A 144,179-nucleotide genomic window follows, 5' to 3' on the forward strand; every position below is an offset into this window, starting at 1 on the left:
CAGCCACGTCGGGAGAAAGGGGGACCCTCGTGACAGTGGCATGCGCCGGGAATGCATTGGGGAGCATGATTCCCCCAATGTTTATATTCCCAAGGGTCAACTTCAAAGATCACTTCATTAGAGATGGCCCACCAGGCTGCATCGGTGTGGCAAACAAATCAGGCTGGATGGTGGAGGAACATTTCATCGAATTCCTCCATCATTTCCAGCGCCACACACGAGCATCAGTGAATACGAAGGTCCTTCTGATCTTAGACAACCACTCCTCTCACCTCTCTCTCAGGGCAATTGATTTTTCCCGTGCCAATGGCATTGTAATGCTATCCTTCCCACCCCACTGCTCACACAGGCTCCAACCACTGGACCGGAGTTTCTTTGGCCCTCTCAAAGGGAAAGTTAACTCCTTCTGTGACTCATGGATGAGATCACACCCAGGCCTTCCGATGACCATTTATGACATCCCTGGAATTGTTCGACTTGCCTTCCCCCTGGTCGGAACACCTGGCAATGTCTCAGCAGGTTTCATCACCACTGGAATTTGGCCTTTCGACAGGCTGAAATTCAGTGACGCTGATTTCGCTCCATCCATGGTTACAGGCCGGCCTGATCCTACAGTGCCACTGGGCCCGTCCAATTCCCCCTCTACAGCTCCTCCAGTGCAAGGTGGTCTCCCCTCCTCTTCAGTGGCCCCTCCAGTTCCTGCCAGTGTGTCCTCCTCTTCAGTGGCCCCTCAAGTTCCTGCCAGTCTGTCCTCCTCTTCAGTGGCCCCTCAAGTTCCTGCCATTCTCCCCTCCACCTCAGTGGCCCCTCCAGTTCCTGCCAGTGTGTCCTCCTCTTCAGTGGCCCCTCAAGTTCCTGCCAGTCAGTCCTCCTCCTCAGTGGCCCCTCAAGTTCCTGCCAGTCAGTCCTCCTCCTCAGTGTCCCCTCCAGTGCAAGGTGGTCTCCCCTCAAATTCTGGCCAGTACTTCGATGTACACATGTTTTCACCTGAGCTCATCCGACCCCATCCCAAAGCGACCCAACGCAAGGCAAAGGAAAACGGCAGGAGAAAACGAAAGTCAACAATTCTGACAGATACCCCTGAAAAGAAGGCGTTGGAGGAAGAAAACAAAACAAAGAAAGGAAAGAGAAGGCTGAGCCAGAGCACACTGCAGCCGCAGCCAATTGGAAATACTGAGGAAATGAGAGGAAAGAAAAAGCAAAAGCAAAAGAGGAAAAACATTGAAAGAGATAGCCATTCAGAGGAGGCCTTTTGCATTGTTTGCTTGGAGAGCTACTCAAAGCCCAAGGAGGTGTGGCTACAATGTCTAATGTGTCAGAAGTGGGCTCATGAAGCCTGCACTGATGGCAGCTCAGTGTACGTTTGCCACAATTGTGAGACCGAAAGTGATTAATTTTCTGATGGTGTCTGATGTTTTCCAATGTCTAGTGTTATGTTATATTGTTATGTTATGTTATGTTGTTATGCTATGTTCAGTTAATTCAAGACAAAAAAGTTCATCCAGGCACTCTATTTCTATTTCTATTATCAATTTGTTAACAACTAAAATGTAATTGACAGAAAAAAAAGTCTGTGATTTTGTATGGTTCTTATGATAGGCTATATTATTGTTATTATACTATTGCTTATATTATTATTATTATTATAATAATGATAATTATTATTATTATTATTATACTATTGCCTTTTCTTTTTGTTACTAAGATAATGAAATAAAAAAGGATAAATGATTGTCAAGAATGATTTTTAAAAACAAATTGATACGTGTTTCAACTGTCCCACACAAGTGTTGCAACCGTCCCTTATGTGGGGACGGTTGCACCGTTTCACTCTTTCCATTAAATTGCAAATATATCCAGTATAATAAAACCTACACATGTCATATAATTATGGGTGGATAGGGGACAGATGAGGGTATATTATATACAGATTTGGCCTTCCTACTGCAAATGGTGTCTTAGATACACAAGGAAAAGCAAAAAGTGTTGCAACCGTCCCCACTCTCCCCTACACAGCAGAGGTCCTCTTTATTTGCTCACCCGTGCGGTTACCTGGCATACATGCGTGCTTTTAAATGTTGACAACATCCGAAACCTACACCTACGAGCCGCGTCTTATCCCTTGCGCTGTCATTCAGCAGCACCCCGTTGGGATTGATAGTTGATATATAACTATTTTGTCTTGCGCGAAAATAAAACGACCTTCCTTTTTAAGGAGCTTTTTTCTTTTCTTTTTTTGAACATGTGTTATATTCTGGCCTATAGCCTTCCCTTATGAGAAAATGTGTTGTAGTGCAGAATCAAGCTGTTTTTTTTAATAGTGGCTATAACGGCTTTATAGTATTGCTGTAGTTAATGCAACACATGAAACTGCCAGCTATATGCTGTATGATGATATGATAAAAATATTGCATTACTGACAGTTTTTTTTTTCATTAAAAAAATAAAATAGGGATGTATTAGTGTATTGTCTATAATGCTGTATGTTATAACATGCAGCCTTAATCCCCATATGGTTTTATAAGAGGGAGCATAACGTGGGTGTGTGTGTGTGTGCACTCCAGAAAGTTACTCAAACAAGTCCTTGAAAGGCACGAGGTCTCGCCTCAGGAAAGGGCCAGAATAGAGGTTCTGCAAGGAGAACAGGCCACAGCATCCAGGACCCAAACAAACCAGAGCCGGAAGGAACGCATCTCTGTGCTATTCACAGATTTTGATAGGCTCACAGTCTTGATTGACCTGTTCAGAGGCATCTTGAATGAGTAGGAAAATCCATGGCTAGTTTACATACATTTATTTATTACTTGGTGGTAATGGCCCAGCTCTCCTGGATGGCATAGCTTTTTAGTTAAGACAAGGTGCAAATGGAACAGTTAGGTCTATTTTTCAACAAAAGTAATCCACCTCAAGAGAATTCCTTACAGCATTGTATAGTTAGTAACTGTACTGTAATTACCTAGTTGCATAGTAGTAACTGATGTCTTGTTCTAAGTTTTAATTACAACTAATGGAAACATGCCTAAATGTTTTTTGTATGTTTACAGGTGTCCTTCCAACATTTCAGGCATTTCTGAAAAAACTGCAACATGAGAAACCAATAGAGCTCCTGCAGATGATGTCATATATGCTGGTCACGTGACGAGATACGACAGGGGCAGCCATTTTGGCAGTCATCGCGGCAGTAAATTGACAGGCACTGGCAGACTGTCAAGGATGGTGGATAACTGCTGTGCACCAGGTTGCACAAATAGGCGTGGGAAAAAGAAAGGTGTATCGTATTATCGCATTCCTAAAGACGCGGAGAGGAGGGAGAAGTGGATTGGAGCGATTAAAAGAGCCAGGAGCCTTCAGAAAAAGACTGAAAGATGGGACCCCCCCGGCCGTTGGCTTTCGCTTATGCAGTGATCACTTCATATCAGGTGGGTGAAGGAATACAGTACAATGCTACAAAAAGTTTCTGGTCAGTTTAATTAAATTTAATTAGTTTAATTTAAGAAGTAGCACCCAGTTATTATAGCTAACGGACACTGTGATGTCCCTTTTTAACTCAACAAGTGTGGCTCTGGCGCAGCCTAGCCAGTTAGCAAGTTAGCTTGTAGCAAGCTAGTGGTAAACAAACCCGTGTTGAAATATTCCTTCTTATTTTGTAGGGAGAAAGAGTGATAATCCGTTGAGTCCGGATTTTATCCCCTCAATTTTCGATTACCTTCCATCTCCAGAGAAGAGGAGACATAAAACGAGACTGGAGGTTTTTAACAGAAGGCAGAAGGCTAAACTGCACAAAGTAGAGCAGGCAAAGATATCTGCAGAAGCCATCCGTCAAAGGTGGGTAGATCAAACTCCTGTCTGATTACATGTTGGGTCTACTTGTGATCGGTGTGTTATTCAGATTATTTTATTTCAAATAGTTAACTGCCGTGATATGGTTATAAACAATAACGTCACACCAGTCATTTAATGAAGGCTAATATCATATGATTTCCATTAAACATGTCAAACTGTAAACATGTAAACATGTCAAACTGCCATCAGTATTGTATGCATGAAAGCTTATTTTGCTGCTTCTGTGTTTCATCAGGACATCAACTGATGCAGCCCCAGAAGACCATATCACAGAGCCTTTGAAGGAGCCCCCCATCACAGATCCGTTGGAAGACTCAGCCGATGATCCTGTCCAGCCTGAACCAGTAACACCACCATGCACCTCTGAAACCTGCTGTACCCGCATCCAGAGTCTTGAGCAAGAATGCCAAGCTCTAAGGGCTGAAAATGTGTTGTTAAGGGAAAAGATTAATAGGAAGACCCTGACAGAGATTAGTTTAAATAACAATGATAAAAAGGTGAATGTCCTCACTGGGCTGGCAACCTATGCATGTCTCATGACCATTTTTCAATATCTGGCTCCATTTCTCAAAGTTAAATCATCAATAACATGTTTTCAACAATACATGTTGACTTTGATGAAGCTTCGAATGAACTTAACATTTGACTTTTTGGGTTTTTATTTTGGCATCGACCCAACTACTGTCTCCAGCACTTCAAAAACTGTGTTAATTTGATGTATTGTAGACTGGTGCCAAGCCTAGTGGTGTGGCCTGAAAGAGAATCTTTAAGAACATCTCTTCCATATGTATTTAGAAATGGTGACTACGAGAAGACTGTTTGTATCATTGATTGCTTTGAAATATTTCTAGAGAAACCAAGTAGATTGCGACCCAGTGCGCAGTGTTACTCAAGATACAAATCACATCACACCATGAAATATTTAATTGCCATTTGCCCTCAAGGTTCAATTTGTTTCATTTCTACTGGATGGGGAGGTCGCACCAGTGATAAGTTCATTACAGAACACAGTACTTTTTTACCTAATATTCTCCCAGGGGATGTTGTTTTGGCAGACAGGGGGTTTCTGGTGAAAGAGTCTGTTGAAAGGTGTCAGGCTGAATTAAAAATTCCAGCATTTACTCGTGGAAAAACACAGTTAGATCCTGCTGACATAGAGAATACAAGATCTCTAGCCTCTTTAAGGATTCACATCGAAAGAGTCATAGGAGTACTTCGTCAGAAATATACTATCTTACAAAGCACTGTGCCAATAACTTTCACAGACATAGAGAAAGAAAATGATGTTACTTATCTTGATAAAATTGTGAGTGTATGTTGTGGACTAACAAATGTACCTGATTCTGTGGTGCCCTTTGAGTGATGAATTTGTGCGTCAACAGAAAATAAACCTTTTTGATTCGCTTCTCACTTGTTTCTTGTGACTTCTTTTCTCACTCACTAGATTTGAGTGACCTATCCACATTTTAAGATCGCTACAGATACTGCTACAGACACAGAAGACATTGGTTTAAACAGTTGTTTTATTAATTAATAAAATATTTACATTGCATCAGCTCATTCATATTCACACATTTCGTAAGTAAGTAAGACTAAGTAATTATGTTTTTTTTTTTTGAGCATTGATTAGTTTCCTACAACTAGGACACACCCACTGTTTCGGTACCCTTTTCATCCGAAGGCAGGTTTGGTGGAACCTCTTCACGGCACAGAACCCTGAGGCACAAACAAGCATATTCCCTGCCGCAGGTGCACGGCAGTAGCACCACTGTTGCTGGGGATCGGTGCTTGCAGTTGCTTGTTTTGGTGCAGAAAACCATTTGCCTAACAGCTCTGGGATGATGCATTTTAGGAAGAAGTCACGAGCAAGTTCAAGTTCTTTGAGAAAGAATTCTGGGTCAAATGTAATGCGTTCCACAAAGGGTGAATCACCTTCCTTTTCAGTCCACAGAATGAAATCACAGTATGCCAATTTGGTAACAAATAGCTGCATCTGCACTTGGTAGAAGTATGCATGGTCTCGCTTAAGTCTAATTTTTCCTAGGGAATCTTGTTCAAGGCAAAAGTGTGCAACAGAATTTACAGCTTCATGACAGAAAGCTCCTTTGCAGAAAATGGGCACTTCATTTCTAAGACACCTGTACCACAGCAGCTACAGGACACATACCCATCAGGTGAGGCCCCCGATAAATGGGTGCAGAGGTGAAATTCTAAATCCGGCTGGTCGCACCAGGACGTCTGTGTGTGATAGGCGATGCTGCATTTCGTAGTATTTTCTGGCCATTTCTTCATTATTGCATCCCCCATCTGAAGAAGAAACAATGGAAATATGAGTTTTGGACAATAGTAATGCCACCCCACATTGCTACCTCCCTGCCCTTTACAAAGTGTAATGCTGTACTTGGTTTTAACACTTCTTTTTAAAGATAATAGCCTAGTACTTACTGCATTTACCCTCTCTGTTCATTCACCTCACACTAATTTTCTTGTACACCATATGTTGTACGTAAGTAAGTAACACATACATAGAAGAGATACACACTGCAACACCCTATTTTAGTTTACAGGGAAATTCCAGCTGATTTCAAACATGCAGTTGTAATGCTCCACACACACTACCCTTGACTTGTCAGTACCTTCCTGAAGATGTGTGCATATATCATCCCACATGATACAGCTGTATTGTAAGGTGTCTGCTGATGCACATGTCACAATGTTTCATACAATAAGTAATCAAATGCATATGCCCATTACTTTTGGGATGATGAACATCAGCTGACACCTTACAACAAGGCAGAAACTTTTGGGATGCTATTTGGAGTATGTTAGGATGTTCAACTGCATGTTGACATTGGCTGGAATTCTCTGCCCATGAATACCTGGTAGCCTCACTGCTGAAAACATGGGACTTTGGGTCACATATCTGTCTTATGAGAGACACGGCTGGCTTTCTGAGGTCTGTTCTTGTTGCTGCTCTGAAGGTAGATCCTGTCACCCTACCACTCCTTTGATCAAACCAAATTCTGGACTTGGACTGTGCTTGGGTCTCCTCCTCTACAATATCACTCTGAAAACATGGCAATCCAAACAGTTTCTCATTTACATTGCAAGATAGCGCACACACAGTACACGTGCACATAACATGGTAGATCTTAGATTTCAGTCATTAGTAAACAGAATATGTTATGTACCTGTTCTTCAGTGACAGTCAAGTCCTCAAATATTCCTTCTGCACGCTCTTGTAATTCAGCCAGGTTCAGGTCTCTTGCCTTCTTGTCATACAGACTGGTAAGGGGTTCAGGTAAATCTAGCTTGACAGCCTTGGGTACATAGGATGTGGCGTACCCGCGAACAACTGACAGGACTGCAGGTCTGCAGGACTTCCCATCTTGAGTCCGGCACTGTGAGAGATTTTGGTAGAACTGTGTTTGCTCAGCAGCAGTCAGGGGTGGGAAAGATGGGGGCGCAGAGGTACCCTTGGTGGAATTCCCCTTTTTATTTTGTTGAGTATGGTTGAATATGATGTCCTTGCCCTGCAGGTACTCCACATTCTTCGCAGCATCCTCACTGGGAGAGGCCCACTTGCATTTTTTGGATGTGCAGCTGATCTCCTCGTGCCTTGCGTTGTTTTTTCCCCACAGACTGAAGAGAACAGCTGACACATGAGAGCAGCTCTCCCCGAGTCCCGCTGTGCAGTTGCAGTGGGCTCCCAGCACAACACCGTCGTTCCTCACCACCACCCATGGCTTTAGTTGACTTTCATTAAGCCTTTGGGAGTGATTAACCTATATGAAATTCCAAAACAGATAAATAAAGGTAAAAAACGCCAGCCACTTTGGTTGAGTACGATCAAAAATACAAACTAGCAAGTTACAGATGCACTGCAGTAGCTATCCAAGCTAAAAAACATGCTAACGTGACACTTCCGTAGCTAGCCAAGCTAATAAACAAACAATGCTAACGTGACACTGCCTATCAAACTGGAATAATTTAATACTTACCCTTGCAGTGATGATGCCGAAGTTTTTGGATGTAAGACTCCACAGTTGAATGTTGTTTACGAAGCCGGACTGACACCATTTGTAAGCCTCCAAGCTTTTGTACGCTCTGAGGGAGTCTCCTGAGTACACTGATGGAAAGCTTACAAGATAGCTGTGGATGTCTGCGTAGCGCAAGTCGGGTACATCGTCTTCAGAGCAGGAGGTTATGCTCTTGAAAAGCACACCGGGTGAATTATATGGGTCGCTTATATTTAATCTCTCTAATTTTGTACTATAAAGCCGAATTTCACTTGAATTAAAATGAGAAGTATACTCGCTCGGTAAGAAAACACTGGCACCGGTGGTCATGTTGACTGCCAAAATGGTGGCTCCCAACCAAAAGTCACGTGACCGCAGGAGCTCTATGGTGCACTTGTTGCATGTTGAAATGTTGGCACTGGTAAGAGAGCTGCTAAGCAAATTCATGAAGCCAGGAGCTATCCCCCTGAGTGTCAAAGAGATCCTCAAGATCAATGTACGGGATGCAGCGTTACAGCTGCCTAACAAATCCCTGTGTGTTGGAAAATATGGATACTCTGCCATGACCAAGGCCCGTGTGGCGAAGACACTGTGGGTTGGAAACTTGTACAACTCCCTCAGAGAGGGCTACATGAAGGCAGCAGAGTTTCTACTCAAAAACCTTCCCCTCGACAACCACATGGTCACCTCACTCTCGGCTCTGACCCCATCCCTCATACAGTGTGACTCCTTAGGTTCAGCATTCATGGCATTAGGGAAGGCCTTGCCTAATGTGGTTCCACCTGAAGCACTCGGCCCACTGCGGGAGGAGGTTCGTGCATACCAAATAGATGCTGACCTGGTACCTCTGGCCAATACCTATGTTGAAGAAAACAGCCGAGTGGATGTGGACTGGTGGAGTCAGGTGGCACTTCTAAGAAATTCAGAAAGAGGTGTGAGATACCCAACCCTGATCAAACTTGTGAAAGCCCTTCTTTCAATTTTCACAGGCCCGCTGGTGGAGGGGTCTTTCAACATAATGGATGACATACTGGAGGCAGACAGGTGCAGGATGAATGTGGAAACGTATGAGAGCCTCGCCATAATTAAGTCAACAATGAAAGCCAGGAAGTGGACGGCCTCAACAATGTTAATTGACCAGCCTTTAAGGAATTCTTGCCTTTCCTCCTATAAAACATACCAACTCCACCTAGAGAAAAAGAAGGCAAGAGAACAGGGAATGAGGGAGAAAAGGATGAGTGAGGCCATGAGGGTGAGGTCTACAGCGGTGGCAAACAGAATAGTGACCCAGGCGAAGAAATCAAAAGGGCCATCCTCTTCCTCCACTAGGCCAGCTGCCTCACCTAGACCAACCAGACCTTCACCAAAGACCATCTCCTCTGCAAAAACAAGACCTTTTCGACCCACTGGGCCCTCCACCACCTCCTCTGGGGCAGCTAAAAAGCCATCCAGCTCCTCCTCTGGGCCCTCTGCCTCCTCGTCTGGGGCAACTAATAAGCCTTCCGCCTCCTCATCTGGGCCCTCTGCCTCCTCATCTGGGCCCTCTGCCTCCTCATCTGGGCCCTCTGCCTCCTCATCTGGGCCCTCTGCCTTCTCATCTGGGCCCTCTGCTTCCTCATCTGGGCCCTCTGCCTCCTCCTCTGGGCCATCCACTGCATCCTCTGGGCAACCAAAGTTATTTTCTCTGTTTCATGGTCCAGCCAAGAAATCCTCTTCAATAGCCTCAACTACCTCTGGAAAAAGGAAGAGTTCGGATGACTCAGAACCCGGAAAAAAGAGGAAAAAATAGAGCACTTTGTTTCATTTTTTGAATCTAGTTTTGATAACTTAAACCCCACTAAAAAGTACTTTGGAGATACAAATGCACTTTGTTTATTTCTTTCTATTTGATTTAAGTTATCATTTCATGTAGGAGTTAATGTTTTTGATTACTTGTTTTGATATTACTTGATATAACTTTCTATTGGTTTTATTAACATCTGTGTATTTAATTTGCCATTTTATTTCTGATGAACAAAGTTCAAAGTTATTGAAATGTTGAAATTGTTGAATTATTTGATTTATTAAAACTGTTTGAAAAGTAAACCAGTCCTTTTAATGTACCCTAAATTTCAGAGTGCATTTACTACAGCATGCTCAAAATTCACTATTTAAGAGTGTTTTTATCAAAAGGGGGGCACCAGGGGGGCCACGGAAGGGGGCCATGGCCCCCAGTTTGGGAACCATTGTGAACACTATACAATAATCTGCATACATGTATATAGTTGTTTGCATGAGTCTAAAAAGTTCAGGCTCAGGATTTTTTTTTGCTTTAATCCCTGCCATTAGCTGTGATTGGATTGCTTTGCAATTGTTAACAACAACGTTAAAAACGTATTTTCAGACCTAATGAAAAAGTAAACTATTTTTTTTCAGTCACCTGAGCTGGCAGGTTCTTCACAGAGTCTGCAAACAGAGGCACAGAGCAGCTCAAGTGCAGGGATGCCACCGTCAGACCCCGGCACACAGAGCAGTTCAAGTGCAGGGAGGATGCAGTCAGACAGGGCAGATAAAGTGCTCTCTTTGTAGCAAGGACATTTTTGTTGAACAGTTTTCTGAACATTTGTCTGACTTTCATGTAGACGAATGTTGTGAGCAGTCTGGAAAAAAAACCAAGGGTGCAGTTGAGCTGTTCCACCATATTGAAGAATGCCATCTTTCAGGCACCAGCAGAATGAGTGGGGATCCACCACGACAAACCCCTCCACCACCACCACCACCAAAACCACCTCCTCCTCCTCTTCCTCCCACATCTCCATAGTTGTCCACCTGAGGCTGTCGGAGGTAAATTGGCTCAGTTTTCTCCCCAAACAATTCATGCGGGTCATCAAGCCAGCCGACCGGGAGTGGATTGCCCAGTGTCTTTACGACCACACTGGACAGCTTAAGCAACAGTTTTCCCAAAACTGGTTCCATCCACCCAATCCGCCAAAGCCGACAACTGCTCCACCTGATCCCATGACCTACTTCAGGCGGCGGATGTTTCTGTGGGCACCGATGTGGATGTGGGGTATTCCGCTGAAGTGCCCTCAGTGCAGCAACAACATGCACCACTCTGGGATCTACCCGAAGGTACGGGAAGTCATCGACCTTGACTCCAGGTACTACTTGGTTGGTGGGGACTATCCTCGGTGCAGTAAGTGCATGATCCCTGTCTGTCCTTGGAGTACAGATTTGTTGAGTCAGTTGGATCCTGCCCACAGAAACAGGTTCCCTGCTGTTCTCACCACACAGCTGGCTCTGGACAGGAAGTGTGTGACCATGCTCAAACCATGAACTGCAGGAAACAGCTCCAGTTACCTGCAACAAGCAATGGAGTAAGTTCACAGCGAGGAGTGGGCAAGGCGCTCCATTGAATACCTGTCTGACTGAGAGCTTCACAAAAGGAGGAGTACCATGACCCAATGTGAGGAATCAGTCTATCAGCGGCCACCACCCTTTTGCCCCCTACCTCTCGCACAGTGGTTTGAGACGGTCCATGGCAACGAGATCCTAGGTCATCTGGATGAGGTGAAAGGTGTCATCACTTCGACATATGGCAGGATCTTAAAGCTTGACTCCATAAAAAAGCCAGTACCAACAGCTGCCTGTAAGCTTTCAGTCATAATGGAATTGGAATTATAACTATATGCATTCATTCAGACCTTGTTGTTCATTTGTACAGGTGCACCCCCGGTTCTTGTGTGGTTTCGTCCGTGGAAGACCAAAGTGAAACTAGACATTTTCCATTTCATGCGGCGCTTCACCACTGGTCTCACAACAGAACACCATCCTCTCTATGGCACTTTCTGCTCCAAGTTGTCCAGCTGCATTTTCGAGAGGGACCAGGATGACATTGGTCATCTGAAGGAAGATGAAAGGTCTGAGCTTAAGAAGAAGCATGCTGGTCATGCTCCTTCAGAAGCTCAAGTTATGGCCAGAACTCATGGGGTAGAGGAGAGCCGCAGCCTAATCCAAGGCCTTTTGAACTCCATGTGGGATTTAACGGACACCTCAGGTTTACCCTTGATGGCACGTGTGTGGGAGGTGCAACAGAAGCACTTGCCATGCATTCAGGATCCCCCAGGACTCGAGCTGTATACAAAACTCTCAGGGTTAGTCAAGGGTAACCAGGTCTTGGATGTGTTGAGGTGTGGCAGAGGGTCGTCTTGGTGGAAAGCTTCCATCGCCACCAGTGCACCTTTATCCCAGGTAAATGGAAATTGTATGTCTTTTACATGTCTGCTGTTGAATTATAGTCATAAGAACAATTCTCAAGTTTCTGAGAGAAGATTGCACACATGTGGGGGAAGTGTATCATCGCTTAACCCTTTGTTGACGGCCCATGTAAATTTGGTTCGATATCGAACCATGACGTCTTCGCCGTGTTTGAATCACGCATTTAACCTCACCGATGAAAAAAACTATGTAGATATGTTGTCAACACCTAGCCAATCACTGTCAAGTAGTTGAGTTCGTTTTGATAGCCTATTGGCTGAGTTATGTCATTTTACATCTTGTGATCGTCCCGCCCTAGAAAGGTTCGCGTGAATCGCCAGGTGAATCGCGTTTGGCTCATTTCGCGGCTGCACACTGAATGAACATGTCAGATCGTAGGCATCCTCAAGTGCGTTTTTCAGCTGCTGAGGTGGCAGAAATGTGTTGTCAACACACAAATGATGACAATAGCGGTGAAGACAGTGAAATAGGAGGTATATCCAGTGGAGAAGAGTACGAGTTGGACCGTGAACTGAATGAAGACTTTCATGACGACGACGACAACGATGATACGTGAGTAAACAAATAAAGTTCTTGAAACTCAAGATTGTATTTTAGACTACTTACAGCTTCATAAAACATTATAGTTTCGAGGGATAATACTCAGAGTAGACTGTGCCTTTTGTATAATGTGTTTTTTTGTCTGTCACAACAAAAAAAATTGTGCCTGGTGATTGTTTATTTTTGATCGCGCTTTATCTCTCGCGGGTAAATTAGCCCTTTGCCAACATTGTAGCGTTGTTAGCATATGCCATGGGCATGTCTGGATGAAGAGCTGAATATAGGATTGAATAAATAAATAAATATCAGTGTTACTCGTTCTGTTTAGTTCCAGAAATGTCTATTTTTGCTCCCTATAAGAAAGTAATGGCATATAAGAAAGTAATGGGATGCCTAGTAAGTAGCAACCTTCTCTGACTGAAAGTAGCCTTGAGCTAGGTTTTGAACAACTTGTATTTTTGTTCTCAACTTCTAGACAGAAAGTAGCCTAATGACATTTAGTAAGTAAGCAACCTTTCTGCTACAACTTTTCTGACTGAACTTAGCTTTGACCTAGGTTGTGAACAATTTGCATTTTTTTTTTTTATCTCAACTTCTAGAAAGAAAATAATGACATGTAGACAGTGGCAACTTTTCTGCTACCACCTTTTCTGACTGGAATTAGCCTTGACCTAGGTTGTGAACAACTTGTATTGTTTTTTTTATATCTCAACTTTTAGAACTCAACTTTCTCCTGGTTCTGCCACCGACTCAGAGGAGGATGAGCCTGAGCCTGAGCCTGAAAGGGAGGCACCAGAAGAAATGCCAGAGCGACCGCGCGCAGGGAGAGGACGAGGGAGAGGACGAGGGAGAGGACGAGGGAGAGGGAGAGGGAGAGCTGCACATCGAGTGAATCAACCTGTTGTCCAGACATCTAGCTATGATGATCCAGACATGCCCAACCAGTTGCCATCTTTCCGTCCTGTACGCCAGCCTGGTGTTCACCTAGATGTACCAGTAACACGAGGTACCATGACCAAAGCCATAGATTTTTTTCAACTTTTTTTTACTGATGCCCTCCTGCTACAAATCTGCACCTACACAAATGCTTATGCCTGGGAGGAAATACTCAGAAAGCCCTATTATGGTGGCACAGATGGTACATGGAAAGAAACCAGTCCAGATGAATTGGCACGACTGATGGCCCTTGTAATGTTTTGTGGCCTTGTCCCAGTTAGTTCTTTTTACAGATACTGGAGCACCAAAACCCTGTACCATGGCCTGTGGGCACGCAGCATAATGTCAAGAGACCGGTTCAAAGCATTGATGGCAATGCTCCATGTTGTAGATCATGGTGCTGAAGATGAGCGTGATAAACTACGTAAAATCACTGGCCTGTTAGAGACTTTCAAGGTGACGTGTAAAGCACTTTACCAACCATTCCAGCATGTTGCTGTGGATGAAAGAATGGTGAAATCTAAACATAGGTCTGGTATTCGCCAGTATATAAAGAACAAACCCACAAAGTGGGGAATTAAGCTCTGGGTGTTAGCTGACAGTTTGAATGGTTATACTTATGACTTTGACGTTTACACTGGCCGAAATGTTAATGCTGCACCTAGTGAGAATGGTTTGGGGTATGATGTAGTGATGAGACTCTGTAGCTCTCTTGCACACCAGGGGTATCATGTGTACTTTGACAACTTTTACACATCCCCAAAACTAGTAAAGGACTTGTTTCAGCTCCAGATGCCTTCTTGTGGGACTGCAGCTGAAAACAGAAAAGGTTTCCCTGACTCAGTAAAGAAAGGGAAGCAGTGGGTGAAAGGGAAAGATAGGGGAGCTATGAGGTGGGTCCGCGATAACTGTTGTTTCAAGGTTTCAAGGTTTCAAGGTTTTATTTGTCATATGCACAGCAGATACAGCGTATATGTTGGCAATGAAAATCTTATGTCGCGTGCTCCTCCAACAACTCAACATGCATGGTGCAAAAGATAAATAAAGTAGTGCAAAAAGAGAGAAGAATATTTACAATAACAACAATAAAGATTTGAGGATGTGAAATATATACATATGTGGAATACATTGAAAGTATTTAAACACTTTACACTGTTGATTGAGGAGGTATGGACAGATGCATATATTGTGTATAGCAGATGTATATGGCAGATATGTACAATATATAGATATGTGTACTATAAACAGATATGTATGGCAGATGTGTATAATATATATGTATGTGTGTACTATAAACAGATGTGAGTAGACATTCACACAGCTCAGGAGTTCAGTAGTCTTATAGCCTGTGGTATAAAACTGTCTCTGAGTCTGGTGGTCTTGGTCCGGATGCTGCGGTACCGTCTGCCAGACGGCAGCAGACAGAACAGATTGTTGCTGGGGTGATGGGGGTCCTTTAATATCCTACCGGCCTTCTTCCTACACCGCTGGGTGTAGAGGTCCTCCATGGATGGCAGCTCCGTCCTGGTGATGTGCTGAGCAGTTTTCACCACCCTCTGTAGAGTCTTACGGTTGAGGGCGGTGCAACTGCCATACCAGGCGGTGATGCAGCCAGTCAGGATACTCTCGATGGTGCACCTGTAGAAGTTGCAGAGTATCCTGGATTCCATGTTGAACTTCCGCAGCCTGCGGAGGAAGAAGAGCCGCTGTCGAGCCGTCTTGGATATGACCCTGGTGTGATGTGTCCATGTCAGGTCCTCACTGATGTTTACCCCGAGGAACCTGAAGCTGCTGACTCTCTCCACAGGAGTCCCGTCGATGGTGATGGGTGTGTGTGCCTCTCTCTGCCTCTTCCTGTAGTCCACAATCAGCTCCTTTGTTTTGCTGACGTTGAGATGGAGGTTGATGTCCTGGCACCAAGATGTCAGGGCTCTGACCTCCTCTCTGTACGCCGTCTCGTCGCCGTCTGTGATCAGGCCGATGACGGTCGTGTCGTCAGCAAACTTGATGATGGTGTTGGAGCTGTGTGTGGCCACGCAGTCGTGCGTGAACAGGGAGTAGAGGAGAGGGCTGAGCACACAACCCTGAGGGGCTCCGGTGTTGAGGGTCAAGGTGGAGGATGTGATGTTCCCCATCCGCACTGCCTGGGATCTGCCCGTCAGGAAGCTCATGATCCAGTCACAGAGGGCGCTGTTGAGCCCAAGGTCCCTGAGCTTAATGATGAGCTTGGAGGGCACAATGGTGTTGAATGCTGAACTGTAGTCAATGAACAGCATTCTCACATAAGTGTTCCTCTGGTCCAGGTGGGAGAGGGCAGTGTGGAGGGTGAGGGAGATGGCATCATCCGTGGACCTGTTTGCTCTGTAGGCAAACTGCAGGGGGTCCAGTGAGTCAGGGAGGGAGGAGGTGATAAAAGTTTTGACTAACCGCTCAAAGCACTTCATGATGATGGAGGTGAGTGCAACTGGGCGGTAGTCATTGAGGCAGATGGGTTTTGTCTTTTTGGGGACAGGGACAATGATGGACTCTTTAAAACATGTGGGGACTACAGACTGGAGCAGTGACCTATTGAAAATGTCTGTGAACACATCTGCCAGCTGAACTGCACACACCTTGAGAGCACGGCCAGGGATGCCATCAGGTCCTGGAGCCCTGTGTGCGTTGATCCTTTTCAGAGATCTACACACATCTGCACTGGTTAAAACCAGTGAGCAGGGATCCTGGGCCTTTTGTGCCTCCACAGCCGGGGGCTTCTCAAAGCGTGCATAAAATGTGTTCAGTTCATCTGGGAGAGATGCAGACACTTCCTCAGCACCACTCGTTGTCCTTTTGTAGTCTGTTATTGTTTTTAGTCCAGACCACATATTTCTGGCGTTGGAGCCCTTGTAGTTCGACTCCACCTTGTCCCTGTATTGTCTTTTCGCACTGCTAATAGCTCTCCGGAGTGCATACCTGGAATTCCTGTACTCATCCAAATCACCGCCGCTGTGCGCGATGGCCCGTGCTTTAAGTTTAGCTCGGACCTCGCCGTTTATCCAGGGCTTCTCATTTGGGAATGTCCGTACAGTAATCCGCGGCACGACGTCATCGATGCATTTGCCGATGTAGCAAATGACCGCGTCAGTGTGTGTGTTTATATCGTCCTCCTCAAACACACACCACTCCGTGATGCCAAAGCAGTGGCGGAGAGCAGAGTCAGACTGCTCGGACCAACGCTGCACTGTCCTTGTCACAGGTCGGTCCCTCTTCAGTCTCTGCCGGTAAACGGGGAGCAGAAGAAGAGATATGTGGTCTGACTTGCCGAAGGGGGGGCGGGGGAGGGCTTTATATCCATGCCGGAAAGGAGTGTAAACATGGTCCAGTGTATTTCCACCGCGCGTGGGGCAGCTGACGTGCTGATAGTATTTCGGCAGGACTTTCTTCATGTTGGCTCTGTTAAAATCCCCGGCCACAATAAATGCGGCCTCTGGCCGAGAAGTCTCTGTCCTGTCGATAATCCCATACAGCTCCTCCAGCGCTGTGTTGTTGTCAGCGTGCGGCGGAACATACACTGCTGTTAGAACAACAGATGTGAACTCCCTCGGCAGATAAAAAGGCCGGCATCCGATCATGATGTGCTCTAGGCTGGGAGAACAGTCCGAAGAAATGATCTCCACATCTGAGCACCAGTTGTTGTTAATCATGAAGCAGACACCTCCTCCCTTGCTCTTCCCTGAGTTTATTGTCCGGTCCTGGCGATGAATGGAGAATCCGTGTGGAGCAATGGCGGCGTCCAGTATCGTGGGGTCGAGCCAAGTCTCCGTGAAAACCAAAACATTACAGGTCTTAATGTCCCGTTGAAATGCCACCCTGCTACGGAGTTCGTCCAGCTTATTCTCCAGGGATTGGACATTTGCCAGAAGTAAACTCGGTAGAGGAGGCCTGTTTTCACGTTTCCTCAGCCTGACCAGGACCCCGGCCCGGGAACCTCGTGGTCTCTTCCTCCTGCGCTCCACAGGTAGAGCTCTAGCAGGTAAACACGGAGACTCTCCATTGTTTGCAGGTCGTCGTGGATTATTGCTGTCCACCAGCGACCTGATGTGTAAAAGTTGTTCTCTATCATATTGGATGATAGGGCTCGCTTGGGCGGTTTGCATGTTGCAAAAAAAGTTAAAAACAACCAACAAAGTAAAACAATAAAAACACTAAGATGTGGAGTTGTTGAGGAGCTCGAGACACGGCAGCCATCCTCGGCGCCATCTTGCTCAGTAAGTTTGGCATTGCAGTGGAAGGACAATAGGCCTGTGACCCTTCTGTCATCTATCCACTCAGCAAATGAGTTCCTGCATGTGCAAAGGAGAGAAAAATTCGCACACAGGTGGCATTGTATTAGAGTGAAACAACCCAAGGCTATACATGACTACAATTTTTTCATGAATGGGGTTGACCGGTCTGACCAGCTTATTGGGCAGAGCACAGCCTTGAGAAAGTGCATGCGATGGTGGAAGACTCTCTTCTTTCATATGATGGATATTGCTGTCGTAAACAGCTTCATATTGTTCCAGATTCACCGGGCTGCAAACCCTGATGTAGCTGCGCTCAAGCGACCACAAAAGTATTCTGTGACCGAATTCAGAGAGGAGCTTGTCCGGCAGCTGGCTGGCCTTGAGGAGTATGGAGAGCCCCCAGTTTATGCTTCTGTACAAAACCCTGGGGAATTTGTCTCTGATCACATTCCTTCTGTCTCTGATACAAAGAGAAATTGTAGAGTCTGCTATGACACCAGCAAACAAGCACTCAAGGTTGTTACAAAATGTGATGCCCCTCAATGCCAGGTCTACTTGCACATAACTCAAGACAAGAATTGTTTTAAAGTATGGCATACAAAGAATTATGAACATAGAAAGAGCAATAAAAACAAAAATGAATTGTGAACACAGAAATTGATTAGTTTTGTTCCTTGATTTTTGTTGATTTATCTTGTCATAATTGTTCATTGACTGCACTTTACATGATTGTTCATCATCAATTAGAAACACTGTCTTAGTTGATTGTTGATTGACCGTTGCTGTTGATTGATTTTGTATTGTTTGTTAAATATAAATAAGAAGAACGTTTTGGTACTGTTTATAGTGATTGACAAGAAAGTATTGTTTATTGCACATGAAAACAGGAGGCACTTCCCATTACCATTGATCTGACATTGAGTGTTCATTTACTATTGATTGTTTATTGGAAATGCACTTACTAATGAATTTACATTTATTATTAGATTTTATTGATTGACTGACATGCCTTTTCATCCTAAATAAGAAGCACTTTTTTAGTTGATGGTTGACTTTTTGTCCATTGCTGCTTATGTTTATTGATTGTTATTTTTCGTGATTGATAATTGCACTTCTTTATTGAGTTACCACATCTAAAAAAAAAATGACTTAAGCAATATGTTTTGTAATAACTTATGTTTGCAAATAAATCAACTAAATACCATCAAAATTGATGTTGGGTGTTTTGGTGGTTTACAAAAAAAAAGTTAAAATGTACATATTTGGGTTTTTTAGGTGTAAATTTTCAGCGGTCACTAAAAGGTTAACACTTTCTTTTCCAGAAGGATTTGTATTACCTGTCCTAAAGTATAATGAAACATACCATATATAGCTCTGTCTCATTGATATATGGCCAAAATAACTTATTTTGACCATTCTGTCTGGATTTTGAGGTCAAATGTCAAATTGGGCAGTGAAGACATTCTACTCTGTAAAGATTCTATAATTTTCTGCAAACGTACAGGGCATAATGAATTGACCATAACTTTTGAGCAGAAAATGATAAATTGATTCTGTTTTTTTTCATTGAGTAGGGGACAACTTTGCTAGTCTGTCATATACTCTATGTTTTTCCCTATCTACAACAGAAATTAGGGAAAAAATAACATTTCTGTTGAAATCTGTAATTTTTATGATTTTTTCTGATTAATTTTGAGCATATTTATAAAAATAATTATGCTACCTTTACACATAATTATTTATGTTTCTTTCTTTCTTTCTTCTGATTACAATGGTGTGTATATTTCATCTCTGCCATGTAGTATGGCCACACAGTAAGGTTATTTGTGCCATGAGGTCATCAAGTGTGGAAAAAATGGAATGTTCGGGGCAGTCAACAAAGGGTTAATAAGTGCAACTAATATTTCAATAATTATAAACATTTGGTTTTTTCAAGGATGGAGATCTAATGCGATGCACACCCAGATGTACATGCTTGGATGTGAGTGGTGCGTTACACACGAGGATGTACGATGTCCGACTGATGTCGAGCTTAAACGTCCGCAGCAACCGAGTCCTCGGTAGTGCACTGCTACCACAGTTCAACCCTCCTGGGAGACCAACTGGTAAGATGCTCCAGGAGACGCCATTCTCCTTGTGACTACTCCTTTTTAGTCTAACACATTCAACAAATGAAGTTTTCTTTCCAGTGCAAACTTCTCCATTCATCTGAATTTTCTGCCAAAACCCAGAGAGCTCCCTTCTGCCCCTGTGGAACATGGACATGTCATCATGGAATTCCCGGAGCCTGAAAATCATGAGGGCGAGGCAGTGATACGCCGGCGCCACAGTGTCCGAACTGGCTCAGCACAGCATTGTCCTCCTGAGTGGTACAATGCATGGCCTGGTTCTCCTGCCTCATCCTTGTATGCGCAGGCTCATCATCCACCAGCCCCATCTCCTGCCTCATGGCCGTACCATATGCCAGCAGCCCCATCTCCTGCCTCATCCTCGTACACGCAGGGTCTTCTTCCACCAGACCCATCTCCTGCCTCATGGCCGTACCATATGCCAGCAGCCCCATCTCCTGCCTCATCCTCGTACACGCAGGGTCTTCTTCCACCAGACCCACCTCTTGCCTCATCCTCGTACACGCAGGGTCTTCTTCCACCAGCCCCATCTCTTGCCTCATCCTCGCAGCTGCTACCAACAACTCCTGTATCAGCACTGGCAACAGCATCGTCATCTGATCAGGCATCAGCCCTCTTAAATCGGCACCGAAAATGGAGACTGCAAAGGGCAGCACTTGAAGACCAGGCGCGTGTGGCAAGAAGGGAGCCACCAAAAAAGCGGCACATCAAAGAGGGGTACCATTATCAGTGTGGAACATGTGATAAGTGCAAAAACAAAAGCACTGGCCATACCCAGATTAAGGGAAAGTGGTACTGTCCAGCATCCGGACAGACCATTGCAGAATGGAAAAAAACTCTTGAAAAGCAGTAAAGCTTATAAAGCTGCAACGACTACTCAAACGATCGATTTGTCGATGGACAAACAATTAATCGCCAACTATGTATATAATACTGTTATTATTGTATGTACCTTATTGTATAGAGCTTGTATTATTGTATATAACTATTTGTAATGTCTAGAACATTATTTTTGTATAAAAACAGTTTTTTAAAGCGGTTTGATGGTATTCCTGAAAGAATAAAAAAAAGGTAAATTTACCTGTGAATTTGTTATCGTGCAACTAACTTTTGTGAAAGGTTGAAAGTGAAAAGACTTGTGTTGAAAATATCAGTTTATTGGTGTGGAAGTCCTATGAAATCTCTTTTTTTCTTTTCCCCCTTCTTCCCTTCTCTTTCCTTTCTTTCCCCCACCGTAGCAGTCCCTTTTGCCCCTTTTTGATGGTATTCCATTTTTGATGGAATGTCGTGTTTGGCCTGCTAACTCAATTCCTAACAACTCCTAACAAGTCCTAACAAATGCGAGCAAGTCCTACCAATTCCTAACACTTTACCGACCCAAGTCCAAACAGTCCTAACAGACCAATGAAAAGAGCAGTGACATGTCACGTGACAGGGGACAAAGACAACTGTCCCGCCTACTCGGACAGTGGCAGAAAGAGAAGAAACACAACGAAAGCGGTATTTACGAGGAAACTATTATTAACTTTATTATTTAGGCATTTTCAAAATAGTATTTATTTGCACGCCAGGCTTGAAAATGATATTGACATTGCCACCATAGTTGTCCGCTTGTCTTGTCCCGCTGTCAACGTTAGCTAACGCTACATAACGTTAGTAATAGTAACATGTGTCTCTTGTGAGTCCAAAAACCTCATGAAAGTGCATCAGTAAATTGAGTATTTTACATCTTAACACTGTGTCTGTTTATATACAGTGGTATGCAAAAGTTTGGGCACCCCTCTGAGATTTCATGACAATTTGCTTTTCCTTTATAATAGAAGATCACAGCAACAACATTTGTTTTCCTACAAAGATGTAGACGTTTTAGTGTTTTCCAGACCAAAATTCTTAGGGTAGCATTACATAGTTTTATTATAATAAAATAAAATGCAAAAAATGGGATGTGCAAAAGTTTGGGCACCCTTATAAATAGCATTCATTTCAACACCTGTACGGATTTATAGCTGACAGGTTGCTGCACAAAATTGCTTTGATTAGCTCATTACACCTTCAATTACAAAGACAGGTGGAACCAATCATGAAAAAGGCTATTTAACATAGGTAATAGCTGGCTGTGCCTGGCCTAGGTTCTTTCTTAGGGAGTGGCAAGATGGGGACCTCAAAACAACTCTCCACTGACCTGAAAGCTAAAATAATCCAACATTATAAATTAGGAGAAGGGTACAAAAAATTATCTGACAGGTTTAAACTGTCTGTCTCCACAGTCAGAAACGTAGTTGTGAAATGGAAGGCCACAGGAACAGTCCGTGTGAAGGAAAGATGTGGTAGGCCGACAAAAATAGGGGAAAGGCACAGGCGAAGGATGGTGAAAATGGTCACAGAGAAGCCACAGACCACCTCCAGAGAACTACAACAACATCTGGCTGCTGATGGTGTAGTTGTTCACCGTTCCACAATCCAGCGTACTTTGCACCAGGAAGAGCTCATTGGAAGGGTGATGTGCAAAAAGCCTTTCCTGAGTGTTAATCACAAGAAGAGTCGCATGAGGTATGCAAAAGCACATCTGGACAAGCCAGAAGCATTTTGGAACAAAATACTGTGGTCAGATGAGACCAAGATTGAGTTATTTGGTCATAACATGAACAGGTATGCATGGCGAAAAAAACACACTGCATTCAATGAAAAGAACTTGTTGCCCACTGTAAAATTTGGTGGAGGATCTATCATGTTATGGGGCTGTGTGGCTAGCACAGGTACTGGAAAACTTGTTAAAGTTGAGGGCCACATGAATTCCTTACAGTACCAGGAGATTCTTGACAAGAATGTTCTAGAGTCAGTCACAAAGTTGAAGCTACGCCGGGGTTGGATTTTTCAGCAGGACAATGATCCTAAGCACCGATCAAAATCCACCAAGGAATTCATGCAGAAGCACAGGTACAATGTTCTGGAATGGCCATCCCAGTCCCCAGACCTTAACATCATTGAAAATGTATGGATTTATTTGAAGAAGGCTGTCCATGCACGGAGGCCAAGAAACCTGACTGAACTGGAGACGTTTTGTGTGGAAGAATGGGCCAAAATACCACCTGCCAGGCTTAAGGGACTTGTCTGTGGCTACAGGAGGCGTCTACAGGCCGTTATTGCAGCAAAAGGAGGCAATACTAAATATTAATGGAATTATTTCTTAGGGGTGCCCAAATTTATGCACATGCCTATTTTTGTTTGAATGCACATAAACATGTTTCTGTTTGACCAATAAAAGTTATTTCACTACTGAGATGTTTCTGTTACCATAAGGTATAACATATGTTAAAATGAAGTTGCTGCTTCAAAAGCTCAGCAAGTGACAAACTGATGCAGTGGTTTTCCTAAGGGGTGCCCAAACTTTTGCATACCACTGTATATCTTTTGTATGTATATTTATCTTCTTTCACTGAGTGGTCTGACATTTACCCTGATATTTGATATTTGCAGAAATGACAAAGACAGGTAAACCTGACGCATATTGGACAGGTATCCTGTACCAGTATGCCCAGGGAAAGTACCGGTTTACCACAGGTAAGAAACCGGGGTCCAGGAAATGGAAGGCTGTCATGCAGAGCATTAACGCCTGTCCATTGACTCCTATATATAACTTTCAAGTCCGTGAGTATGACATCTTCGGCAAAAGAATCCTCTGCAAATGTGGATATCATAAGGTGAGTAATGATTATATTTAATTTAGATAATTTAGTTAAACCTGTGCTGTTGTTACTTGCCATGAGCCATGGTGTATTAGATTCTCCAATCGGCATAAATATCTGTGCAGGAAAATGCATTATTTCCCCATTAGTTGTGCTTGGATTGCTTTGCAATTGTTAACAACAACGTTAAAAATGTATTTTCAGACCTAATGAAAAAGTAAACTATTTTTTTTCAGTCACCTGAGCTGGCAGGTTCTTCACAGAGTCTGCAAACAGAGGCACAGAGCAGCTCAAGTGCAGGGATGCCACCGTCAGACCCAGGCACACAGAGCAGTTCAAGTGCAGGGAGGATGCAGTCAGACAGGGCAGATAAAGTGCTCTCTTTGTAGCAAGGACATTTTTGTTGAACAGTTTTCTGAACATTTGTCTGACTTTCATGTAGAGGAATGTTGTGAGCAGTCTGGAAAAAAAACCAAGGGTGCAGTTGAGCTGTTCCACCATATTGAAGAATGCCATCTTTCAGGCACCAGCAGAATGAGTGGGGATCCACCACGACAAACCCCTCCACCACCACCACCACCACCACCACCAAAACCACCTCCTCCTCCTCTTCCTCCCACATCTCCATATGTTGTCCACCTGAGGCTGTCGGAGGTAAATTGGCTCAGTTTTCTCCCCAAACAATTCATGCGGGTCATCAAGCCAGCCGACCGGGAGTGGATTGCCCAGTGTCTTTACAACCACAGTGGACAGCTTAAGCAACAGTTTTCCCAAAACTGGTTCCATCCACCCAATCCGCCAAAGCCGACAACTGCTCCACCTGATCCCATGACCTACTTCAGGCGGCGGATGTTTCTGTGGGCACCGATGTGGGGTATTCCGCTGAAGTGCCCTCAGTGCAGCAACAAGATGCACCACTCTGGGATCTACCCGCAGGTACGGGAAGTCGTCGACCTTGACTCCAGGTACTACTTGGTTGGTGGGGACTATCCTCGGTGCAGTAAGTGCATGATCCCTGTCTGTCCTTGGAGTACAGATTTGTTGAGTCAGTTGGATCCTGCCACAGAAACAGGTTCCCTGCTGTTCTCACCACACAGCTGGCTCTGGACAGGAAGTGTGTGACCATGCTCAAACCACGAACTGCAGGAAACAGCTCCAGTTACCTGCAACAAGCAATGGAGTAAGTTCACAGCGAGGAGTGGGCAAGGCGCTCCATTGAATACCTGTCTGACTGAGAGCTTCACAAAAGGAGGAGTACCATGACCCAATGTGAGGAATCAGTCTATCAGCGGCCACCACCCTTTTGCCCCCTACTTCTCACACAGTGGTTTGAGACGGTCCATGGCAAGGAGATCCTAGGTCAACTAAATGAGATGAAAGGTGTCATCACTTCGACATATGGCAGGATCTTAAAGCTTGACTCCATAAAAAAGCCAGTACCAACAGCTGCCTGTAAGCTTTCAGTCATAATGAAATTGAAATTACAACTATATGCATTCATTTAGACCTTGTTGTTCATTTGTACAGGTGCACCCCCGGTTCTTGTGTGGTTTCGTCCGTGGAAGACCAAAGTGAAACTAGACATTTTCCATTTCATGCGGCGCTTCACCACTGGTCTCACAACAGAACACCATCCTCTCTATGGCACTTTCTGCTCCAAGTTGTCCAGCTGCATTTTCGAGTGGGACCAGGATGACATTGGTCATCTGAAGGAAGATGAAAGGTCTGAGCTTAAGAAGAAGCATGCTGGTCATGCTCCTTCAGAAGCTCAAGTTATGGCCAGAACTCATGGGGTAGAGGAGAGCCGCAGCCTAATCCAAGGCCTTTTGAACTCCATGTGGGATTTAACGGACACCTCAGGTTTACCCTTGATGGCACGTGTGTGGGAGGTGCAACAGAAGCACTTGCCATGCATTCAGGATCCCCCAGGACTCGAGCTGTATACAAAACTCTCAGGGTTAGTCAAGGGTAACAAGGTCTTGGATGTGTTGAGGTGTGGCAGAGGGTCGTCTTCGGTGGAAAGCTTCCATCGCCACCAGTGCATCTTTATCCCAGGAAATGGACATTGTATGTCTTTTACATGTCTGCTGTTGAATTATAGTCATAAGAACAATTCTCAAGTTTCTGAGAGAAGATTGCACACATGTGGGGGAAGTGTATCATCGCTTAATAAGTGCAACTAATATTTCAATAATTATAAACATTTTGTTTTTTCAAGGATGGAGATCTAATGCGATGCACACCCAGATGTACATGCTTGAGGGTGGGTCCAGGTGGAATCTCAACCGAGCACGTGCAGCTGTGGATGTGAGTGGTGCGTCACACACGAGGATGTACGATGTGCGACTGATGTCGAGCTTAAACGTCCTCAGCAACCGAGTCCTCCGTAGTGCACTGCTACCACAGTTCAATCCTCCTGGGAGACCAACTGGTAAGATGCTCCAGGAGACGCCATTCTCCTTGTGACTACTCCTTTTTAGTCCAACACATTCAACAAATGAAGTTTTCTTTCCAGTGCAAACTTCTCCATTCATCTGAATTTTCTGCCAAAACCCAGAGAGCTCCCTTCTGCCCCTGTGGAACATCGACATGTCATCATGGAATTCCCGGAGCCTGAAAATCGTGAGGGCGAGGCAGTGATACGCCGGCGCCACAGTGTCCGAACTGGCTCAGCACAGCATTGTCCTCCTGAGTGGTACAATGCATGGCCTGGTTCTCCTGCCTCATCCTTGTATGCGCAGGCTCATCATCCACCAGCCCCATCTCCTGCCTCATGGCCGTACCATATGCCAGCAGCCCCATCTCCTGCCTCATCCTCGTACACGCAGGGTCTTCTTCCACCAGACCCATCTCCTGCCTCATGGCCGTACCATATGCCAGCAGCCCCATCTCCTGCCTCATCCTCGTACACGCAGGGTCTCTTCCACCAGACCCACCTCTTGCCTCATCCTCGTACACGCAGGGTCTTCTTCCACCAGCCCCATCTCTTGCCTCATCCTCGCAGCTGCTACCAACAACTCCTGTATCACCACTGGCAACAGCATCGTCATCTGATCAGTCATCAGCCCTCTTAAATTGGCACCGAAAATGGAGACTGCAAAGGGCAGCACTTGAAGACCAGGAGCGTGTGGCAAGAGGGGAGCCACCAAAAAAGCGGCACATCAAAGAGGGGTACCATTATCAGTGTGGAACATGTGGTAAGTGCAAAAACAAAAGCACTGGCCATACCCAGATTAAGGGAAAGTGGTACTGTCCAGCATCCGGACAGACCATTGCAGAATGGAAAAAAACTCTCGAAAAGCAGTAAAGCTTATGAAGCTGCAACGACTACTCAAACGATCGATTTGTCGATGGACAAACAATTAATCGGCAACTATGTATATAATACTGTTATTATTGTATGTACCTTATTGTATAGAGCTTTTATTATTGTATATAACTATTTGTAATGTCTAGAACATTATTTTTGTATAAAAACAGTTTTTTAAAGTGGTTTGATGGTATTCCTGAAAGAATAAAAAAAAGGTAAATTTACCTGTGAATTTGTTATCGTGCAACTAACTTTTGTGAAAGGTTGAAAGTGAAAAGACTTGTGTTGAAAATATCAGTTATTGGTGTGGAAGTCCTATGAAATCTTTTTTTCTTTTTCCCCCTTCTTCCCTTCTCTTTCCTTTCTTTCCCCCACCGTAGCAGTCCCTTTTGCCCCATTTTTTGTCGTGGAATGTCGTGTTTGGCCTGCTAACTCAATTCCTTACAACTCCTAACAAATGCGAGCAAGTCCTACCAATTCTTAACACTTTACCGACCCAAGTCCAAACAGTCCTAACAGACCAATGAAAAAAACAGTGACCTGTCACGTGACAGGGACGAAGACAACTGTCCCGCCTACTCGGACAGTGGCAGAAAGAGAAGAAACTATTATTAACTTTATTATTTAGGAATTTTCAAAATAGTATTTATTTGCACGCCAGGCTTGAAAATGATATTGACATTGCCACCATAGTTGTCCGCTTGTCTTGTCCCGCTGTCAACGTTAGCTAACGCTACATAACGTTAGTAATAGTAACATGTGTCTCTTGTGAGTCCAAAAACCTCATGAAAGTGCATCAGTAAATAGAGTATTTTACATCTTAACACTGTGTCCGTTTATATATATCTTTTGTATGTATATTTATCTTCTTTCACTGAGTGGTCTGACATTTACCCTGATATTTGATATTTGCAGAAATGACAAAGACGGGTAAACCTGACGCATATTGGACAGGTATCCTGTACCAGTATGCCCAGGGAAAGTACCGGTTTACCACAGGTAAGAAACCGGGGTCCAGGAAATGGAAGGCTGTCATGCAGCGCATTAACGCCTGTCCATTGACTCCTATATATAACTTTCAAGTCCGTGAGTATGACATCTTCGGCAAAAGAATCCTCTGCAAATGTGGATATCATAAGGTGAGTAATGATTATATTTAATTTAGATAATTTAGTTAAACCTGTGCTGGTGTTGCTTGCCATGAGCCATGGTGTATTAGATTCTCCAATCGGCATAAATATCTGTGCAGGGAAATGCATTATTTCCCCATTAGCTGTGATTGGATTGCTTTGCAATTGTTAACAACAATGTTAAAAACGTATTTCAGACCTAATGAAAAAGTAAACTATTTTTTTTCAGTCGCCTGAGCTGGCAGGTTCTTCACAGAGTCTGCAAACAGAGGCACAGAGCAGCTCAAGTGCAGGGATGCCACCGTCAGACCCGCCACACAGAGCAGCTCAAGTGCAGGGAGGATGCAGACAGTCCCCGCCACACAGAGCAGCTCAAGTGCAGGGAGGATGCAGACAGTCCCCGCCACACAGAGCAGCTCAAGTGCAGGGAGGATGCAGACAGTCCCCGCCACACAGAGCAGCTCAACTGCAGGGAGTCCACCAGCTCAGAGCATGTCAAGCAGTCAGACAGGGCAGATAAAGTGCTCTCTTTGTAGCAAGGACATTTTTGTTGAACAGTTTTCTGAACATTTGTCTGACTTTCATGTAGACGAATGTTGTGAGCAGTGTGGAAAAAAAAACCAAGGGTGCAGTTGAGCTGTTCCACCATATTGAAGAATGCCATCTTTCAGGCACCAGCAGAATGAGTGGGGATCCACCACGACAAACCCCTCCACCACCACCACCACCACAACAACCTCCTCCACCACGACAACTTCATCCACCACGGCAACCAAAACCACCTCCTCCTCCTCTTCCTCCCACATCTCCATATGTTGTCCACCTGAGACTGTCTGAGGTAAATTGGCTCAGTTTTCTCCCCAAACAATTCATGCGGGTCATCAAGCCAGCCGACCGGGAGTGGATTGCCCAGTGTCTTCACGACCACACTGGACAGCTTAAGCAACAGTTTTCCCAAAACTGGTTCCATCCACCCAATCCGCCAAAGCAGACAACTGCTCCACCTGATCCCATGACCTACTTCAGGCGGCGGATGTTTCTGTGGGCACCGATGCGGATGTGGGGTATTCCGCTGAAGTGCCCTCAGTGCAGCAACAAGAGGCACCACTCCGGGATCTACCCGAAGGTACGGGAAGTCATCGACCTTGACTCCAAGTACTACTTGGTTGGTGGGGACTATCCTCGGTGCAGTAAGTGCATGATCCCTGTCTGTCCTTGGAGTACAGATTTGTTGAGTCAGTTGGATCCTGCCCACAGAAACAGGTTCCCTGCTGTTCTCACCACACAGCTGGCTCTGGACAGGAAGTGTGTGACCATGCTCAAACCACGAACTGCAGGAAACAGCTCCAGTTACCTGCAACAAGCAATGGAGGAAGTTCGCAGCGAGGAGTGGGCAAGGCGCTCCATTGAATACCTGTCTGACTGTGAGCTCCACAAAAGGAGGAGTACCATGACCCAATGTGAGGAATCAGTCTATCAGCGGCCAACACCTTTTTGCCCCCTACCTCTCGCACAGTGGTTTGAGACGGTCCATGGCAACGAGATCCTGGGTCATCTGGATGAGATGAAAGGTGTCATCACTTCGACATATGGCAGGATCTTAAAGCTTGACTCCACAAAAAAGGTGCAGGAACATCTTTGTAAACTTTTTTCAAATCTCTGTTTTCATTGCTGGTCATGGATTATACTTGATTATGTTGTTATACTGATGTTTGTTGTTATTTATATAGATCACAAAGGAAATCGCTGGTGGCATTGCAGACACAGCTACATGGATGACAAACGTCAGTAACAAATGTGGTGAGGTACTGAACTGTGTCCTAACCACTGGTGAGGGAGCTGGTCTAGAGGACTTGTGTCAAGGCATCGTCAAACGCTACCAGGACGGTGGTGAGCCAGAGCCAGATGTCATTTATGTTGACCGAGATTGCTGCAGCGAGACAGGTATGTGGCCTTCAGAATGTTTGTGTAGTAATGTATTATTTATTACAGGAACAAAACTTAGTTATTTATTAGTTATTTTATTACTGTACTGCCAATTGCACTATGCGTAGTAGTTACTGTAAACTATTTCATATTTGTAATACAGCTCTTACTGTTGATACATTTAGTTATACTTAGTTTGTACTTAGTTATTCTAGTTTATATTTAATTATATTCAGTGTATATTTCTCCTTCCTTCTTTGTATTGAACTGTTGCACCTTCATTTCCCTGGGGATACAGAAAGTCTCTTGATATATTTGCACTCTTCCCACTTTGTATTGCAACCACTGCACAGCAATTTCCATCAGGGTAAATAAAGTCTTATTATTTTTTCTGATACCCAAATAAAACCAACATTCAAGTTGTTGGAATGAGGTACTTTATTCTATATGATAGGTTGCCACCATACTTGCCACTCCTTGGAGTGTCATCGGTCACTCACTGCAAAAACCAGCCTAGATGCTTTGTCTGTCGGTCAGCCAGTACCAACTGCTGCCTGTAAGCTTTCAGTCATAATGGAATTGGAATTATAACTATATGCATTAATTCAGACCTTGTTGTTCATTTGTACAGGTGCACCCCCGGTTCTTGTGTGGTTTCGTCCGTGGAAGACCAAAGTGAAACTAGACATTTTCCATTTCATGCGGCGCTTCACCACTGGTCTCACAACAGAACACCGTCCTCTCTATGGCACTTTCTGCTCCAAGTTGTCCAGCTGCATTTTCGAGTGGGATCAGGATGACATTGGTCATCTGAAGGAAGCGAAAAGGTCTGAGCTTAAGAAGACTGAGCCGATGTGACATAAGAGGTGTTCCTGGATGGGAGGCGATTGATTCATTGGCAGAGTACCGAGTTGACCTCAACCGCACAATCACTGCGCTGTCAACCGCAGAGACAGCTGAGATTGTGCGGTTGTATGGTATTATGTCTGCCATGGACAAGGCTCCCTCCAAATACAGCCTGAAAAGCAAGAAGAATTGCCTGGGCCGTGGAGAGCGTCAAGGAAACGCAGTGGCTCTGCACCTGGTCAGCAAGCTGCTGAAAGGTGAACTGACCTATAGTGGATGCACACATTACATAATTCACATGTATTATAATTGTAATTTCATGTTACACTTGAGCAATGTCACACAAGCAAAGTTATGTTGTTCTGTATGTCCTCACAGCATTTTAGACTCTTTAGTAACAGATTCAGACAGGCGAACTGTCAAATCGTGAAGTGGCATTATACTGTGTATCGTGATTCATAAAATGCCTCAATAACTGGAACTGTGTGTTTGTATAATATTGATCACATTGTCTTTTTCCTTCAGACTATTCATGACCCATGGCCAGGCTGCCCAGAGACCTGATAAAAACAGGGTATCGGAATGCGTTTCCCTGAGGCTCTGGAAGGAGTACGAGCTGGCAAGGAACAGGCCAAAAGACTGCAAGGGGAAAACCTTGCCAGTTGCGCAGTCAATGGTGAAGACATACTGCCACATAAAACAGCTGCTCGAAGACAGCCTGGTGATACAGGACAAGACCAACTTGGTCCTGGTTACTATAAACAACACCACAGTGTCTTCTTGGTAAGATACATTTTTGGCTTGCTACATTCACTTTTAACAGCTGCATCGGAGAAATGTATACATATACTTTTATAATTTTAACATAACATAAAATGACTTTGATCAACTAAAACCTTTTGCATTTGTGCTTGTATGAAATTAAAACATTTTAACATATTTTTCCCAGGCTGCATGAGAGGCAGAAAAGGACAGGTCGGGACTCATTGCTCCAAGGAGTACAGCTTCCCCAGAAGGTCTCTGCAGCAAAAGATTTTCTGCCAAAACCCAGAGAGCTCCCTTCTGCCCCTGTGGAACATCGACATGTCATCATGGAATTCCCGGAGCCTGAAAATCGTGAGGGCGAGGCAGTGATACGCCGGCGCCACAGTGTCCGAACTGGCTCAGCACAGCATTGTCCTCCTGAGTGGTACAATGCATGGCCTGGTTCTCCTGCCTCATCCTTGTATGCGCAGGCTCATCATCCACCAGCCCCATCTCCTGCCTCATGGCCGTACCATATGCCAGCAGCCCCATCTCCTACCTCATCCTCGTACACGCAGGTTCTTCTTCCACCAGCCCCATCTCTTGCCTCATCCTCGTACACGCAGGGTCTTCTTCCACCAGCCCCACCTCTTGCCTCATCCTCTTACACGCAGGATCTTCTTCCACCAGCCCCATCTCCTGCCTCATGGCCGTACCATATGCCAGCAGCCCCATCTCCTGCCTCATCCTCGTACACGCAGGGTCTTCTTCAACCAGCCCCATCTCTTGCCTAATCCTCGCAGCTGCTACCAACAACTCCTGTATCAGCACTGGCAACAGCATCGTCATCTGATCAGTCATCAGTCCTCTTAAATCGGCACCGAAAATGGAGACTGCAAAGGGCAGCACTTGAAGACCAGGAGCGTGTGGCAAGAGGGGAGCCACCAAAAAAGCGGCACATCAAAGAGGGGTACCATTATCAGTGTGGAACATGTGGTAAGTGCAAAAACAAAAGCACTGGCCATACCCAGATTAAGGGAAAGTGGTACTGTCCAGCATCCGGACAGACCATTGCAGAATGGAAAAAAACTCTTGAAAAGCAGTAAAGCTTATAAAGCTGCAACGACTACTCAAACGATCGATTTGTCGATGGACAAACAATTAATCGGCAACTATGTATATAATACTTTTATTATTGTATATACCTTATTGTATAGAGCTTGTATTATTGTATATAACTATTTGTATTGTCTAGAACATTATTCTTGTATAAAAACAGTTTTTTAAAGTGGTTTGATGGTATTCCTGAAAGAATAAAAAAAAAGGTAAATTTACCTGTGAATTTGTTATTGTGCAACTAACTTTTGTGAAAGGTTGAAAGTGAAAAGACTTGTGTTGAAAATATCAGTTTATTGGTGTGGAAGTCCTATGAAATCTTTTTTTCCCCCTTCTTCCCTTCCCTTTCCTTTCTTTCCCCCACCGTAGCAGTCCCTTTTGCCCCATTTTACGTGAAGCGGTTAAGGCGATGGACTAGAAATCTATTGGGGTCTCCCCGCGCAGGTTCAAATCCTGCCGTCAACGTGATAAGATTTATTTGCTCAAAAGCCTAAAGGCTGATTCATGGTCTTATATGAAAGCCACGGAGAGCCCTCTCCGTCGTCGGAGAAACTCCCTGTATCCTGCATGCGTCGGCCAAAATTCTTCACTATACGTTGAGGAGACGGACACTGAAAGGGTTGTGATTGGTAAGTTAACTAGTTGTTAACATTATGAAGGCGAGCTTCCAACTTTTTACACATCGCCAGTGCCATAACAGAGACACCTGGCCATTGTTCACTGTGTGGAAAGGAGCCGGAAGGTAAACAATCAACGATATTCACGTTAGACGTTGTGAGATTAGGTCATTTTGCGTAACGATGCCTATTGATCGGCAAGTGAATTGCATTGGGTATCCGACATCCCCACGGAGAACTTTGTGTGTTTTTGAGGAGGACAGCATCAACACAAACACATGCAAGCATGGAATTAACTTTGGTCCAAGCAGTTGAGTGGCGATCACACAAGTCAGTGTGTGTTGCTGTTATTGTATTGACAGGGTGTGCCTTTTTCGTGCGCAGAAAAAATAGCAGTATCTGGTTGACGTGGCCGAGTGGTTAAGGCGATGGACTAGAAATCCATTGGGGTCTCCCCGCGCAGGTTCAAATCCTGCCGTCAACGTGATAAGATTTAATTGCTCAAAAGCCTAAAGGCTGATTCATGGTCGTATATGAAAGCCACGGAGAGCCCTCTCCGTCGTCGGAGAAACTCCCCGTATCCTTGCGGAGACTGACGGAGAATGAAAGGGTTGTGATTGGTAGGTAGATGTTAAGTGAAGACACTCCCCGTATCCCTGGTAGCAGTATCTGGTTGAGGTGGCCGAGTGGTTAAGGCGATGGACTAGAAATCCATCGGGATCTCCCGGTGTTCGGGTTTTTAGAATTCGGCCCTCTGAAAAGGCTTGACAGGAAGCACACTGAAGCAATAACTCGTGTTTTTATCCTCGGTCTTGTTTTATTTTACTATAAAATGACCACAGGTGACCACAGGTCATAAATCTGAAATGATCAAACCACATACAACAGGTTACCTAAAATAATATTAATGAAATTGCTTACAATAATAAAAGCTTAATGCTAGCAAGACCTAGCTCAGCGCTAGCCTGGAATGCTAATAGTGTCAGACTATTATGCTAACTGGAGCTAGCCACGAGCGCTAAATAACACTCTCTCAAGACTGCCTAACAGTGCGGCAAACATCAACACATTATATCTATAAACTACACATCATTAGCAGGCTATTTCCCAGCTAGCTGCAGCTTACCAATGGCCACGTGCTTCTGTTGAATTCTGGTTACAACTGCCATCATCGATAAGACCAGAAGCCACACAGACTTTTCAAAATAAACCGAAACAGGAGGGGGTCGAGACTGGTGTCACTGGACCCGGCTTGATCTGCCCAAACAGGAGGGGGTCGAGACTGGTGTCACTGGACCCGGCTTGATCTGCTGATGTGATTCATGTCTGGGTTTTCCCTCAACTCCTCTCCAAAGTGGAGATATCGGCTAAAGCAACCAGGCCAAGGTTCAAGCACTATATCTTCCATAGATCAAGGGGAGTTTCATTAGGTTAATAGGACCTTGAAATCCCTCCGAGCACAGCAAGCTAGCACAGCGAGCTAGCACAGGGACCCCGCACAGGGTACAAACGGCAAAGCGAGCTAGCACTTATTGAACTCGGCCGAGTGTCCGTTTTTAACTTATCATGTCATTTGTATTAATAAATCCTGTTAAATTGAGATGAGAAGTCTCTTGGATTGTTTCAGATCATATGATTATAGAAATTACTTAAAGTGTGAAAGTAAAAGGGACTGAAATAGACGCTGAAAAATAAAAAAAGACGCTCAAAGAAAAGAGTTGTGTTCTTCACACTATGTAGTTTTGAGCAGTATCTGCAATATAAATTAATAAATAATGTTGGTCTGTTTGGACATTTGTTAATACAATTGTATTCATGTGTGATGATGCAAGACCATATAAGTCCATCTCCTCGCTCTGTGTCAGGTTTAGGCCGCTGATGGCATTTAGAAAGGAACGTTTCCATGCTTTGTAGCTTTGGGGTTTGTCATTGAATTGAAGCAAGCCCGTAGCCACAAGCTCGTGGCGGGCTAGATATCTGACAAAGTCATTTATGTGTGAGAAGCCGTCATTGGAGTCTGGTGGTATGGCATGGCGTGCAGGAGGTGGCGGGGTGTTGTGATTTGGTCTGAAGTGGGGCACAGGAGTGGCATGCTCACCGCTGGACTTGATGTGAGGCAGACGACCGTCTTCATGCGACCCGTTGAATGGCTCCTGGATGTCCTCGTGTGCGCTGATGTAAGGCAGTTGTGAGACAAGACGATGTGAAGCAGTACTGTACTGATGATAGAAGGGACTGGCTTCAGGCGTTAGTGGTGGAGGTGACACATTGTTGTTGACCGGCGCTGTCTTTGCTTGTGTCACCGTTATCACATGACTGGAATATTGAATCCCTTTCTTTATGTTGATCAAGCACATACTGCTTTGTGCGTTGTGAGGCTTCTAAAGGAACAGAGTCTATGTTCAGGTCACAACTATGTCTCTCACTTTTTACATCAGCAGCAACTTCAAGTGTCTCTGCTTCAGCAATGGCTGCTGCAGCCTCTCTTTTATGTTTAAGCATTTCAATTGACACTTCCAACTTAGCTTGTTGTAGCCTCAGATTAGCTTCCTCCTCAGCATAGCATAGACGTGCCTTGGCTGCTTCTGCTCTCGCTCTTGCTCTGACTGCTGCCGACCCCGCTGATGACGAACCGGATCTCACCGAGCGCCACGCTTGCAAACGTGTCCTTAACGTTGCGCTGTGTGGGTTCTCCTTCACCACAGAACACCACCCTCTTTATGGCACCTTTTGTGCCAAGCTTTCCTCCTGCATTTTTGAACCAGGAGGACCAGGAGGATGTGCAACACCTGAAGGAGGCCGAGAGAGCAGAGTGGAAGAGCAGCCACAGCGGACATACTCCCACTGAGGAACAGCTCATGGCCACCATCAGCCCAGGGGAACTGAAGAGACACTGCAGGAGGAGGATGCATGGAGTGGACGAGATACGTTCATGATTTCAGGGCTACTGGAATCAGTGTGGGGGCTGACAGACACCACAGGGCTGCGTCTGGTGAGCAATGACAGCATGCACCACGTGTGGGAAGTGCAGCAGAAGCACCTGGAGTGCCTCCAGTACCCTGCAGGTGTTGCACTGTACACAAAGGTGGGGACACTCCAGAAGGGCGGCAAAGAGCTGGACATCCTTAGGTGTGGTAGGGGGTCTTCCTCCTTGGAGAGCTTTCACCGACACCAGTGTGCTTTTGTTCCAGGTACATTCGCATCAAAACATACTGTATTGTTTGTCTTTTTTTAATGTTCTTTTCTGTTATGACAGAGAATGTGTTGTAATTATTCAAAATAACACAATTACCTCTGTCGGGTATTCATATGTATTCACTTTACAATAATGGTTGACTGAACAGAGTATTTTGTTTCTTAGGCTGGCGGTGCAATGCTGTACATATGCAGATGTACATGCTGGAGGGGGCATCAAGATAGAACATGGGCCGGGCCAAGGATGCATTAGATGTGGCGGGGGCCTCGACCCTCCGAAGCTTTGATGTACGCTTGATGTCCCACCTCAACAACTTAAGCCAGCGTGTCCATGGTTGTGCTCTGGTGCCAGAGTTCACCCCACCCGGGAAACCTACTGGAAAGAGAGATCTCAGAGCAACACTGGTTGTAGATTAACTACCTCCAAAATAAACAGCAGGACCTCGGATATGAAAACAAAGGCTTCTTTATGTAGAGAAATCAGCAGCGACCATTACACGTTCAGCAAACACCAACAAAACATATAATCAACAGTTCCATGTATGCGAGTCATTTTTCGTATACGCGGCACTACTTTCATCCTAAGGAAAACGCGCGTAACTCTTGTTTTAGCCGCTAAGCATTCTGGTAGTTCAGTTTCTTAACCCTTTGTTAGGCAATAGAACAGAAAACATATCTCAAATCAATATCAATCAGATAGAATACAACAAGTTATAATGATTTCTAACTCTCCTTTTAACTGTAAATAGTAATACAACCTTTAGCAGCTTTCTATGCATTAAATCAATAAACAGATTAAATCATTAATCTTATAACTAAGCTATTAAGTTACAACATTCTCCCCCCGATGAACTACTCTGGTCATCTAAATCTCCAGACAATACAGTAACTGAATAGGTCTCCTCAACAAAGTCCCTGATGTAGTGCGAACTGAGCACGACCTAACAAGACCATCTCGGCCTGGAAACAGTTCTTTGATTCTTCCCAGTTTCCAGGTTTGTCTGGGTGTGTGATCTTCTCTAATGAGTACGACGTCACCCACTTTCAGTGGGGTGGGTGTCGGTGTGTCACAGCAGTGTGCTGACTTCAAGTCTAGTAGGTAATCTTTGCGCCAGGCATTCCAGAAGCTGGTTGTGAGTCTCTGCCTGTACTTCCATCTTCGTGTGATCTCTGCCTTGTTAGCAGTTGGGTGCTGTGTTTCAGCTGGGAATGGCTTGGGTGGTAGAGAGGTCAGTCGTTTACCCACCAGGAAGTGAGCTTGAGTCAGTGGCTGTGGCTCATCCACTTCATTATGCACAAAGGTCAGAGGCCTAGAGTTTATTGTAGCCTCAACCTCTGTCAGGACTGTGCACATTTCTTCGAAGTTGAGTGAAGCTCTTCCAAGAACTTTCTTCAGGCATGTTTTTACTGATCGGACGAGCCTCTCCCAGAATCCGCCCCACCAGGCTGCTGGCTCAGCGATGAATCTCCAAGTGATTCCCCTTTCTGAGAAGAACTGCAGCAGTTCAGGGTCTTTGATGGCTTTCCACAGCTCTTTCAAGTCCTGATCAGCTCTCTTGAACGTTCTTGCGTTGTCTGAGTAGATTACCTTGCATAATCCTCTTCTAGCAATGAATCTTTTCAGCGCTAACAGGAATGTCTCTGTTGACTGATCTGAGACTAGCTCCAAGTGTACGGCTCTGGTTACCGCACAGGTGAATAGCGTGATGTATGACTTTTTTACAGAATCCTCCGCTTTCACATAAAGCGGTCCTGCAAAATCCACACCTGTGACTTCGAATGGTGGGGATTCAGTTATTCTGTCCTTTGGTAAAGGTGCAGTGATCTGCCTTCCAGCCTTTGCCTTGAATCTTTTGCAGATTGTGCATCTTGCCACAACACTCTTGACCAGCTGCCTTGCGCGCATGATCCAGTATCTCTCCCTAACTTGTACGAGGGTGTCTCTCAGTCCTGGATGCATCACCTTCTCATGACAGTACTGTATGAGCATTTCTGAATATTTATGCTTGCTGGGCAGGATCCATGGGTGCTGCTCTCTGAATGTGAAGTCAGACTGCTGCAGCCTTCCTCCCACACTGAGCAGTTCATGTTCATCCAGGAATGGCTTGAGTTCTTGAATCTTACAGTCACTGAGGCCCTTTCCTATCTTTAGTTGTTTGATCTCTTGACTGAAACTCTGTTGTTGTGTTATCTTGATCCAGTACCTTTCGGCCTCGAAGAGCTCGTCAGCAGTCAGTTCTCCTCTTGTCTTTGGTTTTGTTTGAGCATTTGCTATGAATCTCTTTATCCAGGCTGTCACTCTGAAGACTCTTTTCAGTTTGCTGTATCTGGCTAGCTCCAGCACTGGTTCAGTGAGGTCTACGTCATTTGCAGCAAGCTGTACAGTGACTTGGTGACTCGACTTGAGTTCTGTGTTCGCCCTTTCTGGAACATAATCATCATCAGTCTCCTCTGACTGATCGGCTGATGTCACAATGCTGGGACCATTCCACCATAGATGGCTATGTTTCAAGTTTTCAACAGTTTGTCCTCTGGTGGGGAGGTCAGCTGGATTTATCTTTCCTGCGATGTGTGACCATGACTCTGGGTTGGTCAGTGACTGGATCTCGATCACTCTATTTGCGACAAACTGTTTCCACTTCTGAGCAGAGCTGCAGATCCAATGCAGCGTAATCATAGAATCTGTCCACATTCTTATCTGAATTGGTTCCATTTTCAGAGTCATCATCAAGTTGTTTGCTAGTCTCGCTCCGATCACAGCTCCCATGAGCTCTAGGCGTGGCAGTGTCATTTTCTTGAGAGGGGCCACCCTGGATTTGGACGCGACTAGGCTCATTGTAGGTTCTCCGTCTTGAGTTTCACCTTGCAGGTAGGCTACAGCACTGTAAGCTCTTTCACTGGCGTCACAGAACACATGTAGTTTCAGGGCATGCTTGTTCTCTGACTGCGTGTCTGTTCGGTACCACCTTGGTATGGCGAGTTGGTGTAGCTGGGGTAGTTCTAAACACCACTGTTGCCATTCTCGAGTCAGATCGGGTGGTAGCTCCTCATCCCGGGAGAGTCCTCTCTCCCACATTTCTTGAAACATGCACTTGATTCTGATGGTGAAGGGAGTCCGGAACCCAAGCGGGTCATAGATACGTGCGGATGACTGTAGAACGCTCCTCTTTGTGTTCTTCTTTTGCTTTAGAATGCTCACTAGCGGTCTGAGGTCAAAGGTGAAGTCATCGGTCTCTGGTCTCCACACTAAGCCTAACACCTTCAGCACCGCTCCGTGTGTCTCTGGCGCCAGTTTGTGGTCTGTTGTGCTCTCCTCCCATTTCCTCTTCAGCTCAGGAGAGTTGGTCATCCACTTGCAGAGGTCCATGCCTGCGGTTGACAGCATTTGCTTAGCGGTGGTTGTTACATAGTAAGCCTCTTCCACAGTGCGTGAGCTTGCAATAAAGTCATCAACATAGAGTGACTCTCTTATTGTCTCTACAACTTGTGGCTGTTCGGTTTCATAATTTTGCAGATGCTTTCTGATTGTAGCGGCGAGTAAGAAGGGACTTGGGGAGGCTCCAAACACCACTCTTGTCATCCTCAGCATCCGCAGCCTTTCATCCTGTTCTCCATTTGGTGGGCCCGAGAGCCACAGGAACCTCACTGCGTCTGTCTTTCTCGGCGAGGGATATCTGCAGAAACGCCTTTTTTATGTCTGCCATGAAGGCGATCTCATGTTTTCTGAACCTAATCAGGACGCTGAGAATATCCGGATTTAGGTTTGGTCCTGTGAGTAAACAGTCATTGAGAGATGGATAGCCATCTTCATGGGACGACGCATCAAATACCACTCTCAATTTTGTGGTCACCTTGTCCTTTCGGAGAACTGCGTGGTGAGGTAAGTAGTATTTCACATTGTCTGCATTTGCGTTGTCCTTTGGCACATCCTCTGCAATGTTCTGTTGTAAGTAGTCCTCCACTACTTCATTGTATCTGCTGTACAATGTAACATCTTTCTTTAGTCTTCTCTTCAGACCTTCAAACCTCTTTTTGGCAACTCTGTAGTTGTCTTGGAGTTCTGCTCTTTCTGGTTTCCATGGCAACTCCACGTGGTATCGTCCATTTTTGAAGGTTGTCGTTCTTTCGAACATCTGCAGAGCCTCTTCTTCTGCTGGGTTCTGTGTTTTGTCACTTGTGATACCCAGAGACTCAATTTCCCAGAATGCATTCAGTTGCTTGGAGACAAGTGTGTCTTCATCAAGTGGTATGAACATGCAGGCAGCCTCTGCGACACTTGACATGGACACTGGTCCCTGCACAGACCATCCAAAGGTGCTCTCCAATGCAACCAATGTCTCTGTGAGTCTCTCCACTCTTCCTGATACTATTTGCCAATAGTAGTCTGCTCCTATCAGGATGGAGAGCTCAGGATCACCGTCATCGCCGGGGAAGTCTGCTAGTTGCAGTCTACTTTTCTTAAGCTCATGTTGAATCTGGTCACCAGGAACCTTCATCACAGCTGAGCACACCTGTGGGGTTTCTACAGCTTCTATTTCAATTCTCTGCTGACTGTCCCAGACATTCTCCATGATTACCTTAACTGTGTTGCGTTGTGACCTTGTGGGGACAGAGGAGCCAAACGTGTGAAGAGTGAGTGTCTCTTGTCTGATTACTGGTAACTTCAGGCTCTTCACTAGGTTTTCATGGATGAAGCTTCTCTGACTGCCTCCATCGAGTAAGCAGCGAGCTATTTTTCTGCCTGATGGACCTTGCACCCACGCCTTAGCAGTTTGGAGCAGCACAGTGTTCTGTCCATCTGTTTTCATCCTCACTGAATGAGGAATGACTGAGGAAACAACAGCATCTTCAGTAACAGTGTGGGGCTGCACCTCATTTCTCTCACCCGTGCACACAGCAATGTGATGTCTTCTTCCACATTTTTCACATGACACATCCTTCATCTTGCAGAATCTTGCAATGTGTTTCCGTCCTAAACACACAAAGCATCTTCCCATTTTCTTGAGTTTGTCTTTGCGTTCAGGAACGTTGTGATCTGGGCAATGTTCAGATTTATGTTCTGCACTGTCACAGAACAAACAGTTGTATGTCTTCTGGCTGGCTGTGTGCAGTGCAGCAGCAGATTGCATGCTAGGTCCTTTCATTTTCACTTCATTGAATGAACGTGACTGCTTCCATGGCTTGTTTTCTGCTTTATGTTCTGTTCTATATGAATTTGTCATTTGCAGTGCTCTTTCCCTGCTCTGAACCTCCTTCTGTAGGAATGTGACTATTTCAGCAACCTTCCATTCATCATCCACTCCCCTCTGACGACTTTATACTGGTTACAGGCGAGCGCATAGCGGTGGAGTATTTATTGGCCCAGACCAACAGAGGTGACCTGCTGGCTCCATCGCAGGTCCCTGAAATATCTTGGTAAATGCTGCCACCTTCAGATCAGGCTTTGAAGCAAGCAACTCCACCTCAGAGCTTAATGCTCACACACATGCAAAGAGCAGGCCTGATGTAGGAAAAAACACTTTTCAATCACTTGGGTTCATCTGAGGCAAAATCAGCACAAGACTGGATACTGCCCATGCCCTAACTTAACAACAATACAAAAGTAATGTTGTAGAGACATTTGTGATTTTTAAAAAACATTTAAGTGCTCTTTTGGATGACATACTATAAACAAGTAACAGGAACCAGTTGGCCAATTTTTATCTTATATTGGATAATTAGTATTAACTGCTTCATCCCCTGCTTGGACTTCAAATGTCCTATAGCAACCAAACAATAAAAAAGCCCAACCAAAGAGAATGGAAGATGTCATAATTAACAGAAAATGACATGTATGTGAGGCGAACATGATAACCACTACAGAAACTGAAGGAAAAGGACATTGGCACATGCTCGGGAATATGCAACATTCATGTTTGACTGCAAACGTTTTACATTCTCAGTGCCAGGTTAATTTCCCTGTTGCAAAGCGGAGCCTGACTCCACCGCTGTATTTTCCCATTCACCGGCCTGTCCCTGTATCATTGTTGCCACTTAGGCACTTCTAGGTCATTTAATTTCGTTACACAAATAAACTGAGAATTTCACCATGATTTTGACTGAGGCATTTGAGCAATGAAAAGGTTTCCACGTTGTCGGCAGGATTCGAACCTGCGCGGGGAGACCCCAATGGATTTCTAGTCCATCGCCTTAACCACTCGGCCACGACAACCAGATACTGTTATTTTGTCTGTGGACGAAAAATGCACACCCTGTCAATAACACACACTGACTTGTGTGATCGCCAATCAACTGCTTGGAACAAAGTTAATTCCATGCTTGCAAACGCATCACCACTACCGAGGTATGCTGTTTTGGATCAAGAAAAACTTCACAATTGTGTTGGAGCTGTGTGTGGTCAATCAGTCGTGTGTGAGCACACAGCTCTGAGGGGCTCCGGTGTTGATGATTAGCGTTGAGGATGTGGTGTTTCCCACCCGCACTGGCTGAGGTCTGGCCATCAGGAAGTTCAGGATCCCAGAACTTGATGAAGAGCTTGGAGTGATCCAAGATAAAAATAGCTGCAACTGGAGGTGTAGGAAGAACAGCTGGTAAAAAACGACCTACTGTTTGAATGCGTAAATTGACAAGTTTATAATATCACTGACCCCCCCCCCCCCCATCTAACACACAGATGGATCTGACACTCTGGCCTGCAAGAGTCCAGATGTAAAGCACTGGTTTGACGGTACACCTCTATTTACAGGCTATGTGTTAAACATATGCAAAGTAACCTGTTCTAATTTATTCATTCTTTGCTGTGACATGTAAGGTTAACCTGAGTATTTTAACTGCTTAGATAACAAAATACAATTGATCGATCTCCTAGTACTGTCACTGTGTAGTGTAAAGTTGGAACAAAACAGCCTGAAAAGGCGACCGTCTGTTAAAAGGAATACAAACACGCCGTTTTTTAATATTGTGTATTAAACTCTGTCTTTTCTTAAATATATACAAGGACAGAATGGTCCACGGGGTAACGGACTTCACCTTCATAGGCTGGGGACAGCTCAGTCACAGCCCCCCCCCCGTGGATCCTCCCCTGTGTCCGTTGTTATTTTATGGGATTAAGTAAGAAATTGAGTTGGACATCAAATGAAAAAACTGTTTCCGCCCGGTCTCGAACCGGGGACCTTTCGCGTGTTAGGCGAACGTGATAACCACTACACTACGGAAACTTGCTAACAGCTCCCCTAGTGGTTATTTAACATATATAGGCACACCCGGCCAGATTTTAAACCCCCAGACGATCTTCTGCTTGGTCCATTCTAGCTTTTTTGAAAAATGGCGGTCTTTGTGGATTGTAGGAATTGAAAACCGGGGGAAAGCGAAATGACGTTTGTTGTTTTAGCGGAACAATCACAGCCCTTATGGCTGCGTCCCCTCGACGCAACGTTACAATTTTTGGGAGGTGCACGCAGCGATGCAAGGAGGGCCTGCAACGGCTCCGTAAGGTACCTTGCGTTGCGTCGACGTTGAACCATAAATCGGCCTTAAGGCTTAACTCCCTTAACTTTTACCATTCATTCTCTATGGTAGTTCTTAACACTACGGGTGTAATATATTTCTGGCCACATGCAGTATTTTGGGGGCGCTCTTTCCTTTGCAAGGTGACCCAAAATGATTGATGTGCATTTGTGGGGAGGGGGATACTAGGAATTTCCTCAGATAACATACCCATTCTGGTTTTTTGGGTAGTCTATTAGCATTATATAGATAACTTGCCAGCAAACGCTAGCATTACATGCCACCCACATTACTTCCATGCTAACAGTAACACATCACTAACTTCACAAGAATTCATACCTAAAGCATATTGAATCATTCACGCAGAGACACTTATCACTCACGCTTACGCTAGACGCCATGTTGAAATTGAATTGCAATATAAATCTTACACTTAGTAAGTAATTGGTTGTGAGCTGAATATACATATATATACAATATATGTTGGCGTACCTTGCATCACTGCATGAACCCTTATGGCACAACACAAATGAATATATTTGGTCACTAAACCTTACTCTGATTACTTGCTCTGAATAGAGTCAACATAGTCCGGAGACCTCATCAAGGCATGTATATTTATATTTTATTAAAGTTATTATGGAGATATTCAAGCCTGCATAACCACGGAGCGCCGTCAGAGCTAATCGTTCACAAGCGCAGCTGTGAAGTGCTGCTGTTGCTTGTTTGAAAGGATATGTAACCGCTGTCATTTAACTCTCTCCAGCCAGAAAAGGCACAACAGAAAAGTAAGTAAACGTCCGAACACCAAAGCGCATCAGAACCGCTTTACAATTTGTTTGAATGCAATCGCTATTGTATTACAAAACAATATGAACATGTACGAGAGACGATAAACAGTTCATATTCATGAAATACGGACAGTTCGATATGTTCAAACAAGCAATTTTATCATCGTATCTAACAGTTATTTACTGATGTGAAATCATGCTCCCTCTTTCTTTAGGGAGATGTGTGTGTTCTGCACTGGCGTAAAGTATACCCCCGCAGCCCCCGCGAGGCGGGGGGGCCCCGGCCCCCCTCATATGAGAACGGGCCCCCTACCTCTATACCCCAAAGCGGCCGCCGACAGCATGTTAGATTTCTACTAGAGCGGCCGCGGCCGGCCGCAATTTTGAAAGACACTACATGAAATAATACTGCGCCAGTGGATACATGAACAACTTACTTTTATTTTGAAACCCGGAAATTGGGTGTGTTGTCATTGACTTTTCTGAAGTATTTCTTAGCTAAACCTCGCTACTGACTGTGACTGATCGCCTGAAGATTACAGTGTTTCAGATGCCGTCGTGGCTAGCAATCAGAGCAGACACATCTCTTCTCACAGGATGAGACCGTATTTTTGTGCACCAATGATGACAAATCATCACGTTTGTATGGCAGTGATGTAAGAAAAGTCTAAATAAAAAATACCTATTCAAAATAGTAATATTAGTATCCTCCTGTTTGCTCTGACTAGCTAAAGTCTTCGTATGTCGCAGAAGTGTTGGTTTATAACTAGCACAGCCTCATCGTTCTCTAAATTGGTAAGACATCGCCAGATCAACGACATTTGAATGGATTGTAAACCCATGGCACTTTTATGTTCAGAGATATGTAACATTTAATTATTGGTCTGTATGGGACGTTCAAAAAAGCTTATTTTCGCGTTACCGCTTATGGAAATGTCTGTCACTTCGTGACTTTCGCAACCTCCAAAGCAAGCTCCCGCGTCTGTGGGTGAAAGCTATTTTGTGCACAAGTAACAACGATGGTAATCAGATGTGTTTTCTGTTTATGAAAGTCTGAAGAAACGTATTTTAAAATGTTTTATCGTTCGTCATCTCACTTTTCATGCCTAGTTTGCCAGCAAACTTGCTAGCTTGTCTTGTATTTACTTGTCTTAGACTGAGGTAATATTAGTCTGATGAGTTCGAGGTTGATACTAGCTAGCTATTGAATGCATCAGCCTCATCGCTTACTAAACTGATCATATTTAGATAAATGTATAGATAAACATGTATAGTTAAAAAAAACTGTGAAAATGAGTCACTGTTTCATTCTCACTTCTAATTATTCTTCGTTTGTGTCTACTAGTACAAGTTATTCAAATACTCTCCATTCTTTTTTTTTAGCTGTAAGCTCATTGTAAAAGCAGTAGCTGTGTTGTATACAGCTTTCCCGGGCCGCTAGGGGGGGCCCGTGTTCGTCTCCCGATATGATTCAATGCACGAAATATGCGATCTAATATTACGCGCCATTTCACCGCAGAAATGAAGCGCACCAGAGAAAAAAGTGGTGCTCAAAAGCGACAAAACAAAAAGAAAAGAGATGAATTTACATCCACACTGCCCAAAATTTCATCTGTTTTTGGGAGAGTGCAGCCTAACTCTCCACTTCAGGATGCACAATCAGGTAGGGTCGTGGAAAAAAAAAACTAGCGCAGTTACAGTAAAACGAGGCAGTGGCCTGAGGCAGCCTCTAGCCTCCACTAGCCTCCATGCAAGCTAAGCATCAAAGTTACGTTTTGTATTGAAAAGAAGTAAATAACATGTGACAATTAAACAAAGAGAAAAAAATACTTAAGTAAAACGTCTAATTGTTTCTCTCATTTAAAACGCAAGGGAATTGGATTTTCATCCATCCGTCCAGAAATGTCTTAAGCTAACATGTAGGCCCCTACAGCTCCCTCGTAGGCGTCTGTGTTAAAAACTTGCGGAGAATTTGTGACATGGCCGTGAGAACCCAAAATAAGTTCTGAAATGCAATCGGACTCTTCAAAGGGTTAGCAGCAGACGAGGAGGGAGGGATCGCTGCGCATCAGACAGACGCTGAAATCACAGGCGCATGCCCTTCTGCATCGGATGAGGAAGATGCCGTGCATCGGGTGGCTGCTGATGGCAGAGATAGGCATACCGCAGGTGAGGCTCTGGCTGTGCCGTTGACTCTTCTTCATAAAGACAAAGCATCAAAGTTGTTGTTTTTTATTATTGAAAAGCAGTAAATAGCCTGTGGCAATTAAATAAAGAGCCTGAAAAGACGCTGAAATCACAGGTGCATCGGATGAGGGAGGAGATGCCGTGCATCAGATGGCTGCTGATGACAGAGATGCGTGTACCGCAGCCGCAGGTGAGGAAGATGTCTCTGGATGTGCCGTTGACTCTTCTTCAACTGAGGGAGAGACCATTACGGGGCCTGAAGAAGAAATCCGGGACAGCGAGAATGTTGGGAGTGGGACTTCTTCTGATCTTGAATGCGCTGTTGATAGGCCTTCTGATCCTTACCCTAGTGACAGGGCTAATTTCCCTGTTGACATCTCTGACAGTGATGTTAAGAGATCGATTATAAAGCAGGGGCCATGCAAATACGAAGGCCCCTATCCGAGGGATGCTAGAGGCAGGTGCTTTTCTAAAGAGTACTATAACCGTGTGTCCAAGAAAGGTACACAGATATCACGCAAATGGTTGTGTTACTCTCCTAAAATGGATCGTGTGTATTGCCAGTGTTGTTGGTTGTTTGGTGACAGAACGTCTGTGGGCCATAATTTGGCATGGACAACCGGGATTAATGACTGGCAAGGTCTTTCGCGGAAGATCAGAGAGCACGAACATGCCCGTTGCCACTTGTCAGCCTGTGTTGTGTATGATACATGGCAGCAAAATGTAACCATCGACGAAAGGATTTCATCTGATTTCAAAAGTGAGGTTAGTTTTTGGTCAGATGTTTTAAAAAGGATTGCTGACGTTACATTAACCCTTGCGTCCTGTAACTCCGCTTTCCGTGCGCACCACGAGAAACTAGGAGAAATCAATAATGGAAACTTTCTGGCCCACATCGAACTCCTTGCGCGTTACGACCCCGTGTTGGAGAAGTTGATCAGAAGTAAAAGTAAAATCAAATACTTAAGCCCAAAAATTCAAAACGAGATGATCTCAATCATGGCACAAACTGTCTTAGACGAAATAGTGAAAGAAATCCATGAGGCAGAATTTTATTCGGTCATATTAGACACAACACAAGACATTTCCAAAGTGGATCAGCTAAGCCAAGTGCTCCGCTATGTCACGATTCCTAAAGATGACAATGATGTGCCCTCAGACGTGCAAATTCACGAGAGTTTCATGGGTTTCCATTCAGTCCACGACCAAAGCGCACACGGCTTAGAAAAAATTATTCTCGAGCTGTTAGAGATGAAAGGAATCTCGGTCAATAAATGCAGAGGACAGGGATACGATGGCGCAGCCACAATGAGCGGGGTCTACTCTGGCTTACAAAAAAGAATCTCGGATAGGGAACCAAATGCAATGTACGTTCATTGCGCTTCTCACAATCTAAATCTAGTTTTAAACGATGCGTGCCAGAATGTGGCAAAGGTGAGAGCGTACTACGATACAGTAGAGAAACTGTATGACTTCTTCAGCGCAAGCATTAAACGTTGGGAAATTTTGGAAGTGCAGTTCAAAGTGGCAGGGCAGCCAACTCTTAAACGTCTATGCCCGACACGTTGGGCATCCAGAAATGATGCGGTGCGCGCCCTTCGGTTTCGTTACCCAGACGTAATGAAAGCGCTCACTAAAATATCCCTGCTGTCCAAAAAACCCAAAGAACGCGCGGAGGCCACTGGTCTCAAAGCCAGCATGGAAAATTTTGAATTTGTGTTTCAAACGGTCATACAGGGTAAAATTCTTGAGTCAGTCCACATTGTTTCCCAACATCTCCAAAAACAAAACGTGGACATACTACAGGCAAGCCAGTATCTCTCAAGTGCGTCTGACAGCCTTGCGTCACTCAGAGGTGAATATGACAGCCTCAAAGAAGCTGCCCAAGACCTGGCCAAATTGTGGGGTATCTCTCCTGTATTTCCCGAGAAACGCAACAGGCGTACGAAAACCTATTTCGACGAATTGTGTGAGGACGAAAGGCTTACGAATGCAGAGGAGAATTTTAAAGTGTCGGTCTTCTACGCCACTTTAGACATAGTCGTTGCGCAGGTGGGTCGCAGGTTTGAAAGCATGCGAGAAGTGGCACGAAGGTTTGGGTTTTTACGCCCCGAGGAACTCATCTCGAAATCCGATGGTGAGTTATATGCATCAGCAAGTACTCTGGCTGCGCAATATAATGACGACTTATCTGCTGATTTTCCTGATCAGATCCTGTCATTTAGAAGCGCATTACTACCCGCTCTAAAAGAAATTGAACGTGGTGGGGTACAAGATTTGGCACGCACTCTCTTTGTGAAACACAGTTCCATATTGTCCAGTCTGCCTGACGTTGCCACAGCTATAAAATTGTTCTTGACCATACCCGTAACCGTTGCAACAGCAGAGAGGTCGTTTTCTAAACTAAAATTGATAAAAACATACTTGCGAAGCACTATGTCGCAAGATAGGCTACGGGGCCTAGCCATCATTTCTATAGAGAACAGGCGCGCTCGCAAGTTAGATTTAAACGGTGTGGTTAGAGACTTCGCTCATAGGTGCGCTAGGAGGAGTGCCCACATATACTCGTATCCAAAGATGTAAATGCTCTGTTTATCATCATTAATGTTACTTTTATTGCTGACTGTTGTTGCTGACTGTTTCATTGTTAGAATTATATGTAATAAATGGATTGGATAGCCTACTCTGTGTACAGAATATTAGGGTCAGTGACGTGCCGCATTGATTTGCACTTCCAGGAGCAATAAATATTATATATTAATATAAAATAAGTTTAAAATTCTATATAAGCTTTAATCTCGTATTATTTGTCCTCCTCACTGTTCATAATTATGTGAAAAAATCAAAATTAGGTAACTTTTAGACTATTAAAGTGGTCAATTGTCATATGGTCAAACAGCATTCACTTAAACTTATTTAAGACAACTGCATTAAAAATGATTAAAAATGATCAAAGATTATCAACTTTTTAATTTGGCATATTTTTTCAAGTCTTAAGATAAGCATATTAAAGTATCAGTGAGATAGAGTTTCAAGAAATGTCATTAGTATCTAAAACAAATTGTTCCGCAAAGACACATTTTCCCTATGTCATATGGTCAAACAAAGTTTGGAAGCCATTTTGGACCTGCATATTAATGACTCAAGTCATGTGACATGGGATGTCATCACTCAGAGGACCCCTGAAGACCACCCAAGTTGAAGGTGAGTTTAAGATTTTGCTCCTGAATTTCAGTTATTTTCACCGTTTCCAGTGCGGTACCATGTGTCGCAGATTTGGGTGTCATATGGTCAAACGCCAAAAAAGGGAATAAATAGTTTAAATTTGGAAATATTATTGATTTACATGTGAAATATAAAGTATAAAAGCCAAGGTCAAGGATGAAGTTATAAGTAGGTGGCCAAGCAACTGCCTGTTATCAATGACAAAGCATGAAACTGTCATAAGGTCAAACAATAAATGTCATATGGACAAACGGTTTGACCTTATGACATGTTGTTGTACCATATGACACTGGGCATTTAACTGAATTATTTAGTTATTTCTTAATGGTTTTACTACATATATAGTTTGTACAACTAATATGAATTAATATTAATATATATAATATATTTCTGCCTATTTTTAACTTTTTTTCACATTTTTACAGATGCCTCTTTCTAGTAAGGAGAGGTATGCACGTTTCCGTGCAAAGCTAATGGCAGATCCTGCTGCTAGAGAGGAAAACCTAGCCAGGAGGAGGGAAAGGTATAACTGTGAGAGTGTATGATGTCAGGAATGCCAGTATTGGCCAGTTATGTCTAGGGTTGGGTACCGAAATCCGGTACCAATATGGCACCATGACCATCCTGAGCCATTCCAACACTTCTCACCACCTGGGCCATCCCAACACTCCACACCACCGGGGCCATCCCAACAATGTTCAACCCCTCATAAACCCCCAAAGAAGACCACCTCCAGCAGTCGAACAGGGCAACGTACAAAGAAACTGAGGGAGGAGATAGCACAGCTGAAAAGGGACCTTGTCAAAGAAAAGAGAAGAGCAGATAGATGTCGGAAGAAAGCGAACAGGTTGATGATAACAAAACGCAGAAAAGAAATAAAAAACAGATCAACAAAGATTTTCAGGAAGGGGCCAGCAAGAAGACGGAGTGTGGTGGAGTTCCTCACTAGGGATGAAAACAGCCGTCTCCTACCTGGAAAAAAGGACACGGTTTCAAAGGACAGGGTTAAGGAACAGCGTCGTGTGTTGTCGAAGTCGCTTAAAGAGCTCCACAAGGAGTACAATGCAGAGGTAGGAGAGGGATGTGTAGTGTCTTACCGGCAGTTTGTTCGTCTCCGTCCATTTTATGTAACTGAGCCAAAGGCTAATGACAGAAACACATGTGCTAGCTTAGATCATGAAAATGTTAGCCTCCTACTGGAGAAACTACACCAGAGTGGCCTTGTAGCCAGTAAAAGTACCACTGAAGCACTTGGCAACATTGTGTGCGATATGAAAAGCCGGGAGTGTATGCATAGGCTGTGTACGAAGTGCTGCTACACTGAGATGGAGCCACTCCTACCAGATGAATCCGGCCAGGTGTCGTGGAGTCAGTGGCAGAGGGAGAAGGTCTGCACTGATGGAAAAACCTATTCACATTTTGTGAAGAAAACTCTGACTGGGACGTGGGCGGATCTCGTGAAGAGTTTCAATGAAAAACTTGACAGATTGGCCAAGCATCAGTATACGTGGATTCATCAGGTGGAGAAATGCAGAGAAGTCAAGAACAGTCTAAAACACCATGAGGCTGTAGTCCACATGGACTTTTCAGAGAACTACGCCTGTAAGCTGAATGTTGAGGTCCAGCACTTCCACTGGGGGGGAGTCGAAAACAGGCCACTGTCCATACATGCATGGCTTACACGGAAGAGGGGTCACAAGCTTATGCCACAATATCTGACTCCTTAAGACATGACGAGCGGGCAGTATGGGCACATTTGAAGCCTGTGCTGGATGACATCCAACGCAATCCAAGAATCACCACTGTGCACTTCATGAGTGATGGCCCACTAACGCAATATAGGAATAGGAAAAATTTCTATCTGATGTGCACCTTGCCTTTTATTCGTGGCATTAAGGAGATGACATGGAACTTTTCAGAGAAGGCACATGGAAAGGGGGCGCCAGATGGTGTTGGTGGCTCAATAAAAAGGATTGCCGATGCATTTGTGCTTCAAGGAGGTGATATCCAACACCCTGAAGAATTGTTTTCCTTTCTGGAAAAGTCAAATTCGAGTGTCAAGTTCCATTGGGTATCAGAGGCTGACATCGCCAGGGTGGATGAGGCAGTGCCAGATGTTTTGCCAGTAGTCAGAGGCACTTTGGGTATTCATCAGGTGACAACAAACACCCCAGGCAAGATCTCCTGCAGAGAACTGTCCTGTTTTTGCCATCGTATGGGACTTTCCTGTGAATGTGAATCACCCTCAGTCCTAAATTATAATACTGAAAAAGCTGCACCCTCTGCCACCATTCCGACCCAAGATGACGTGGTTGGAAAGATGGTTATAGTGTCTTATGACAAAAAGCCTTTTGTTGGGCAGGTACTGAAGGTCGTCGGAGAAGAAGTCGAGGTCTCCTGTATGCAGCAGTCTGGGACGAAGAATTGCTTTGTATGGCCCCAAATCCGAGATGTGGTGTTCTACTTCCAAACAGATGTCATTGCTGTCATCTCAGAACCAGAGCCATCAACCAGTCGAAGCTCAAGATTGTCACTTGAGGACTGGGAAAGATTCATATTGGTGTGAAAAGTTGAGCAATGACCAGCCCTTTGTGGTAGTTGTGTGTGTACGTGTCAGTGTGTGTGCGTGCATGTGAGTGCATGGGTGGGGGGCGGAGGATGTTTGTTGGGTTAACAAAACATCTATATAGGCCTATGGATTAAATGGGCATGGGATGTCAGGGGCTGAGTTGCAGCATCTTTTTCACTATTTTATGCAATCAAAACACACACACACAGGCCTATATATATATTAGGATATATATATAAAGAGAGAGAAGTAGGAGTAGGCTAGTAGTAAGGAGGCCGTGGCAGGTGGCGGTGGGGGGCCCCAGTCTAAGTACCTGCAGGGGGGCCCCAAGTGCTTGTGTTACGCCAGTGCAGTAACACATCACTAACTTCACAAGAATTCATACCTAAAGCATATTGAATCATTCACGCAGAGACACTTATCACTCACGCTTACGCTAGACGCCATGTTGAAATTGAATTGCAATATAAATCTTACACTTAGTAAGTAATTGGTTGTGTGCTGAATATACATATTTATACAATATATGTTGGCGTACCTTGCATCACTGCATGAACCCTTATGGCACAACACAAATGAATATATTTGGTCACTAAACCTTGCTCTGATTACTTGCTCTGAATAGAGTCAACATAGTCCGGAGACCTCATCAAGGCATGTATATTTATATTTTATTAAAGTTATTATGGAGATATTCAAGCCTGCATAACCACGGAGCGCCGTCAGAGCTAATCGTTCACAAGCGCAGCTGTGAAGTGCTGCTGTTGTTTGTTTGAAAGGATATGTAACCACTGTCATTTAACTCTCTCCAGCCAGAAAAGGCACAACAGCAAATTAAGTAAACGTCCGATCACCAAAGCACATCAGAACCGCTTTACAATTTGTTTGAATGCAATCGCTATTGTATTACAAAACAATATGAACATGTACGAGAGACGATAAACAGTTCATATTCATGAAATACGGACAGTTCGATATGTTCAAACAAGCAATTTTATCATCGTATCTAACAGTTATTTACTGATGTGAAATCATGCTCCCTCTTTCTTTAGGGAGATGTGTGTGTTCTGTCTGCGCAGAAAAAAATTGGAAACCGTTTTTTTTACTTTGGGCACTGCCGCAGCACCCTGGTCGCATGGACAACAGTTGATTTGAGCAAGCAAAAAGTCGGCATGTGCACATACCCTAAATTAAAAAGATTATTTTTCCTTAGGAAAACCCTTGCCTGTAGCGTCGTCCTGCTCCGGAGGCTCACTCATTGCATGCTTGTGGCATTGATGTGAGGTGCTGATGCCGACTCGTCCGTGGTACTTATTTTGAGTAGTGTTTAAATTGTGCTCTTTTTTTTTTTTGTGTAACAAAAATAAAGTTAAGGGACAATATGAACAGAGAGATTTCACAAAATATAATGTTATTCAAAAATTCCTCCCCGTCGGGGAATTGAACCCCGGTCTCCCGCGTGACAGGCGGGGATACTGACCACTATACTAACGAGGAGAGATGAGAATCTAGCTGATGTAGTACTGTTTTTATCCACTGTATAGAGGTCAATTTGCATATGGCACTGTTGAGTAGTTCTTTTACAGTCCCTAAACCCTCAGGATCAGAATCAGAATCCCTTCATTCGTCCCACAGAGGGGAAATTTGCATTTGTTGCAGCAAAAAATGAGCCACAGACAGCTTAATGTTACACCCAAGATAGTAAAAAATATATACAAAAAATTACACAACTTTACAGAGACCTAAAAATATGAAACCATTTTGAGGTTTTCCATTCATTCTCTACGATAGTGCTAAACCACTACAGTTTTTATATATATTTGGCCGCTAGTGGAGCTGTAGCCTGCTTTTGCCAGTCAGAGCTGTTTGCTGGCTTTTTATCCACTATACGTGAGTCAATGAGCAAGTGCATGTTCCATCAACTACATATAACATTGCTTTAAATTTGTGGAGAGAAAAACCTTCCATTCCTAGGTTTATAAATTGAACAAATTGAACTGAAAAGATGCCATAATCACATAATATAGAAATAATTAGTCAGATACCCCTTTCCCACCAAACCTGCTCTAGGGCCGGACCGGAGCCTGTGTCCAACCCAACCAGTTTTTTGGGTTTCCACCAAAGCAGTGCACAATGAGACAACGTTGCCTGCAGGTTACATTCAGACATGTAGTCTTGTATAATATTAAAAATAACAATTTTCCTATTTTAATTGGCATGATTACAAACAAATGTAAGAGATTCTTACACATGTGTGTACATTATTTTGGTTTCAGTTGTGTGTGTGTGAGAGTGTTTCACAAGTTTATGCGAATGGTTTTTCTGAATAATGTTCCCTTTTGATTACGGCCCCTCGTTGGTTTCCACTAAAGCAATGTAATATGGGGGACAAAACATGACATAAATATGAACTAAATAAAAGATTGAATAAATAAAGTAATAAGTGAATAGATCTGTTCGCCTACCAGCCTGACATCGGGGTGGATGACGCTGTCCTCTACCTGCTGCAGAGGTCCCTCTCCCATCTGGAGAACGCTGGGGGCCCTGTGAGGATCATATTCTTTGATTTCTCCAGTGCATTCAACATCATCCAACACGGCAAGACAGACCCAGAGATATAACAATATATAAAAGCTATATAACAATGTGGTTGTTTTATTCTGAACTTTTATTTAGTTATTTATATATTTATGCATTTATTTCTTTTTGAATTTTTTTATTCTTGTCTTTATTTCCACACTAATGCATTATTTATTTATACTTATTTTATATTTCGTCCTCCATACTATGAGAGGTGACTGGTTCGAAACAGGGTATTTGTGCTACCTCATAATTCCTTAATATGCATTCATTGATGTTATATCTCTGCTTAAACCTATGCTTACTGACATTATTTATTATGTGTTACTGTATATCCATACCTTGTTTTTAAAATGTCTGATATTTGATCTTGCCACACTGTTTGACAACGAAAAAGCAAAATAAGGGTTTCTGGGAATGGTAGAGCTTAACTCTCTTAACTATTGCCGTTCGCCCTCTATGGTAGTCCTTAACACTACAGGTGCAATATATTTCCGACCACAAGAGGTGCTGTTTCCCCCTTTTGGTAGAAGAAAGGAGACCTCGTTTTCAGTGACAGAAAGCACAAAACAAATGCCTTGCAGCAACTTCATAGTTTCTTTGCAGAGGCCCCAAATACCAGAAATGAGTCTGCACTTGGATACTGGAAAAATAATTACCACCGTTTTCCAGCACTGGCAACAATGGCACACAAATATTGTTCTGGGCTTTGTTGGTACTTAAAACTTGGCTCATAGGTTAAAAAACGTTCATCACAGGCTTTTGTTATTTTTCACAAAAATATTCTCTGTCTGACTAAAATGTTACATTTAAAAGAGTTTCATGAATGTGTTTTCATTTATTGCCTCATGAAAAGTGGATTAGTCAACAGCGGCAGCATGGTGCTCTTCTACAAACAGAACACAACCTAATTAAATAATAATTCATTTAAAACAAACTACTTGTGTAGATGAAGTACATTACTCCAAAGTGTACAGTAACTTTGGATAATTCGCCTTATTCACCTGGCGGCCATTTTGAAACTCGAACGAGGCTGAGGGGTACACAAACCCGGAAGTTTGACTCCGACGCATACGATCTATGGAAGATTCAGCAGCACCAGCAATGGAAACTCCAGTGTGGACCACCAACCTTTCTTGTTTGCCAGAATTAACAATTCAAAATGTGGAGCAGTGGGCCAGTACCGACTGCAACATCCCCCGGGCGGTGTTAATTAAAGGATACAGTAACTGGATCGAAGGTTTTATCCACGACATTGAAGGTAAGAATGGACGCTAATTTACCTCAGTTTCTGCTAGCGTGTAGCAGCTAGGGGTAGTAAGCTTAGCTGTGATATGGAGTTGTTGACTGTACTATGTTTGATTTTATTTAAAACTTAACATGTATTTAATCGACAGTTAATAGGAGCCCAACACACATATTTGTGAGGGCTAGGTCTTTTCCCTCAGTGCGGAAAAATGAGTCACCGTACAACATACAGGTATCATAGTGCTAAGTGGGCAAACTGCTCAGTTCGCAGAGCAGTGCCACAGTTTAAACCAGCTTGCTAAATGTTCATTATGAGTTTTATCAACGATGTACCTTTCCCTGTCTGACTGAAAATAACATGTTGATTTTATCTCATTAACATGTTATCTCTAGTTGATGTAATATCACATAAGCCTCATTGATATCTACTCAAATACAGTATTATCTTGTTTCAAATTAGCAAAGCCAGACAGCGCTAGGTGCATGTTGCTATTGCTTGTTGACAATGATAGTATAATGACAGTATAACTATCAGGTAAGTGATAAGGTAAGCTAAGTATTAACATTCATAAGATAGGAGTTGCTCAGTTCTTGGAGCAGTGTATCCAGGGTTGAGGAAGGTTCACTGCACACTCAGTGTATGTGTGTGTGTGTGGAGCAGTCGGTACTGGCCCACTGCTCCACATTTAGAATTGTTAATTCTGGCAAACAAGAAAGGTTGGTGGTCCACACTGGAGTTTCCATTGCTGGTGCTGCTGAATCTTCCATAGATCGTATGCGTCGGAGTCAAACTTCCGGGTTTGTGTACCCCTCAGCCTCGTTCGAGTTTCAAAATGGCCGCCAGGTGAATAAGGCGAATAGCACGTGAATAATAAACGGAGCTCTCTCTTTTCCTCTCTCCCTCGCCTGACAGCTGGTCCTTATCTGTCTCACTGATTCAGTGACGAGCAGTAAAGAGTATATTTATGACTAGTTTAGGGAGATTCAGAGGTAGATAAAAGTGTGGTTTAACTCTAAACATGTGTTTTGCTCAGCTCACCGTTCAGCGGGCAGAGCTTGCGGTTGATCCGGGCAAGCTGCGTACTTTCTAAACAGCTACTAGGATGTTATAATAACGAACTTGCTCAGCCTATGAACAGTGGGGAAAAAATACATTAAATCATCGGCATCGGCCCAATTGTTATTCTTAACATCGGCATCGGCCTTATTGTTATTCTTAACATCGGTATCGGCCAAGAAATTTAGCACCAGTGCATCCCTAGCTACAAACCACGTGTTCACTAAGCAGCCAGCTACAGTTAGCTTTACCTTGTATTTTAGAAGTGTATATTGTTCATGTTCAATAAAAAAAATAACAAACTTGGCTTTGGTCAGCGCCAATTTAATATGCCCCAATAGGAAGCAAATCAACGTGAAGACCACGGTCAAATCCACACAGAAAACAGGTCCAACTATGAGCTCCACCTTGCTCCACGTGTCAAAGCGACACCAACACGCTAGCTAACATGCTAGCAACGGTTAGCCGCGGCTAATTTAGCATTGATCTTTTCATTAAAAAAACACATTTAAATGTAATCTTTTCACAGAAAACTCACCAAGGGTGTCTATTGAGAGGCGATGCTCTTGGAAACTCGAGGCAAAGAAAGTCACTTCAATGGTTATTTGTTCCAAATTACTATTTAACATGCATCTAACTCTGCTGAGTCTCTTTGTCCCATTCGATTCCTCGACGGCACACCTGGGGCGGGGCTCATCCTGGATTGGCTTGCTTTGTCAGACTGTTGATGGACAGGTGATTTAACTAATCACACTAGTAAATGCTTTCATATAGAATTGTAAAAATGAAAATATCCTATTGTATATCTATAGTGACTATTTTAGACATGACTCTAGATAAAATGGTTTAGACCACATTTATCTTTAAAAAAAAAACATATTCAAAGTTGAATATGGAAACCCCTAATAAATATAACTATTTTATATATAACACAGCTTCATATACTGTGGGGAAAAAATGAAAACACACACAGTCAGCTGGCTGTTTCTACACAGTAAAAAACCTAGTGTTAATTTTACTCCTTAAGAGTTGAATTTAACTCTCTGTCAGATAACATTTGGTCCCACTCGAAATTAGTGTAAATTTTACTCTATAGCCAGTGTAAGATTTCCAGAGTTAATTTTACTCCATTTTGTGTCAAAATTAACAATGAAATGTGTAAAAACATTTAACACTGTGATCTGTTTACACTGTCAGAGTAAATTTATTTCACTACATAGAGTAGTTTTCTACTCTAAATATGGTTCAATTACACAAGTGTATATATTTTTACACTGTGATGTTTACACTGTCAGAGTAAATTTATTTCACTACATAGAGTAGTTTTCTACTCTAAATATGGTTAAATTACGTGCGTATTAAGTGTATATATTTTTTTATTTTATATGAATGAAATAGTAATAATTCTTAACTGCTGTAATATATAAGGCAATACACACAATCGGGTACTGTATCACACCTTTTATTGCCTGATTAGAGATAACAGTATGGGACAATGTACATTGCTGTGTCATTTTCCCCACATGACATTTTTAGGTCAAAAGGCCTTTGATAAGGCAGATCATCAACATTAAAGGCAACACATTCTTTTTTTGTCTTAGTCACTTCATAAGCAAAATAATGTTCATTAAAAGCTACAGTAAATAAAGGAATGGTGAGCAGCACCGGTTTCTCATGTATAATCACAACCGATTCGACCTGGTAAAACAGTGGCATTTCAAATTCAACTTCACCACAAACGACCAGGTGTGGGCGGTATACATATCCATTGTGCTTAGCCCACGTCACTTTAATAACCTTATCACAATTGGACATTTTCATTTGCATAGCAATCACTGAACCACCTTTAATCATATTTAAAGAGACACATTTTCCTGGACCAATGTCCAAGCGAAGGAAGGTTGTTGAGGATCGCCACTTGTGTGCCATATGATTCTGGTGCTTTTTGGCCAATGTTTTGGTGACATTTTTAAAGGACTTAAGCTGTGTCTTGAAAAAATTGTGTTTACCTTCATATCGCATGCACCAGCTATGGAGTACAGGTCCTATTTTCTGAATGCATCTAGGGTAATGAATCAGGAAATGATGTTTTGGTAACAGTCTTTTATGAGGATATACCTCCTTGAACAGTGTGTGATGCTCAACAATCAAATGTTTCAAATACACGCATAAGCCTTGAGATAAAATGGGCGAGAAAACAATGTTGACGATCTGTAACAACAATAAAAGCAGGGTCCAGTGTTGGTCTGTAGAGGCTACCAAATCTCCAAATATAAGGGGAACATTCCTCAGCAAGCACCATGACTGAATTGCGTTTAGTCCCAAATCATTAGACTCTGCACTTAAATTCACAGCCACTGGCCTATTACATCTCTCTGTAAATCCATAATCAAAACATAGTATTCTTGAATTCAGTTCTGCCAGTGTAATTTTTTCTTTCAAATAAAAAAACAGCTGCTTTAATTCAAATTGGGCCACACCTTCTAAAAGATCATGCATCACATCAACTGAGTAGTTCTCGGTTGTGTGAAAATATGTAAGTGAATTTAGTAAGCATGATCTCTTCACGCCAAATACATAAGGAAGAGAAGGCCTATGTGCCATTTCTTGGCAGTGAGCACTGTGGGCCTCTTTGGTACGCAACACTATTTTGGGAGACTCTTCGGAGAATTCAGTTTGGAAGTCCTCTTTTTCGGCTAAACAAAACCTACAGCAATACCTTGCACTGAAACTCTCAACCAGACCAAACAAACTATGTAGGCCTAAATTATCTCCAGTCACCTGTATAACACTGCCACGAACACAACCACCATACAATGGAATATCAATGCCATTACTCTCTAACTGTTTGAGATCACAAACAATAGGATCTAAAATAGCACTAAAACCGTAACGCTTTATATCCTGAGCATGAAACAAGGCACAAAGATGTATATTGGCCAAAATAGAATTCCACTTCGGTGAGAAATTCCTTAAAGTAAAATAAATACCACCCATTTTATGAACTCCCTTCTTGGACCCCAAGGGGTTGGCAATCTCGAAATCGTCATAAAACATTTGAATCTGTACAGTGTGTCTCTCTGTTGAAAATAGAGGATGAGTGTTGAAGAAAGAGCCATCACAAATATCTTTGAGTTTTGAATCACTTATATTTGGGCTTTTGAGCATTTCTCTGGCATGTTCACTTTTAAATATTGAGTTTAATGTCGATAAAATTGGAACATACATAAATTTGTCTTTAACTACTACTTGGTCATATGTTCCTGTCTTTTTGTTGAGCCTCAAGTCAAATCTTGAGCCAATTACAAGCTCCACTGGCTCCACAGTTTCCCATTTGCTGGTCATAAATTTTGATTGTTTGTATTCTGAATTTAGAGCTGTGAATGGATTCTCTAATTGGTCAAAACATCCCTCAACTTTCTTGCATGATTCAGTTCCTCTTTGATCATGAAAAACACCCTGGATGACTGACTCTCTAGCATGCTCATGTATATCCTGCACAATATCCTCCATAGAGGTCACAACTGAATTAATAACAGACTGGGCTACACCTGCTGCCTTAAGATCTGAAATGACAGAGGCACAACTATTTACAAGATGTTCTGAGGATAACGCTTGCTCTGACTCAACCTCAGCCTCATATGGCTCTTCTGCAGGACTTTCATCACTATTTAGAACACTTTGACAACGTGGTGGTTCAGTTTCAACAACAACATTAAAACCACTATTCACATGGGACTTGTTAAGATGCTTCCTAAAACCCGAAAAACTATTAAAAAAACGTGAGCATCCCACTTCGCCACATTTAAGATGAAGAGTCTTTCCTGTACAGAGTCCATGTATAACTTTGAGGTGCTTTATAAGATTTTTTGCCTCACCAAGTTCTTTGCTGCAAAGAAAGCACCTCATTGTTTAACGCACCATTCGCACTCGCAACTCTGCGATTCTTGGCGTTTCCTTCGTTTCCCCCACATCAATGCTGTAAATGGTGGTTTGCAAAAAAGTGAAGAAATTATTCAACACAGGACTGTAAGATGTACAAAAGACGTAGTGGGCCTTAAAGAGTTCATCCAGGGCTCCGACTGCGCTGGTTGCTTTGCATGGAAGTGCATGCTTGTCGATAGCAATGAAGAAGGAGGTAATGCTGCTTTTTGTGGGTCCCTGAGCAAGGAGGTAGGGCTGACTGCTTTGACTTATGGTGTCAAGATGCTGCTGCACGCTTGTTCCCGTCTGTAACAAAACACATTCAACAACACTATTTATTAGAAATTAAACAATAACATGAGATCACTCCAAACAATTAAAGGATTCAAGAATTTGAGAAGAAATTGATGTTTGATTAATTATTAAATATTAGTGTAGTGTACCTTTTGGAATTTGATGAGGTGATCTACTGCATGAGATGCTGAGATCTTCCCTGGCCTCTTTCGTCCCTGTGCGGATGGCGGTAGCAGATGTAGCAGCAGTATGATGGTTGACATGTCACTGTCCCAGCCTAGAGGCCAACAAGTAGCAGGTTAACATTATGCCATAATTTCCCACCATCCTCAATATATTTAGCAACATGCTTCTTAACATTCAAAGACATACCATTTTCGACTTCAGTAGATGTCTCAGCGTTGCGCATCAAATCAAGAAGGTCTGTGGAGGGGACCAGTCCATGGCTTTCCTTAATTACTTTTGCTTTGAAAGTGGTAGGCCACCTCTCCAGGAAATTGTTGGCAGTCTGCTCACCAAACATAAGTCTGAAATCCTGTTCTATCTGTAGTTTGAAAAAGAAAAAAAGAAGAAAAGGAGGAATTGGTACCTTGTGCTACATTTTACAATATGTCTCAGTATTCAATGAATGTAGATGCCATACCAGTCCTGGTGTGTCCAGGAACCGTGGAAATACTGAGAAGACCTCTGCTGATTTGTCATTATCATTGACCATGGCATGGCGATAACTGAAAGTGACTTTCATCTTCTCACGGATGGTGTACTCATCAGCAGTGTGTCTCAACACAGCGATAGCGGATTCCACTTCCTCGTCAGTCAGGACTTGGTCGGCAGTAAAGGGTCTAGTACGCCCATGGCCTGGACCACCAACTTTAGAAAAAGACAATTTTGTTGTTACTCTTTATAACTACACAGTTTTATATCCTCCTGTCAACACATTTCACAGGTTGATAATTCCACCTCATGATAAATATTACCTTTAGGAGATCTACTAACTGCTGGACCTCTTTCCTCTGCAGCTTTTCTTTGAATAGTCTTCAACCGCCATGCAAGGTATCCTGAACCCCTTTCAGGATCGTAGTAATGATCCTATGTATAATGTATGCACAGTGTGATATATACATTCATATGATATCAGCAGTTCGAAGGGCAAATATATTTCAAAACCTTTACTTACATAGCCATTCTGTGAAGATGGGTCTTCAAGATATGGAAACAGAGCGACAATCCCCTGTGCATACATCACTCTCACACTCCGGGGCGGAGATGTCCTGGTGTATTCAACAATCAACATTCATAGATAGCATTGAACAACATAACCTAAACAACAATTGCAATAATGTTTAAACAATGTCTCATGATAACGTATTTGAATCTATTTTACCCATGTTTTTCTGTCATCTCTGCGGTAAGTATGTTGATTAGCTGTCTTCTGGTTGAATCTGTAATGGATTTTGTTTTTGCATACTCCTCCATGATACGGTCACCTCCAGGCTTTGTCGTCAAGATTTTTTCAATTAGCTAAGGGATCAAATGTGCAGTATTGTATTTTTAAAATGTCTTGGAAATTACGATACAAATACGATGCACCTCAAATTAAACATGTGACTCAAACTCCACACACGCACACACTGACTACTCACAGCTTTTGCTTCATAGTTGATGCGGCAAGGCCTTTTAGGTTGACTTCCTCCGGCTGCAACTGGTTCCTCAGCTGGGTCACACAAAGAGAAGTTGAGGATCACTGTGTCTTCAGATGCAGTAGAGCGTGGAGATGACGTGGACTGAGGGTTACCTGAGCATTGAGAAATATAAATGCAATTTCATAGTTCAATACATCCACTTCAACCATGTGTGTGTACAGTCATATGCAAGTAGTCAGCAATTACCAGGTGCTTCATTGGCCAATGAAACAAGGAAAGGTCCTTGAGACTCTTTAACGACCTCCTCAAAAACCTCAGCGTCGACCTCTGTGTTGGACTGGTCATGGATCTTGATGTCCAACCGTCTATCTTCATCGATGTTAAATTTAATACTCACTAAGTAAAATAAATAAATAGTGCACAAACATTTCTGATGAGAAATAATTGCAATATGCAATTGCAACTTGAACAAATTAGGCTACTTTCAATCCAAATTAAGTGCCTACCTTCTCTCAAGAAATCACCAAATGTTACTTCAGGCAGCTTTATGTACTTCTGCTCTCCACCAAACGAAACACGCAGCAGCATTTTCTGTAAAATTTAAGGAAGGTTGAATAACTGTTAATATCCATCAAAATATTCTCTGAAGAATCAGAGCAAAGTTATTAGAAAACGTAATTGTCTAATAAACACTCACGGAGTTATGGTACCAATAGGCTAATTTAGGGGGTGCAAATAAACTTGTTAGCTGACCTTCAGTCTTCCTAATGACTTTCTTTGCAATTCAGCAATTGTTGAAATAACTCAAGACTATTTCTGGTTTCAGACAGGCACAAATTAAGCACGAGAACATAACATCTTGCAAATGATGGCACCTTGGGCAGAAACCAGGTTGTCAAGCTAACTTGCTAACATTTTGGTAATGCTACGTTAAAGTCACATTGGGCAGAAACCACGTTGTCAAGCTAACTTGCTAACATTTTGGTAATGCTACGTTAAAGTCACATTGGGCAGAAACCACGTTGTCAAGCTAACTTGCTAACATTTTGGTAATGCTACGTTAAAGTCACATTGGGCAGAAACCACGTTGTCAAGCTAACTTGCTAACATTTTGGTAATGCTACGTTAAAGTCACATTGGGCAGAAACCACGTTGTCAAGTGTTAGAAATAATCAATATATTAGAGCGGAACTTTAAAAGATAATTCACTGTTTCTGGACGGATCATATTTGTCCATTTCCGGTAGTATTACAGGATGTTGTTTTTAGCCTCAGATAGCATAAAGCTAATATTGTTTTGTATATATGAGTAGAGGGAGAAGGACCAGTGGAGTTGCATACTAAACACACCGCCTCTACCTCTCACTCATTGGTGCTGCAATGATACAGTTGCCTGTTTAATAACTGATAAACCTCCTAAGAATTGCATAATAGAATATCGTAGATGACAGCTCCAGGACTTCGCTAACAAGATGGCGACGGTGACGTCATAAGAGGACCCGCCCCCGACGACGTCAGCCTATAGAGGAGGATCCAGCCCCCCGCTACCAACCAATGAGAGCACGACAGCGGGGCGCGTCTGATTTTGAAGTTGTTTATTGTATGGTCGGAAAGGGGTGGTTCTATAAAACATGTAAGGATTGTGAAATCGAGCTCTCTTTTGTTCCGGACCGCCAGACAGTAACTACTGATGAGCTCCGCTCAGTCAGTGGCCTGTGGACGCGTGTCCCGGGCTATTGAGCCACAGCTGTGAAGCTTTTGTAAGGCCTACTACTGCATCCTTTTATTAAACACTCCTTTTATAACTTTTAAGGGAGTTTTGCTTTCTTTATTTTAAACCGTCTCCTGGGCTTCAAATAAACGAACATTTCTTACACAAGCTAACTTGCTAACATTTTGGTAATGCTACGTTAAAGTCACATTGGGCAGAAACCACGTTGTCAAGCTAACTTGCTAACATTTTGGTAATGCTACGTTAAAGTCACATTGGGCAGAAACCACGTTGTCAAGCTAACTTGCTAACATTTTGGTAATGCTACGTTAAAGTCACATTGGGCAGAAACCACGTTGTCAAGCTAACTTGCTAACATTTTGGTACATTAACCTAACGTCACCAACCCGGCAGAACAACTTAAATCATCACTACCCTATACATCGCAAAGTGTTAACAAGCAATTACAGTCTGAAATGTGTCATTTCAATTTCGTTATCAACTATATTACTTCCAAGTTCTTAACGTGGTATTGCAGTCAAATGCATCTGAACTTGAAGTCAGTGATACTGATTAGCTAACTACATCTATCTATGCACGTCTAACATAAAATTTTAAAAGCCTACAATCGTCCATCGTCGTCAATATATTGCAAAAAGTTGGTCGTTAGTGGAAAAATATCTAGCTAGATGGTGAAAACCTACAAATGCTCAAATAGAATTACCACGATAGGTCTACAGGGAGAGATGATTTCCAGCGTGCCAGCTCAAGCTCATTGTGTAGTAGTTAGCGTCAAGGCTAACACAATTGCCCTCATCCAAAATTGATTGTTATACTGTGGTTAACATAACCTATTACATGTACAAAATGGCATTTACAGAAGTAGATTACAAATTCTATGTGCAGGTCAATTTAACTGAGAGAAAAAACGTTTGTCTAAAATGAATATGCCATAGTGTTGCAGCTGATGGTAAGCTCACCCCACGTTTAACCTAGTCAACCGGCTCACTCGAACGTTACCGACGGAGTTTACAATACAATGTAGAGAGGGTAAAAGTAGCCTAACTAACCCCAATCAACATCTACGCAACAAGGCTATGCTACATTAAATACATATGTTTGATGTTGAAAACACAGGACTGCTACTTACCAAACGGCGTCTTTCTCCAGTCGGAGCAGTTTCTGACGTGGTGCAGGTTACAAAACTTCAGAAACAGTGGCGGGAATATTGGAAGGGAATCGTTGAGGGAATTCATCACGCTGTAGAGTAAATGTTTTCACTGCATGTACACAGAATTTGACTCTCATCTTTAACTCTACTGTTTGGTCAAGTTTACTCTTCACAGTAATGGAAATACACTATCTAGTTTTAAATAACTTAACTCTGAAAAATTAACAACCCATTTTTTACTGTGTAGGCCTGTGCAGGACGTGAATGTCAGCATGGTCTTAAAGTTCTGCAGGTGAGGCTGGTGCAGATCCTCCATCATAGCCCCACTGCTGTCCCATTGGTAGGAAGGGGGAAACCGGAGGAAGAACTTACTCAGTCCACTTTGGTCAAACCCATACACTGTGTGACACAGTTGCCATCACGTTGAAGTTGCTTCCCAACGTTGAAGTTGTTCTTTTTGATGACATACTATAAACAAGTAACAGGAACCAGTTGGCCAATTTGTATGTTATATTGGATAATTAGTATTAACTGCTTCATCCCCTGCTTGGACTTCAAATGTACTATAGCAACCAAACAATAACAAAGCCCAACCAAAGAGAATGGAAGATGTCATAATGAACAGAAACTGACATGCATGTGAGGCGAACGTGATAACCACTACAGAAACTGAAGGAAAAGGACATTGGCACATGCTCGGGAATATGCAACATTCATGTTTGACTGCAAACGTTTTACATTCTCAGTGCCAGGTTAATTTCCCTGTTGCAAAGCGGAGCCTGACTCAACCGCTGTATTTTCCGACTCACCGGCCTGTCCCAGTATCGTTGTTGCCACTTAGGCACTTCCGGAGCATGTCATTCCGTTAGAAACCTTCCTAAGCTAAACTGAGAATTTAACCCCGATGTTGACTTTGGCTTTATCACCCTTCTCCAGCCTTGATGCGGTGTTAATGTACAACTGTACACAGGGTGCTTTCTGACCTACACTGTCCTTTAAACCTGTGGATCGTCCAGCTGCTGTAGCTGCACTGGTCGGTACACCAGGAGCTCTTCCAGCTGCTGCACTTGCCCCTGGGGCACTCAGCTGATCTGAACTGGCTGATGCTGTCACAGCCTTCTCTGGTGACTGGGGAGAACCAAACTGGGTTTACATTAACAGTACATTTCCCTTAAGCCTGACAGTGGTCTGCATCCATATAATTATGTACTCACACTGTTAGAGAGTGACAAATCAAACCTTTTCCCAGTGCATTTGCATCACAGATTAAATGTTTAAGGAATATAGCATGAGTGAGGGTGGGGTTCATAATGGTTACCACCAGGTGTTGTTTGGCCGTAACCACGAGGCCGTAGGCCGTGCGTATATCCATTACAAAGCCCAAGATCACGAGTGCTATATTCCTTTTATACAATAATTCCACTGAACTAATTAACCTTAAAACACGACCTTCACCACCCTTCGGTAAAGGTGATGCATTTGCAAGCATGGAATTAACTTTGGTCCAAGCAGTTGAGTGGCGATCACACAAGCGCTTTTTTTGTGCACAGACAAAATAGCAGTATCTGGTTGACGTGGCCGAGGGGTTAAGGCGATGGACTACAAATCCATTGGGGTCTCCCCGCGCAGGTTCAAATTCTGCCGTCAACGTGATAAGATTTACTTGCTCAAAAAACTAAAGGCTGATTCATGGTCGTACATGAAAGGCCACAGAGAGGGCAAGGGTTGTGATTGGTAGGTAGACGACAAGGTAACTGGTTGTTAACATTGTGAAGGCGAGCTTCCAAGCTAGCAGTAGGCTGTGATCAGAGAGGGACAACTCATTTTGATGCACTTTACTCCTAAAATGAAGGCAGCATAAACTTCAGCCCTGCTATCCCAGATCCTCTTCCAGGTGCCCTGGCTCCAAAGTCAACAGTATGTTCCCCCTCTGATGCCACTAGAAACGACAGCAGGCTGTCCTTGCTGGGCCCTTGGGGGTTGAAGGTCCCACCTCTCTCCTCCTCTTCCACCTTTTCCATCAGGTAGAGGGTGTAGCCGGCGTCAGGAGCCACCTGTACAGTTTTCCCCTTATCAAAACTGTAGCACGTACTCCCTGATCACCTCGAGTCGGTCGGGTACATCCCCTTCCCTCTGAAGGTCCTCAGTGAGAGCATTTGTCCTCACATGCTCATGTGTCTGAGGGGCAGACTTGTCCTGAAGGGAAAGATTTTTTATAATTCTCATTGCCTCCTCTGAAGGGTCCTGTCTCAGGGTTTGTGGTGGGATTGTTATCTTTGCACCATGTGGCCAGCTGGTTCACTCCCTTCCTGTACTGGGTCTCGTCGTTGATGCTGATGAGACAGTGAGGAATTCCAGCAGATTTTTGCAGAGAAAAGGCTGAGGCCCAGGTTTGTTAGTTTACAAACCCGCTGTTGAGGGATGAAAGGGTTGATTGCTGAGAAAGTTTAATGAACAGCATCCTAACATATGAGTTGATACACAGTGTGAACACATTAATCATTTTTCAACAAAGGATAAACAGTGATTGATGATGATTTATGAGGACAGATTTTAATGACCTGCCATGCAGACATCTAACCAGCAACAAAAGTTACGTAGGCTTCAATATCTGCTGCCTTTGAGCAAAACAACTGCGATGGCCGGGAATCGAACCCGGGTCAACTGCTTGGAAGGCAGCTATGCTCACCACTATACCACCATCGCATGAAAACCCAAGGAATTCCTCTCTAATCTCACATCTGTATGTCAGGAATCTGGGAAGCGGGAGGCAAGAAGAGAGGAGGAGTGGAGAAGAAGGGAAGGTTCAACAGCAAGAGAAGGGAGTAGTGCAATTCTGTGCTCGGTGATTACTGTTCAATCTGCAATAATTCAAACCAGTCAATTAAAGAACTGACTGGACAATAATATAGACTCATATGAACGACGGACCTGTATACCTAACTAGATGGAAAACATAGTTATCATGTTACTTTTATCCCTTTATTCAATAGGTGGGCGTTTCCTGCATTCTTTTTATTCATAAATCTTCTTTTGGCTCGCATAAAGGAGAATCCTTCCTCCCTAAAGGATATAAGATTGCATGATTGTTCTACACTGCACTACATGTGATCGACTGTCATGGCTCTTCTCATGCCAGGTCGGTTATGTTATGTTTTATGTCCCTGACATGTGCAATTTAAATTATGAATAGTTAAAAAACATAAGGTTAATATCACAAGTTTTGTAAACTCTTGTAAAAGTCCACAAAGACAATAATATCTCTCTCTCCATCTACAAGATAAATATCAGAAAAGGGCAAATTCTGTTTAGGCTATGCTGTGATGATTTGTTTAACCACCTCATTAATCTTTCCCTTCTTTTCCACACGTCCTGGCTCATAGCAATGATGGGTGGCCAGAACCCAGGTGCCACCCCTGATCTTATAATGAATGGTCACATTAAAAAATGTAAGAGTCATCGCCCCTGTGTACCTTTGTGAAAGTACTGAGAAGACAAACTGAGAGAAAAAGCAACTACATAGCAGCCAGACACATCGGCCCAATTCCAAACCTCCCCCCTAAGTGACGCTCCAATTCAACATGTACACAAACAGTTCCTTGCAAACATTTACTGGTAAAGCAACAAGTCTTCCGTTGTCACGACAGGTTCACGCGGTGGTGCTTCAGCAATCAGTGGTTGTGTGGATAACAGGGAGACTGCACGGTGCACGAAAAGAGGTAGAGACAATGTGCTGTTGGTGGGGCGCAGTGTCTAACTAGTCTAACTAGCGTGGGGAATAAATGACCACTTAACATGCCTGAATATTGTTTTGGTTTTTCCCTGATCTTTTTTGTCCATAGGAAGAGATGAGAGACTATGTTTCACTTTGAGGAGAGGCCGAAAAAGTTACTATGGTGTGCCTGCCTGTGTGTTGATGCAGAACAATGATGACTACTGTAATCCAGCTAAGTGGAATATTTTCCACAAGAAGTAACAAAGCGGATGTCACAATGCCTCCACGTTAAAAAGTTACTAATATACAAAATACAGGTTGTGCCAATGACAATATTATTTGAACCTGCTCTGTACATAAACAAAATCATGATTAGTACTCCTTTCATGTTAGTGGGGTTTACAAATTGATGATAGATGGGTAGTAAAATATCGCGACACAGATTTCCTTAAACACAGAATTGGTCAGCACGTTGGGACAAGCCTGTTTGTTGGCTAATGGCAACATTATCTCTGCATCATTTGTTCTGTGCAACTGACCTTAGCACTTTCAGGAAAAGGTGGCCCTCGCACTGGAAAGAAATAGTGAAATCTTCACATTACAACATGTAGGGAAAGGCACCCAACTCCCTCAGCTACCAGAAGGGTAGCAAATATCCACAGTGCTGAAAATTATAAGGCTAAGTTATATATATATATACAGTGGTATGCAAAAGTTTGGGCACCCCTCTGAGATTTCATGACAATTTGCTTTTCCTTTATAATAGAAGATCACAGCAACAACATTTGTTTTCCTACAAAGATGTAGACGTTTTAGTGTTTTCCAGACCAAAATTCTTAGGGTAGCATTACATAGTTTTATTATAATAAAATAAAATGCAAAAAATGGGATGTGCAAAAGTTTGGGCACCCTTATAAATAGCATTCATTTCAACACCTGTACGGATTTATAGCTGACAGGTTGCTGCACAAAATTGCTTTGATTAGCTCATTAGACCTTCAATTACAAAGACAGGTGGAACCAATCATGAAAAAGGCTATTTAACATAGGTAATAGCTGGCTGTGCCTGGCCTAGGTTCTTTCTTAGGGAGTGGCAAGATGGGGACCTCAAAACAACTCTCCACTGACCTGAAAGCTAAGATAATCCAACATTATAAATTAGGAGAAGGGTACAAAAAATTATCTGACAGGTTTAAACTGTCTGTCTCCACAGTCAGAAACGTAGTTGTGAAATGGAAGGCCACAGGAACAGTCCGTGTGAAGGAAAGATGTGGTAGGCCGACAAAAATAGGGGAAAGGCACAGGCGAAGGATGGTGAAAATGGTCACAGAGAAGCCACAGACCACCTCCAGAGAACTACAACAACATCTGGCTGCTGATGGTGTAGTTGTTCACCGTTCCACAATCCAGCGTACTTTGCACCAGGAAGAGCTCATTGGAAGGGTGATGTGCAAAAAGCCTTTCCTGAGTGTTAATCACAAGAAGAGTCGCATGAGGTATGCAAAAGCACATCTGGACAAGCCAGAAGCATTTTGGAACAAAATACTGTGGTCAGATGAGACCAAGATTGAGTTATTTGGTCATAACATGAACAGGTATGCATGGCGAAAAAAACACACTGCATTCAATGAAAAGAACTTGTTGCCCACTGTAAAATTTGGTGGAGGATCTATCATGTTATGGGGCTGTGTGGCTAGCACAGGTACTGGAAAACTTGTTAAAGTTGAGGGCCACATGAATTCCTTACAGTACCAGGAGATTCTTGACAAGAATGTTCTAGAGTCAGTCACAAAGTTGAAGCTACGCCGGGGTTGGATTTTTCAGCAGGACAATGATCCTAAGCACCGATCAAAATCCACCAAGGAATTCATGCAGAAGCACAGGTACAATGTTCTGGAATGGCCATCCCAGTCCCCAGACCTTAACATCATTGAAAATGTATGGATTTATTTGAAGAAGGCTGTCCATGCACGGAGGCCAAGAAACCTGACTGAACTGGAGACGTTTTGTGTGGAAGAATGGGCCAAAATACCACCTGCCAGGCTTAAGGGACTTGTCTGTGGCTACAGGAGGCGTCTACAGGCCGTTATTGCAGCAAAAGGAGGCAATACTAAATATTAATGGAATTATTTCTTAGGGGTGCCCAAATTTATGCACATGCCTATTTTTGTTTGAATGCACATAAACATGTTTCTGTTTGACCAATAAAAGTTATTTCACTACTGAGATGTTTCTGTTACCATAAGGTATAACATATGTTAAAATGAAGTTGCTGCTTCAAAAGCTCAGCAAGTGACAAACTGATGCAGTGGTTTTCCTAAGGGGTGCCCAAACTTTTGCATACCACTGTATATATAGTTAAATTAGCTAGCTAGCTTAGTCAACTCACGTATGGCTATCAACCAATTATATTAGATTTAATACCTTATGTTTAAACTTACAGTGTCTACGCACTTTCATTGATAGTAATTCCAAATAAATGATGTGCTTTTTCTACGTTGACATGCCACAATCACCAATCAACATAGCCAAACATTAGTGTTAATTCACAAATAAGCATTATTGGTATAAGGAATATAAATTCCTCACCTGAGAAGTAACTGAAACCTAAAGAGTGATTCTTTTAGCAAGTCCATTCTGGTTGCCATTATTTCCCGTCTTGCCAGATGTGTACTGGCCCTCTATTGCTGATTTTTTATGCTGCCATTTCCTGTGCCTGTGTAAGTCGTCAGATGATTTGTCTGATGAAGCATGCTGAGGAGTAGGGGATGGAGATGGGGCTTGTGTAAGACGACCCTGCGTGTGCGTTGATGACACAGGAGTTGGGGCTGGAGGCACGGGGTACTGTCCCGTCCGGTTCTTTTTTGTCTTTCGTGTAACCTATAAAAAAATACAAAATATTTACCATTTCATAGAAGCACACCTGCAAAGGTTGTAGCTTAAAAACTATATTTGATTATTTTAATAAATACATATTTGATTTCTAAAGGGATTGTAGCCAAGAAGTTTTACCACGAAGACACAGTGGTGTTGTTTATAGTAACAAGAACCAAGTCGGTCTGCTCCTTAATGACCTGGCTGTCTTCCAGCAGTTGTTTAATGTGGACGTTAGTGTTCAGCATAGATTGTGGAATAAGCAAGGTTTTACCCCTGCAGTCTTTGGCTGGTTTCTTGCTAGTTCAAACTCTTTTAAAGCCTGATTGAAAAACATTCACAGATCTGGCTGGCATCAGGTCTCTGAGCAGCCTGACCATGGGCCATGAATAGTCTGTGAAGGAAAAAGACAATTTATAAATATTATACGGATATACAGTACAACCCCTCTTCAAAAATTGACTATACCATATCACCTGTCTGAATCCATTACTAAGAGTAGATGCTGTGAGGACATACAAAACAGCTACTAACAATGACAATTATGATACATGTGAATTATGTTATGTGTGCATCGGCTATCAGTCAGTTCACCTTTCAGCCCAGTGCAGAGCCACTTCGCTTCCTGTCTCTCTCTCCATGGTCCAGGCTAGGTTTTTTTTTTTTTTTACTTTAGGCTATATGTTGTGGGTTGCTTGTTCATTTGAATCAGCTGTGAGTGAAGCCTCACTATCTCAGCCGTCTCTCTTACTGACAATGCAGTTATAGTTCTGTTAAATTGGACAAGATACTTGGCAAAGTCATCAACAGCCTCCCATTACCTCTAGAATCACATCAGGTATGCTGAAAAAATAACAACCATTGACAAACGATTAGTCATTGGTCACATGGCCTGAGCTGAAGTCCTGGCTTGCTCCAGCAGATGGTGGTATTGGCCTAATGATCTTTACTGAAACTGAGCACATCAGCCTGTGGTTTTCGTTTTGTTGTGTAATTTTTACTTTACACTGAAGAAGTTAGGTTTTAATAGATGTCTAGCACCTAGAGAATGTACTTAAAATGGAAGTTTAAGCACACCTCTCTCCTCTCGTCTCAGTGTGTATTTATATATGTTGAAAGTTTTACATACTGTATGTTATTACTTTATAACTTCTTTCCTGCAAGTTTGACTCTTTATGATTATCATTGCGCATGCTGGTGTGAAAGCTTGTTAGGAGAATGCATGCGTATATGCCCTAGTGTATGTGTGTGTTAAAGCTATATAATCTCCCCCCGTGGAATCCAACCTGTCACAATGAGGTCTTTGTCATGAGTGCAGAGCCAGCTGGTGAACACTTTGCTTTCTGAACATGTGAGGGAAAGTAAGTACAGTGTTCAGTCTTATCTGAATGAGTGTTTGTGTTTATGATTTAGTACAATCTGAAACCTGTCCCCTCTGTGGGACGAATAAAGGTATTCTGATTCTGACATGGGTTGCATGCATAGGTATTTGATTAGGGATAAACAAAAAAAAAGGGCAATATAAGCAGCTCAGGTCGCAGTTTCTCTTCAAGCCTGAGTTGCTCCATCATCACATACAAATATGGATTCTGAGCAGGGCCCAGTCGACAAAGCTGCATCTGTGCTGCGCTGGAACAGGCCAGTGGGGCACCGTCAGTCGCTGTCATTACAACAGCCGTTTACATGACGCTACGCCCTGAAGAGAGCAGCTGCACTCACACTGGCAATGATGCAGATGAGAATTCTGTGTGAGCAATTACATGTGTCATATTCCTGCTTATGACTTAATTCTAAAGAACATCATGTGGACATCAGGAGTTGTTTTATCCAAACTTTGTGCTCTCTGTTTATTTGCTCTCACCCACATTTGCTGTGTGGCTGTAAAGTGTTTCTGTACACTAAGGGTTGGGGGTTTAAAGAGAGGAGTGTGCGGTCATAAGAATATGTGTATGTAGAACGTTTGAATCACTGTGTTCCCTCATTCGGATGCATCCCTGTGCATACGTTTTCCTATTTTGTTTGACTTGGCCATCCTTGCCTCCTGCTGTTCGCCTGTTTGCGTTACCCTCCGCTGAGGCTGAGACTTGGAGCTGTAGCACAGCAGGAATGACTAAGAAGGACATGACACATTCTCTGAAGTGAGTTTCCCCACACTTCTTGGCGCTGTCCAGCTCTGGCTGGGGGCCTATGGGCACGGATAAACAATGTGTGTTCCAGCCTTCATCCCCAGAAAGTGTTATTTGTTGAGCTATACATCTAAAGTGTTTTTAAATTAAATTCCAGATTCAGGAGAATAAGATGAACTCTTGCCAAGTTGGCACTATGAAGGAATAGTGGGAATATTAGGGCGAAGTGAAAGTGTATCCGTGTTCAACTTTTACTTTAACACAGTCCTTCACAATGCCACCCCTTTAGTTTGACAAAACAGTAAATGAGCACAAAAACATTCAAATAAAGTCAAAATAAACCTTCTTCCTAAGTATTATTTTGTGTCACATTCAAAGACACAAATATCTCTGACACAAAACCTCTTTGAAAACTCAGTTTGTGGTTTAACTGACGTTTAACCCTGCTTGTCAAAGATTGTATGTTATCATTTGAGCTTTTACCCAGGGCTTATACATTGATGAGGGTGACAGTCATCTTGCAAGCCAATAATCTTGATCTATTTAAAGGCAATAAAAATCAGAAACAAATCTTTTTGGGATTTCCCAAACATTAGTTACCGAAATTAAATGCAATCCTTAATAGAGTGCATCACTGGTCATGGGTGGTCCTTGATACATGGCATTCTTCACTTTTTCCTTCTGTATAATAGCCCCTTCCAAAGAAATCACATTCAATCCGCTGCAACATTTTATGAGGTCTATCTAAAAGCTTTCATAAACACGTCAGGGACATTTACCTTACATTTGAATTTACACTGTGCTGTCAGGTATACCTTTTCCCTGTTCACCACAAAGACCCCACCTGGAGAAGCCTGACAGCAAAAGAAGCTTGAGCTATTTTTCGTGGTCAATGGTAGCAGAGGTAACCCTCTCATCAAGCACCGTTATGGATTCCATCTGTATCACATTACCAACTGTGATTTAGGTGTTCCTGCTCTTAGTATGTTTCTCAGTCTTAACATCCAATAGCGCTGTGTTTAAAAAAAAAGAACAGAACAGCAACCCCTCCACTGTTCCCATTGGCCCCCTCCGAGATGGATATCACACTAACATGAATGCTAACAGAAAGCAGGATCACTATCACAACTGGCTACTGTGGGGCCCAGTGGCTTGAATTCTGACATCAGGCTGATAACCGGTGGAGTTTAAAGGTTCATTCAGCATCCGGGCTCTTGAAAAAGCTAAAAGATAATGTTGTGGAGTCTAAGATAAAACAAGGGCTGGTAAAAGCTTGTTGTGGAGGCACAGTCTATCAATGTCAGAAGAACTAGAACAGCTGTCCCCAACCTCTTTCCGCCACGGACCGGTTTCATGGAAGATAATATTTTCACAGACCGGCTTTCAAAGTATGGGGGGAATACAGGGCTGTAATGCTGCCAGCTCTTTTTGTCTGAGGAAAACCAACATTTGCAGTAACCATAAGGCGCCTCACATGCCTCATTTTTGCGTGCTTTGTTCAACTGTTGTCAATGTAGCTGCAATTTACGGCTGTGTCCGTAGTTGAAAGTAGTTTAACTTTTCGATTACGATCAAAATGTCTTCTTGAAACAAGTCCCGGAGAAGTAAAGCATCACGTGAATGAGACGAGCGTTTGACCTATGGTATTGACATGTGTCAAGAACCACAGATGCACAGGCGGATTTATCCGGTCATTTTTCCAAATAAAACATCTTTCAGACTGATAATTTTTATTCAATCTTTTCTGTGCGGCCCCCTCAGCTCTGGAGTTTTTAGAGCCTCCAATCCTTTACCATGGTTTTAGTTTTTCAACCCCGCAGACAAAGCTTTAATCAACCTTTAAAGTTTACCAACCTAGCACCAATTGGCAGCAAAAAATGATAGCAAGTAATTTAAAATGAAGAATAATCCCAAATATATTCCAAAGAAAACCCCACAGCACTGAACAGATAATTTCCCATCTACTGCAATGTGGGAAACCCCACAGATATAATTCAGTGCCATTCCTTAGCCAAATATGGCTGCGACTGCCAATGCTGTTTATTTAGCTTTAATCATCTGTCTCATATTAAGTAGACAGTTAGTTTAATAACTTCCTTTGCGTCCCTTTCTGAGATTAAAAACCTCACAACTCCCAAGTCCCCATCTACTTTTCCATTCCCATGAAAGTCAACAGAGCCAACAAGCCAGCTCAGTATTTATTCTCCCCTATATGAACCCGAGTGCAAGTCTTGTCTGTATAAATACAGGTGAAATGAGAGATCTGCCTAAAGGACGTGGATGTAGGTTAGATTTAGCAGGACACGCCATAGTTATTTTACTGTCACTTTAACTCTAATCCCTATTCCAGAGGACTTGGCACGCATCTAATATTTCAAACACTGCCTGGTGAATGTTGTTAATATAAGCACTAAATCTCAATTAACAACAAGGAGACATATCATGTGGCTCCCAAGGAGATTTATCTTCTATTGCGGCCAGACTCAGGGAATGGAGAAGGAGTATTAGGGAGGATTGAATACGGAGTCTAAACACACTGTACACGTTGCAGCTCATTAAACAGTCACCAGCCGCACACACAGCACCTGTAGTGTTTCTTCAGTGTTTTATCAGTGTGTACTGCCGCTGATAACATCCTCAAAGGTAAGCAAAAGTGAGAAGAAAAGAAATCCCTCTTGCAAACTTTAGTTGGTTGCTTTGCACACAGTATTAGACTCTACCACTGAATTTGATTTCTTTCTAAATCTATTGTAAATAATCCCTGAGCTGAATTGGGAATGACGGCTCTGCCTTGAATCCTGGTTAAGACTTGTCTTAGAAGGATTTCAGTGCATTGTATGTATCAGTAACAGCGGATTCTGGCCTCATTCTGATGCATATTGAATAGGTCAATCCCTGTATTGGATTGCACTAGAGCAGGGGTGCCCAAACTATGGCCTACGGGGGCCAAATGCGGCCCATGGCCCTCAGCAAATTCAAAAATATAATGGAATTTGGCCAACACTTGAAACTTGTGCTTGTCTTATATTGTCCTTCTAAAATAGATATCTGTAAAAATGTATTACACAGTATTATTCATGTGTTAATAGCCCAATGTCAAATAAATTCCGGCATTTAAGGTTGAAAACGTTTTCTAACATGTCTCTTTGATGAGAAAAAGCCCAATAAATTATTTACATAACGAGCTTGAAATATTTCCACTTATTATAATCAACCTGAGTCTTCTGTTTCAAGGAATGTGCTGCCAACTTAATAAATGAAACACTATGGAGAGCTGTGATGTATGCTGTTTTTTTTAATTAAAGCAAATTCAAGTATCAACCATACTGCACCAACGTTCGATTGATGTTGCTAACTTATAACTTAACCTGTGAGGCAATATACCTCGCCTCTATTGTGATGAGTTGCCCAGCCTTTCGTAGGTTTTTCTGTATGTGGCCCTGGTTACATTTAGTTTGGCTATATCGCTATGCAACACAACACTTATCCTAAAACTAGGTAAATATGAAGAAACAAATCTTTACATAAGAATGAGTTCAATTTATCAATCTATTTAGGAACGCTATCATCTCTACCAAGTCAACACGTTATAACTAAGTTTAGTTTTACCCTACGAACAGCTGGTGTGACTGAATCATTAGAGTTTTTCACCCCTTACCATGTCCTTGTCTGAGATAAATGAGCATTCAGACCTACACTGACCCTTGACCTCACAGCAAGGTAGTGCCTTTTAATTCTTTTCAGACAGCAAGTGTTCACAAGAGGTAGGGAACCAAACACGTATGGAGCCTACATTGTTCTCAGGGCAACCCGCTGCTGTCAATCCAATCCATTATTCCTCCCCCTCCTCTTCCCTTGTTTCTCTGCCATCCTCCAGCCTGACAAACCGCTGGTTCTCTGAGCCAGAGGCCACCACCCTGACATCACACAGCCCAAGCATGACTTCAAAGCTCTTTGCTCGTGTGCATTTCACCGTGGGGTCTTTTTCATCGCACTTAATGAATTTAGTCATTTTCTTCGCACTGTGAATCCAGAACATCTAAGTGGTTTCACAGTTATAATGAAAGTAACAATTAAAACGTTTATTTTATTTACAGAATTAGATTTATCAGGGCAACTATTGCGGTATGAAATGTTCAGACAAAAGCTGCAGATGGAATACATAAAATGATTCAATCAAAGAACGTTTTCTGTTAGTCTTTGGGCATTGTCTATGTTAATTGCCAAATATTGTAAGTTTAATTAAAAACCTTAGGATAGATCCCCAAACCCATCCAACCCAAAGCCCTAAGGGTCGTCTTAAAACCATTTTGTTAGCTAAATATACAAAAACAAATGTACGTTGCATAATCATTCATAATTAATCAACACTTGATTATGTAAACTGAGTTTGTCTCGGCAACTCTGAATGACTTCCAGCGTCCCTTGGAAAATGTGTTAGGTTGCCACTTATGCAATCATTAATTATGCACGGTATTTAATTAGTTATACTCACCTGAAGTAATACAGGGTGAGACAATCTGCTAGTTTTGTGTCATGTTAAGAAATAGCTTTCTAAAACAGGCTTATTGCCGAAACGCATATCCTGTCTGAGATTAAATCCATTGTATTTATGTATATAATCCATTGCCCTGCACTTTACTGTGTGTCTTTTAGTTTGAAACTAAAACACTGTGTCCACATCAGATCGTAGTTGCTTTGATGCCAAGCTGACGGGGGAGGCGGTGCAATATTTGATACTCAAAAGACTCCACTTCTCCCATTTCTGTTTGTTGGCAAAGAAACTATTGTATTGGCTTAGAAGGTTGTAAAAACGTGTTTGACTTGTATCGAGACTGTGAGAAGTAAAGTTGAACAATGGAGTACAATTAAATGGATTGTTGTCTGTGCTTTTTCTGACATTTACTGAAGGTATATGTGTCTGTATGTGTGATTGTAAACACACATGTAGGGACTGTTTGCATGCGAGTGATCCTAATAGTCTCTCCTGCTCTTGTCTTGTCCGGCGTGTTTGCTTTGCTCTGACATATGGTGCCACGGCCGTTTATCTACACTTTAACTAGACACACAGGCTGTTCGGAATGTGTGTGGGAGAGGACAGCCCTGAGCTAACAGACTCTTCTTCCAAAGTCATCTCTGTTTACCTGCTATTGTTCACAGCTTCTGTGTGTAGATGAAGAGAAAGGAATGATCTATGTGTGTAGTGACAACAACAAGTGTTTGGGTTGCAGTGGCGCCAATACGCTTCTTTATCCCGTGGAATCAGTTGAAGCCCAGAGGCGCTGACTCTACAGCAGGGTTCATTTTGGGGAATTTCGACCAAATGCAAAATGAAAGGGAGCTGTCCATGCAGTGACTTTTATGTGATTATTCATTGTCATGCTCAAAGGCCATTTTACATGCAAATTAGATATCTTTCCCCTTCTCCTCCGTTCTATCCCTCCCGTTCCTCTTCCCTGTGCTGCATCTGATATTGTTGATGTTGTTTTTCTTTCTTTCTTCCTGAAAATGAATAGTGGCTCTGTCAGGTTGGGGAGTGCGGGGTCCTGGGTTGTCTCCTTCCTGTTGCCTGTCTTATCTGGTGCACAGATCCTGGCCTGGTCTGCCTCGTGTCAGACCTCTGTTCCCTCACCCCCTCTGAGGAGATAGACGCTGGGGGTTCAGGGGGTTTGGTTTAAAGCAACCCCCCCCTATTTAATTTTCCACGAGGACTTTAGAGCAAAGGCAGGAAGTCTCAACCAGCTCCTTCCTCACCAAGACCACACTGAGACACTAGCTGTAAAAGTTTGGTTTTAAATGGAAAGAGGTAAGATACAAGATGGAATGGGAATGATGGGGGGTTGGTGTGTGATGACTTTTACTTGAGGCCCCAACATGAGGTCCTCATTTGTTCCCGGGGCCATTACTGTGACAGACTGTTTACAATCACCGACAGATTAGGTTTACTTAGGGATTTATGTTATTCCTTTAGCTGAAACGAATAAACACTGTGGACTGTTTTCCACTACCACGCTCTTATAAATGAATACTGCCTGCCGGGGCCACAGGGCTTACTTTAAAAAGCGTGGTGAAAATGTGTGATTTTCTAAATTCAGAAGGAAAAATATACTCTAATTCTTTCCCAGAGATGTGGAATGAACAGTAGAGCAGCTCTAATCTGTGCCGCTACCAGTGCTGGACTTTCCTTTACCCACTTTCTTTTTACTTCAGAGAACTCAACACCCCAAAAATAAGCAATACTTCAGTCATGAGAAGTCCATTGCCACTGGGTGGTGCAATATGAAAGGGAAGTTGCAAATATAATTCAATAACAGTAAATATATAATCTTATTTCTATGTGCTTCTGCAAAACTGGAGAATCGTTTCTTCAATGATGAAAGCCTTTATTTGAACCCCCACTATTTCATAAGTGACAACTCATTCAGTCAAGTTCAACACCTATTACTATAAAGTAATCAAAACTTGAGAAGACGTGTATTTACAATATGTACCAAACATAATAGAGTAATACTTTTTCAGAGTTTGCAGGTGTAAGTCACCTTTTGGGAGCAAAAGTCTTAAAAAACATTGAATTTGGTTTCTTAAGAAATCTTAGAAGCTATTAAACTGTCTTATATTTAAATGACAAAACTCTTAAAGATTGAGTTGGGTTTAAAATGCAGCCAAGGGGTAATTTAAACGTATAATTTAGACGTGGAATTGTTGTGAGGGTGGATTATGCACTTTATTATTTATTGTTACTCAGTGTTAGGATATGTCTGTCTTATCTGTTGTGCCTGTGTACTTTACCTCTTCACTGTGGGATGGAGAGAAACGTTTTTTCAATTCCTGTTGTATGTCTGGTACATGTGGACAGATTGACAATAAAGCTGACTTTGACTTTGATTATGCTATCCAACAGTTGCTTGGAAGCTTAATTGGAAAATTCCTATTAAATTGAAAAACAAATTAAAACAAATGTTTTATTGGTAGTTAATGGTGTGGATATTTAGATATTTCAGCCTTATATACCACTTAATGAACCCTGCAGGATCCGTGAGTTAAGATAAATACATAAGCCATGAGCCAAAATGCATTTGTTGGGTCAATTGTTTGTGACAGTGATGAATCCCAACATAATACTTGATAAGTTATTAAGATCTCTTTGCATGTGTCTCTGTCATCCTGCCCATCCCGTGCGGTGCTGTCCCTGTGCAGTAGCCCTTCCCAAAGGAAACCACAGCTCTTTAGAAGTCTTTAATTCCATGTCTGAGCCTCAGTCACAGAAGAGCTGCACAGCATGGAGACCGCCGAAGCCTCTCAAAAATCAAAACAGAAAATGGCATCCCTCCTCTGCTTCTACAGCAATAACAATAACTTAGAGAAAAGAAAATGTTTTATGTTTCCAGGCTTTGTTGTTCCTGCTGAATAATATCCTTCCAATAGGAAATCATAAACACATGAAGCAATTCTAGTATGCGAACTTCAATCAATTCGGAGTCCCTGCTTTCAAGTTAATGATGCTGGATGAGTGTTTTCATATCCACTCTGCAGCCGGGACGGCACTGGAAGAAAATGTCATTAGCTGAGCAATAGGAGATATTCAAATGATTATTGAGTTAGATTTATTCTGTAGTGATTCTGTGTTTCCTTGAAGTCACATCATTTATCTATTTTCAATAGTAGCAACCACACAACATGAAAGCCTAAGTTCATTAGAGAGCGGGCTTCTAATCCATGTTTTTGAAATTCGATGGAACTTTGGCTGACCTCCCACCCACCTGCATGTGGACATTTTTAATTAATACACTCTGTTTTTCCATAGGTCTGTTTGTCCTGAAAAGAGAGAGAGTGAGAGAGCGAGAGGGGGGAGAGAGAGAAGAAACATGGCATCTGGCGGGTTGGTATCCGGAGTAAGGTTTGGCTTGCAACTAAGTTACACCACAGATATTCCCCCGTCTTCCATCCCGTCTTTTTTTCTCTCCTCAGCAGCAGATCCCTCATTCATCAGGCGCTTATACACTCACACACCAGCCGTGCCTCAGCTAACAGTGGGGCACATTTACCACTCTGTCTTTATTGTGCTTGGGTCGTAACCTTTCTTGATATGCTGCACTCTGCCTTTTCTTTAGGCGTGAGGAGGGTCGTAACGCTCTCACAGAGAAGACAGTCTTCCATTCACACTCCTTGGACACATACATGCACACGTGTGAGAAAACACAGAGCTGCTTGTCTCATTTATACAAGAAAACAACTTGCGTCTATGTTAGGTTGTGTTGTATCCCAGCTCCAAAGATTAATGGTGTGTGCTTTCCCTAACAAAACCAGACAGGTCTTCTTTCTGTCATTTATTACTTTTCTCAGACAGATCCAGGAATATTCAATGAGTAATATTTTTTAGATCTTATTAGTCGGAACACTGCGGTACTAAACTTGTACAAAAATGCAGTGTTATGGTTATTGACTGTTCTAGGACATCAATCTTACAAAACAAAACATCAAAAGGCATGCATACTTGTTGCGTTTTGGCAAGTTTGCCATTTGAATTCAGATATTGCACTATATTGTGTGTTCCAGATTCAAAGACCGGAGTTCCTTCAACAATGCAACATATAATTCAAATTCAGAAAAAGATGTATAAGAAATATATACAGCTCCGGAAAAAATTAAGAGACCATTGTTTTTCTTAAATCTCAATATCTATGTGTATGGCAGCCATTCCAGTGTCTGTTGAATTCCATTTGTCCAGTAGTTTATAGAATACAATAAAAAAATAATTTAGCTGTGGCCCTCGGTGAACAAAGTTTGGACACCCCTGATGTAATGTTTCCCACCTGCGCTGCCTGGGGTCTGCCAGGCAGGAAGTTCAGGATCCAATCACAGAGGCGCTTAACGTTGGTTGGCATTAATGTGCGAGAGCTCTATCAAGTAACGTGGTACCCAAATGCACAAGCACGAGTGTCGCTGAGATACACTTAGCTGTCAACATGTGCTAAATTTAGCTCAACAAACTGATTGGCTTGCGAGTCGGTTCCACTGTGGCAAGCACTGGTATAACACCTTAGCTGGAAGACCGGCCTGCATGTTCTTCGTAAACTAAGAAAGCAATGGAGAGAGACTTGTATATACACGGATTATGGGTTAGCTTTCTGTTACAACTGTAGGTTTTGTGAAAGGAAACAAATTGAACACCCAAACGCAAATTCAACGGCATCGGGCAGATTTGCAGGGGTCAGGAAAAAGTGATCGACATTTCAATTTCCATATAGCAGAAGTCCTTTAACTTTTCCTTTGCGCCTTAAATTGTTTTTGATTAGTTGTTGTCCTTTGGCTTATTAAGATGTTGATCTTGACATTTGGATGAAGAAATAAATTAGCAGAAGAAGTACTCGGGAGGAGGACATGTATGGCTAAACCAAGTTACATAGCAATCTATCCAATGTTCTTGTGATTTTATGATTGAATAATGAATGCAGATTGTCTGTCCATTGAAGACATTTCAACTGGCAAACCACCACAGACATACAGTGTATGTTAGCCAGCCAAGATAATCATCTCAGGGGTTTTTTTTTTCATTGGTAAGCCTGTTGAACACATCCTGGGCACAGATGCCTACAGGTTGCATAGTGTGCATAAACTACTCACACATAGCCAACCTTGACAGTTGTACATAGTGTGGGGGTAAGGTCAGAGGCAGACACAGTGGTACTCATTCAGGTGTTGTGATAAAAATCAGCCAAGAAAGCCAGGACGTGGACAAAAAACATAGAATTAATGTTGCTTTTGATCTACATGACTACAGGCGGAAACCGCTGCGCTGTGTATAACATTATTCAACCAATGTCAATTCCAATAACACAGCAGAGGTTTCTTTCATAAAGGCTGGTTTATACATCTCACAGAGCAAGCAAAGAGAAAGAGGGACAGGGGACAAAAAAAGAGCCAGATTCATGAGTCTTGGGGATACACCGAAACAAGTCAAGCTGCCCCTTGTGAGGAAATAGAGGGGGAAGGTACTAAAAACATGGTAGTCAGGAACTCAACCTACTCCCTTGCATCCTGGAGTCCAGACCATTGTGTCGTGAATACTGAGTAGAGGATATGTGTATTTCTGGATGCCGTTCAGTTCCGAGATCTTCGCTTGATGTGTTGAGGACAATAAATCCTACTTTAGCCAGGACTGGACTGGAGTCTAACCAAAGCACACATCAGAGACAAGGGAACCATCCCATCCCTGAGTCCCCTCGCTTCCTGTTTTCTTTCAACTAAGGGGCACCAGAGCTCCGACTGTGTGTATGTATGTGTATGTTTTGAGGAGGATGTTTGGCTTGGTAATGGATTGTATTAACACAGAGAGGAAACAAGTTTCAAAGGCTCTCTGGAAACATGTATCAACCCAAAGGGTGGGTTGCTATTTCAAGACGTCTCTTTGTTTGTAAGACATCATGGACACATGACTTAGACTGCGAGGAACAACGCTGCTGATTCAGCAAGGTAAAATTAAGGTTATTTAAAGTGTTGAGGGTTAGGCTATTGCACAAGGATGGGATAAGTATAGGATAGAGCTAAACAGTGTTAGCATAGTGGTCGACTTGTAACTTTAAAAAGACACACAGGTATTTTAAAGTCACTTGGGTTTGACCCTTCAGACAAAGAGGGCCTATTACAGTTAAAGAAAAAGAGACTGTCTACGTGACAGTAAATATATTTACTTTATCAGACTGAATAGCTTTTTGTGACTCTTTAAGAGTATTGTAACATTACCTTATCTGCTTTATGAAGAGAAAGGATTTGGTTTTCCCCAACAAATCGTCTTACAGTAGCCAGATCTTTATAATTAGGTGTTAACCAAAGTGAGTGAAATGGAACACACCTTGGCTGCATTGTGTAGTGTTGTGATGCGTCACTTTCACACATGCAGTATATTCCTGAAATGTTAATAAGGATGAATTGCATGTTTGAATAGGTTCAGGGTTTGATTTTCAGGGAAATTTAAACCTGCATTAACAAACATTTCTGGGATAACTGCATTACTGTAAATGTCCATCTGGTGAAAGACGCTCTCACCTCGAATGAGTGATACAATCCCAAGACGATGATGTTTGACATTTAGCATTTATGCTGATTCTTGTGAGGGTGATAAGATTCGAACTGAACAGCCAGCCACGTTCTTGAAGCTAATTAGAGATCTGGCCTTGTTCCCTTTTCTTTTCCTTCTGTTGAGTTTTATGTCTATCGGCATCCATGACTTTTGCCTTAATGCTATCTGCTGAACTATTGGAGCATATGTGAGATGGTGAAAGACCAATCATGACAGTGAAACCAGGTCTGTTCATGAATTCATAAACTGAACGAGTTCATAAACTGCACGGCCAAAAAAATGTCACAAGCCTGTGGGGTGCAGTGCTATGATCTGGGGTTGCTGCAGTTGGTCTGCTCTAGGTTCAGCAACGTTATGTGCCCAAAGAATGAGGTCAGCTGACTGCCTGAATATACTGAAGGACCAGGTTATTCCATCAATGGATTTTTTCTTCCCTGATGGCATGGGCATGTTCCAAGATGACAATGCCAGGATCCATCGGGCTCAGATTGTGAAAGAGTGGTTCAGGGAGCATGATACATCATTTCACACATGGATTGGCCACCACAGAGTCCAGACCTGAACCCGATTGAGAATCTTTGGGATGTGCTGGAGAAGACTTTGCGCAGTGGTCCGAATCTCCCGTCATCAATACAAGATCTTGCAATAAAGTTAAAGACGGTCCAACGAATATTAGAGTGTGTGACCTTTTTTCTGGCCGGGCAGTGTATCTTATTAAGAATGGTTAAGATGCCAATAGACATGCATGTTTTGCCATACACAGTTACCAGATATGACATATACAATATATACTGTATATGATATTTATTAACTACTTCCAGTAATTGATATCAGAGAGTGTCTCTGTCTGAGTCTGATTGCACATTGTTTTTAAAGTAATAAATTGTCCTACCATGTAGGAGAGGCATGAACAAATGAGCTATTCGGTAGGATCTGTCCAACACCTGGACCTCTTAGTTTGACTGGCGTTTATGGCCAAAACTTTGGAAGTTCCCTAGCACAACGCCTCGGTTAATAAGTTCATGCACTTGTAATTGGTGACCCCCTGGCGCATAAAACAGTTGGAAAGACAAGATTTAGGCTGGATGAAACAGTGAGAGTCCTGTTCAGTTACGCACCGTGTCTGTCTGTCAAAACATAGATTTTAAGATCAGGGTTGATTTTAAGCTTCTTGAGGAAATCACATGTGTGCAGAAATTCTAGACCTGTTCTGACGACATTAAACCCAAAAAGTGGAGTTGTATTACAGTGCACTTTTTCACATGCATGCCAGAACTCCAGTGAGAAATTGAGGGAATTACTGTAGAGGATCCTGATCCTCAACATCACTCATTTGTCTTAAGCAGATTTTTTATTGGGTTCTTTGGCTTGAAAAAGTCAGTGGTTGCAACATTAGGAATATTTTCTTAGCTCTTTCTGTCTGTTTTATTTTATTTGAGTTTATTTTGGAGTTTGGGTGGCTATTTGATTTCAGAGCAGGCAGAGAGACAGACCAATCGGATTACAGCTGTCAATAGCAAGAGTCTATGCATTAAATCATTTGATTAATAGTTGACAATGTTTTTTTTATGGTTGTGAAACTTAAAACAGTTGGTTGAGGTTACAGGGATTATGTTTTTACCCTTGTGACATTTTGGAAAAGTATTTTTCTTTCCTTAAGTCAAGGTCTTTTTTGGGACTTAAAAGCTTCCTACAGCTGCACATTTCTGCCAACACAGAAACTGAAAATGTTATTAATCTAAATGACAAACCTGTACCAAGTATCCTCATCTGAATACAGTTTGAACTGTGTTGGTACTAATCAAAATGCTTGAATCGCTGTTTAATATGCTGGTCTTGATTTTGACCTACACGGTTTTAGATCCTTTTACTTTGCTAAAAGTAAACAGCTTCTACTGAGGATGCTCACTTAGCATTTCCTAACAGCATTTTCAATTTTGCCCTCCAACCCCTATAAATGGAGAGGTCCTGGTGATTTTTGACCCATGTACCCCTTCCCTCCCTCTTTCACCACCTCCAGTCTGCTGTGGGACTTTTGGGGCCTCAGTCCTGCTGAGCATGTCTGTCCACTGCCCCCAGGGGGGGTCCCAGTTTCAATATGGGCTTGTACAACTGACACTCCATCTCTCTTTATCTACCTTACACACACACACACACACACACACACACACACACACACACACACACACACACACACACACACACACACACACACACACACACACACACACACACACACACACACACACACACACACACACACACACACCTCTTTCTGAACGTCCTGCTTCTGAGTGATGGAGTCAGCTGGGCTTGTCTCGAGGGGGAAAAGTGACTTTCCCAAGCAAGCTGGTGGGGGTCTCCCCCATTTCTCTCACTGCCAGTCCTTTTAATAAGGCCTTTCTCTGGGTGTCAGAAGGAGATGGGAAAGGGGCCCATTATGAGAGGTCAGGCTCACAAACAAGGAAGTTAAACTGAACATTTGGACAATTGAATTCTTAAACTGTCACTTTTGTGGAATAGTCTCTGTTTTTGATAAGTCAGCTTTAATTGTAACCAGATTTATACTAAACATGTAACATACTAAAGTGAGAAATTATTATTATCATTTCTTTTAAAGCATGGGGGAAAGTATGGGGAGCATTGAACTCCATAAATTCCTATCTGTGAATAAATACCTTTGGTATTCGGAATGCCTTTGGGGTGCCTGCTAATGGTTGCAGTTCACAAAGGTCAACTTATTAACATATGGATATAACGTAGGTGGCAATATTTTGGAGTTTGTCTCTTTGAAGCAGGACAGGACAGGATGAGACGGCCTTGTGATATGTTTAATGGTAGTTTTACTGCCACTCAAAGAGCAGCAAATTAAAAGTGATGTGTGCTAATACCTCAGACTCAGGGCCAGTTTAATTAAGAATACAGTCCATGGAGGGAGTCATACCGAGGTGGAAAATAGGATTATAATACTAAAGAAGGCACAACAAAAAAAATTGCAGAGCAGGAAAATGTCAAGGATTAGAAAAAAAAAAACCCACCACAGTGAGTGTTTTAGGGACATAACTTTCCCACACAAGCGAGCTCACACACTTTGCTCAGTATGTCGTAGGAGTTATTATTAAACATTTTTTCACAACCGCCATGTTTCCACACAAAGGGGCGGTTTGTTAGAGTGGTGTTTGTTCAGTTTATTAAAATAGCTGCTGCACTAAAGTGATCAAACCCCTCTGTTTCGTCCTCTAAATCTAAGTAGTCACTCTAAAAATATTTAATATGCACCATCAGCGCAAAAGCAACAAGCTGCCTCTCAGCCTCCCTCACTGCCTGCACTTAAAAACAACACACACAGACGTTGTGGAATGCGACCATATCTCCCCAATAAATCCAGGCTTTTGATTTTTCTGTGATGCTTCTCTTGGAAAAAATCCCTTTCTGCGTGGAATGTCTCTACGCATTTGCCGTGCTCTTATGCGACCAATATTGCTTTAAAAAAAGCCTGAATGCAGACATTGTTTAGCAGAGGGAGAGTGAGAGGGATAAATGGTCCAATAATGTTGGTGTTGTGTTGGCCCAGACCTCCCTTTTACCATGTGAGGCTTTATCTTCTTCCCTCATCAGGCAAAGTCTGCTCTGGGTTATTATTGCTGACCTCTGGGTGCTTTAGCCAGCGGAGAAAAAGCTTTTAACCCTTCTATAATTTCCAGATTGTGTACATAATGCTTTAACTGTGTACATATACTAGTTTATCATGGATTTAAGTTATGGTCATTACTTGCAAGCGACCCAACCAGTATTTGACACAGCAACTTTTCTTATAAACGCTTTTCGCTAGTGTAAATACTTCTACTGCAGACGGCTTTACATTACGGAGTGATTGATCCCATGGTTTCCATATGTCCAAAATAAAAGGCCCCCTTTCGGCCCGTGTGGAGAAATAAGCGAAAACATCCGTGTTCTGCTCATGCCCCGAAAACAAACCCGACATTCATAATATCCACAAAATAAATGACCCGCTCCTTCTGAACTCTGGGGGAGCCGTGTACAGTGTAACTTAATCTGCAATCAAAGGGTGGGACGCACAGGCCTTTACTCTGTCCCTCAGCAGTGCCTTCCCGCTCTACTCCAAAAAATGACATACACTCAGAGCAGCACTGTCATCCCCTTGTCCTGTTCTCACCCCTAACCCCAACCCTTCATGCCCCACAACGCCACCACCCAGCCCCGCCTGTCCTTTCATCTGAAGAAAGTGCCCATTGTGTGGGTAGATTGTTGTTAAAGAGGGGTGTAGCGTTGCCCGGTTGGCGAGTGCTGAGTTTCCGTCTCAGAAGAGAGGACATCGCTTCGTTGTTGTGATTTCAAGCTCTTTTCGTTCAGCACTCAAAGGATTCACCTTCTTATGTATCCCTGGTGTATAGAGAAAGTGAGAGCACTCATTTCTAACACAGGGCTAGCAAATGAAATAGCAAATAAATATCTCTATTGATCAATTCCATTTTGCCTGATCTGCACTGATACGTCCTGTTACTCTGTCTCTGCTCAAAGGTAACAAAATCCACCCCTAAAGCTCACTAATGAACTTATAATATCATCATCACACAACACCAAAGTGTAATTGTTAAAAGAAAATAAAGTGTTTGCCCTGCAACCTGTATATTGGAGCTTTCATGAATAGGTAAGCTAACTGGATCATAACTAATAAATACCTGTATGTTATCAGTAACCAAACAATAAATTACTCAGACTGGGGCCTTCAGAGCCCGGCACATGTGTTTATATGCCAGTCAGACAGTACATTATATGGTTGTTAACATGTGGTTATCCTTACAACTCAAAAGTTCAATTTACCTGGAGGTCAGACCCAGTACCCTTGCAGCTTCTGTTTGCCCTTCGTGAATTGTAAGGAGAGGTATATGCCGTAGAGTTGCCAGCTGCCATTTCTTTTTAAATTCAGGGTTGAGTTTGCTATTTTAAAATGTGTTTTTAAATGGGATGTACCGTGACAAGCTGAGATGATTCTGTCTGACCAATCAGTGGTTTGCAGTGTGTGTATGTGAAGTTTTAGTATCGATTTGAACAACAGCTGAGATGCTATTAAAAAAGGAACCACAACTATCCACATTTTTACCTCATAGAAAACCAAAAAAGAGCCAGGCAAAGTCAAGTAAAATCAAGTAGAGCAGTACAATGCAGTGGAAACGCGGCAAAAATACAAATTGTGTTTTTGTTAACACCCTGGGATTCAACTTATAAACCCTTTTTACAAGGATATTAAGAGCACTTTCTTACAGGATTGGATCTTTTCACACTGTGAGCCTCACTTTTATTTTCCCCCTATTTTTTTTTTTAACTTTTCCTCTGGAAAATCTTCTTCTGTAGGGCACACAAAGACTGTCTTTACCGTGAAGGGAAAGGAAGCTGTGGGAGACTGGAATACCAAAACTCTCCACGTCAGAGATTCAGAATGGAAAGTCATTAGAATTGCCACTGAGGAGCTGGCATAATATTTACAGTGTGTTTGTGCACACGCTGGTAGCCAGGAGCTTACTGTAGAAAATACTGCCCGTGGCATCGTGGCCCAGAGTGGGGTGGTCCCATCATGGTCCCGCTTTCAGAGGATGTTGTCATGGTGACAACTTACCAGAGTTAAATGACCCAAATACTGCTGTCCTTGTCTCATAATTTTCTTCTAGGTGGTCTCGGCTGGGAGAGTACCCCTGCAGGAGAGAGATGAGTTCCTCTCTTTGAAGTTGAGCACCTCTGAAAGGAGGCCCGACTCTTCCTGAGTGACAGAGCCTCCTGCCTGTCAGGCATCAAATGGACAGGTTGCACAGTTCTAACAGCAAGGCTTGAAGCCCTTAGCCCCCGCCCCCCCCCTCTGTGGACCTCTTAACCCACCCATCTACATCAAACTTGAACTCTTTTTTTTAGCTTGTAATTAAAACCAGGCAGTCTGCAACAGAGGTGAGTTGTTTGGGCTACAGACGTGCTGCTGAGGTCAAAGGCTATGTCGGGTTTGAACCCCCTCTTGTGGGAAGGGACCTGCCCCAGATGAACTGGGCTACATCTAAGATTAAAAGATGAGAGAAAAAGGAGGGGGTTTCAACATCATGTTGGAAACTTAATGAAGAATTACAGAATGTATCCTTTCATCATATGAGTTGAAGGGAAGAAACACACTGGTTTGCTGTCCTGGCTGCTAAATGGTGGAGTGAGCTCCGCATTGACGTCAGACAAACTCTGTTGAAAACTGAAAACCCATCTGTTTCAATTGTATCTTGGCAATTAAACTCTTGCAAAAAAATGGTATGACTTAGGTATGACTTGCTTGAAGCGAATATCACTTCGGTGTTTGATTCTTTTTTTATTTTTTGCTCTTTGTGTAAGTCGCTTTGGACTAAAGCTTCAGCCGAATGGAATGGAATAGGATGTTTATCAGAGGTTTTACAGGACTAAAGACATTTTTGCAACTTCAATGGTTCCTGCACTATAAAGACGTTTTGTTAAGGTGTTGTGTGACCTCGGTTGTACTTACTGAAGTGTAACACTCAGACATTTGAAGTGATGAGTCATGTAAAAGCCTGAAATGATCAATGATTTCGACATGGGAAGTTACTGGGTACCGTGAGCTAAACAGCAATTGTGTGTCTGATCTGGATGGGAAAACTAACATTGGAGGAAAAAGAACACATACTCCTCCTCAAATTGAACCTTTCAGGACATTTTATGAGTTGTTTCTTGAAGGACTCCATGTTGCGCCATGCATTCTTATGACCATAAGTGCTAGTGTGTAAACATAACCAAACTGTCCTTGAGTCTTTGTTTGTTCGAATCGTTAAAACATGACGTTTATAAGCTTGGTGTTTCTTTTCATTGGGGCTTTTAGCTCCATTAGTCTCTTAAGTTGCCCCTTTATATGTCCGAGAGTGTTTATCTAAGTATCTTGTCTAGGGCGGATATTGGGAATGGCAGGGAGAGGGGAAGATGAAACACAGCATGCCAAAACTAGTCACTCAGCAGTCTATCAGGGACAAGCCATCCAGTCTGAAGTGTCAAAGTAAGCCTTTTGGCTTGGACACACCCACCCACCTCCCACCCTCTCATCAGCTCCAATCTCTACAAACATTGGCTGGTTATGTTCACTAGTCCTCTTAATTGCTAATTTGCCTAATGGATGTGAACTCAAGTGTCTGCAGTTATCTGGGCTAGGGGAGACAAACAAGTAGTGGGGTGGAGGTCACACTGGAGACCCCCCTTAGGGGAATTTCTGCCCCGTCTGAGCACTTTACAGGATTATTTAGGCTAACTTTCATCTCCGTTGCTGGGGCTAGCGGCTTGTAGAGTGCTGCTCTGACCTTATGACCTCTGCCTCTGTTCCTCTTTCTCTTTGCAAGGAAAATCCCAACATATGAAGTGTCATTCCCAACTGCAGTCTCATAAGAACCATTCTAGCTAAGCTCACTACCAGGTTTGCCCTTAAGCCAAAAGGCAGGGTGTCATTACCGGAGTAAGAACCCACAAGGTCAAGTTTGCACAAAGGCCTTTTTCAAGGAGGTTAAGAGGAGCTTCTGCTGAGCTCCAGCTCTCCCTTTGGGGTATCATGGTTGATGATAGCAGGGCGCCAATGTCAATAATTATTCTGTTTCTGAGTAAGAGAATTTTAACCATGAGACTAACGTGTCCAAAGACTTCGACAGACTGTTAATTCAACGCGGTGTGTTTGTTTATTGTAGTACATCTTGGTATAAAAGTTCACAATGACTGAAAAGCCGCAGTCACCTAATGACCTGAGTAAATGTTTGAGATCGGTATTCAGCCCCTGTCCCACCACTTACGTCCTTATGGAGGAATGTAATTGTATTTTGGCTTGGCCTTTCAGCAAGTGTATCAGATATTGAATTTGTGTGGGAAGTTGATGGTTGGTGGGAGTGGGCTAGAGGGCCAAGCCCAGGGGGAACTAAAGATAGAGTGGAAAGGTCAGGGCAGTCATTGTCCAGGCGTTATTCCCCATTATGCTTTTAATGAACCACTGTGTTTGGTGAGCAATAAGATTACACCCTAATTAAAAGGCAAAGTGTTCATATGTGTTCCAAATTGCCAATTGAAAGTTGGGGACGAAAGTATGCTGTCATATCCTCCTTGATTTACCCTGCAACGGGGAAATGTACTCATGGCTTCATTCGGCTGCCTCAGTGATATGTCCAAGAACTATTTTGAATGTCTTTGTAGTATCATTGCTATAAATTGAGTAAAATGCCTTGCTAAAGTAGCTCTATGAAAACTGAAAACAAACATTTGAACACATATTCAAACTTAAACGTGTTGTGTTTTTGTTAAAATGGGGTTCAGACACTTTATAATGACTCCAAAAGTGGTGATTTTATGCTCAGCTGGATTTCGGATAGATATATTACTGGAAGTAGGGTACATAGTAGCATCATTGAGTGTTGTCAAACCTGTGTATCATGCTATATGAAAGAGTTATGAGTCCACCCAACTTCTTCAACAGGACATTCAAATGTTTACAAACTCACTTTACTAACTATATTTAAAACTGTCCCAAAGTTCCCAAGGATGACCAAAGAACTAATAACATATACAAATACTAAAATATCACCATTTGATTTTCCATTATGAAAAATGAATGTATTTGTTGACAAAGGGATCACATGTCATGGCCCATTTATTTTTACATTTTTTAAATAACAGATAATTGTGTGAGCTGTACAGATTTTCAAATATACAAACAGTTAACATATTACAAAACCGTAAAACGAAACGAAACGAACAAAAGACAGCAGACTGCACCACCCTAACATCATGTCATATACTGGTCAGTACAGACAGAGAAGATATTCTGGAATGGGGGGTAAAACGGAAGAGGAGATGAAAGCAAAGTACAAAAAAAAGGGAAACAGCCTTTAGTAGTCTCCCACTCCAGGGGCCACCGGGGAACTGTGCATTTTGATTGTGGGAACCAGTTACAAGAGATTATGAAATTCCACCCCTTATTTTTTGAGACATGTAGGCATATCTTACACATTTACTTTTCAGTTTTAGAATTATTACAAAGGGGTCAAAACCTCAAATGCTCTCAGATTGTTCAGACTTGTAGCTTGTAATGTTTGCTTTTCCATAAAATAAGCAGTCTTCATAAACCTGAGGAATGTTTGGTCACTATACTCACTGTGTAGATATCTTCTGATTGTTATCAGAAACGAACAAACCTGGATACAGTGTTCAGCTGCTTCCTTATTTTCCGAATACTACACCCACCATTAGTAGATTAGGAAAGTAATCATTGTCCATATGTAGGTATTTCATGGTAAATGAAATAATGAGCAAGGACTGAAAGAGGGCCCCCCTTTCCAGCACACAACTGGGAGTTGCAGTCAGGTTTTGCCCTGTTGCCAAGAAACCAGGGTTACCCCCTGTGGGCAACAGTGTTCATTGGGCAGTCTGTGGTTGGGAGGAAGAGAAAGGGGAGGTATAGCACGAGTGCTGATCAAAGTTTAGCCAGTGCCCTGCTGCTCTCCAAATAAATCCCCCCACCGCTGGGCTCTCAGTGCCAGCCTTGTTTCAATAAGTCTCCCTTATTGTACACACAGCCAGGGGTCTTTGAGCCGAGCCATTCACTGTGAGCTTCCCACAGGATTACATATCTAAATATATGATGTGAGAAAAGCCACTGCAGCAAGTGTGTGTGTGTGTGTGTGTGTGTGTGTGTGTGTGTGTGTGTGTGTGTGTGTGTGTGTGTGTGTGTGTGTGTGTGTGTGTGTGTGTGTGTGTGTGAGTGAGTGAACTTTTTTTTTGAGAGTCGTTTAGTGATTCTGTTAAATTAACCAGAGCTGAAGAGGATCAGTTTGTTGAAGGTCCACCTCACACCCACTGCTCTTGCATTAGTGGGATATTAGCAGTGATCCCACTGCGCACCTATCGTGCATAACCACAGCTGTTGTGTTTTGAGGAAACTGCAAACGTTTCACTGCAAGATAAAGTTGTCCACAGTGTTTTTAATCAAAAAGAAAATGTTAAAGGGAATTTTCTCTCTCAACTTTTGTGTAGATACTCTTGTTTACTATCCCGCCAGGAGGCAGATTTGAAGATTGATGTCAGTTGTATCTGTCCGATCGAAGGTGCATGAAGTACTGTCAATGCGTTCTGCATATGTGCACAATTAATGGTTTTACAGCGTTGTTGAGAAAGTGTCAACGTTTTTGAAAAACTTTATTGAACTGTTCCAACACAAACCTCCAACACATAAAATACTATCGAACTGAAGGCATTATAGACAAAGACAAAGAAAGAAAGGAAAATAAATAAATTTAAAAAGAGAAACATTTTGCTAATGAGTATTTTCACTTAAGTAAAGGATCTGATTCATTATTTCAAAGCTGAATAAATGTTCTATACTTTGATATATTTAATTGGTCATATTTAAAGGATTTCAACAATTTGTTTATTTATGCTCTGCAAACATTTTACTAGCTTTTCTTTGTTGATACATGACGAAATAAGCTCCGTATTTTAAACATTCTTCGCCTAAACAAGAGAAAACGTGCTTATTTAATAAGTACCAATTGAAGTCTTCTATTTTATAACAAATCAAACCAAAGATAACATTAGTTTATTGAAATCCCAGAAAACTGTCGTAAATTGCTTCGACATATCAGTAAGCATCATGGGAAGTAGCGGTGTATTCGCATATCTATATCTTGATAGTACCTATTTTCATGGAAGTGACATTTATTATTTATAGTTGTATGTGTCCTTCATAAACTAGTCCACATTGAAATGTTTGGGAGTGTATGGTTTGATCATAAGGATATCAGAACTTACATTTCAAGTTAGCCCTAGACTTACGGACAGGGATCTAAAGTGTTTTGAAATCATTCATAGTGATAGTTTTGATCTGCCTTTTGCACACTGATATCATTTTCCAAGACCATGTATCAGGACAAATATGAATTCTCAAGGTTAAGAGTGTATTTCCTAAAGTAAAAATGTTTTTTTAGTATTATTGAATTGAACAATACTAAAGAATCTTGTTACCATTACATAAATCTTCTTGTCTAACTTCAGCAAACAAATAATTTCTCCCAAATATGGTAGTAGGTAGTCATTATTTAAATGGTGTCTTGAACGAGGTGTACAGTATATGGGGGGGTGTTGGACTCCTGGGGTTCCTAAATGGCTGACAACATAGTAGATATGGGTATAGACTAATAGGCGGTTAGGGTTCTGTCATGCCTGATGGAAGCCAAACACTGCAATGAGTAATTTCATAAATATAGTGGCAGGTGGGACTTGTTGGACATGCCTACTCTCTCCTTTACAAATGGTGGGTAATGTTCCTGACCTCCTCACCCCACCAGGGGCCTCGGCAGCTGGGGCGCCTCAACCTATGCAACCCATACCGTTTACTCCCTTGTGTGTGTACTTTGTGTGTGTGTATGAAAGTGCATTTGTGCCTGTCTGTGTATATACATTTCCACATGGCCACCTAAGTTCCCTTTATTCAAGCCCATTTTTCAGTTCCGCCACACACATTCTCTCAAATGTAGCTTTTTCTCATTCACTCCTAACTTCAAAGTGTTGCATTAACTCCATTCTATTATTCCCTATGTAGCATTAAAATCAAATCAGTCTGTTTTAGCCAGCAGAGCCCTGTTTTCCACACACTCTTTGTGCTGACATTCTGCCACTGTTGTGCCTCTGCGGTAGAGGGGATAAATCACACTACCACTTGGTATAAACATGTCAGCATGTAGGCTCGAGGTGGGGTGAGGAGATCCAGGGCTACTAGTGAGGTTTGTAAGATTGGTGGGGGCTTGTAAAACGCTGACCTAATGGAGGTTGTCAAAGAAGGTTGTTAAAACACAAATCTGGGCCTATTGTATCTTAAATTAAACCATCCTACAGAAAACACAATCTCCAAACTCGGAAGCGGCCATTATGGGAACATAAAGTTGACATATGCTGAGTGTGGAATGTACTGTCCTTGACCATCGGGAGACAAGATATGAGTCTGAGTGCTCCTGCTGCTATAGTAACGTCATGTCTTAGAGGCGGCGAGTGGAAAGGAGAGGCAGGAGGTCAGGCGTCATGGTGACATGCCGTGGGATACCGTCATGTCTGCAGCTGCTGTTGGGTAACGAAGATGAAGAAAGATGAAAAGAAAGTGTGGTGGACGAACAAAAGTCTCATACACAAGAAGAAGCAGCATTGGACAATGAGCAAAGAAAGACAGTAAGTAGGCAGACAAACACCAAGCAGACAGAGACTGTCTTCTCAACACTCCCACAGTCTGTGGCCAGATAGCGATGTGTAATGAGATGTTACAGTAAATGGCATGCTTCATGTTGAGACAGACATAGGGACAGAGTGTCTCCATGTCCTCAGGCCACAGGGATTGGCTCATTAAAGCAAGTGTCCCCCGCTGAAGACATTAGTGCTCTTTGATGATGTCGAGGGCTCCACGTCAGCCACGAGCACGCAAGAAAAACTCCCAATCTCTGCCTGCTAAAAGCCTCTCTTGTCTGGGTCAAGGAGCGCAGGGCTGCAGGGTAGGCTGAGTGTGGCAGGGGTCCGGCTGGGAGGGGAGAGAGAGCTTCAGGGGATTATACATTGCAGACAGGGAGCCTATCATCCTGCCTTAGGTTGTGACGATCTGATACTGAATGCACAGTTTGGCACCATGTAGTGGTCAAGTGAAAGAGTTATACAATTTGAAATCATTTACTTAAGTCAAAGGAGGAGCACAATTAAAATACTTAGCTTAATCTGAGGAATAATGAATAAAAGAAAGGAACCTCAAGAAATGCTACGAGTTTAGTGGCAGATCTTTCCCAACATTTATATCAAACTGTGCTGGGAAAAGGTTAGGAAAACGTAGGTACGTGGTTAAGTTTGGGCTTCCTGTTTCTCCCACCAACAAAGATGTGAGTAGACAATGGATTTCCTCTTCTCACATAGCAGTAACGTGTCCACAGAGACATCTTTGAGAGAAACGTTTTTTCAGACAATTTTTGGGTTCGACTGAGTGATTCCAGTTCCCCCTGTTTGACTTCCTATTCAGTATTAGTGGGAATAGTTTTTAAAGACATAAATACAGAAAATTAAGTATATCATTCAAATCCTTGACTGTTTTTCAGGATCCTGTCCCATTATTGTATGGTATGTTTACATGTGCAACATAGGACCATTTTTAACCACGGCAATCACTGGTATCACCTGGCTGGTACATGCATTATACATGTGTTTGGTTTATATTGTGTTTCAGATCCTATGCTTCAGGCATGGCTGCTGTCAGTGTGTCTAACACCTTATTTGTATCTCCATTATATCCCTTTTTCAGTCTGCATTATGTTCTGTGAAACAATGGCGGACACTTATCGATGTTATGCACGGGCGTTCATTGTCAACCAACATGTAAATCCACAGCACTCTGTGGGCGACAGAAAACTCAACAAATGTCTGCTTAGCCTTCTAGCTAATATCGCTGACTATAAAACAATTAAAAATACCCAATTTAGCATATTTAAGTAATGCAATCAGAAAATTATATCATCCTATCCAACATAACACAGTGAATGTAGTTAATACAGACATGTTTAACATATTTAAGAATTTACAATAAAACTAAATATGCCTCTATATGATCATATGCTTCCAGGCATGCACTCAAATATAAATGTGTTAAATAAGACATAGTGAAATGAACAAGAAAGCTCTGTTACATTTGCATAGTTAAATACTCAGAGACTGGCACTGTATGTTTATCAGTCGGGCCTGTCTGGTTCCATCAAGCTGTCTCCAAAGAACCTGCTGATGTGTCTGCACACATAAATACAGACACATGCAGTCAGCGTCACTGATGTCATTGTTTTCACGCTCCGGCTTTGTCTTCTTCAGTTTGGGGAGTGGACCGAGGTCACAGCGGCCAATTTTGTCTGGTGATTTTGGACATGAAAGACTTCTCTGAGGTTACAAAGACAACAGGTCAGTCTGCCAAAGGCTGAGGTCATGGTGTGGAGATGAAAATCGTAACATATACATGTGGAGATGATTTTTGCTTTTTAACAAAGAAAACAAAAGGATTTGCTGACAAAAAGAATCGGGCTCTGATAGAGATTTGCTCAACAAAGTATGTTCAAGTCATGCTTTGCTGCCTAATAAAATACCTCCTGGTGACAGAAGGAGGCAGTCGAGAGACCATATGCTTGCTGCTCGCCCTATAAGATTAAATACCCAGAAAAGTTCTTCTTGCTCAGGGGGAACCACGAGTGTGCCTCCATCAATCGCATTTATGGTTCTATAGCGCAGGTTTGACATAAAGCTGTGATTAGAAGAAGATTGAGAAGATGCCATCTGCTGCCATGAAGGGCTCTCACCTGATATAATGTCCATGGAACAAATTTGGCGCATCATGAGACCCACTGATGTCCCAGACACAGACTTTCTGTCTGACTTGCTGCACTACCTACAAGTGCAAGAAATATTATAATATAAGAAATATCATCACAGCAGTAGATGTCGACCTCTCAATCTGAACATTGTGGCGCTTCCAGTCATCGCGTGATATTGTAAAGAGGTCAAAATCATCAAGGCAGGAAGATGGCATTTTGTTTGTTGTTGGCTTGTTATATCACAGTGTTACCACATGGTTATTGGATGAATTTAAAGGATAATCACAACCAGACTCAAGTTTTCCTCTACACACACGCAGTTCATCTCTCTGTGCTGATGGGGGCGAACATGAGTGGTCCCTGTAGAAGAAAGTCTCTAAAAAAGGAAGGGACTTTCTCATCGTCTATCAGATCTGGGTAAAGTGTACAAAAATAGAGCGCCAGCAGCTTTGCAGTTTTTTTTGTCTGAATGATGCTGCTTCAATCAGCTTTTCTTACGAGTGGCTGACAGCTTGCTTGTTGCTTTGTCCTGAGTTTATCAAACTAAAATAGGTCTTGTAATTATTTTATATTCACTTTACTCCATTCTTAACTGTGACCCATGCACAAACTAAAACCCTTTCAGGCCTCTTTATCTCAGTAGATTCTGGTAAACAGAAGTGAAAAACAAGTGACAGCACATTTCATCCAATCAGCATCAGGTCCATATCTGCTGCATCCTGCCTGAGCTGGTAGCCCAATCGATCAAAGGCATGCTAATCCTTACTCCGTGTCCAGTCTCAGGCAGTGTGAGGCAGCCAGTGCTCAGGGGGTTTATCAAGGAAGAGATGACCTCTGACCCTGAACTGACTGCAGGTCCTGAGACAGGAAAAGGGCAGGGGGTCGAAACAGAAACTCATTCACACCTCACAGTGCTGCGCCACAGGGGGAGGCAGTCTCCTGCCGGGTGTCTGTGAGCCTCCGTAGCTTAACAGCCGCTGTATGAGAAAGTAGACAGAGTGCAGGCAGCACATCATAGAAGATATCAAGTGTGTCGGGAGTCTAGACAGTCAAGTATGTGCGTCGAAGAATTTGATCTTCCTTGGTGTGTTATCTAACAATGCTGATGTTTATTGTGGCCACTGTGTAGCCAACATAACTTTTAACAACAGATTTTACTAACTAGAAATCTGACAGGAGACGCATCAAATAACTTCAAAACCAAACAGGATGGAGAGACAATAACTAAGTGTTGACGGAAGGGATAAAACAACAACAACAACAACAATGATCACTACAACTTTCTCTTTCCACTTAAGTCCTCTCCAGTTTAAGACTATGCATAGAGGTCATCTTATTAAATCAAAAACATAATCTTAACCCTCACCCTAAAACATACTAATACAGTCTATGGATTGGACATTCTGACAAATGCCACAACTCATTCTGCAACCTTGGTATTTATCTTGACAATAACTAAAGACATTTTCAGGACAGATGGTTTCCAAGTCCTCCAAGGCATCTTTAAGGATCTTATTGAGACCAACCAAGCAATCAACTAAAACCAATGTAAACCCATCTTTAACATTATTAGCGGTCAGCGCAACTGCCATAGTTGAAAGAGCGAGAAATTTAGTCCTGTCTAAAACCAAGCCAACTCTCCCCTATCTTACTTAACTGTTCTGATTCAAAGTATTTACTTTCATACAACATACACACTTGTTTTAATCCAAAGCATAATTTTTGCCTAAACCTATCCTAGTGTTGCTGCATAAGTAAACCTAAAATCCAAGTGAAACTACTTTGTTTATTTTAGTAAAAGACATGTAACAAATGGAAAGCCATATAAACGGCCTAAAATAGACAGTTCCAGAACTGACTCGAGTGGTACCCAGAGCAGCATAGTTTGAAGCATAGGGCCACTTAGCATTGACCAGTTCTGATTAAGAATGTGTTTCACTAGCTAACAGAAACAGGCCTCCAGTACATGTTGAGATATTTCTGTACCAAAGAAGGGGATCGACAATGCCATTACTAGAGCTATGAATTCTATATTCAGTAAAAGTACCATATGTAATTATAACTGACTTCAAAAACCCCAAACCGAGAGCTTAACAATCCAACTCTTTCAGAATTGTACATTTCAGGACCCCTCTCATGACAACAAGGTGAGTGAAATGCATTGGGCCTGCCTGCCTTTGCACCACAGAACACAGGCTCCTAAAGAGATGTATTATCAAGACAGTAGTCTGCCTGACTTTGAAATAAAAGGGAAAAGGTATCGGTTGAAAAGTCAGATCAAACTTTGTCATCCAGCCAAAGTCTATGCTTCTTTGTGTGCTACAGTATCAAAGCGACATGGTGTGGGATCATCACAGAGCATCGGCTTTGATCTGTTGACGGCTCAGTGTCTGTAGAGCTCAGCGGCCAACCTTTCATCTGGCCCAGAACCTGGGATACACTCTGGCTTCAGTAATAAGATGATTAACAATAATAACCCCCCAATAGAATAAAGGGTGGGGGAGGTGGGAGGACGGATGGGGGGGAAAAAAGACAAGATTCTGAGTGAAGAGTACTTTGAACTGCCGTTCTTCCCCCCTGTTCTGTAGAGTCTTGTTTTCTCCTCTCTACTTGCTCACTTTGACCGTCACCCCACTTAAAATTCTTTCTCTGCATTTCATCCAAAACTGACAGTCCGTGTGACATGATCTACAACATTTGTCCAGCAGTGGCTCAGTCAGTAGGGGCTTAGACTGGGAATCATAGGGTCGCTGGTTCAAGTCCCCGAACAGACTTGAAAATAAGAAGGTGTACTCCAACTTGGAGAAGTCCCAGTTCACCTCCTAGGCCCTGCTGTGGTGCCCTTGAGCAAGGCACCGGACACCTCCAATCCCCCCTCCCCATTGCTCCCCGGGCGCTGCACAATAGCTGCCCACTGCTCCTAGTACTAGGATGGGAGGACAAATTTCATTGTGTGTGCATGTATGTGACTAATAAAGAGGGTTTCAATCTATCTACTGTCATTAGGGTTTCAAATCACTGTAAGAAACCCTGACAACATACACATTCACAGGGAATGAATCGTAAATTGTCAATACATTTTCTTATCGCAGAAAACGTACCTGTATTGTTTGCATCAAATCATGAGCTATGTAGATATGTACGTAAACGTTTGAGAGGAAGACACACTTAGTCATTCCAGACATAAAGAAACTTTTTCAAACCTTTCAAAGTTGGAAAACCATCCTTAATATAATGCCTTGGTGAAAGTTTTATAAAACTCCTGACCGATAAGTTGATTTACTCTATGATTGTCATTTGCAAAAAGATCTAAGTCGTACAAACACATGGGTTATCCTGTTTATTTTCACTCGTCTGCTCTACAGTTCAAGGCTCGGATCGAGATCTGGAACGGTTGAAAACGGGAGCCACAAGGAGGTTTGCTTTTTTTGGACATTGTACAAACATATTATGACACCATTAGAGTAAGCCCTGTTTGAGAGAAACTAAGAAAAACGTGTGAAGGACTTCCTTGATGTTCTGGATGTTCATCATTAAAAGTGGAAATAAGGAAGCAATAAAGCCAGAAATCTGAAGCTTCACTGCTCAGGACGACCTTGCTTTTCTTTCACTGTGTCATATCTGCATGCAGACACACAGTGGCGTGCTCCATGTTTATTCACTGCTGCGCTTCAAGGAATGAAAAGAGTTCTCCATTTTGGATCTAACGTCGCTTGACCACACACCATAAGAAATGTATATATATATATATCCATAACAACTCCTACCTTTTAGATTCCTGGCCCCTGGGACTTAATGAAATAGATGCTGGAGGGCCCCCTCTACAATCAGCAGGCTGAAGCCCAGGGCTCAAATTATAATCAGCCTCAGTTTACACTTTGTTTGTTGTGGGGCAATTAGGCCGTCCAAGCTCAGACAATGCGGTTATACTTTCCTGCAGCAAATGGCCTGCATCCTGTGCCTGTACACTGCCAAGAAAACCCTCAAATAACAACAGAGAGAGATGTGGCTTCTGTGGGTCTTGTCTAAGAACAGGCCTCAACCTGGCAGCATGTTTGTCAGCAGAGGGAATCAGATATGGCCAAATTTCCCTGGAAACCACCAGACTTTTTTAATTTCCCCTCCACTGTTTTTTTCCTCCTTCTCCTCTACCATGCGTCTTGCTTGATTTATTCAAATTATTAGTCTGAACTTTCCTATTTTCAAGGCACTGATGACTTCCAAATCAGAGATTACAAGTAAAGGAAGCAATTATGCGAAATTGAAGCTCTTTAGTAGATTTCTCCCTTCAAATGCGCATGGTGTCCATCCTGGATTGGAATTTATGAGATGTTTTCTTTGTTTACTGTTCTAATGTTGTGAGGTTCATACTGCACTGATTTACTATCTCAATGATACAGCAAGTTGGCAGAAGTTCAAGTCCCCTGATTGTATCTGGAACGACACACACAAGCACACAATATTTGTCAAAACATGTGACCTTCACGCATTCTTTTCTCCTCTCTCTCCTGCTACATATCAACCAGAAGCACACCACCACCTCTTGGTAGTCCTCCATCCCCTCTTCCTCCTTGGATCCTCTAAGAATCAGAATCCTTTGAAACCAAGACGAAACTCCTGGTGACAGACAGAAACATTTTTATCAGTGAGATCCCATATGCTGATGTCTGAGAATGTAGATAAAAATAGAACTACAACAAATGTGTCTAATCCTTCTGTGGAACGTGATTGCATGTTCACCGAACCTACATCTTCCAAAAAAAAGGAAGACGAATCTAGAGATATCAGTGTTCTTCAGAGGTGCTGTCACGCTATGGTAGGACTCCTATTCCCCCGTAACACAAAAGGATTAGACTAAGTGGCTTGAATTCTCACAGGATTAAAACATGTGCTGGTATCTCAGTGTAGCTGGCTACTTGGCAGACTAGTTAAGCTACTGATTAGGTAATATGAACATAGTGGGAGGCCTTGTTGGACAGAAGGATTTGTTTGGTAGTCCAGTGTCCCCGGGAAGGAATAGAACTGGTCTAAAGGCGAAGTGTGGACTCAAGTCAAATGAGAGTCATGAAAGCGACTTTGAGACCAATGGCTTGCGACATCACTTGAGCTTTGGCCTTTTGACTTGAAATTACTTGATATCCTACAAAGGCCCAGATATTATAGGTTATGTAATAAAATGTCTCCAAATGCTTAGCACCAATTTCAGTTTTTACTCTGGGACTATTCTTGGTATATCTTGGAACTCAACCTTAGACTTGTTTGCCTTCAATTAGGATATGTTCATGACTTGAAACTTGATCTTGTTGGACTTGATTTGGGTCTTGTTGGGACTAAATATTCCTGAATTAGTATTTGACCTTGGACTCGACACAAGACATGGGAGTTGTTGGATCCCTCTCAAAATTGACCTGAGACCAGTGGCACTTTTGGATTTGTTTGTCTTGCCTCAGGAATTGATTCTGACTTAATAGTCAGGAAATGTTTAGCTAATATAGGAACACTCGGGATTCTGAAAATGTCTTGCCTTTGGCTTGAAAATATGTTATACCCCTGAAATGTGCCATCTTGGGTGTTCCCTGCTCCCTGAGGCCTGTGGTTGCTGGGTGGGGACCTCATGTGGGACACTAGGTCTTTGCTTTTACCTTCTTATTGGCGTTAATCAGAGACCCACATGGAGACAATTTGGGGCCACATATTCCCATTTATACAAACATTTATATACTATGCGACCAGGCAGCTCAAGGTCACATTACATATCTCTATAAAGAAGTAGACCATACCACTGTAATTGCACAAGGGTAGCTTTCTAAATGGACATATTTATAACCTGTACATCCAAACACCCATTTTGAAAATGGTTGCTTCTGGAAAACTGCCTGTGTGTGCTCTTTTTCTAAAAAAGAATCTGTCTTTACAATGACTAACTGTGAAACAGGATACAGCACTGCAAGGCCACGGGTTTCCACAAGGAAGAGAGTTGATTTATTAAAGAGTGGAAAGTTGACTTCGAATTGTTGAAAACATATATTTTTTTATGTCTTGTTTGCTAGACAAAGAGTCACTGTGCCATGGAAAGAGTTTTTGCGTTCAGCTTTAAAAATGGTGTCTCTAATAAAGTTCCCATGGCAAACAGCTTCTTGATTTAATTAAATTCAAAATCCATCGCACAGTTGTTCTGAATCTCCATTCATAAAAATACTGTGGATTGCTTGAGTCATTTTTGTTTATTAGAATTAATGGTCCGGAAATAGTTCCAATCCTGTGTGTGTGTGTGTGTGTGTGTGTGTGTGTGTGTGTGTGTGTGTGTGTGTGTGTGTGTGTGTGTGTGTGTGTGTGTGTGTTGCATGTAATCAGTGAGCTGCTCATGTGCCTGAACACATGACGAGCATTCTGACAAAAGGTCAAATGTAAATGTAAAGTTCAGATGAGGATTCTCACTAGGTTTATTCACTGTAAATTCTGATTACAATGGTCAGCGTCAAATGTGAAATCCTTTCAATCCTAATTTTCGTCATCTTTCTTACAATAACAACCTAAACACAGCACTCAACACTTCTTAATAATCCCATGGTTGTGGTTTCCCTAGCATTTGGCATACATTCTCCTTCTCCTCCTGCGCAGATCCCACAGTCTCATTACATCTCCTATTATCCTGGTCCCTTCTTATTACCCAACCCATTATTTCCACTGCAAATAAAAAGTTAGACAGGAAATGAAATAAATGCAATGTAGTTGCTGAAAAAGAATGGCTTCTGATTGAAGCAATTGCTTTGAGTTGTTGATGGCGCCCATCCAATTACTTGTCTTTTCCATCACTCAGATGCTGTGTCAGCACTCAGTGGTTTCAGTCATGCCGTGTGTTCACTGAAGTGAGGCTGCCTTTTTAAAAATGTGCAATCTACAGGAATTGAGACAGTGTAAATGCACTCAGGAAAGTTATTGAAGTTCCTCATCATCACTACAATCATTTTTATTTGACCTTGCCTTGATAAAGAAAATATTTGAAGTACAAGATTGTTGAGATACAGAAATCTTGATATTCTCTAATGTTAAGTGTGGAGCAGCTGCTTTTCATTATTGAAGGAAATAACATGGGATTTTTTTAGTGGTCTGGCAGATATCTTGATGTGAGACTTGTCATGACTTCAGCCAGCAGCCATAACTAACTGCCAATCGACTTGGACAGCCAAACAGATCAGACAGATTATCTTTAGTCTCTGAAGACACACAAGAGAACACATTATGAACCTACATGAAACCTTGTTTAAAGACATTTGACTTCTAGAGGTTTTACATTACAAGATTACCTAATGCTACTGTTATTCACTGCAGAATTAACAAAAAAAAGGGCAGTAGAGATGAAGCATCGGGGAAACTTACCTGCCATAGGTTTACTACACATATCACAAGGCTCCCTCAGATGTCAGTGCAATTATTGTACTGTCAAAGGAGATTGTGAGAGTGCTCATGCATAGTTGTATTTCTATTGACAATTCTACAAGTCTTAAAAATGATTAATTGATCAAAAATATTGATTATTAATTTATATTTTCCGATGATTAGGTATTTCTTTACCTTTATCTTCACTGGGCACTAGTGCTGGGCGATGAAATGGATATTTCTGCTTGGGTTTTTTTGGACCATCTTTTTAAAAACATTGTTTGCTCAGCGGACAGAGAGAAAGAAAAGTGGGTCACTAATCCAAATCTGACTTTAATTGTCCGATTATGTGTTCGGCTGTACAAATGGACAGAGATGCCTGGTTTGACAGTTTCATTTCTGTAATAGCATTCAAATGCATGTGATGTATATTCCTATATATATTTGGAGAGTTTTCACCCACAAACTTTATTAGTCAGAGTTACAGCAGTAGTAGGAGATGTAGGAGTTGGTGTGCAGTGAAATGTAACTTGAATATTTACTTTGTATTAAATTGGAATCTGAGCATATTTGGCTCTGATTTAAAAATTTTAGAATTAGGAGCATTTAATCTGGAAGTAAATGGTTCATGATGTTTTCCTTGGACTGGGCAACACAAGTTGAATAAGTGCTTTGATTACCGGTAATGAGTTTGGTATCCACTTTCCAAAAATCTTCGCACAAAATGTATCACATCACAAGCTAATGTAGTAGATGGCTCAGCAGGGTGATTATGCAAGAACATCTGTTGGATAAACAACTTAACCTTGTAAACCGAGGCCCATTTTCTCCAACTCCCTCACTTCCTCTAACGCCATGGTAACACAAATATTCCCAACCATCACTCACTTCTCTGCTCACTGGAAACCCAACAGCATTACACTCTTACCCCTTTCCCACCAAAGTGGTTCCTGGGCCATTTTGGAGCTAGTGCCAGATTAAGAACCGGTTCATCCTGTTTCCACCGCGGCGGCTCTTGGCCCCGAAAACCGGTTCTTATCTGGCCCCAGTTGACTGCCAGTCAGGTCACAGTTTGCCATGTCAGACGTCACAAGTGAAATCCTAATGAAAAATACACCGGTGAAATATGCCGGTAGAACACGTCTTATGAAACAATATGATAGAAACAAGTAGTCAAGCTAGTCAGATGAGCTTCGGGTGCTATGCTAACATCACCCATCTATTACCAGATTAACTTTGTTTACCAAGTCAGTAAACGGCAGACTAAACGCCGATGGACAAGGAGTGTATTGGTGGTAAATGCCTCTGAACCACATTGGTAAACAACGAACCGTTGCAGTGAAAATCAGCAACAGTGATGTCTTGACGCAGCACCAGGCTGGCTTTGGGCGGTGGAAACTGGGGCCAAAAAGGCGAACCAGTTCGGAAACAGAAAACCACAAGCCTTAGCCTTAATGGGAACTGCTTTGATTGGAAAGGGGTATCGGTTTTCCTGTCTAGTGAAGTTCTTGGCTCCTGCTTCGTTTGTAGAATATTGCTCCAAATTAGTCAGTAGGCACAGCTGCTCAAGCTGTGTTTGAGCCTTAAGCATGCAACAGACAAATGTTGTTCTTTGCTCCTGTAACCTGCAAAGATAAAGAGAATTACAGGAGCATCTTGCAGTCATCAGTTTTCTCTGTAATGGCACCACCTTTTACTAAACTATGGAAACAATAACAGCCTGTTCTGCTTCCCTTTCCTGTACCCATATTTACTTATGTGTCAATGTTGGTCTCATTTGGTTAACCAATTAGCAAAGAAGTCTCCTGCTTTTACCTTTCACGGGGATCCAGTGTACCCTTGACAATATATTCGGTTGCCAGGGAAATGTGATATCCAAACAAACAGAGCGGGGGACTGTTGACTGAGGATATTGCTGATGTTTTACATTAGCCAACACAAGCCCTAGTCTGTCCAGTCTAAAGGACTACCCAGCAGTTTATCAGCAGGAGTGTGATCCACAGCCTGACAACTGCACAGGCTTTTAATAGGGCACAGCATCACCCAAAAGAGATACACACTTCCTGTACCACTCAGGCCCCCTTATGGAATTAAACATTTTGGAAGCCAGAGCACTTGTTGAACAACAGAATCTGTATTTACCGCCAGTCACAGGACAGCGAATGTTGTCACACAAATAGGGGCGTGACCTTGTGTAAAGGGAAAGTACCCGGATGTCATCTATGGTCTTATTATTAGGCTTACCACCATCAACCCCCCTCTACCCCTTGTCTCCTCTGATAACTCTCTTGTCTGTACTTTTGTCACACTTCATTCATTCACCGAAGCAAATCTGGATCAGATCGTTGGTACCCCCTGTTTTTAGAGATGTGGGTAAGGAGGAAAAGAGAGAGGCTTGTATTTTCTCACACTTTGTGAGTCTCCTTACACACCGGAGACACATATTTTTGAATAAAAGACATCAAAAAGTGCATTTTGCATAATAGGGGACCTTCAAGGCCTGAGGTTATGTTAGGATAGTAAACAGATGGAGTTTAGCACGCCAGCAATATTCAACTCTTGTTATTTACATATGCATACTGGCATCATTCACATTGTTCATGTAATAACCACACATAACTGCTTTATACTGACACACTCAATTTAATCAGTTACATTAACACAACTTATTATTAATTATGTATTAATCTGATAACTGGTTGTTTCTGGGAGCTTCTATCCATACAACCCTACTGGTCATGGGGTTCAAACTGCAAAACTGCAAGTGAAAGCATTCAATTGGCTTTATGAGGAGGTCTTTTTAACCCAGACTAGCGTGGATTGTTTTGATGTACCCTGTTTTTTCCCTCCTTAACTACTAGGCAATGCCACAGTCACGCCGCACACACCTCACCCTGACAAACAGTAGCCTAACATAAATCAACTCTATTTATTTCACTCTGAGGGAAACTGCACTGGGATACGTTTAATAACTAGGAGATTTTTGGCTCAGGAAGTGGTCTTGTTTGCTACAAGCTCTGGACTTCTTCACCTTAGCAATCACAATGACGCTATCAGAGCATTGTGTTTGCTTTGGCTCGTAGGCAGGCCGCAAACACACAATTTGAAAAAGCAGACCAGCTACTCACCCACGGGTCGTACGCCCTGTCTTTCACTGGCACACTCGCTTTGGTAAATCTCAGGACTGCTGTTATCTTTCACACCTGGCAAGATGGCCAATTAAAGTATGCATAAATGTGTGCCAGCTTAGTGTTTCTGGTTGGGTGAACGTCCATCAATATAAAAGAAGCTGTTTGTGTTTTCGGGGCAGATTTGCACTTTTAAGTGTTTGTGAGGGAAAATAGGATGTGCTTTAATTATGCCTTTTTTTTGTAAATAAACCTCTTTTACGAGATCTGGAAATAGGCAATGGAAACTCAAACATAAAACAGAAGCCTTTTAGTAGTTGCTCCCTAAGACACACACATGCATAAGCTCGTACTCCACCACAAAGTAAAGTAAACTGACATGGGATGAAATGCTTGCAGCAGCAAAAACACACGTACAATAAATTCACATGGAATGAACTTTGCCACTTCACCACACACACACACACACACACACACACAGACACAGACACAGACACAGACACAGACACACACACACACACACACACACACACACACACACACACACACACACACACACACACACACACACACACACACACACACACACACACACACACACACACACACACACACACACTAACCAATATCATTTCAAAAGTGAAGGATAGACAATGGTTTGAGTCTCTGGCCAGGTCAAGTGAGTAACACACAGGGCTATAATTCCCTGCATTTCAGAGAGGCTTTCCAAGCCATACTGACGTCTCTAAGACTGAAGCGAGACGGGTAATGGCCAGTGTTTACCACCACAAACTTCCCCATCACTATAGGACTGACTCTATAAGTAGCGCACAGTAACTGAGCAGACAAGGCAGTTTCAATTCTCTCCAATTCCATGGGGACAAATTAGGAGAACTTGGAGTGAGAGAATAGAGACTGACAAAACCAGAGGAAGGGAGAGAGGGGGAACGGTCTTAGAACAACTGCACTTGTGCTGAGTTGATTCCCCCCCCCCACCCCTTCCTCTTTTTTTTCTTCCCACACAGCCCCCCCTCCCCCAGCGGACACTGGTGCCAAGCTGCCGGGTCGCGGTGGCGAGGGCGCATGTGGTGTATGTCTGCGTGCCTGTGTGTGTAACTGTGTGTTGGGAATGAAGATGCAGAGCCAGGGCATACCTTCAGGCCATTAGTTCAGTCCTTGTCGGCCTCAGCAGAACACAGCATTAATTGGACACAGTAGCTTCGAGATCACAGCAGCCCCAACCAATTTGTAAAATGAGTAAATTGCCTGTCTTGTCATTCCTGGGCTCGCCTTTGCTGTGGAAGCTGTGTTTATAAGGGTAACAGGGAGGGATAATGTCTAGCATATGAGCTGGAATAGGTCCTCAGAAGGGTGGTAAAGAGATAAACACACTTCCACATGAACAGTATAAATTTACAATTTTTTACCTGAGTATTTACAGATCCACACACCCTCAACGATGTTTGCTAGGAATTCAACATCCTTTGTCTTTATGTTAGTTCAAAGACAAGTGTTGTTTATGCTCCTCACAACCTCTCAAAAAGAATCTTTCAGTTTTCTTCTTCTACTTCTACTTTCACTTGTCCTTTACTTCTGACAGTGGTACCATTTTCATGTATGAAGACTAAAGCAAATGTCCTTTATATGCACGTGGGTTTTCTTATGTGACTTCTGAACAGTGCTTCACAATCACTATATCCTGTTCACATGCAATATATTTCCTAACAGCACTGAAGTAGCTGTCACACCTTTTGGTGAAATGTGATGTTTGCTGTTTCCAAAAACCTCAAAACGTTTTTATAAACTCTATATACTTGCTTGAAATGGCCTCACTTTTAACTCTAAACAATGGCTGAAATAGAAAAGTGTTATCCACAATAAACTGAGTTTTCCATCATAAAAAGGCAAGTCTTTGTTTTCCATGGTTCCTGCGGTGAGCACGGAGGCCTATTCCTATGAAGATGAATGAGTCATTGCATTGATAGCCACTGGCATAGAAACAGTACAACTCTCTTGAGTCCCAGAATTCTGATGTCCATCCGCCCGTCCAGCCGTGCTTCCTCCCCATCCATCCCACACATGCTCATCAGGCTTGCGGATGAGCACAAGAGCCTCCCACAAATCCTTATTTCCCTACACAAGAGGAACACTCTCTACTCCCTATGTCTTTTTCCTCCTCGGCAGACCGGCTGCGGTAATCGGCGGTGTGTGTGTTGCTGATTCTATGCCTCTGTGGCTGGGAAGGCTTCTTGGAGCTCTGCCTGGACATTTGTGATTCATCAGTGTGTTTGGTTGTTTCCTTTGTACTTAACGGCACTTGTGGACAGGGTCCAGTAAAACGCTGATGACGCACTGCTGTGCTCTGAGTCTTACACCAAAATATAACTACTAACCTTCCCATTCCACAAGCCTCACCACCACCCCCAAAACTCCACTGGACCTCCACTTCCTTGTGGCTTTCTCAGATGCCACACCCTCCGACCCGTACAAACAAACAAACACTAAATCCCACATTTCCGCCAACAAAAACCCTCAATGGGACCAACAAAATGAAGCACTATTTAATTACACAAGAACAAATCACCATCCCATGTACCAACAGCCGGATTATTCTATCTCCTCGTCCCCTCGTGGTGCCTCCTCCCTTCTTCCCCAGTCATTACCATCTCTGGTTGTGTGTGATTTTCCTTTATAACCTCTCCAGTTAGTAAATAAAACCTTAAGAAGTTGGATTCCATATGGATCTTAAGGTCAGGTTCACACCAGCCTTGTTTAGTACGGTTGAATCAAACCCTGGAGCGTTTAACCCCTTGGTGTGGTTTGTTTGGTTTGGTGTGAACGCAGTCCAAGACCTCTGATGTGAACTAAACAACCGGACTGTGGTCCGCCTAAAAGAGCTAGCCTCGGGCCGCTTGCTAGAGATCTCTGGAACTGTTGTTCACAGTTTATAATCCGTTTGAGGTTTGCCTGTCTGAACGCAAACCGAACCTTCTGAAAAATGAAACAATGTAACAAACCCGCGTCTGGTGCGCTCCAAAGAAGCAGACTATTAGGTGTGAATGTGTGAACCAGCATCTGTGTGTTTTCTGAGGGCTACAATGAACATGTTTTACAGTCGGAGGTTATTTCGTCTTCATCAACACATTGCACATTTGTCATATTCCACCTTGTTTGATTGTAGTTGAGCGCAGGGCAGCTGACAGAAGTTTAGCAGAGGTGCTTGCAGCCCATTAGTCATCTTAGGTCTATGGTTCAGCTCCAAGTGAGTAAGGCAATAAGAACAGGAATGGACTCAGGGGGAAGGTGTGGTAAAAGGTTCAACAGTGCCCAACTGTGAATTAAAGCAGCAAGATTCTCACCTCTGGATAACATGTAGTGCAGAATCTCTATGCACTCGTAATTATCATAGTTCACATAGTTTTTGCACTGATTGTAAAAGTGATGAACATGAAATTAAAATGTTGGACACGAAAAATGTGCTTTTGAACATTTAATACTTTGTTTTGTTTACAAATGTCTTTCTGTAGCTGTCTCACCGACAACACTCATTTATTTTAATGTTTCTCAGCTGTGAGCTCTTCCGTTTCCTTTGTGCAAAACATTGTGCGAAATATGGTCAGTACATTCAAACAACATATGTTTTTGTCGTGCATGAGTCTTTTTCTAAGTATACTTATACGATTGTACATTTTTCTGTTGTTATATACTCAAGAAGTGTTAGAATTTGTATTTAGTACTCAGTCATTTACGCAAGAAAAAGTAAATTTGAGTCCTATTCATAGAAAAATTCAGAGGAATGCCAATAACAGTCTACAATTAATTAAACCATAACATTAAATTGTGCCTAGAAATCGATATAATGTACTGAGTATAGATCCATGTGTTTTTGTAGGTGTGTTTACAATACTAACATCATACTGTAGTGATAGACCATAGTCAACTGATTGCGATCAATGTATTTCCGCCGAGTTTCCTTTAACGTACTTTGTTCATTCACAAATGTAAAATGTACAAATATTTAACAGGCAGTGATATGAGACATTATTGTCGTATGCTACAGAACTTTTGGTTTGAACAGTGTTTAGAGTTACACACTTTCTTTCTGGCCTTTGTTCTTTTTGGATTGACGTACACTTCTGATTCCATAATGGCTCTCTCCGAGACAAAGTATTTACTTGACTGGGGCTCTTTAAGGGCCCCTTTCTCTCTCTGCCACCGCCATGTAGGTCTCTCTGTTTACAGAAGGAAACTTGAGGGCCTTGTGGATCATGTAACTCACTTCAAACCGATTTGGGTCAAACAATTTGACGGGGAAATATATTTTTTTCTTGTTGTTTTTCTTTTAGAATGGGTCCTACACAGAGCATTACATGGGTTGTGCAGCAAAACGGATGACCTTTTTGATTTTCCCTAAAAAAAAAATAACATAAGATTCTTCCAATAACATGGGACAGCTTTATGGTTCATGAGTCTCATATTTGGCACTGCACTAATGGTCAAACAGTGTCTAAGTGGGCTTGACATTTACTACTTCCATTTATTGTGGGAAACAGTTCTCTCTGGAAATGTACCTGACAAACTAGAACGGTGCAAGGCGGGTAATATGACTCTTCAGAAATGTATGAATGGAATATATTGGCTTATTTTTTATGTTCTTTCATAAGAATTAAAAAAAAATCTTTTGAAAGAATTACAGAACATCACACTTTGGAGAAATTAGATTTTTTTCAGAATATTAAGAAGCATATTTATTTCACTAACAGTAATGACATTTTTGACATTGTTCAGAATTTTAAGAAATTAGCCAGACAGCATTGCTGAAGGAGATCGCCACCTACAGAACACAAACATCAAAAATGTAGATATATATGAACCTTTACTTCTCCTAGTTACTTATTCTGTAGGAAGTTAGGGTTAGGGTAGTGACAGTGATAGATTTACAGCAACTTTTCAAGCAATGGATTTTTTATTTCACACAGTAGAGTAAACAGAAACTTTCCAAAGAAATGACATTTTTACTTCCTGAAATAACTCCGGATGTTTTCCTTACAGTTCAGTTTCTGTGATTTCGGTTTCAGATAGAAAATATAAAAAGGAAACAAACCAGTATCTCTTTTTAAATATTGCATTTACTAAAACCCCATAAACACTGCTTGAGTTCAGAAGTGCCTTGGACAATCACTGTTCAGTAGAGGGGTTTAGAGAATGGTCAATTGTCAACAAACAAAGGTCAAACAACATGATTTGACATCTATTGTAATCACTTACTCCCTTTCTGTTTGAACTCTTCTCATTCCAAAAAGTTAAAGTTCAATCATCCACAGTTGAAGTCCATTACACGCCATCCAGCTCCGTGAGAAGCCTCAGGCAGGTCTGCGCTCATCCCCATCCCTGGCAAAGACACACCTTTGTCTCGTAATTGTATGCGAGACAATAGGCAGGGTTATTACCTCAATTTTACTTTCTCTCCCCCCCAAGTCAAACACATACACACATTCTCTTCTCACTGCAAACTTCTCAGAAGTCCCTTAGTCATAATTGTCCTCTGCCAATAGAGCGGGGGATTTTCTTCTTCTCTTGTCTCACAAAGGCGTCCCGTCACTCAGGTCTGCCACTTATCAAATCAAACATGGCCTATAAAATGGGCGTCTTTGTCAGTGGGCTATGTGTGTGGGACAGGAGGGGAAGGTAATAGAGGGTTATTCATGTCGCTCTAGGGTGAGAAGGTGTAGGAAAGGAGGGTATTTCTACCACTACAGTAGAGTAACTAACCATAATCACAACAGCAAGTGTGTTTACCATACTCATGTTTCTGGTTTCTTTACACATTCCTGTCATCTTCACTAATGGGTATCCGCTTTTGACAGACTCGCCAGTACACTTCAAAGATTAAAAATGATTCGTTTTTAGTCTATATATTGTTGTGTATGATTGTGATAAAGAAGCCAGTGCACTTTTAAGACGCAAACCGTATGCTTTTTTGTGTAGACACCGGCATTACTTCTACCTACCCTCCTAATTTCTATTCAAATTGTCACTAAAACTTATATGATGTAGTACAACTGACCAGAAAAAAGCAAGTGAATCACCCAAAAAGGCTTAGAAGGCAAAAGCGAGGCTCCCACTGATGACCTTTCTGAACCATGCAATGTGGAAAAACTCAGGGAGAGGAAAAAAACTTGAACATACTGTAAATCTAGTTTAAGGGGCCCCTCTCTCTCCCCCATGCGCTCTCTATTTCTATGTCTCTCTTACATGCAGGCCCCTGTCCTGGCAGCCTCGGAAAATGTCAGGCCGCGGACTGGCAAGGGATGAAGGGCTGCAGGCAGAGGAGGGGCAGAAAGCGGGTTAGGGGGACGGTTGGGCAGGGGCGGATATACGACGTTTCTGAGGTTTTTCAGACACCATATTTGTATAACATTTCTAGCCATTTCGAACAAGTTCAGTCACAGTTCATGAAACAGAGCACCTCCATTTAACGGTGTCCTTTGACAAGCCTTTGCTTTATGCTCGGGTTCTTACACACAACCATACCGGCAGGCAGTGAGACATTGGATGAATTCACAGATTCCCTCTTCCTTATATTGTTGAAGCTTTTGAGACTTCCTAAATATTTCTATCAGGTTGATTGGCACCCAAAACGGAGATAAAAGAAGAGGTAATATTGGACTTTCATTCATCAGTTAACTCTTTAGAGTCTTGGCGCTCATTTGGCCGTTTTCAAGCTACTTCTTTTTTTTTTCATTTGTCTTACAAAACCCCATTAAGACATGATTAGCTTACGGTTTTAGGACAACCTCACTTATATAACCTGATAGTTGTTCTTTTCATTTTGACATTTTGAAAATGATATCATTTTTTATACGGGTAACACAAACATGCAACTAAACATTTTGAAAGCTGGAAATAAATACAGGGGATGTCACTAGGATAATGTCAAAGTTTGATTGAGGTATCATGAACCCATATACACATTTTATGAACAAATAGCAGGTGCATCCATAGGCGTTTTTCACTACTCAAAGTTCTGTCAACCATGACACAAAGTATTGTAGAGTATTGTATCTTCAAAACTCTAAATCTATCTAACTATATCTCAATTCTCAATGTTTGTCTGTCACTTCTCTTCAATCGCCGTCTCTCTTCGTCTCCCGCCGTCTCTCTTCGTCTATTTGTGTTTCCAGAAGCACAACTTCAAATGAATGCTGATGTTTTTCCAAATGGCGAAAAACAGCAGTTGTTATATTCACTTCTTCTCTTTATTCCCTTCTCCACATTTAGATAAATAGTCAGCACACAGATTATGTATGTGCTGTAAGTAATTGTATCATGCGTACACAGTAATAAAGCTTGGTCTCGCAGATATGCAGGCGGTTTTCATCTTGATTGATACATGCTGCTGATGGACGCCTTTTAATTAAAGGCTGGTCATGAGCACAGAGGTGGGTGTCGATGTGGCGCTTTAGCCTATTATCCATCAGGAAAGTTCCGTCACCTTAGGAGGGGGGCAGACAACTGACAGAGACATAAGGACCACAGGTTGGTAAAAAAAACAGAGAGGTAGAAAGTCCTAGACAGAGACATAGTAACAGAAAACAGAACAAGAGGGGGCACTGCCTGGGTTTATGACCAGGGCGGGCAAAGGGGAGCAGAGGTGGGCGGAGGGAGAGACATGGATCAGAGGCACTGACGCCTTCAGACAACAATGGACTGTTTCCCCTGTAATCCTGTGATTCATCAGGCTCAATGGAAGACACCTGATAGCAGATGATAATGAAACTTCAACCCCAGACAGCCTGGCTGCCAGGGGCTTTTCCTCACCAGCCCAACAGCTACTTAATGTACGCTGTCTGACCGGACTCTTCGCCTCGCACTCACGATCACTAACATGGCGTGGTTCTGCCCAGCGATGAGCTCATTCGGTCCTTAGGGGACTCATTTTTATATCTGCTGGTATCACCTCATTTCAGAAAATGAAGGTGTGTTTGACTTGAAGTGTGTAATGTTTGCTACCTGGTTAAGGCAGGAAACTTGACTTTCAGTTTGTCGTGCAAGCAGCGAACCCCTGTAATACTGCACCTGTGAGAATGCAACTGTCTGAGAAAGAGAACTAGGCAGATTAAGCACTTATTGCAACATTACTTAAACATGCCAACTGGAGTTTGCTGTTGTCCAGGTTTTGTGTTTCAGATTTGGAAGAACCAGTTGGGTATTTTCTAGGGCTGTCACTTTTTATTTGAAACTACTTTTCAAATTGGTGTAAATTCAATATTTGAAGTTTATTACTGTGGCGCAGCAGGCCGACCCATTTACTTCAATGGAAGAGAATAAATAGTCTGTCAGTGTCATTGTTCTTCAATAAAGTCGGCTATTGTAGTGTTATCTGCTATTGCAAAATGGATAATGCTAGCAGTCAATTCTCATCACTAAAACATTTTTCAGAAGTGATACTGAAAGCATTTTTTGGAATGGACTCCATAAATGACAAAATATCCTTACCTGCTGTACTTCAGGCAGCAGAGGATGAATGAATGAACGTGGCATCCTTCTTACAATGTTTTTAAGGATATGCTACGTGGCTAGTCTTCAAATCATTTTAATTGTTTGGTTATTTTAGTTTTTTTAAACAAATAACAGACCTAGATTCTGAAAGTCATGGTGCCATTGTTACATTCTATTTCCATGTGAGCCTCTTACATGAAGTAATGAAGGTGATTCCCAGACATTTACATGTACACAGTGTGTTAACTTCAAATGTAACACTGTGAAAACCAAAAGCAACTCACATGAAAAACTGATTTATGCCACATTTCGTCGTTTCAGCTTTCATCGTGTAAACCCATAAAGTTGCTTTTACACAACATAAATGCCAGCCAAATTATGGAAACAACAACAGCCGCAGGTAGTTAATACAATGAGCAGGCTTACTGCTGTTTAGTCATCAGTTCTTAAACATCAGTAGGGGAGAAGAGGGGAGCGCAGCAAGGGGCTGACTCCCCCCGGCGATGTGTGTGGCGGCCTTAATGCTGAGGGAGGCGTCCAAGTTTAGCTACATTCTGCAAGAGAGAGACGCCAGGGTTTTGCTAGAAACTTTTCACGGTGAGGGAGAGTTCCAGTCCAATGAAAGTAATATGTTGTAGGCGGTGAAGGGAGGGGGTTGGTGAGGGGGAAATATAAATCCACTGTTGTTTTAACACCTTAGGGGAAAATCCATTGTTTTCCTCTGGTGCCTGGCTGATGGAGAAACGGACACACACACACACACATGCAGGCACCCACATAAAAACTCCAGCTATAAATATGTAGTTATATACAGACGCAAGTTCATACAAGAACTCTTTTCTGAAATACTTAAACACATACTGTACATGCTCTGCAGCACACACTCAAACACAAATATACACACACACAGCTAAAGTGCAGCCTAGTGGAGTGTGGTGTGGTGATGAGGGGTTTGGCTGAAGCTTCACAGAGGCTCTGGTTAATTCTGGGTCCTGAAGCACAAACCCTGCTCTAAAGCCTTGTCATCAGACGTTCTGAACGCTACACTGTAATAAGTCCTACAGTCTCCCTCCCTTCCTTCCAATATGCCACCACCACTCCCAGTTCAATACACACCGGTGGCGTTAGTGTGTGTTTGTGTGTGAGAGTACTCCACATCATCAGCCTTCCACACCCTATCCCAGACTCCCTGATGATTCTCAGCTCCCAACGTGCAATTATTTTCAGTTCTTCACTCTTTTGCTATGAATGGAAAATAGAAGTGGGCTAAATGAACAATGACCGTATGGTTGTTCCTTTAAAGAGCTCATAACGGGGCTTAAGAGTGAAGTCATTTTTATTGTGAGTCAGATATCTTTGGAAAGTAGAAACACTTAACTCCTTCTTCGCGTGTGCGTGATAAATCCATCTTTCATCCATTTTTCATGAATCCAATCTATTTGTACATCATATGAATATATTGTACACTCAGTTATACACATTTGGTACGCCCAATAATTTAGCTGTAGAGACATAAGTGGAGTGTAGCGCATAACGCGTACATTCATATTAAAACAGAAAATAACATGTTGTGATGAAGCTGTTTTTTTCATGCCTTTCATAAGACACACAAAAGGTAATTACATGGTTGTATAATGGGATCATGCTGTATTTACATCACAGTGACACACGCACACACACACACACACACACACACACAGATGATAGTGTATTTTCTCTAGGAAAAAATACATTTACGGTTGTAATTTCATTTATATCTGGCACTTTTAGTAATTCATGATATTTACATTCTGTAATTATCCCTGTGTATGGCAATTTGCGTTGTTCGTGGCGCCATTCCTATGCAGGATTGTAATTACTCTCATGTGCACAAGGGGATTTACATATTATGCATTTATGTTATCACCTTTACTTTGAGTCAATGCATGAGTAACGTACAGTAGGTATATTTTTGTGCTCCTGGGTAGTGGCTGCATAGATTCCTTTCAGGCTGCATCTCTGTGGAGTTTATGGCAGTGTGTATATAGCCTGAGAGACAAAACTTGGTATTTAAAAACCCCTATAATTTTAAAAAGCAAGGGGGGAATGTACTCCTCTATCCACAGTAGAAATTATGTCCTTGGACACACCCATTGATTTAATTCCTGACAAAAAACAGAGTTTGCCTGTCACATAAACAACATCAAGTGAGATCCTTATATTTCATGAGATCTTGTGTAAAAACATGACCAAGCAAAAATTCAGTGCCATGAAATTTTCATTAGCGTCAAGCAATAAAATCGTTGTTCGACTGTGACCCTCTGACGCAAACATACGCAGTCACATTGGAGGATTATCTGTTCCTAGACCCGGGGTTACAGCCTAACCATCCTGCTCTTTTAACAAGGCTTGCAATTTAAAAAGGAACCCTCACTTTTTGCAGTGAGTAAAGGGGCCCCAGCACTGATGGTTTGGGAGGAAAAGGGTTTTCAACAATGTTACGCATCCTACAATCATCAGTGATTTAACAGATGAAAACATTTTGATTATGGTTAGTAATAAACCCTAAATTGCGGTAAGATCCTGACAAGAGGTAGTGATGCATGCAAAATTATCTAGTTAACTAAAGTCTGAAATGTCAGGTGATGGCAATTGTTTTAGCAGAAGGAGTATGCCCTTGTTACCCTGGGCTCACCGATACGCCCTGTGGATTTCATTGCAACTGCCCGATGAGCTCTCCATGTCAGGGATGTTGGTTGACAGAGGTTAAAACCGCGGCATGTTTACCGGCTCTGGGGCCAAATCTTCTCTTCCTCGGGATAAGAATCGAGCGGCAAATCCTGCCAGGAGCTGCGGCTCGTCCATACAGACTTCGTTCCAGTCAGAACTGGAGACAAGACCACCAATTATTGTTATTCTGAGTGATTTGGGTTTCTTGGGGTTAGAATAGAGGAGGGGGAGGAGTTGGTTAGATGGGCTAAATATAAATCCATAAAATATGCATTCTGTATCACGACAAAGAAGTTTCCTTTTTTCTTTTTCACCTAATGTTTTCTTATTATACTCTTGTAGTTTGCCAAACCAGCAAAAAAGGAATGCAATAGAGAGATAACTCAACTAAATATGTTTACCTTTTTACCCAAATATTTCTTCCACTCGTCTTTGATCATAAGATGCTGCGGTGTCTGTCTGGAGAAAGCCTTATGCTGACTTTAGTCTTATCCAGGGACAAACCAGGATGCTTTGGGAGGGACCAACAGCCACAAGGCAAGGAGGGAAAAACAGAGTGAGGAAAAGAGGGCTGAAAGAGAGATGTGTTTATAGTTAGTTTTGCAGTCGACCCGTCAGTAAACAGGAAAAGGACCCTTCTGTCAAGCCAAGACGTTCTTAAAAACCACAGTTCAGTCTTGTCCGGGACCGTCCGGGGGACTTCCTGCCCTTGGTTAGCCAAGCAACGAAGGGAAACTACATTTATGGAAGGGAGGAATGGAATGATCTTGGATCTGCTATCCGTCCTCCGACAACACTACCAGAATGGCCACTCTTGGTGCCATGTTGGTCCCCACCTCCTGTCACTCACTGACGCAGGCTTGGTGCCACTGCCAAGTTTCCACCTACGATCTAAGGCCTCCAATTGGCACTTAAAAACTGAGACACTTATTCATTTTCCTCATTCATTCATGTATATATGCAGTTAAGAAAACATACGTAGGGTTAAGGGTGCCAATGCTGACTTATAAGTGAATGAATTAAAAAAATCTGAAACACTCGCTGTAAAACGTCAAGAGACTTCTCTCTAGACATTTTGTAGAGGACCCCATGCTCATGAATTCTGACAGTTGACGCATGATGCAATGGCTAAAGTGGTGCCTTCATTTTTCCATACCTTCTGGAAAGTGACAAGCTTGGGGCATGTGGAGCAGAATATGGAGGTGGTTATGATATCAGTTTTCTACAGTAATATTGCTGGCTTTACGTCCGAGTGTGTTCAGTATGGAATTACAACGGCTAGGTTAGAGTAAGAGGAAAAGTCTTACATATATAGTTACATGATTTACCCTAGGATACACTTAAACATGTCATGCATCGTGTTGCAAAGGCTCCATATACCTCAAATCAAGACATTAAATGTACATGCAATCAAAGAAAAGGTTACTTATAGTTGTTGCAAGCTTTTTTAAAGGGTTTTTAAAGACATGACCAACAGTTTACTTGACCGAATTACGGTTTTGTGTTTGGGCCCTTAGTTTTCTTTGCGGCAAAGGCAGACAAAGATTTGGATTACAAGGTAACAGCAAACATTTCTTAACTTTATCAGCACTCAAGATTGAATTCATTTTTCCAACCCTGTCATTGAATGCGTCCTATGGTTGAGTCCAGTTGTACAGGAGAGTTGGAATTTCCTCCTGGAGTGGCCTGTAATGTTGATTATTTGACTTTGACAGTTGGGAGAACATCACCAAAGCAATTAAGATGTGGTTTGTCTTAACTGTGTGTCATTAAATCAGTCATCCAAACAATACTGTTCAACTTTGATCTATTGTAGCCAAAGTGTTTTTATGGGTCATGGTTATATTAGACTGGTCTTACTAAAAATGACTAACTAAGCTGACGTCTTTACAACTTGTTACTGGAAGGCTGTCAACATGGGTTTGACATCAATCCCAACTCTGATCCTTTTCCTAGTTAAATGGAACGCACCATTGGGTTACATGAAACTGACTGACCCTTAGCATTTGATGTTCTTTCTATGGTACCCAGTAATATTGTGGGTTCAGGTTGAGTCCATATGAATGTTGATTTATTTTAATAATGTCAAAACAGAGCAATTAGCCAAAGGAGCACACGTGGTAGCTTTAGACTTTTTAGCTGTATGTGTGCAGGGATGCAAAAGTTTGAAAGTAGCAGCTATCGTATCAGGTTTGGGGTTCTGGAGATAAGGCTTTCTGCAGGGAGGTGTTACTGAGCTTCAACAGATGAACAGTAGCCACCATGATCCTGCTTCTCTCTGTGTTTACTCCACCTACTCTTCTTCTTCAACTCCTTCATTTCCACTCTCCTGCCCAACACTCCTCTATATCTATCACTTCCAGTTATATCTTCTCTGCCTTATTTTGGCTGTCTATTTCTACTCTCATTCCTATCTACCACTCTGCTTTTATCTCTGCCTTTCAGTTTCTAACTGTGTACCTCCCACCATGCATACCGGAACTCACTGTGGCCTACTCTGACCTAAACCATAGAAGCCTGGCAGCAAGATTTATGCATATGCCCAAACTGTTGTTGTGCTATTGTTGTTGTTTAAGACACATTGTAAAGTGCTCAGTGTGCTATATAGAAGTTCCTTCTTTTCTATCCTTTTCTCAAGCTCATCATTTACTGCCACCTCCAAATTAGCATATAAGCCCCAGACATGACAGATGGGATATTATAAGTGGGAACACTACCAAAGAAAGGGTTTGCATGGATATGTCATTTGAAGAAAAAAAGATTTCATGGTGGGAAGACCATATCCTGGAAGTCCATTTTGGGCCCAGGACTCCATGCCTAATGAAACAGCTGCTGTGGCTTCTGAACCAAAGGAATGATGAAATTTAAGAAGGAGAGAGGATCTTCCATAAGCATCGCCTCATCCCGGCAAGACAGGGGCTACGAGGCCTGACGTCTGCAACAATGCCAAGAGGAGATGATAGGCCGCAGTAAAACCAGTCTAAAGCGTCTAATTTAGGAGCCCTGTACGGCTCAAAAATACTGAAAGGGAAAAGAGAATAGCTCCCTGGCCCAACATGGAAACTGTCTGGGGGAGTCTGAGCCAGTTAAAACAAACATGAAAATAATTGACATTGCCTCGCTGCTAGACAGCTATGATTGGTGTTTTCGCCACGACTGTGAAAATGTTTGAGTGGCAATGTGGCTGGCCGTTACATTTCCCTGTCAGTAATGACGCTGTAGTGTCTGCAGAGACAGTGTTATCTGGAGGTCTTCAGCCTCTCCATGTGCTAAAAGCCTTTAACCCAGGAGCTATGCAAGCCAATTAGCTGAGCCCCTTATGAGGAATGGGAGGATGTCTCCCCGGCACCGTGTGATGCTTTCCACTTCCTGTTTGCACTCCCTGGCTTTCCTTCGTTCGCCTCGCTCAGGGACATCTGGGGAACACATTCAAAGTAGTCTTGCTGCCACCAAATAAACCACACAGTTCTTCACCAGATGCAAGAAGAAGAAGCTCACGCACTCTCTTGGTGCTCATATGCAAGCAATGCACCATTGCTACAGATCTTCTGTTCTTTTCGCTCCCTGCAGTGTTCAAGGCTATTATCCAAGTGACTGCTGACCTGTGGTCCCGGCTGACAGAGAGGTCAGAAAGGGGAGTGATAGGAAGGGAGATGAGGCAGAAAAGTGGCAGGCGAGGTCAAACTGTGGGGAACAGAGGCCCCGGGGATGGGAATAGGGAAGAGGGAGAGCCATTAACAACACTGCCAGAGGGAGTGAGGGTGAGGCTCCTAACAAGACTGGCTGTAGGGACGGGTCAGCTCCCAAAGGACATTAGAGCACACTAAAAAAGATGGTTCAACTGGTTTTGGTTAAGGTAGTGAAGCCTCTGTAACAGTTAGAACTCTACTTTGGGAAGAGTAATATGAATCACATAAAACAGGCATACTTATGTGGAGTTCTAAATCATTTAAATGATGCAGCAGAGCTCATTTAGGCTCAAAAAATGTTCAACCCCACAAGGAATTTGTGTTCTTTTAGAATGAACTCAAACTCAACCAGTCAAAGTATTAGCAAAATCCTTCAATTTCTTTTAAATCCCAGCAATATTCGAGGACTGGGTTAAAGCTTGCCAATTCTACTAGTCACTGCTGTTTTCCACATTAAAATAATTGATTTGAATTCTTGTAAATTGGTGGGAAAGTATTAGTTTCCCTAAGCTGTCCTCCTCAAACAGCGCCTGCCCTTAAGCTATGTATCAGTACGCAACAATACAACAAATATCCAAAATTGGTGCATTTCGTAACCATTTGATTCTTCAGGATGTTAGTAGTGCTACATAGCAAGACAGTCAACACTTTGCTACTTAATACAGTAGAGTCAATTCACAGAAAATAACCTTATGGAGCAACTTCCTGGCTAAATATTTATGCTGATGCTTACTAACCGAATTGCAGGAAAAAAAATCGAAATTCTTAAGATTTTCAAAGACAAAAACCTTCACTGTAAAACTGAAGTGATCGAAAACATCCATCATCATCATGGCACCAAAATTAGCCATAAGATCTTTTTGGGAAACCGAGCCCTGTTTGGCTTTTTTTTATTATACTAATAAAAGCCATATACAGCATGTATTGATCATACCCTGACACAAAAACACACATTTCCAAGATACCACACTGTAACTATAAAACCCCCACAGCTCTCATTTCCTGACTAAAAATGCTACTTGATGAAATACAAACCTCCACTTTATTTGATCATTTAAAAGACATTCAAAACAGTCAGAAACTCTCATTTGAACAATGGTTGAGCTTTGGACATGACATCATACATGATACAATAACGTTAGCTCAGCCTTTCTATCCAGCAGATAGCACCATGTGCAGATAGCTGGAAATAGACACGGGAGGCACATTCCTTCTTGTGTTTTTAATATGATAATTGAGAGTCTAATTGCAGCTCGGTGCCGGAAAGCACTGGAACGGTTCTGTATTTACTCTGTGTGTATCTAATCTGCTTCCTGCTAGCCTGGCCTATCTGAAGGCTGTCGCTGAACAACAGGCTGGTTAACCATTGGCTCCATGCACCACATTGAGACAGATTAGATTTATGCACACTCCCTGTACAGCTGCCAAGACATATTCTGGCTGCATTATCACAGCCTATTTCCTAGGTCACAGTCTGGATATGACAAATATTTTCGCACCACATTTCTCTTGAATAAGACAGGGCTTTGGCACGGACTCATCATCATTTTCTCCAGTGCATTATTTCTTAATGAGAGCCAGGCAGCACTTGTAGTGATTCATGGCTTTTTGCTTTATTTGTGATGCAAGTAAAAAGGGTTATTCAGGAGCTGCTGTGGATTGCGTGTTGATGTTAACAGGCTGCTGTAAATGTCATCAGAGTAAATGTTGTTATGTTAAGTGGAATGTGGGTCACTGGAATGATGGCCTTTATGCCACCTCCGGTCACAGAGCAGTCAAGCAGAGCAGGCTTCATTAGATCACTGACTTCTGGTCACGAGCTCTGACTTATAGGTCACAACACCAGGCAGTGTGTGTGTGTGTGTGTGTGTGTGTGTGTGTGTGTGTGTGTGTGTGTGTGTGTGTGTGTGTGTGTGTGTGTGTGTGTGTGTGTGTGTGTGTGTGTGTGTGTGTGTGTGTGTGTATGTGTGAGACAGAGAAAAATAGATATAATCACACCTTTAGATCACTGTGAAGTGGATAGGTTAGATGTTTGTAATAAGATTTGAAAGGTATTGGAAAAAACATTTCACTTCAGTAGTTGGTCATATTTATATACATTACTACAATACACACAAATTACCTAATCATTGTAGAAGTTGTAGTGCAGACATTTTACGTTTGTCCTGAGGGTGGCACTAAAGGGAAGACCATTGTACAGTATATCAAAAATATGAGGTTTAAAGAAATTTACAAAAATGTATATTTACAAATCCCATGGCATGTGGGCTACTAGGTATGAGATGAAGAGTGAACAATCTCCAGGGGAGTATACATATCCAAACTATAGCTCAAAATAATCTGCCAACTAGTCAAGATATCTTGCTAGGCAACAATGTGTTGGAAAACCCAACATGGGCACTAAAGTTATCTCCTGGAATTCACAAAAGTACGCACAGACTGATAACGGAGGAAGAGGATTGGATCAAAAATGAACATTAAGATTAGTTTCCTCAAGTTCCTGTCCATGTTTTCACACACATACACACACGCTTCTTGTCGTACACCCTCCCCCCCCCCTTCCAGCAGATAGCAGTTTCCTTTGACGAGAGCTATGATGGAAGAGGAGATAACATTTCTCTCTCAGGATGAGGAAGAAGTTTGCTGACTAATGGCCATCCAGGCAGGCCCTAACACGCTCTGTGTATGAGCCTGTGCCACAAACAATACACTTCAAAACAAACCATTTTTTAAAGCCTTCACCGCTAAAGCTTTTTTAAAATGTTTACTTTTTTGTCAAAGTAAAACAACTTAATTCTTTCAGTTTTAAACAAGTGACGCCACTTAAAGACATTCATTACTCTTCACACACAGCTCCCCCTAGAAACACAAAAGCTTTGATACAGCTTCATTCATTCCCCAAGAACTATAAAAAGACATTGATGTGTGAAAATAGTAAACTACCCCTTTATAGTTGTTTTACAAAGTGACCACCAACTTGTAAATGTAATTGGTTTTAGATTTATTTCAGGACTGAATGACTTGTGACATGTACGTCTCTTTTTCTGCACTTGTCAGAGTGTGTGTCCACAGTATCTGTATGTCTGTATGTAGTGTGTGTGTGTGTGTGTGTGTGTGTGTGTGTGTGTGTGTGTGTGTGTGTGTGTGTGTGTGTGTGTGTGTGTGTGTGTGTGTGTGTGTGTGTGTGTGTGTGTGTGTGTGTGTATCTAGAGTAAGTGTGAGACAAGCGGCGCTGGGTGACTGGATTGGAGGCAGCAGTTGGTGCAGATTCCTCTTTTCCCTGGAGCAGTATGTGGCTGTGTGACAGGATGGTGAATTAGGAAGTGGGGTTGGGGGGGTGGGAGGCTGCACAAGCTGAAAGCAGGGACCCCCGGAGAAACAGTGCCTCCCTCTGTGAACAGACAAGACTCCCAGTGCCCACCACCCTCCAACGCCCTCTTACTGCTCGCTGTAACTCTACCCCAGAGATAACCATCACACCCTGGGCCTTCAGCGTGCCTCGCCTGCCCCTCCTGACCCCCCCTTTGCTCCTGGGTCACCGAGGAGGGGGCAACACTTTCACATCAATGCAAGCCTGTCTGGAGGCCTTGCATAGCTCTGCTGGAGCCGATAACTGACTCGCACATTTACACCGTCTTTGTTTTAAAGCCTGCTTGCTTTAGTGATGTCGGCTCCTGCAAATACTGTTCATGAAGCGTCTGTGTTTACATGAGCAACTGGGAAGTTTGCTCTCTTGGGAAAGACAGAAATGTTTATCGTCTGTGATTATATGAAATGGTGGCTATACGATGGCACTGCTTTGAAAATGCTTTTGAAAAGCTATATTGTCATTGGCTACTGTTGATGATCTAATTGGGCCAATGGGGAGGAAAATATTCCTTTGACCAACTTTAAAACAGAGTATGTTTGCAGCGAATGGGTATCATGTGGATCCCAATCTAAATGTTTTCTTGACCTAGCCCTCGTCAAACATCAGAGAGGAGCTTTCCAAAAAAGCCACAGTGTCTAAAAATGTATTGGGTGCGTTAGTGTGGTCGGAAGAGCACTTTAGAGGCGAGTGGCCCTCTGCTCATGCTGAGCTGAGCGTGACACTGCGTCTCCTGCTGTTCCTCGCAAACACATAAACCCTCAAATGAAACGCACTTTAGCAGGCAGGCCAGGCACACTGAGCAACGTACCCTGTGGTTTCTCTGAGGAAAAGCTCAAAGACAAACACATAGCTGCTTCTAAGTCAAACCCATAACTGACACACACTTAAAGGAGCTGACTTATATTCAAGTCAAATTAATTGTATTTCCAATGTGAAAGACAAAAGCTGTTTTACAAAGAGACATCGCAAGAGTGCGGTAAAGCAGGTCCGCTATTACACTGGCTTTGCTTATTTTCACTTAACAAAGCAAGGCAAGCATATTTCTTCCATTGTGCGTCTGATTATAGATAGTTGGCTGGCATACATTTCAGATTTTTGATGTGCTTCTGTTGCCCTGGTCTTTGAGGTATGTCCCGCTGTCACCTTCCAACCCTTGTTGGTGGCTTTATGGCCAATTTTAAATGTTGAGGTGCCAGAGCCACCTCAATGAGAGATCAATCAATTAATTTCTCCGTTGGTGGCCTTTAAACTGACATGCATCATTAAACTGAAATGCGTAATTACATTTTACTATCCTCTGTAATAGACAATAAATATGCTAACTAGCTGCTGTGGTGGCTATTAGAGTCAACGAGCCAAAAAGCAGCTGAATGAAGCACATTGGACTGGATTTTGTTTGTCTAATCTGTGGTTATTTCTACGTAAACCCACCCTTACACTGCATATTTCTGGAGTTGAGACAACATTTTCCCCTAACCCTAACTGTTCCAAGCTCAAAAATAGAAATAGAAGTTCAAAATCTGCCAGAAAAACACATCTTAATGTCTGACCGGACTGTAAATAAATGCTAAAAAAAAGGGTATACACATCAAACAAAGCAAACAGACCTTGGAGCCAGATGCAAATTAAAGAAATCCTTAACATTGGATTTTCACCACTTAGTGAAATGTCAGTCCTTAAATGACAGACGGTATTTGGCAGGTGAGCTGAGGTCTTTGGCCTCTTTGACAACACACACACATAGGGAGGGACCTGCAGGTTGTTTGCCCTACAACTGGTAATTGCTTTAGTTCCCTGCCATAAAAGCAATAAAACCGTATCGCTAGGTAAAGAAAGCTGACTCATTACCGCCATGGAGTGCAGTGACTATTTCCCAATTATCAATAATCCCGCGAGGTGGCGTCCAATATGCACCTTTTTGGCCTACATGTCATCATAACACTGAAGCTTTAGCAACTAATAGCTGTTTGATAAGATAGTCCCGCATTCTATCCTCTATGAGCGGGTCTTTAAGTTCAGACTCAAAACATCACATTGTGGAGGTAAACATGCTTGTTCTGGACACAAACATTCACACTCACATGCACACACCCCCTCTCCCTCTCAGTCTGAATGGACGGTAAACCACTCAAAGGGAGATCAGATTTCTGTTTGTGTTGCTTCCATTGTGTCCTACACGGGATAGTCGTGTAATTGCTCATGAACAATACACAGTGAGTTGGCTGAATAAACGGTACGCCGATTAGAATTGTTGAACCTTATGTTTAGATCACGCTGATGGCTTGGCAGTTGAAGCCAGGATTGAGATCGTAAACAGGCTCGGTCACAAAGCAACAAAAAAACCACAGAGAACTGCTGACTCTTGACTGCCAGCTCATCTAATGCAATCATAATTTTTTCTCTCAAAGGAGCACTGCTGTTGCTACACTTGATAAAATCCCCCTCATTATTGTTAGACTCGATCCGGCCTTTTGGGCAATCTCACTGGAAATAGATGTTGCAGATTTGCTGAAGCTGAGTTTGAAATTCCCACCATGGAGAGACTAAACGCCAACTATTCATAGTGTGGAAAAGCAACTGTGTATCCGAAGAAGTGATATTACCAGCATTAACAGGATTTTCTTATAAAGATGGTGTGGATTCTTCCAATTCAGAAATTGTGTAACATCCAGGGCCGGCTGCAGAAATAAGCAGCAATTTCATAACTTACTATAGTGGAAGACCACCACCAAGGCCAATGCTGCATTGCCTTGCTTAATGGATGGACACTTGGGACCACCAACTTGGTGTGTTCGATACAAAGAATATGTGTTGTATTTATTGCAACAAGTCGATACTGTGCATTTGGACTGGGAATCGTAGGGTCGCCGGTTCAAGTCCCCGAACAGACTTGAAATATGGAAGGTGGACTGCTACTTGGAGAGGTCCCAGTTCACCTGCTAGGCCCTGCTGTGGTGCCCTTGAGCAAGGCACCGGACACCTCCAATCCCCACTCCCCATTGCTCCCAGGGCGCTGCACAATAGCTGCCCACTGCTCAAGTACTAGGATGGGTTAAATGCAGAGGACACATTTCACTGTGTGTGTGCTCTGCTGTGTGCATGTATGTGACTAATAAAGAGGGTTTCACGCTCCGATTCTATCTCTCTATTATTCCCAGTGGGCAAGTTATATTTCGACACTACATGAATGCAGCACAAATGCCCTATGTTGCAACGTTAATAAAAGTGAAACATAATTGGTGTATACGCCCTGTGATTCAGATCTGCTCTAAAACATGTTGGTTCTTCCACGGCCAAAGCCACAACCCTCCATCAAGTTTAATGAAAACCTGGGCCAGCACCTCTGCCGTTAACCAACAGACTGACAAACCAATTGAGCCAAAAACATAACCGCCTTGATGGACATAATGACTCAAATTATGTTTAATGTGCTATGGAAGAGAGCTCTGGGAAATATAATTGGAACATGAGAAATGGTTGATTATTGAGGCGGAAATATGATAACTGTTTAAAGTAAGCAGTCATCAAATCCCTCTGATTATGGGTCTATGCTCAGTAGTATGAAAGGTCTTTTGGGAGAGGGGCTCTCCTCTCCTTGGACCTTTTTTTTTTACAGTTTATAAAATTGCCTTTGTTAGATTGTCATCATCTCTAAGACGCTAGCAGATTGAGGGAGTTTATTTTCATTAAGTTGTAGACTAGGCCTCTCACTCTGTATGAGCTCTACGGATGGCAATATAAATATAAATATGGTTGGTACCAAATATTGCGTTAAAATCACTAAACTCCTTAAATAACTATAAATGACATATTAGCATTAGGTAAGCGCAGAAAATGTACTGATTGGCTTTCAAATGACTTTCATATGGCTCTGTAACTTTTTGGCACCAGCTCTGTTATTCAGCAAAGCAACACCCATCCAACATGCTGAAACAAATACAAATCCATTTATATTGACCCATTTCTGCACTCCACCTTGTCATAAAAAATATTGTAAACATAAATACACACATCATTTACAATCCTAAAGATTTTTTTTACATCAAACCTTTTACACATGGAGCCTTTCTTGGACATCTTGTTGAGTCTGAGGTCCAGCATGAGCTCGCAGCTGGCAACAACTTTTTATTATTATTTTCTTTACTTTCCAGTAGATGTTGCAGCATAGTTTAATTGCCATATGAATCATGCTTGTTTTGCATTCCCAGGGCTGTATATTAAATGCTTCATTAGACAGGCCAAGTGAACATTAGTTTCCAAAAATCACTCCCTGCCGCCTAAACCCCCAGGCGCTGTGGTGTGGTTGTAATGTCTGCTTCTGGCTGCACGCCCACCTGTGACATACAGTATAGACGGACAAAAACAAGTTGTTTATTCTTCTTAATTAAATGTCAGAACGCATTGACTTTAAGGGTTAATTTAGTATCAGTGCTATTCAAAGGTGAGCTGTGGTTTTCTTTGTTCCTCAGGAAGTACCGTCCCCGGATTCTCCTCAGGGACTTACAACCATACAGCTTAATTTCAAACTGGTTGTTAATATGTGTCACACTGGGAGGGTTTTCCTACACTCACATCCCAAAAAATGCTGTTGAGCAACTGTCAAAGTAATTTCTACAAATGATGCTCCCCTAATCACAGTTTGTAGCCTCTCTTTTCCAGTTGTGACATGTACAGTTTCTATTCACTGTTCCTACATAGCTGTTGACACTTACACGCAGAGAAAGGCAACTTCCTGTAATATCACCATCTTACAAACCAAACCGAGAACATATTTAGAAACAGGTTCCCTGCTAAAGCTTCCTCCCTTAAACCTCAAAGACAAGCAAGGACAATAGATTGAAGGAAACATTTCAAAGTTCGAAACGTTCTGTAATTATTTTCTTGGTGTAAATTACGAACTGTAAGCAAGACTGAGTAAGCAAAACATATTCAGCACGGTTGGTGGCCTTTAAACTGTGATGCATAATTACACTTTATTGTGCTCTGTAATATACAATAAAGACGCTAACTACACCCACCCTGAAAGACTCCTGAGAAACCAGTCAGACTAAACAACAGTCCTCCCGTATATTCTGATAACAGAGGGCAGGTTATCAAGTTTACAATTTTCAAATAAAAAAAAGTTATAAAAACGCTTGACATATTCACCCAGTCAGACATATCAGGATTCTCATGAAAGGCCTGTAAGCTTATAATGGGACTGCTAATTTTATTGGCCTACAGCAGAGCAGAGTGTAAACTCAACACCTACTGAACTTCAGCTTTTATTTAACCACTGAGTTGAGCAAGATGCTCTCAGTTTAGCTGTAAATTGAAGAGTTTGGACGAACGAAAAACACACTATTTTAAGTTAGGGCATAGAGGTTGATGTTGGTCTGTCAGCTCGTCCACCACTTCAGTCCAGACCGAAATATCTCATCAGCATTTCAATGGATTCCTATGAACTTCTTTACGGACATTCATGCAGAGGATGAATCATAATGACTTTGTTGATTCCGTCATCAGGTCAAAATCTGAATCGTTCGTCACCTCAGTTTTGGATTAGATACCTACCAAGCAAATGGCCTTGTTAATATTGTAAGTGCACATTTATTAACATGTTACTCAAATCAGATGGTAAACCCAGATCGCATCCCTGCTGGTTCTACAGTGTGGTAAACGTTATAACACAATGGTAAAAAATGGTAACTCTTTAGGCAGCAAAACTACCCGGTAATGGTTCTAAAAAAAAGATAATGGTTCAGGTTAAGTACATTTGTTTTGTAACTTATGATGCAACTAATATGACCCAGTGAATCAAGTTGGAAACAGAACACATCAATCCTTCCACAAGATGTATCCAAGGAAAAATCTGTTACGTGCCAGACAATGCAATTTACTGAATATACTGTGGGTTCAATCCACTATTAAAGTGACAATTATGGTCATCTATAATAATCATTGTAAAGGCATACCATTTTTCCCCTCTTTTTTTTTTTTCATTCACCCTAACAATCATACACACAGAGACAGCCAGCTGACTGTGGCAGACTCCGGGGCTGGGGCCGGTGGTTGTATTGGTGCCTGGGGCCCCGGCGGGTTTGTTTGTGGTTTGTTTGCCGGGGTGGGGAGGTGGGAGGTTTACCCACAGCGCTCTCTCTGGCACCAGCCTGTCCCGTAGGAGAAAAAAACTGCCTGTGTTCCTAGACGGATGCTGCCGCTTTGGGGATGTGGCAGGACTGATATGTGAGAGGAATTCAGAAGGGATTTATTTGATGGGACAGTTGGTCAGTCTACATTTTTAGTGATTAAAAGATAAAAACAACAATCATCCACATGCAGTGCCCTCAAATACCTATTTAAGACGCTGTTTGTTGAGTGTGATTAAATTACAATCTGACGACAAATCAAAACTTCTTCACAAAGGGTTAAGCTTCTAATAGAGTCATTAATTTGTTATAAAATATGGAGTTCCCCGGAATATGTGCTTTAGGCAGTCATTTTCCTTGAGACTGGTCACTGATAAGTATTTTTCTGAGATTGGTCCCATTAATTCCTTGCATTGTTACCTTTTTTTTATTATTTGTTCCTAACAAAAGCTTCATTTCATGTTTATTTCTCGAAACAAATTACAATACAAACACTGTTGTCACTGCAATGACAAATCACACACACAAGGCACTTAAATACAGTATTGCAGCATCAAGTTAAAAGTCCCAAAGAATACAATATTTGGTTACAATTATTTCATAACCACATTCAATATCCTAATCTGATATAAAGATGTCTCATATTTTTTTTTGATTGGATACGATGAAAAATTGTGTGTGTGTGTGTCTGTGTGTGTGTGTGTGTGTGTGTCTGTGTGTGTGTGTTTGCATGTTTTTACATGTGAGACTACAGCTATTATCCACTTGGTCTGCCTCCACCATGATTTATTATTCTGTTGCCTAACCGAACTAAACAGGGCTCCACAAAAAAGGCTTCCTAGTAATTGTCTTGTGACATGGCGGGGCCGGGAGACAGCTTTTGAATATAAATACGCTGTAATAATTGCTTTGAAAACATGGCAAATTACAAAATCCACATATCACGGAGGCAGAGAGATCACATGGACTGCAGCCGAGATGGCAACACACAGAAAGAAACACAAGTGAGAGTGAGAACAAGAGACAGACATCTTTTACGCGCAAACAAGAAGGTGTCAGACAGCGTGAGCTAGTGTGGGGAAATGAGCAAAACGATGAACATTACATCAAATTCAAAGGACCCTAGATTGTGTTCTTTTTCTTTCTTTTACCACAATTCCAGTTTCAGCCCAAGCAGTAAATCTACCTTTTAGATAAAGAAAACATTAATTGCTGGAAAAACAACTCACAGGTATTAACAAGTTCCTAAAAGAAAATGATCACATGTTAAAACTAGTCAGAGAGCAGTTTAGTGAAACAGTACCACAATCATTAAGATTTATAACACAAACTTTGAAACACAAATGTTATAGGGTTATTTTAAAGGGAACTTGGCTGGTTGCTTAAGTTTTGTCTAAACAGGGTAACATGGGAACTGCGCCAACAGCACTTTCGTTGTGCGCCCTCGTACCAAAATGCAGATTTTCCCCGTAACATTTTATAGCGATGCCAGAAAAAGCACATTTCTGCCCTTCAAAAACTGTATGATTACTCCAAGAACGGTATAATCGTGTCGGGTAGACCGTCAGACTGCATAGACAGCTTTGTTTTTACCGAGCTCTGAATAAATAGGAGATGGATGTCAGGTCGGTCTGCCGGTGGACGAGTGGCAAGCAGCAGGCTTACACTTAAACTGTGATTTCTGAATTAGATTGTTTCTTTTACTGTCCTTTTTCCTGTAGAGGAAGTAAAGAAACCTTAACTCAGGTTTTATTTGTTGTTTGGGGAGCAATATAAGGCTCAGCAGCTTCAAGACATGAAGAAACTTTTATTTTCCGCTTCTCTCTAATGCATTATTGTGGGCGAGGCCGTTATTTTGGCTGGAAGTGACGTTAGCGCCTTCATAACATATTTTTCCCCTGCTAGTTTCACAATCAAAACATATATTTTAGCACAGGAAGGGAAAAATACCCCTGACGAACGATGGACCATCACTGTCTGAAAGTCAATACAACTTTTCATAAAAGCCTTTTAGTCTTCATGTCTTAATTATTGTAAATAGTTGTTTACAGGTAAAGCCAAAAAACTGGTTCAAACCTTCAAACTAAATGCAGTTGATACGATCAATTGAAAGAGAGCAAAACGTGCATAACCTCTCCTATCAGTTTTGATTTTTCGGATTAGTGTAATTCCTATCTTGTCTAGTTATTATTGTTTTTATCAATTTATAATTGCCTTACTTTTTCTAATCGTGGTGCTGCAATGTTGTCTTCACTTTGATCCATACTCTCTTTTTATTCGATAATTCAATTATAAAACCAGTTTCTTTACATTTCTGACCACAGTGGTCGTCCCTCTTCTGATTGGGTACACCCCCATGCGTCCCGTAGTTCAAAGCACTGTGATCTCGGACCGTTTGTGAAAGGTGGATCAAAGTTGCTACTTCGTGTCGGGCGTGGGCGTTGAATAAAAGCAATCACAGAAGTTTGAGCACCTGCTCTATTGAAAACATGTCAGTCAAATCACGCTGCTAATCCCTCCATTACACACTTCAATAGCTCTCGCATGCACCGCTTCAAAATAAAGCTCACAGTCAATAAAATGACTAAGTTGTCCATTAATATTTCGTGGCAGAGTGTTTTCTTAATGGGGCATTTGAGCATGTGTGCCTGTGAGATGAAAGATACTTGATTCTAAAATCTGTCTGTTAACACATCGAGTGTTTTTCAGCCGTGTCTCTGACATTACTCAAGCATTTCCACATGAGGGAATGGGATTATTAAGCATGTATTCTTCCAAATTTTAATTTCTGCCAAATATCACGAGTAATCAAAACATGGGACAAATCTTTTGTCCTGTACAAGATGATGTCTTGTCATGCCTGCTAAAGAAAAATGTCCTTACCTTGTAGTCACGAGGCTACACTCTGCCGTCCTGCTTAATGAGGGGAATCTTTTAATTCAGCACCACAAACTCAGTGTTTACTCAGGATGATGCTAATGCAAGCCAACTTTTTTTTCCTCGGACCGGGGAATTAAATGTTGTGTTTAAACGAGTGTGTCTGGGAATTAATGGCACATTAGCTCAAGTCTGATCCAGAGGGTAAGGTAGCCCTTCCACTGCCTTCCACCCTCTTGTTTACTGCCAGTTCAAATAAAAATCTCTGCATCTTTTCCAGAAAGTTTTCCATGTTATAACTGTTCTGTCCTGGGAGAGGTAAAGTAGGTTCATAGTTTTTTTTTCCATTTCATAAAAAATCATTAGGAAAGAAGCTGAGAAAGAATAAAAGGGAATAAAGGAGAGCCACGGATGACAGTTGACTTATGAAGAGAGAGAAGGGCAGGAAAAGCCCCTTCCTTCCTCCCTCCATCATGATCACCCAGGGGCCACGGCTCTTGGAGCAGCCTCAGTATTTTTAGCTCTAATCGGAGGGGAAATGCCACCTCGGGGTCCTCAGGGGTCGTAGGGGAGCAGGGAGGGAGCCGTCCAGCGTTTCCTGACCCATCCCGAGCCACAGGGACACGGCAGCCAGGGGTCAGAGAGCAACAGCTCTCAGTGTGGGCATGTGAAGGGTTCAGTGCAGGCTGAGCTGGACAGAGGCCCCTAAATTATAGGTATACTATTATCAGGGGGCCAACAATATTGAGCAGCACTACTTTGTGTGTGGTGCAGAGGAGGGATATATTTTATTACGTTTTTAGTGCTATGTTATTAGAGATAACCTTTGTGACCCCAAATGGGTAAAACTTATATTTCAAAACTTCAGTATTTCTTTAGCTGCAACACAATTTATTCGAACTGTTTGAGTCAAACTTTACCTGCTTTTGAAATATATTTAAGATTTTCCAATGGTGGCCAAATCAAGGGAAAGTGTGGTTGGAGTCTCGCAACAGTAAACAGTCCAGCAGGAAGCGGAACTCGAGGAGGCTCCTTTTGGAAATGCCACTGTGGCTGCTTTAATGAAAAGGAAACGGCGTCTTCCCAGTACACTAGCAGCCTTGTCAAGTCTGAAATTGGCCCTGAAGAAGCTACTGTTCCAAAGTTAGTCGACGCAAAAGGACCCATTTATTGATAGTGTATTTTGAATGCAAAATAGATTAGTGGTTAAAAATCTTGAAAGGTAGATGGATAAAAACTTGTACTCAGTTACATGCGCAGCAGACTCACTCTGATTAAGCAATGCAAGAAGTGGATGATCATACTGTTTACTGCAGCTACTCCACCCCTGTGAGTCTTCCAGCTCATTTATCTCTGCCACTTATTCTTTTATGAATCAACATTTCCTCCAGATCAGGTCTCAGTAAGAGCCTGTGGTTCCACACACTGCTGTGGTGATGTTTCGATGTAATAATTCACTTTAATTCAAGAGACCCGCACATGTCGGAACTGAAAATGGGATTTTAAAGTGACCTTGGTAAGACAAGACGTCTCTCTGCCGCAGTTTTTGTTCTCCTTTGGGACATCCATATGCATGCTGTTACATTGTTATTTTGCACGCACAAACACAGAGGGCATCAATGCGATGCAAAACACACTGGTGGAGTAGCTAATCTTTAATCCAGATACTGAAAATTAGAGGCAGACTCCTTTTCCGGCTGGCTCTTTCTCTTTTTCTTCCCTCCTTCAGATGGAGAATCCCTCTCCCAGATCCTTTGGTTAGGAAAATGTTTAGCGGTCGGGCCTTGCTTCCTGTAATTACTCAATTATTCACATCCCAACGGTGGAGAGAGACAGTAGGGCAGCCCGTGCTCAACCAGGACTACAGCGGGGAATTTAAATGTCAGACGGGCATTCCCGAACACGTTGCAGGACAGATGCAGCACTCAAAGCATATGATACTGCGCTTTTTTAATGCAAGATGCAAGTGACTATGATTGATGTAGGCCCAGCTGTAAAAAGTATTTAGTTATAGCTGATCTATAAAGTATACACACACACATACACACACAGTGGTCATGTCAGTGCAGTTTTAATGGAGTGGTCAATCAGACAGAGAGTGAGCCAAAGCATGGAGGCAGCCTCTCTATTGAGTTAGAGCAGGCATTAGCACCAGGCCTGTCTCTCGCCTTAGACTCTGTCTCCTCTATCTGCTGCACAGCACAAAGGGGCCTGCGCTGTGGCCTCCGCTGCCCAATAGCAGCAACTGATCATAACCTAATTGGATTGATGTAACTTGTTTTCCAGCCCATTCAATCTAATTCGCCTGGAGCCAGCCGCAAAGAAATAATTATCAATATGATCGCTCGTTTTTTTGCTCTGTCTCTCTCTCATTTCTGTGGATTTCACAAGGAAGGATGTGGGAGCAGGATGAGAGGAACTGTGCAGGAATGTAGAGCACTCAGCAGGATGAGGAGATAGACGGCCGGTCTGAAGTGTTGAGAGGCAATTGAGTTTGAATTCAATTCAAGTTTCTAAGAGCCCCTTGGACTTTTTATTAGCACATTCTTTGCTCGCCTTTGCTGATAAACCTTTCATACTGAAGACACTCACACTCTATGACTGGAATAATAAAAAAAATGTTAGTAAATGTGACAGGTATTAGGGTTAGGGTTTCATGATTTTTTTGGTTTGAAGTCCGATTTTTTATTTTTAAATGTAATGATTTTGTGTGGAAGGGGCCTTGATCGTTCTAGCAGGTGTACATGTGATGATTGATGAACACATGATACATCATACGGTCATACATGCTTCTGATGAAATCCTTATGCTTAATTGTATTAGCAAACAGTCAAGAGCACACTAGTGTTGTAATGGAGACAGACAGCCTCAAGACTACTGATGGCACACTCCACTTGCACTGGAACCCAGCTGTATGAGAATCCTGGACCAGGCTTGTCTCTGGTTCTCTTCACAACAGTTGGAAACAGCATTCCCAGACATGGTGCTTCCGAACCATAGAATTAGACAGAATGAAATTAGAAAATAACTACTGCTTGTCTTGTTAGAGTCCATGGGTGGGTTTAATGGCATTTGAACATTTTTGATCCCCATCATAATCTGGGAAAAGGCATGTTTTCTTTGACACGTCATTGGGAAAAAGTTTTTGTTTTTGTTCTTGTGTAGAATATGCTCATATTCGGTTCAGCCAAAGACGAACACATGGCAAAAGCAGTAGCTCTCTTCTCTTAGAAACAGTGTTTAAGACAGACAGGGGTCCACACCTGTGTTTTTCATGTCTCATTTGTATCTTTATCTTTGAAAAGGGTTGTATGTTCTCCAAAGGGTTCATTACGAACAAGAACAGTTGTAAAGAACCAAGTTATATGGACGCGGATGCAGAAAGAAGCAGATACTTCCCTTGACTTGACTCGAACAAGCTTTTAAGACAGTGTTTTGACATGAAAGAGCCATGAAAGCCATCCAAAAGATAAACAGTCCAAAACATCCTCAGAGTTTGTCCTCAGTCCAAATCCACTCCTCATCCAAACCCACAGTCAAAGAGAGCACAGGCCTAACGTAATCACAGAGCGCTCGTATAAATTAGTAAGCACTCACCAAAACTGTTAAACTCTGGTTGACATCTGTGAGCGTCGTTAAATGCTTTGCATATAGGACAGAAGAGCTTTTCTCTCCTTAAGTGTGTTTATGCAGGGTGTTGGCATATGTGCATCTGTGTAAATATACATGACTACTTCAATGTACTTCCAGTAAGGTCAAAGGGTTACAGCCAAATTCACTTGTCAACTGTGTATTTTTTTTTCCAGCATTGTAAAATGGTGGCTGGCAAGAGAGGACAAAGGAAACTAAATCTGCAAGCACTCCAGTAATGAAGTATCTCTCGCCACGGCTTTTGTGCGGACCCTCACAATGGTCCGTGTGATATGGATCCCTCTCAGACGGGCAAAGTGGCCACCTATTGTGAGAGCCGAGCACACGGGATCCGAGGCGAGCCTCTCTCCTCAAAGCGGCCAGAGTAATTATGATATAATTTTTCTTCAGGATATCAGCAAGTCCTCTCACTTTACTCAAAGGGCCTGGAATTGGGCTGGAGTTAGGTGGCGAAAGCCCTGACGCTGGAGGGTGTCAGAGTTTCAGAACAGCGTAGCAGAAACCCTGGTTTTGGAATTCTTGTACAGTTTTATACTTTAATGTAATCTGATATAATTCCCAAAAAGTGCGTTACTAAATAGCATTTGTATAGGACGTCATCTTTGCAAATATGTTTGATCCTGGTCCGATGTTCTGGAAAGGGACATGGAAGGGGAAAACAAGAGTAAAAAAGATGTTCTTGATGTTTCCTTGCAGGAGGTATTTTAATAAGGCCAGGTTTTCTTTTAAAAGATTAAACATAAAGCTCAAACCCCCCTCCCAACCGTATAAGGTGTATTTCCTGCAGAGCCTTGAAAGGGACATGGAGGGGAGAAATATTCAAGGTTGATAAAAAAAGATTGAATGGGTGGAAAAAAGAAAGGTTAAACACTCTTGCGAGAAACGTTTTCGATGAAATGTAACGTTTAACCCCATCCCCCCACTGTCATACATTTCGTAGAGTCCTTAGTAGTGGTGTCACAATCTATTTCCGTTGTGTCAATATTGCATTGATTAAATAAACTAACACCAGAAGTTATACCTGCTTAAAATACAACGGTCACTTTGAGGGCACTCGCGGGCAAGCTGACATCATTCTAAACACATTTCCCTAGAAAAAAAATGCTAAATGATATCATCACTACCGTCCCACAACTTGTTGACACCCGGGAGGACAAGCCGCCTGCAGCCAACAGGTTGTTCCTGCTGTTTACACAATAGGTCGTCTCTGAGATGGACTGATAGCAGAGACTCCATGTCCTCCCATCTCCCCAGTCCTCACTACACAAACACACGTCTGCATGTCAACATTTCTATACATAACACCGAGTCATGTTAGGGTAAATACAAAGAGGCAGCCACTTCTTGCTCAATGTAACCTCCCTGGACTGGTAGAAAAAGGGGAGGGGTGGGGGGGGGCAACCTGAGAGATGTTTACCCAAAGCAGGCGCACTACAGTGCATATGATAGCCGGTCTCCGATGTTTCACGTCAACGAGGAACGCGAGAGCGCCAGTCTATTGATCCCATCCGCAGGGAGAGATAAGCTGTCGCCACTCATGAAGTCATTTCATAGGCTACATGCTGGGAGTTAAGGGAGAAGCCTGTCTATGTAGACTGTACATACACTGAGCCATTATGTCGACACTAATAAAACAAGACCTTGACGTGAGTGGCAGCAGCTGGTGCGCTGTGGTAATAGTTCTACACTTGCTCAAACATTTAAAGGTTAACTTTGCCATATGCTATATATTTTGAGTCATTAATCCAATGGAATACCCAAAACAACAATGCACCTTCTCAAAGGTCAAAGTCTCTCAAGTAAGGTGCTGTTTAGTACTGTAGGATAAATATCATATAGAAATAAAACTGTTAATTACCTTAAAATAACACTGTCGCCGAGGCACCAGTTAACAAATCTTACGCAGGGCAATGATCCAGACAAGAATCTCTGTTTGTGCATTTATTTCATTTTATTAACACAGTTTCCTATTGATTTCCTAAAGCCTTTCCCATGGCTTTCCTTGTGGTTTGAATAACCCTGTAAGAAACCATTTTATTCCTATGACCAAAGTACAGAACTCTGAAGATCTTGTCTTGTCT

The 144,179-nt window shown here is 42.4% G+C and overlaps 2 protein-coding genes, 2 long non-coding RNA genes and 6 other non-coding genes across 12 annotated transcripts in view; 5 read left to right on the top strand and 5 right to left on the bottom strand.

The window, feature by feature from the left end:
• Positions 1-1,732, top strand: part of LOC134858029 (uncharacterized) — a 3,197-nt gene extending 1,465 nt beyond the window's left edge. The window contains exon 4 of one of the 2 annotated variants that reach the window (XM_063873877.1): positions 902-1,732. In XM_063873877.1, coding sequence (XP_063729947.1) covers positions 902-1,394 — 493 coding nt within the window. In that variant the 3' untranslated portion in view covers positions 1,395-1,732. Of the gene's footprint in view, positions 1-722 lie in introns of both variants that reach the window. The other variant, XM_063873876.1, reaches the window with a different exon arrangement.
• Positions 1,733-3,095: 1,363 nt separating this feature from the next.
• On the top strand, positions 3,096-4,528 carry LOC134858030 (uncharacterized). Its single transcript, XR_010164919.1, has 3 exons — positions 3,096-3,419; positions 3,651-3,825; positions 4,079-4,528. It is a non-coding gene; the product is annotated as an uncharacterized LOC134858030 (long non-coding RNA).
• A 26,487-nt stretch (positions 4,529-31,015) lies between these two features.
• Positions 31,016-32,358, top strand: LOC134883762 (uncharacterized). Its single transcript, XR_010168327.1, has 3 exons — positions 31,016-31,144; positions 31,413-31,670; positions 31,837-32,358. It is a non-coding gene; the product is annotated as an uncharacterized LOC134883762 (long non-coding RNA).
• A 1,408-nt stretch (positions 32,359-33,766) lies between these two features.
• Positions 33,767-33,848, top strand: trnas-aga (transfer RNA serine (anticodon AGA)). Its single transcript has one exon. It is a non-coding gene; the product is annotated as a tRNA-Ser (tRNA).
• An 8,840-nt stretch (positions 33,849-42,688) lies between these two features.
• trnas-aga (transfer RNA serine (anticodon AGA)) lies at positions 42,689-42,770 on the bottom strand. Its single transcript has one exon. It is a non-coding gene; the product is annotated as a tRNA-Ser (tRNA).
• Positions 42,771-43,703: 933 nt separating this feature from the next.
• Positions 43,704-43,776, bottom strand: trnav-aac (transfer RNA valine (anticodon AAC)). Its single transcript has one exon. It is a non-coding gene; the product is annotated as a tRNA-Val (tRNA).
• Positions 43,777-54,262: 10,486 nt separating this feature from the next.
• trnad-guc (transfer RNA aspartic acid (anticodon GUC)) lies at positions 54,263-54,334 on the bottom strand. The gene has a single exon. It is a non-coding gene; the product is annotated as a tRNA-Asp (tRNA).
• A 4,834-nt stretch (positions 54,335-59,168) lies between these two features.
• LOC134884182 (uncharacterized) lies at positions 59,169-66,682 on the bottom strand. 2 transcript variants are annotated; one of them, XM_063912879.1, is made up of 11 exons: positions 66,444-66,682; positions 64,090-64,174; positions 63,830-63,979; positions 63,584-63,735; positions 63,325-63,461; positions 63,118-63,211; positions 62,918-63,029; positions 62,584-62,810; positions 62,313-62,484; positions 62,090-62,217; positions 59,169-61,952 (listed from the first exon to the last, which is right to left on the bottom strand). In XM_063912879.1, exons 2-11 carry the CDS (start codon positions 64,169-64,171, stop codon positions 61,635-61,637), a joined length of 1,572 nt encoding a protein of 523 aa, XP_063768949.1. In that variant the 5' UTR covers positions 64,172-64,174; positions 66,444-66,682; the 3' UTR covers positions 59,169-61,634. The 2 variants fall into 2 exon arrangements, with proteins under 2 accessions (XP_063768949.1, XP_063768950.1); XM_063912880.1 differs by lacking the exon at positions 63,830-63,979.
• A 1,350-nt stretch (positions 66,683-68,032) lies between these two features.
• On the top strand, positions 68,033-68,114 carry trnac-aca (transfer RNA cysteine (anticodon ACA)). Its single transcript has one exon. It is a non-coding gene; the product is annotated as a tRNA-Cys (tRNA).
• A 984-nt stretch (positions 68,115-69,098) lies between these two features.
• Positions 69,099-69,170, bottom strand: trnag-ucc (transfer RNA glycine (anticodon UCC)). Its single transcript has one exon. It is a non-coding gene; the product is annotated as a tRNA-Gly (tRNA).
• Between the last annotated feature and the right edge of the window lie 75,009 nt (positions 69,171-144,179).

Source organism: Eleginops maclovinus, chromosome 21 (genome assembly GCF_036324505.1).
Source record: "Eleginops maclovinus isolate JMC-PN-2008 ecotype Puerto Natales chromosome 21, JC_Emac_rtc_rv5, whole genome shotgun sequence".
NCBI lineage: Eukaryota > Metazoa > Chordata > Actinopteri > Perciformes > Eleginopidae > Eleginops > Eleginops maclovinus.

Coding starts and splice junctions, on each gene's coding strand:
- LOC134884182 (XM_063912879.1), bottom strand. CDS start 64,171: ATGCTGCTGCGTGTTTCGTTTGGTGGAGAGCAGAAGTACATAAAGCTG. Junction 63,212..63,324: donor GAGATGACAGAAAAACATGG/GTAAAATAGATT, acceptor TGAATACACCAG/GACATCTCCGCCCCGGAGTG. Junction 62,485..62,583: donor TCCTGGACACACCAGGACTG/GTATGGCATCTA, acceptor TTCAAACTACAG/ATAGAACAGGATTTCAGACT.